At 43.7% G+C, this 143,136-nt stretch overlaps 4 protein-coding genes and 1 non-coding gene across 15 annotated transcripts; 3 read left to right on the forward strand and 2 right to left on the reverse strand.

Annotated features, from left to right (window-relative positions):
- The first annotated feature begins 21,429 nt into the window (after positions 1-21,429).
- On the forward strand, positions 21,430-31,024 carry MOSPD1 (motile sperm domain containing 1). Of its 2 annotated transcripts, XM_062503025.1 has the most exons (5): positions 21,430-21,955; positions 22,135-22,210; positions 24,914-25,140; positions 27,100-27,261; positions 29,644-31,024. In XM_062503025.1, exons 1-5 carry the CDS (start codon positions 21,802-21,804, stop codon positions 29,673-29,675), a joined length of 651 nt encoding a protein of 216 aa, XP_062359009.1. In that variant the 5' UTR covers positions 21,430-21,801; the 3' UTR covers positions 29,676-31,024. The 2 variants fall into 2 exon arrangements, with proteins under 2 accessions (XP_062359009.1, XP_062359010.1); XM_062503026.1 differs by lacking the exon at positions 27,100-27,261.
- A 7,849-nt stretch (positions 31,025-38,873) lies between these two features.
- LOC134049992 (P2R1A-PPP2R2A-interacting phosphatase regulator 1) lies at positions 38,874-52,722 on the reverse strand. The gene is made up of 10 exons (XM_062502781.1): positions 52,580-52,722; positions 49,230-49,308; positions 45,286-45,342; positions 43,183-43,226; positions 43,049-43,103; positions 42,529-42,621; positions 41,984-42,072; positions 41,287-41,351; positions 40,191-40,287; positions 38,874-39,041 (listed from the first exon to the last, which is right to left on the reverse strand). Exons 1-10 carry the CDS (start codon positions 52,720-52,722, stop codon positions 38,882-38,884), a joined length of 882 nt encoding a protein of 293 aa, XP_062358765.1. The 3' UTR covers positions 38,874-38,881.
- Positions 52,723-56,525: 3,803 nt separating this feature from the next.
- On the forward strand, positions 56,526-67,171 carry PABIR2 (PABIR family member 2). 6 transcript variants are annotated; one of them, XM_062502890.1, is made up of 10 exons: positions 56,526-56,671; positions 56,985-57,063; positions 58,340-58,396; positions 58,763-58,806; positions 58,887-58,941; positions 59,168-59,269; positions 60,550-60,638; positions 61,163-61,227; positions 63,505-63,601; positions 64,627-67,171. In XM_062502890.1, exons 1-10 carry the CDS (start codon positions 56,556-56,558, stop codon positions 64,775-64,777), a joined length of 855 nt encoding a protein of 284 aa, XP_062358874.1. In that variant the 5' UTR covers positions 56,526-56,555; the 3' UTR covers positions 64,778-67,171. The 6 variants fall into 6 exon arrangements, with proteins under 6 accessions (XP_062358874.1, XP_062358869.1, XP_062358870.1 ...); XM_062502885.1 differs by having other exon boundaries at positions 56,528-56,671; positions 56,985-57,068; positions 58,333-58,396; XM_062502886.1 differs by having other exon boundaries at positions 56,528-56,671; positions 56,985-57,068; positions 58,333-58,396; positions 61,166-61,227.
- On the forward strand, positions 64,404-64,547 carry LOC134050267 (small nucleolar RNA U109). Its single transcript, XR_009933678.1, has one exon. It is a non-coding gene; the product is annotated as a small nucleolar RNA U109 (small nucleolar RNA).
- A 53,192-nt stretch (positions 67,172-120,363) lies between the features above and the next one.
- Positions 120,364-137,912, reverse strand: HPRT1 (hypoxanthine phosphoribosyltransferase 1). Of its 5 annotated transcripts, none has more exons than XM_062502605.1 (9): positions 137,046-137,210; positions 135,444-135,550; positions 133,807-133,990; positions 129,730-129,795; positions 129,070-129,087; positions 126,730-126,812; positions 124,317-124,363; positions 122,369-122,445; positions 120,364-121,763 (listed from the first exon to the last, which is right to left on the reverse strand). In XM_062502605.1, exons 1-9 carry the CDS (start codon positions 137,199-137,201, stop codon positions 121,716-121,718), a joined length of 786 nt encoding a protein of 261 aa, XP_062358589.1. In that variant the 5' UTR covers positions 137,202-137,210; the 3' UTR covers positions 120,364-121,715. The 5 variants fall into 5 exon arrangements, 4 of the variants coding, with proteins under 4 accessions (XP_062358589.1, XP_062358590.1, XP_062358592.1 ...); XM_062502606.1 differs by having other exon boundaries at positions 120,366-121,763; positions 137,133-137,210; XM_062502608.1 differs by lacking the exon at positions 137,046-137,210 and adding an exon at positions 137,512-137,912 and having other exon boundaries at positions 120,367-121,763.
- Between the last annotated feature and the right edge of the window lie 5,224 nt (positions 137,913-143,136).

The following is a 143,136-nucleotide window of genomic DNA, read 5'->3' on the forward strand; positions in this document are numbered from 1 at the left end:
ACTTCAGAAAAGCAGCCACTTAGCAAAGGGGCAGAGTCCAGCCATCCCGATTTTCTCCCCTTTTCCTTCAGACGTGTTAACCCTTTGCTGTGCATAGTTCAGCAAGGTTTCCTCTTCCTGCAAGGTCTTTATGCAAGGACAGCTAATACTGCCTGCAGTCCAAAGGTGAAAGCCAGATCCACAGCCTGCATAACAGCAGAGACAGTTTAATTTCCATTTTGCTTTAAAGACCAATGAGAAGGGGATGAGGAAGTGATTGGTTGCCTAAGACGGGGGATCGTTTTGCAATACTGGTAGATAAGCAAAATTCTGACAAAATGTCTCCGAGAACACATAAAATGAACCCACAGAGTAGCACTTTGAACAGCAAAGCAAGACATTTCCAGATAGGAAAGGCTTTCCATATGAGAATAGGTTTCAAAGTTCAAGAGTCTCTCCAAAGAAGAAACAGCCTTCAGAATAAAAGTTTGAAAAATATTCTGACTGCTGAAAAAGAAACTGAAACCTTCTCCTGTTTAGCAAACTTGAGGACTGAGTTACTTCAAACCTCAGAAGATAAGAGAAAGAAATTAAAATTGTACACATACCTATGCAGGGTGATACAAAACCGAAAGTGTGTGCTTCAGCCTAGTGCATGTTTGTGATACAAGAGCAAATAAGATCAGATTAATGGCCCCAGCTCCAAGCCCCCATATGTCCTGCCAAGTTCTCCCCTAAGAAAGATTTATTATCCTGCTGATAAACACTGGGAGACAACAGAGCTTGTTCTGGGGGGTAAGAGAAAGGGAGAGGGATTTGTGGCCGAGACAGGAGCCTTGCCTCAGGCAGTCACAGCCACAGGAAGCAGGGGCTCACGGGCCAGGGATGCTCCGACTGTAGGTGCATTTGAATTGACAGCCAGCCAAGAACTGCGTGAAATTCCCTGTTACTTCCTTTTACTGGTCTTACACTAAGTGTTGCTAAGCTGTACCTGGGAATCAGGCCAAATCAGTTTGGGATCTTTGGATGAAAAGCATTTCAAAAAACAAACAAAAAAACAAAACAAAACCCCAAGTATTACCAGTGTGGAAAGCAACAATATGAATTAAATGAATGCACAAGTGGCAGGATTTGGATTTGATTATGTTCTACAATGTGAAATATAAAGACAGACTAAAAAAATTGCCACTTCTGAGGAAAACTACATCCTTCTTCTTCCTGGGTTCCTGTGAGGAAGAGTCATAAAAGCAGCATATCATTACCAGAACTGAAACCTGAAAATATGTATGTTTAAATGGAGTGGAGCCAACAGAGACTGGTTAGGAGAGCTGCTTTCCCTGACTGTGCTACACGGATTTGTGCTACCAAGTGAGAACTTCACACTGTTTCATCTATTAACTATCAGCATTTATTTTATGGGAAAGCATACTCATAGGTTGGAGACCTGCTCTGAACTGACAGGATTTATCATAAAGTAAAAGCCACATTTGGCTGTTTTATTTCTGGACACAGTTATGATTTTTCTACTATATACATGGCTTGCCTGCCCTTGCACAGTTCAAAGTATCTCCCACAGAGAAAGTTTAGCTAACCTGACTGCACTCCACATGCTGCTTGTGCCTGATCCAAAGCAGACCAGATTCTGCTGGAAGCCTCAGCCCTCTGATTTCAGCTCACCAAGTCACCCACCTCTCACCCCTCACCATAATTTCACTGCTTTGGGAACACCCACTGTCCCTCACTGGCATAGCACCTTGTGTCTTAAAAAGTTAGGGATAGTCTCCAAAATATCTCTGGGACACCACAAGATGTTAAGTCTGTGCTGAGGGCACCTAAAGTAACTTACTGGTCCCAAACAGGAATTATTATTTAAGGAAAAATATTAACATTTCCAACATATCCTTAACAGATCACCATACAGGCGAGAGGAATCAACCCTGCCCTGTAGTTCTCACCAGCTAATTTCAGCCATGATCTAATGAGTGGGTGGTAACAAGACAAGGAGGCAGGACAGGAGGGAAAGGCCCAAGCAGCACTGGGAACTTAGCAGGCAACTCAGCAGAAAGCAAGTGCATGGGGAAAAAAAAAAACAAAGCTATTTTCATTCTTCAATATTTTTTTTAGATTTTTAGATAAATAATGAAGAGGAAGTTAAAGCTCATCTCCTGCAGTATCTGGTAGGTATTGGGAAGAAACAAGTTTCCAGGAAGACCTTATAGGCAGGGACACAACCTCATCTTGTGAGAGCAGCTCTCTGTGTAGGGCATGGAAAGAGGAGATGGCAGGAGCAGACAGTGCAGGGCAGCAGCACTGCCAGCAGCACACAGCAGATGGGAAATCCAAAGAACTGAGACACAGCAGGAAGCAAGAAATAGGTGTAGAGAGTCTTGAAGAGTCAGCTCAAATGCGACAAGGTAGGAAAAAAGGGCTCAAGGTGGAAGAGCTTTGTGACTTTGCCAGACTGAAAGGACAGCAAGGTCCCCCCTGCAGGTGGCTGTGCTCAGAACTGGAGACATTTGCATTTGCTTCTCTCAGATGGAGTATTTGTGCCAGATAGGAACACAGAAACTTAAAATAAAAATGTGCTCTCTTTTACTCCTCTGTCCCTTCAGATTTAGACATAATAGAAGACACCGTGCTTGTTCTGTACTAAGTTGACTAAAATTGCCCCACTCTCTCTGGAGCTGCTGACCTTGCTCAGTAGAGACTGAATTACTGAACTTCCTGAACTCTCAGGTCCCAATTTTGTCACTATCTTGCACTCACTCGATTTTTGTGTATTAAGTGGAAAGGTTTGTTAGCAACAAAGGAGAAATTCAAACCCAGACACTGTTTATTTGCTGCATTTTCTCTTACCTACTTTTGGATATGAACACAATCTCAAACTGGAGAGGGTTACAAGAACATTTTCTCTTCCTTCCAGAAGCTTCTGGTAATTTCTAAGATCCAAAAGCTAATTATTTTGGCACAAAGGAGCACCAAATAAACTTTTAACCATGGAAGTCCTGTGTAGGGTTTCCTTGACACTTTTGTCTGAGAGGAGAGAAAAAGAGAGGAGCAATAAAAAGAAAAAAAAATATTTTTTTCTGAGATACAGAACAGTTTCACTGCAAGAAGAAATGAAATAGACAAAGGCTCTTCAGGTTGAGAAAAAAACGACTTCAGAGGGAAATGATGGCAGTCTAAAACGCCAAAAGGAGAAGGTAAATGCAGAGTAATTGTCCAATTTCTCTTGCAATACAAAAGCTGAGGGGGCATCCAACAAAGACATTTAGCAGCAGGTTTAAAACAAACACACCCAAAAGGAAGTACTCTTTCCTACAATCCATAATAGCATTGTGGCAGCCAGTGCCTCTGGAGGTTGTGGAGACTGAAATGGATTTTAAAAGGCATTAAACAAATTCATGTGGGACAGCGTGATAAACAGCAAATAAACACCGCCCCTTTGGTGAAACTTTTGTGTTTTCATACTCTTACCCAGAGCTAGGAGGAGGCACCAAGTCAAGATGTTTCGGTGTGTGGCCTTTTCCTCCCTCCCTGAGCTCTGCGGGCTGTTCCTGGAATCAGCGTGGCAGTTCCTGTTGTTCCGTGCTGAGCCCTGAGCCGGGTGTTGCACATCACTAAGGAGCAGCAATCGTTCTCTGCGCTCTCCTGCCCGACTCTGTCTTCCAGCAGACTCCCTCAGAGAGCTGGAGATGCTTCTGTCAGAGCTTTGCAATCCAACCCTCCCCCAATTTTCCCTACAGCAACCACACTTGTAACTGTGCAGAGAGAAGTATTGCATTAGCTCAGGTTAAACCAAGGAAAATTTCAATCCCATGTTTTGGCGTTTAATTGTAGAATTTATCTCATGTTTAAAGGGTAGGAAATGTAGCTACCCCCATTATTGGTCAAAATGCTCATCTGTCCCCAGTAATAATTCAGTACTTTTTACAAGAGGAAAAAAAAAATAATTGGTCTCCATAGTCAAGCAAAAGTAACAGTTTACCTCAGACAGCAAGGAAAACCAACAAAAAGAAAAGCCAGAAACTTCACCCTGAATTCATTCAATTCATTCAATTTAATTTTTAAAAAATAGTATCTGCAATAAAAGATTTTATATTCAACATTCATCTAAAGGACAAAAATTTCCAATTATTATTATGCTCACCCTTTTATTTAAAAAAGGTTGCAATAATGCCAATTCTCATCCAAACATTTTCAAACTTGAATTATTCCTTATTTAGCTAAACCCATTGTGTTTGCAAGGAAAATCCAACTGAACTGGGAGTTTGTGCCAGCTCTTTCCTATGTCACAACAAGTTCATTCGTCACTCCACCACTTCTGCAGCCTTGCACAACACACACTCTGCATCACCACCGAGCCAGGGACGGGCAGCTTGTTCCTTATCCCCAGCAGCCACACCCTCCTGCCACCCCTGTGCAAGCTCCCCTTTCCTGCTCCCTCATTTTACCATACAGCAGAAAAGCAGGATAGAGAAGAAAGCAGCAGACAAGGAGGAAGGGAAAAGGACATGATGGGTAAGCAGTGCTAGGTACAGGCCTTATATATATTTTTATAATAAATGAAATAAAAAATTCAAGGGGGAAGACCACAAAAACATACTAACAGTCTGGCGCACTGAAAATTTGTGATGAGCTACTGATGAACAGAGGTTTCCACAGCACTTATATTCTTACCTTAGAAACATGTTAAAATGAAAAATAGAGGTAAATAGTTATACTTGCACTAAGGCAGGGGGGCCCTCAGGAGTTCAGCACCCCTAGTTCTCCTGGGCAGGGAGTCGCTGAGACAGGACTGTGCCCCTTAGGGGTTTGTATCTCAGCACAAACAAAGCCTTGGGGTTTCCAGCTAAGTGCTCACAAAGCCTTTTCCCTTCTTCACCTGCTCAGGTCTTCTCAGTGCTCATATGTTAAGGAACACAGATAACAGAGAAAATAAAATGCTGGGAAATGGATGGATAGAGGCAAAATAAAGGAGCAAAACTTTGAAAAGTAGTTATGAATAAAACAAGCATAGATCAGAAGAAAGGCAAGCAGAGAGAGAAGCACAGTTCTACAAGGTTCCTGCTGTTCTTGAGGAGGAGCCACCATGATGCAAAATACATAACTTAATGTGCTGAAACCATAAATTACCCTTTGATACATATAACAGGAGCTTACCTATATACTATCTCAGGAAAACAATCATCTGATAAAGCTAAAATCACCATAAAAATAGAACTTTTTTTAAACTTAGAAATTAGCACTAAAGAGACTATTTAGCAATCAGACTGCTAAAAAAAAAAAGGCAAGCAGCACATTACATCTTAATGTATCAAGGCAGAACACTTCAGAATGGTGGCAACAAAGGAAAAATTAGCCTCAGCTTTCCAAAGAGACTTTCAGTGAAGCACAAACATTTCAGTTAATGGGCTTTGACTATGGGTATTTTAGCTCTAGGCAGTCCCACCTGGTGCACTTTGAGCTTAATTCTCTGAGGTATCAATCACTTGAAACTCCAGATGAACTCAGGAAGATCAGCAGCTGATGCTGCTCAGAGTCAGGCCCAGCTGTCCCAAAATGGTTAATCAAAGAGGTATTAAAAAAAAACGTGAATCCAGCAAGGTTATGGTAACTGGGAGTTCATGTACTAAGAGGGTAGTGGGACCCTAAATCTGATGATATTACCTGCCATCATGGCAGAGCTGAAAATTGCAAGACTTCTGTCCTGATAGTGATACCAAAATATATTTTTTTCCAAATGCAGTACAAGCTGCAACATGCAGTACTCCTGCCTGAGGAAGAGCAGTCCCTGGGCCTGCGGAGGAAGCAGGACAGCACCTGTAGCCATGTGGGTTGTGGCTCCTGCAGGGAATGCAGTGCATTCTTTGCTAATTAAATACAGTCCTAGGCTGCTAGCCAATTACCCCTGCAACCCTTCTAGAGGCATATTTGCAAACCTTTGGCCAGATATGGGATATGTGGAACACTTGAAAGGTAAGTAAGCTCAAATTTAAAGCCTTACTGCATACCAGATACAAGCATAATATTTTTCTTACTTGTTTACTCTTTTAAAGCAAAATCAGCAAAGGCTCTTTGGACTATTAACTTCACATTGCTTGCAGAGACTCCAAAAGCTCTCCCATGAATCCTTTGCTTCCAGTCTCTGGGACTGGCACATCCAGAGCACTGCCAGCTCCCTGGAGCTGGTGATGTGGCAAACAGGGAGGGCAATAAAATGAGGTGGGGCAGTGCTGCAGCAACACCATGGAAAACTGCTGTACTTGCTGTGAGTGTAACATGGAGACTCCTGAAGTCAGTGCAGCTCTTTGTCAAAGTGCAAAATGAGAATCTTATATTTTTCCAAAGCTTTCCTTGAAACACTATACAGAGCTGCCTGTGTGCGTGCTTTATCCTCAGCTGCTTCTTTCCCAGTGGCTAGGCAAAAGTGTGTGATTTGATTTCAGAGGCCAGGGCTACACTGCCTTCTGTCTCCAAATAGGGCTTTTCCTCAACACTGTTAAAATAAACCTAGTTCATCTAAGAAATGTGACTCTGCAGAGAGTGGACTTTAGGGGTTTGTTGACAGTTCTTTCTCACTAAGGTTTGTTTTCTGGTCAGAGCCTAATCATGAGTTTTCCAACAGAACAGAACATGCACATAATTCAGCAAGACAGCTGGCAGTGGCCACATCCTTCCAAAATCCAGTGATGAGGATTAAACAAGCTTGGTAAAAATCCTTGTTTGTGATTACTCTGCAACCAAGAAAGCAGCTGGGAATGATTCTGTCACTACCAGGTCTTCCCACACATCCTGCTTTCATCTTAATTTTTATTCATTGGAACATGCAAATTTCCTGTGACATGGGCTGGAAATTGCTTCTATTGCACTTCCAAAAACATCAGAGGATTTCAGCACCAGTCACTGTGTCACACAGGCCATTAAACAAATTTTAATGGACAATAGTGGAAAAAAATTCTAAACCAAGAACTAGTACAACAAATATACAGAAAAGCTCAGTTTTCCCCCCAGAAACAGTATTGTTTATTGCTGTCAATGTTAATGAAACTGTAAGCAATCTGTTTCAGTAGGCCCAGCAGATTTATGTGTGCTAATATTCCACATTGTTAGTGCAAAAATATTTTAAGAACAGTTAAAATCAGAAGTAGGCAGGCCTCAAATACAGCAGCTGAACAAAAAACTCTGTTGGCTTGAGTGGCATTGAGGCCAATCTGCTGCCTCTCCAAAAGAGTGCCTTCCTTTTTGAGTCTTGGGAGAGAGGGACAAACAGGTTAATTTTTGCAAACTCAGTGAAGCAGTATGAATTTCTAGCCTCAAAGGCTAGGAACCATTTGCTGCGCCACCAAGGGGACACAAACTTTATTCAGTTCTTTAAACCATCCCAGATGTCTGCCCCAGAATCCCACAGTGAAAGTAAAGAAATTCCCTTAAAAACTAAGTATCACCATGCTGGAAGAAGCTCTCCAGATGAGCCCAGATCTGGTCTAGGATCATAACAAGTGGAAACATTTCTACCAGCCATGGTCATGGGCATGTCATACATCTCTTGTAATAATTAAATTATTTGTTTGTTTGAAAATGGAGCCTTTTGTATCTTAACAAGTACTAAAGCAAGGAACATAACCAACCAGCAACACTGAGCAACAGAGATGCTCTCCTGTTACTAGTGTAGTTGCCAATATTTTAGTTTACTGACAGATATTAGTCCCAACTGTTAGCAGTCATATAAACCAACTCGCATCCAACATGTTTCGCGTGGCATCAGTGTTTTGTTCTCATTTATTGAAGAAGAAATCAGGGTCTAATTGGTAGAAGCCGAAAGCACTTTTGTCGTTGGAAGTCACTTTGACTGCTGCATGCCCCCTTTTCTTTACCACCCAGCAGAATTTTGACTATTGGTAATGGGTTTGGTTTGTTTTTGTTCTTTTTAGTTGTGCACTTTCTGCCTTTTTAATCTAAATCAGGTAACATTTGCAGTCTGGTCTTAAATTATTTAGGGCAGTACAGGGAATAAAAGCAGAACTTCTATTTCCTTACTTAAGTTATGAGTTTTACCACTCTCCAGAGCTGCCTCCCTCACTGAAAGAGTCTAGTATAAGTGCAGGCAGTTCTGGTGTTCAGGTTATATGAATCCAGCCTTCCTCTTTTGTTGTTGCTCGTTCATCCTTTTTATGTAACTGTTGCCTTAGCTGTGAAACCCTTAAAGGTCAACTTGACTCTAAACTGCATCATTGGGAAGAGTTATCAAAATTACGGACAAAGCATACAAGGTTGCCACACATTTTCTTGATTTTTGGGAGAAAGTATACTGGTAATGTTATTCTAAATGCAACTGCTTCAGTGAAAATATTTCTGCAATTGAATTTACTGCCTAAGATTGGGCCTGCAATAGGAGGAAGCTGTAAATAAATGGCACAGTCTCACTAATGACTGTGAAGAGCGCAGAAATAAGGTCAGACAGCAGTGCTGTTGTTTTCACTAAATTCCATGGATGCAATTTTTATCTCCCATTGCTATAATTCCAGTGATATTACTTTATTGACTCTTTTCCTAACTTAATCCAAACTATCCCAACTGCTCATTGATTCTCTTAGTAAAATATTTCTTGTGAGTGTAATAGGACTCGGGTAATTTATCAGTATTACTACATAAAATACAAAGAAACTAAAAATAAGAATACACCAACCACAATATGTATGTGCTCTATACTGAACTCTGCTCTTAGTGTTATATTGGGGAAAGACTACATGAGACCAGGAGTTTTATGAGGATCTGTGCTTCACTTATGTTGGAAACACCTTTCCCAGCTAAAGCCCCCTTTTACTGTAATGAAATGCTTCAAGCAATCAATAATTTTCTTGAATTTTCATTTTAGAGGAAAACTTCTGAGATCATCTGGTGTCCTGCTTCAATATTTTCTCTCCAGAATAATTTTCCTGTGACAAGCAGCACAGTGGCTATAAACAGGGGATACACCATACTGCAGTGCAGGGGGTTCTAAATTAAAGCCCGCATTTCCATCACACTTTTATCTTCTGAACCCTGCAATTTTACCCAAGTGAACAAATTAAACTTCACAAAACAGGTGGAAGAGATCTCTTCCCTCCATCATTCATGATGCTGTTCCCTTCTTTCTTCCACCTGTCCCTGGAGCGAGGTGGGTGCAGCCCTGCAGGGAGAACATGGCAGGAAGGCTGTTTTGGGGCTTGCTATCCGTGGGGGTTTGTAGCTCTGGCTGTCACTTGCTGACCCTACGCTCCTTCCCGAGTTGGTGCTGGTGTCTGGCTCAGCTGCTTGGGGACAGCTGAGGGGGAGGTGGGAAGCACATGGCACTGCAGTGGGAAGGAGAAGGGGCCATGTGGAAGGCAGCAGGAGAGCTGGTTGTGGTGGCACAGTGGGCAATGCCACAGAAACCTCCCTGTGGCTCCCAGCACCCGCTGAGCAGAGCCTGGCTCTGAGTGTGGCAGAATATTTTGAAAGGAAGGTTACAGACTACAAACAGACAAAGGTTAGGTTCCCACGTTGTGGCCAGGTATAATTTAGACCCCTTACATGAAGTCATCACCCCGGAGCTGAGCCATTCCTCAGGCTGCACTCAGACCACACAGGTCTGACATGAAAACCCAGGTTATGCAGCGGTTCTCCTACCAGAGCCAACAGAAATGTGGGAGTTTCCTTGCTACCCTTGTCCCCACTGACATTTTCATGACTTTCAAGATGGAGATTATATCTGAGAGCTGGTTATTACATGAGGGGGAAAAAAAGCAAAGTCATTTAAAATAAATGTTGTCATGTTTGCATTTCAGAGTAAATGTAAATTTGCACCAGAATTGATGTGGAATGAGACTTACAAATGTGTTGGTACGAAGCTGCACGAGGTAGTCACAGATGATTGATACAAAGACTGATACTATAATTTAGCTTTTTATGCAGTTTAAATGAGCAGTCAATTCTGTACCCTTTAATCACAAAGTGGCATTTCATCTCAGGAATAGCCAGCTGTAGTTCAACAAAAGAAAGGCTGCCCAACAGGAATAGGCAAAGTAGGCTGAGGCCTCCAAAAGAACCAAGATCAAAAACATTATTTGAAAAATGAAATATTAATATGGGCAAGATTTCCAACTAAATGTTTCCTTTGGTATTTGTTCAAGTGAATGTTATACCTCTAGTGGCAGCAGAAGTGAATTATTTAGCATAATGACGATGGAAAATTCAGACTACAGTTAAGGACTTTCTACATCTTGGCTATAGGTATGTATATACAAAAATGTGTGTCTTTTTTAAAAAATTAAACCTTAAATTCCCTTGTCAAAAATTCACACCACTCAGAGCCTGAAAGTGGAGCAAGAGAGGATGAGCAGGCTTTTCCAATTTAAATGCAGTGATTTGCCCAAGTAAAATGACAGAACTTCCACACAGAATTGGGATGTACCCATGGCTGGCGCTGAAGTGAGCGGTTCTGGCCATTACCTCCCCTCAAAGGAGAGCTTGTTATAAAAATGCTAATGTACAGCCTGTCCCTGCAGGCATGAGGGAAGGCAAAGTGCATGCTCCAGCTGCTCTGAGAGGGAGGCACACATCAGGCCTGGGTCAGTGCTGCAAATCAGGCTGTGGACACAGATCTCCTCCCAAATCCAGCTCTGGAGACAGCACAGTCCTCCCCCAGTCTGCCCATAGGCTGGTGAGCATTGCCCAGCAATAGGTTACCACCCCTCTGATCTGGATATACTTGTTTGAACACTCCCTAACCTATTTCAGAAAAAATCAGCTGGGCCAACAAATCTTTATTACTTAAAATGTTAGGTCACTGACATTTTTTCTTCCCTGTAAAGCAAGTTCCAGCCATTTCTACTCCCTTTCTTTGGGTCTGCGTTGGCTCTGCATTCCCCACCCCACAGGACTATTCACTATTTTGTCTATTTCTATAAGCCTAAGTTGTGTTGGGGTTTTTTTAAATTGTATTCCACCAACACTCCTCATTCATTTAACTCAATGTTATGGTCTGTGCCAGCACATCAGAGGAGATGGTGTGGGGTTGGAAAAAATCACCAGAAGCTTCCCTATATCATACTTGTCTTCAGAATAAATGTCTTGAGGAAACCATGGTCTGACACTCCCTAACAATCTTCTGGGTTTGGCCTTTGGTAAACTATACAACTCTGGTTATTTTACAATCATAGAAGCAATTATCTTAACCTCTTCTTAGTGTGACCTCTTCCAAATCCACCAAACTTGGCAGAATCTCCACAGTCAAAGGGGGATTTGGCCTGGGCATTCATGTAAGCAATTCAGGCGGTTCACGAGTGATACCCTCCCATACACAGTTTGGAATATTCCCAAGGCAGGTTGCTTCTAATGCATGTAGGGGAAAGGGCCACTGTAATACCAGATGAAGAAATAAACCCTAACCACTGTGTGTGCAAATCAGGTACAGGTAAGATCTGCATGTCCTCTTTGAGCCAGAGCAGGTAGATTATCTGTACTCTAAGCTTCTCAATCATTGGTGGCAGCAAAGCCCAAATTCAGAAGCATTTTGAATTTCCAGGTCAGAGATCGACTCCAGCCCAGTTGCCTCCTGATCTCTCTTCTGCAGCGTGTTTGGAACATGTCAAAAGCTGCACAAATTAACACAAGTCCAACTGCTTAGCAGCAACAGCAGCTCCTTGTCCTCAACTTCTAGCCTTTGAAAATCCCTCGTCTTGGTCCTGCTGACCATATTAAAAGAACGAGTTCAGCAAGGACAAGTGCTCTCCAGAGTAATTCCCAGCAGAACTCCACAAGGAAGCCTGGAGCCTGCCTTGGCACCATGCTCAAGAAACAGAGTGTGCAGTGTGGAGAGGCCTTCAGAGAGCAACCAGCATCAGAGAGGGAAGGACAAATGGTACCTGCAGTCAGCTTGGAGCAACAAACCCAAATATCAGGACAGGCTTTTGCTGAGGCTGCCCTGCCTCCCCTCCCTACAGCTGCACAAAGACTTAGCAAGTCACACACAGAGAACGCTTGAGCAGTGGAGGTGCAAAATTGAGTGTATTAACTGAAGCTTTTAATAAGATTTTGATAACAATGATTTTTATGTTAATCTCTAAAGAGTTTGCTTTTGTAACATATAACTCATAAGCATATAATCTAGTTTTAATTTAATCTCTGCAGGTGTTTCCCGATGGTAAATGTTAAATTTTTATTGCTTCCTTAGGCAGTAATAATAAGGGAAATGTCTGTAGGGCTCCCACCATCCATTTGTATGCAGATAGCGTCATGTTTTATAATAGCTGTAAATCTGACAGGATAGACTCTTACTGTTGAGATGATATTATAAGTATGTGACAACACTAAATAAACATCTTTGAAAGGAAAAAAAAATAGAGATCTTATTAGAGGTCTAATGAAACAACCATCACTGCTTATTTATAAGAGATGGATGCACACATCCTTGGAAAAAAGTAGAGCCCATGCTGGGTTTGCAGCTTTCCAATGAGCAGGACATGGAGATTCTCAGCAGGGTCCTGCAGACAATGCAGAAATAGATCCTACACTTCATAAAGATGATGACTGTCTATAAACCTCCAAATGTTTGTTCTCTCTGAGGTTTCAAAATTATTATAAATACCATGGTGTCTAAGACCCGATTATGGCTTCTTTCATACAGCTCAGGAGCACAGCATGTCGGGAGCTACCACATGAAGAACCATAAGACACCAAGTACAAGGAATTGAACCCTGATGCCCATTTGAAGTGTAATGCAAACACGTTTTGGACAAAATTCACTCAGTAAGAGACCTGAAAGGGACTTGATCCCTTAGATCTTATGCTTAGCCTTATTCACTGAGCATGCATGAAACCTGCCCTTGTTTACATTCAGTATTTTAAAGACAGTGACACTTCAGGATGTATTTTCCTCAAATAATTTTCTCTGTCCTGCAGCAAATATGGCTTTCTGGCATGCTGTGCTCACTGTGCCTATAGGCACATCCCAGGGACCCAGCAACACAGGCAAAGAGCTGAGCTAAAAGATTCCTAAATGGAACTGGCTTGGCTCCAGCCGGTGGGGAGCATGGGCAGAGAGAGCTTTGAGCTGTCTTTAACTCTTCTGTATAGGCATGCCCTGAAAAGGATTACACTTTAACAGAAATCTAGATATTTTCTCAATGGTATTGAGATATGTGGCTCCCAAGGTTCACATCATTAGTCATAAAAACACACAGTCTAACCTCTGAAACAAGAAATACACACGAGTCCCCAGTGACAGGGAGTGGGAATACAGCTCACTGCCACTGGAGGGGGGAAATTTGAAAACCTGCCACATAAGCAAGTAAAAAAAAAAAACAAAACACTTTTGCTGGTGAATTAAAGTTACAAGAACAGCTTGGACAATTTAGGTTAAATAATTGTTGCTTCTATTCTATACAATGCTTTTATTGTAAGTCAGAACATATATGCTGCTTTAAGGTGATAGTTTAAATGCAGTATTGTTTCTTCTGCTAGCCTTTAAAAGTGAAAAAAATACTATGGAGATTTTTAAATAAATTAGTATTAATTAGAAAGAAAACTCCAATGATTTTCTACAAAAGGACAACATGAGTGCAAATGGAAAGGCAGATACGTCACTCCCTTTCCTGAGTTACTTCAAAGCCAAAGAGGATCTGCCACATTGTGCCATGGAGCAGGGAACTGTCAAGAAAAACAAAACATCATATTAAGATTATTGATTAGTAAGAATTAAACACATCATGAGATATAGGTAAGATTGAGATATATAAAGTGTTCAGCTCCCTCCTATCTGCTCACTTGTGGTTTTCATATCAGATTTTGCAAACGCATAATTTAATCTGTGTGACTTCTTCAGACTGAGGATTCATTAAAGAAGACCCCTTATTAAGTGTTTGCAGTCAGCCTCTTCAGTTGCATGGGCCAGCACACACATGCCAATGTTCCAGGCCCACTGGGCTAGTGGTGGACACAGAACCCAAGCATGTTATAAATGCTATATTTTGTCCTTATGCCATTACAGAGAAAGTGGAATATGTTGCTAATCAAGTGTGCAAAATTACAGGAATTAGACATAAAGCTGTGTTTCTCACAACTTAAGAAAACCTTTTCTATGATAAATGAGTTGTGAATCTCCCATATGAAGTATTTAAAGAGTTGGATAATCACCACAACCAAACCACCACAGAGTCATCCAGGAGCATTTAATCTCTGCACACTCCGCTGTCATGTTTCATGCTACAAGGAGGCAATATTTTATGTAACAGAAGACTAGCCAATGCTTTTAGGTAACTCACAGCAGTTTCTAAGGTAGGTAAAAAAAAATATAAGCTGCAGGAACAGCATTTTTTCACACCTTGGTTCACTTTTAAGGTGGCCTGACAAACTTGTTGCAGATTCTTTGCTGCATCTTACATTTCTGTACTACTGTACTTCTGTTGTCTTCTTCACCTGCATTTTCTCCTCTCATCTTTTCCCTGCTCTACCAGCATCATAGCAAGGAATGCAGCCTCAACCTCACTCTAATTGCAGAAATAAGTAATTATTCAGCCAGAATAAAGCCACCCAAAAAGGAGAAATCAAAAGAAACCATGACATGACGAAAAAGGAGAGAACTTGGCATAAGATCTGAGATACTCCCGGTTACTGCCACACAAGGCAGCAGTCTCCACCTCTCCCGGCGCAGCTGAGCAGCCTTCCCGGAGCATCCAGCACGGAGCACCCCGCACTCACCCTCTCCATCCTTCTGCATCCCCGGAGGCAGCGAGGCACGGCAAGGGCAGCGGGACGGGGCCACGTCAGGCTTGTTCGTGCCCCAAACCAAACAGCTTTGGGATGTTTCAGTGCTGGTTCAACAGCCATGGCACACACGGATCTTCGGGAATGTCTGGGATGGGCAGAGCCTCTCCCAAGGGAACAATTGCCAGGGATGTGGTTTTGTGATCTCCGAGGCACCAGCGCCAGCAGCAAGGACAGAACACCACCGAGTCCTACTCGCACTCATACAGGTTTTCACATTTAATTGGAGTTAAAGCAGGGCTTTTAAAAATCACAGAACAACCTGGACACCAGCTGTAGTGATCGATGGGTAGGAGAGGAAGATCAGCTCCATTCCTGATTTTCAACAGGTGCATGCAAACCTTATCAAACGTGTGACAGAAAAAAGTTGGACCCTGGGAAACTTACAGAGGCAGACATAACACCTGCTTTTAGAGAGCCTGAACTTTCTTTGTAAATGAACTGGATGAACTGGAAAATGCCAATTTGTCTAATTAATGTGCTTTTAAGTCTAGCCATTTGAGATTATGTTTTCATTTGATCATTCTGGTTATTATTAATTTGAATATCTCTGAAGCATGTTTATGTCTGCTGCTTCTTCTGAGACAGGTTTCCAAAGCGAGGAACACACTCCATTGGATTAATATTCAGTAAAATCATAATAATTTTCTGAATGTATCCTGAAAGGCTGAAGTCTGAAAACCTTTTTAAAAACAAGAATTCCAGTTTATTTTTAAACGTGTTAAAATCGAAACTGATTTACACTCGTCAAGAAACAAAGTATTTTGCCAGTTTTCACTGCATACATTTTCAGAAATTCTGACAAGATTATAATTTCTCTACATAATAATTTAACAATATTATGTATCTTGTGGCTGTAAGACTGAACTTCTTAATGAACCATTAGATCTGCAGAAAAAGGTGAGTGCTAATACACATACCTTGCCTAAGTTGGAAAATATACTTTTTAGAATTTCTTTACTTAATGTCTTCCGTGATTTTAAATGTGTTACTTCCTGTTCTGGACGAACATTCATGATGTTATTGTGAAACACTCCTTGCTGCTGTGTTTATTTCACCACGGATATGTATTCATTTCACTGAGGGGTAAAGCTTCGTAATGGGTAGAAGATTTTGCAATCCTCTACTGGGTATCTCAATATAAACTTTAATTATCCACCTGACTTGAAACAAAAACATTTTGCTGCATTGAAGATCTTGAAGTTTGGGATTATACTGGGTGGTAATAACACATGGATTTGTTTGTATTATACAGAAAGGAAGCTGGGAAAAAAAATAAGGAAAGATGATACAGTGGATAACGCATAGCACGAGCTGAAGTCCACAGCCCAATTGAATGAAAGCACATTAGGTAAATAAGAGGAATAAAGAACAAAGGTAACAGCATGGAAGCGTTTACAGGGACAGGGTGTCCCAGTTTAAGCCGTGCTGCTGGATGAGCAGACGGTCACGCCTGGCTGTCCGACTCGCTAACGCTTCCACCCCGGCTCAGCCCGGGGTGATCCCCGCCGGCCCCTCCAACCGGGACCTGCCAGCGATGGGCGGCACCGAGGTGAGCCCGAGCTGCCCTGGGACCCGCAGGGCAGAACGCACGGCGGTCCCGAGCGCAGCGGGAGCCGGGAGAGGGGCAGGAACCCCGCCGGGACGGGGTCAGACTCGGGAACCGCGAGATGCGCTGAAGCATTATTAAAAAAACACCGCCCGCAGCTAAGAGGCGCCGGGCCGGCCGCACAAGCCGCGCTGTCCGGGGAACCGGCGGTGCCGAGGCTGCCGGGCGGGGGAAGCAGCGCCTCCCGCCGCGGTGCCGAGGCCGGCGGAGCCCGGCGAACCGGGGCGGCCCCGACATGGCGGCGGGGGCGGGCGGCGGGCGGGGCGGTGACGCGGCGGCGGCCGGTCGGTCCCAGCAGCCCCAGCGCTGCCCGCAGTGACGGGCGGACAAAGGGGCGCCGCGCCAGCCCGCACCAGCGGCCCCGGGCGGGTGAGTCGGGGCGAGGGGCGACAGCGGGCGCGGGGCGGGCGAGCGAGCGGAGCGATACCCGCGGCCCGGCCCGGCCCGGCCCGGCCCGGCCCGGCCCGGCCCGTCCCGGGCTGCGCGGCCCCGCGGGCCGGGCCTCACGCCCCTGCCCCCCGCAGGCCCTGCGGGAGCGCGGCGGGGCCGGGACGGGGAGCGGGGCGGCGGCCGCTCTCTTGAGGCCCCGGCCTGGCGCCGCTTCCCGGCGGGGCTGCGGGCGGTGCGGGGCCGGCTGCGGGGCCGGGGGTCGCTCCGAGGGACGGCGGTGCGGGGCCGGGCTCGGGCTCGGGCTCGGGCTCGGGCTCGGGCCGGGCGGTGTGGAGGTGCCGGACCGGCTGCGGGAGGCGCCGTTATCGCGCAGCTGCCTCAGCCCGTATCGCTGCCGCTCCTCCTCGGAGAACAAAGAGGATCAATTAAGAGTGTGCAATTACCGCCGTGCCCTGCCGGCAGCGGGCACGGCTCGGAACGCCTTTCCTCCCGTCGCGCTCCCAAGGAAGAGTGTTCCCCTCTGTTAATCTGAGGCGGTTTGGGGCCACGCAGCGCTAATGAGCACAAGACACATTTAAAAATCAGCCAGTTTAATGCATTGAACGCAAACTTAAAGCGAGGAAATAGAGACTAAAGCACATGTGCCCTTGAATGTCTTCTCTAGGATCCTTGCGAGCCTGTAGCAGAATGGATCAGAAGCAATGCACAGCTGTTAATTTTTCACTGCTTTTCATGCCGCTTAGTTGCATTTAAATATTTCTTTTTGTTAGTCACCTTTTCATAATTTAAAAAAATAATGTGGTCCTAATAAATCTTGCTGTCAGTATGGGCATGATTTGTAAGCGTGGTCATCCGTGCTAATAGTTAACACTTTGAGACTATTTCATTTTACAGCATCCTGGAGACAGTTACTGATGACATTTCTCATCATCCTGTGAAGGGGTAAACAGTAGCAGTTTTGCAAAGTATCAGAGCAGCTCTGCTGGTTCAAAGGGAACTGTCCGCCTACTGAAATACTTTGCAGAACGTGTGCCTTCATAGATCAGCAAATTGAGGTGAGGTTAACCAACTTGCTCAAGGTCATGGAGTGTCAGTGACAGAGTTAGCAATAATGGAATCCAGCCATCCTGGCTGCTGGCTCTGTGCTCTCATCGTTGGGTGACGCTCCCAAATAATTGCAGGTAGTTTAAACATTGGTTTGCGTAAATGCACGTTGAGGCCTTCAAAACATTTTGGAGAAACAAAATGTTTATGGAGTGCTTCAGATCCCATGCTGCATTTACATGTAGCTTAAAGTGATTGTTCAGCTTGGCATAGGAGGGAATTTTGAGAAGACTTTGGGGTTTATTTTGGAAATATGCACTCAAAAAGCATCAGTTTTACTGGGTATCTAGTGTATAGTGTATAGACTTGTATAGGTTTAAGGGCTAGATCATGAGGTGTAACAAAAGTAGATTACACTGTAATTAGTCAACTTTTAAAACAGCAGTGTGGAGACATGACTGTAAAGAAGTTTTCTTCTGAATGAAGTGTTTACCCGATGACATTCTGTAGAGTTATTTGCAGTTGTTATGAAGAAAAACAAACAACAAATGCACTGGGAAGCCGTGGTGATGAGTGTCTTGGAAGTTAAAATGGGAACAAAAAAGTTCCTCAGTTGATTTATTTATTCAGCAGATACTTGTTAAGTAAAAGCAAATCACAATAGATGTAACTTCTCTCCAGGGTCAGAAATAACATTTCACTTCATGTTTTTCTCTGTCAAGTAAAATTTATGAAGAAAGGGATTTCGGAGGAAACACTGTCAGATCTGTGCTATTGTGACACCAGCAGTATATATTTAGTAACTTCAGGGAGGAAAGATCCCTATTGTGCTGAAAAAATACCAGTGACGATTGTTTGTCAGGACTTCAAAGGGCGCTGGGAAGTGAGCTGGCATTGTTCGGGTGTTACCTCTGGCAGATCCCTGCTCCTGCGGGAATTTCATCGGTGCTGCTGGGAGAAGCCCATTTGTGCAGTGCAAATCACAGGCCTGAGACCACAGGTCCTGGGTTGGGACAGATTTGCTTGTGCTTACTTTTATGTGGTGACTGTTGACCACAAAATGTAGTGGTGGAGGTGCAGAAGGGTGGCAGCTGAATTTCTGTTCATGAGCTGTCTGGGGTATGTGACCTTATTCTCACCATTAGAGTTGCTGTGGGGCTAATCTGGGCAGCAAAGGCGTGGTGATACAAACTTCCTCTGTGCAAGTGTTGACAGTTTCTCATGGATGGGAAAGGTGTGCTGTCATGAAATGTATCAATACTAAACCATCACATCTCCCTGGCATACGTGTGGTTTATCAATCAGTCTTTGGGACAAGTGCTTTTATCCCTGTCACTTGGTGAGATATCCCAGCAAGGTGACTTCTAAGATAAAACTGTTGTCTTGAAAAGGATGCTGGTTGCTTGCTTAGGAATCTGGAAATTTTTACCCTGAATGACACTGCTGTGTCAGTAAATGTATCTACTATAGGCCTGCCAGATGTTACTTTTTCAAGTTTGGGTGGTAGCTCCTCATCCAGCCAAGGTAAATAGGAAAAGGAAGCAATAATGGGATATACTTTTTTAAGATTGGTGGCTTTCTGCTTGCAGGTTGTGGAGTCCTGGGAGGTTTGCATGCTGTTTTCCACAGATGTGTAACAAAAATGAGCCTGTTGATAGGTTTTGTGATCCTTTCCTCCACTGATCCTGAGAATTGTGGGGGTTTTGGATACTGAACTCTTGCCATGGACTGAGCTGAAGAAACTGGAGGTGGAGGATGAAACCAGGAATTGGAATGATACATGTGCAATGTTTAAATAAAAAACTAAAGCATCAAAATAATACTGATTATTATAAACAATACTTGAAAATTTTATTAAACATAGTCAAGCTGTCTGGCAGTGGCTTGCTGTTGGTTTTATGGTAGCTTAAAAAGTTTATTTGAAAAAAATCCCTTTTGCTAATGTCAAAATTTGCCTGTATTTCTGTTACACATGATGTTCTGAGTTTAGATAGATATGAGAACCAAAGATTCAAACATATTCTTACTGTATACTGCATTGAGCTAACTTTGGTAAAAGAAATTTAAATAAATAATTCTTAATCTTCTGCCTATGAGAAGTATCAAAAGGTATTTTGTATTCCTACATACTGGCAGTTTTTCCACATCAGCTTTTCATATAGACTTAATATGTTTGAATGGAACAATGAAACTAGCTTTGCAATAGTGCATGAAGCTGTTCAAGAAATAGTACTTACACTTGCTGTACAAAGTCATTCCAGAATTTGTTGATCCTTCTGAAACAAAAGGGATTCACTGTCAATCCAAGAAGCACTCAGAACCCAAATTGCCACTTAAAGAGCCATTTCTTTTTCTAGACTCTTCTTAATAAGGTAACAGAACATCAGCTTGGAACACTGTCATTGGGGATTTGTTTTCAGAATATTATTAGTAGCATTTCAGTGAAGTGGAAGCAAACCTGTGCTCTGAAAAGGAACTGGATCATAGGGAAAGACATTCCAGTGAGATCCATGAATTTGAATTTTACAGGGATAATTTGCTATTTTACTAACTAAATACATAAAATTAAAAGCTTAGTTTGTGAATAAGAATCAGAACCTGTAAATCTGATGGTATGACAGATACACTTTAGTAAACACATGAACTTGTGTCATGTTTCAAGTATGGAATACGTATCTGGTGCTTGGAAATGTGATCATCATGATGTTTATAAGGCAGAAACAAGTATTTGTTTTTGATTGTTCATAATGTTCGGGCTATTTGCTGCTAGATATATCAGAAGCTGAATGCTTTTATTCTGCATCTATCCAGTGTATTGAGCTGGAGAACAGGTAAAATGTACCTTATTTTAAAAAGCTTTATGGCAAGTGGAAATGACTTCTAATGAATCAGTAGGAACTTCTTATTGTTTTAATTTTTTTGCTATAAAGTTAGACCTCAAAGGACACCTTCAGTTTGATAATTAATCTATAGAAGCTGCAGGAAAAATATGACGTTCTTAGGGAGGAGGAAAAGACTTTGTTCTCTCTGTCATGTGTTAAGTCAATGGTATGTGTGCTGAGGAGTCTGGCCTTAATTTTATTTTATGAATTACATTTGGGATTGTTTCTTGGTTGGGTCATGGGTTCTGGTTTTAGTTCTGGAATGTCGTTCAAAATAAAACAGAACTCTGGGGGGGTGGCAGAGGGAGAATTGTGACTTTGGTTAGATATGGTGGTGGTAGAAAAACCTGTCATCTCTTAATAAAATAATAAACCCAAATCTGTTTGGTGTTACTCCTCCCAGTTATTTTTCCATTCGTTGCCTGTAACTACGCAGTTAGAACAGGGAGTTTGGTTTAAACAAAACGTGAAGGTGTTCCCCATTCCTTTGTTCTGAATCCATGGGATTTGACATACCTGGGTGCCTAGGTGAGGAGATTCCTACCTTGTTATACCTCATCCGGGGAGGCCATTCCCACGGAAAGGTTCCTGCCTAAACAGTGACTCCTGCTGTCTCAGTGTCATGTGGTTTCCTCATTTCTGCCCTCGTGTTTCTGACGTGTTGCTATCCTGGGGTAAGGATGGGATTTCTTTTTGCTGTTGTTTGATTTGTGTTGCAAAGACCCAGCATAAGCAAACCTAGTCATGGACTGGGTCCCCAAATGCTGCCATGATACACTGGAGAGGTGCTTATCCATTTATTTTGCAGCAGTTTGTTAAATAGATAGAAACCCAGTGCAAAAATTTTTTCTATTTTGGTATTTTTGAAGGAACATAAGTAGGGGTAGATTCATAATCAAGCATCATATTTCATATTTTTGCACCTTTGTTTACTACCTCAGTTTAGTAGAGACTTATGGAAGTAATCTTCTTGCCTTTTCTCTTTTTTTTCCCATTTTTTCCTTTAGAATTGCCAAAATGCTTTGGAATTCTTAAACGATTCAAAAACTGAAGTCTCTGAGGATACAAAATCATAAGAACACAAGAAGCAGCAAGGAGGATTCAGTGCCAATGCAGCAACAAAAAAGACAGCCAGAGTTAGTGGAAGGAAATCTTCCTGTTTTTGTTTTTCCTACAGAACTTATATTTTATGCAGATGACCAGTCAACACACAAGCAGGTGTTGACTCTATATAACCCCTATGAGTTTGCCTTAAAATTCAAAGGTGGGTTTCTTAGGTTAAGTTCTATTTAAGGGTTAGTTGATGATCTTGAACAGTCCAATTATAATTCATGTAACAAATCGTATCTGTGAAAAAACCAAGCTCTTGTCTCTTTGTGTATCTGTTGATGAAGCTGGTGATGTATTCATGATTTGTTACCACTCCTGTCCTTTTCCTTGCAGTTCTTTGTACAACTCCAAATAAATATGCAGTGGTGGATGCTACTGGTGCAGTGAAGCCTCAGTGCTGTGTTGATATGTAAGTAGAAGTTGGTTGTATTTTTTCCTAATATGCAACATTTTATTACCTTAATTTCTTTTATTATTTAAGAGGTTGTAAATGACAGAATGCGTGTTATAATATGTATATATATTGGATAAACATATGTTTTCCTAATCTCATGTATACTTGTGACTGATTTTTGTTCTTTCCCTCTAAAGCGGAGGTATTGAAATATTGGAGATATGTCCCTCTTTAATTTTGCCTTTGGGCATAAATAAATTCCCAGTAAATGCATCTTGTAATGGAGTTTGCAAACCAGGAGGGAGAGTAATATGAGCCTCCTCTGAGCACCTTTCTATTAGAAATAACAAGAAAAACAAAACCCCCAGGGTTGAGATTTGTTTGTGAGAAATACTTGTTTGGAGATTGGCAAAATGGAAATGTATGCAATTATACTGAGCACATCTTCCAGAGCCATGTTAATAAAGGTAGTTTTGCCTACCTTTCACCTTGAACACCCATCTCATTCTCAGACCTGTGTCTCCTGTCAAGTGTCAACCCAGTAACTCAGAACAGGAGGAGGCTGCTTAGGTGACCACAGTAATGTACAGGGTCTGTAGGCTGCTGAAAGCTGAAGCAGAGTAGGTGTATAAGCTAAAATAAACCAACTCTTTTCATCTTCTATTTGCCGCATTATTTCTTTGCTGATGTACAGATACAGCTGAAAAAACTCTTAAAGTACCTAAAAAAGCAGACAACTTTTTGAGTAGATGTTTTCCAAACTGTAGAACACCACCTGGAATCTCTGGCTAACAAATGGCTATATACAGAAATCTTTTGTCAGATAAATAATAAATGTTCATGGGGAATGGATCTTTATTCTTACAGACTGTTTTCCTTAGGTGCAATTTGAAAAATTCCAAGGACTCACTAAATAGAAGGGAAGTTTAGAAGCATGGAACTAGAAGGTTTCAGTAAGCAGGGGCAACAATGCTAAAAATGGAACTAAACAGGTCAGAATATACCAGTGTATCAGTGAGCTGTTCCATTCTTTAGCAGACATTTACACAAGATTGGTTACATTTATTTAAACAAATGGGTTTTATTAAATAAAGGAAGATAAGACATACACGTGTTCCAAGGGGATTTTTTTTTGTGCAGCAAAATCCCCATCCCATTCCAGTGGTTGCTGTCTAAGGACAGTGTTTACTGCTAGGATATGAGCAGTACTATGCAAGTATGGCCATTTGCCAGATAAATAGATATTCTACAGAGCTTCCAATTATGCAATGATCTCTAAAAAGAAACAGGAGAATGTATCTGTTTATAAGGGTCTGCAGAAAATATCTCCTTGCTTGGCAGCAGATACATGTTCTCCTAGCACAGTGTTATGTAAAGATTCTGTTTAGGTTGGTAGTTGGTACCATGGTACTAGAAGTAGGAGCACCAATTTAAAAAGAAGTGTTAGAGGAAGAAATCAGAGTTGATCTGCTGTGCTGATATGCTAAGAGCTGTATGAATTAGGGTTGTGGGGGAAAAAGCCTTTTGTTTTAGTGAAGGCAGTTGCCCAGCCAACACTCCAGTTGCTGAAAGCCTGTCATAGGAACTCTCCTTTGCCCCTGAAGTGACATCACTGTAAAACATTACTGCAGCCTCTTGCTGAGGGGATGACTTGGTCTCTGTTCCTGTGTTGAATAGTCTATTCAAACTAGATACCAGTTGCAAGCACTGGCTACGTGCTAATACTTGTAGATATCTTCATGTGATATAGTTACTTTAAGTGAAGACCAAAAAATAAAAATCCATTTCTTGAAGCATTTTAATGTATATATTATCACAAAGATCAGTTTGTTGAAGCAATTTTAAGACTACTCTTCTGTGTTACTAAGGGTACAGTCATTTTTTCCCCCTCATGAGATGGCAGCCTTCTTATTTGTGCGTATGTTCTTCACATTAACTGCTGTTATCTTGGGAACATAGAATAACCTTTCACAAAAAACATCTGGAAAAACAGTTGAAATCCTTATTTACCCTAAGAGCTGGTTCCACTTCAAACCCTCAATGTTGTAGCTTTTCAATGCTAGATATGTATTCTCATGATGAATCACAAATGCAGAGAGGAGGCAGTTGAGCACAGCACTGCTCAGAGGTCTGTTTTGCTGTTGATCAGTGCTATTTTAAAGCTGTGCTTTTTATAGGTTCCAAACATGCTTTCAGCGGTGGGTTTCTGATTTTGAAAATCCCTAGCTGACTCTTCTCTGTAGAGGGAATGAGTTTTTCTTCTGAGAAAGTAAAATTGTAAAGCTTTGAGGCTGTTTTCCTCAAGAAGCTGGACTGTTGCTTGCCAAACAGCTGTTCAACTCTTTCCCTTCCCTGTCCACTCCAGTCCCCTCATTTTAAAACCATCAGCCAGCATCAAACAACTCTGCTACATGAGGAGGAGGCATCTTTCAGATAATTGATGTTTTGAGGCAAAGATGGGCTTGAGATAGACTTAACTGTCCTGTTTGGCCAGAAGCATTTATATTTGGGAATTAAATCAAACATAAGGAAGGAAGACAGGAGGTTAAGATCAAGTCTCCAAGAACACTGAGTGATAGAGGAGGTAATGGAGGTTTGGATTATTCCAGTTTATCTGGAGGAGGGGGACAGAGTGCAAACTTTGTGATACAGGATGTAATTCCACAACAGACATACTTCTTGGTAGTTCATCTGTTTGAAAATGTTGTTTTTCTACAGTGTGATTCGTCACAGAGACGTTCGGGCTTCTTACTATGGTGTCATAGATAAATTCCGTCTGCAAGTGTCTGAGCAGAGCCAGAGGAAAGCATTAGGGAAAAAGGAGATTATTGCTACTCTGCTTCCATCTGCAAAGGAACAACAACAACAAAAGGAAGAGGAGGAAAAACGAATAAAAGAACACCTGGCTGAAAGTGTCTTTTTTGAGCAGACTTTGTGTCAACCAGGTAGCTGAAATCTTTTACCCCTCCTGTGTTCTGAATCAGTTTTGAATAGCTCAAGTGACTAGACTTAAAATATTTTTTGTATATAAACAGAAATAAATTTTTAAAGAATTAATTTTACTTACCTGTAAGACTGTCTTTATCACTTGAGGATGACAGTGTACAAGAACCCAAACTGTGGCTATTCTGCTTATGCTGTCTTGATCAATCCAAACCCTTTGCTGCCTGTGTTTGCATGCCATACCTTGGAGAGTGCATCCACTGGTCCTCTGGAGCGAGAGTTCTCCTACAGACAGTGGGAACTGATCTGTGAAAGGATGGTAGTTATTTTTTTTTTCCCCCACTTGGGCTCTTTCAAACCATATGACCCTTCTGAGTTTGTTCCAAACCATTAATCCCCCATTTCCTGGTGAGCAGAAAATATTGCCAGAACATCTTCTAAAGTGCTCCTTGTTCTGTGCCCTGTCCTTTGTCTATCCCACAGTTGGTGGCTGAAAACACTGCATGTTTCATACACACAGTGAGGAAATGAATCAACAGTCTTGAAAAACCTGGGCCACACAGTTAAATTGAAGGGGTAGGATATAAAGTGTCAAGTTGTACCTGAATTGATCTGAACTGATTCTTGATGGTCTGCATTCTTTCTTTTACTGATTTATACTGAAATGTTCTTGCCACTGTTACATTTTTCAGGACAACAAAAATAAATTCCAGAAAATAGATGAACCTCCTTGAGAATGTTCATGTTGTTAAAATGAATCTGTTTCACTATTTATACTTAGTTTGTTGGCTGCTGAAACACTTTTTAATTAAACCCTCATACCAGATATTAGTAGGATACACAGTTAAAGCAAACCTACAAAGGTCTCTGGGCTCACAGAACAAAATGTTACCATGATAGTTGCTCTGGGACTGAGGGCCTGAGCCATCCTGAGCAATCTGATACTCACTTTATTCCAAATGCTGTTTCTCTGCTTATAAACCTTGTTGACTGCATTATGTTGCTTACTTGCAGGAAAGCAGTGAACAAAGAAACTGCAGTTTTGCATGTAACTTGCAACCTGGAAATAAGAGATTTATGGAATTAAAATAGAGCACGTATTGCTAGTCACTGAGGATAGGAGAAGGTGATAAAAACGTTGGCTATTTTCCAATGGATCTTAAGGATTTGGTTAGAGGTATTCAGCTAACATGTTGACAGCTCTTTTCAAAGATGACACAGTGGGTCTTTGAGTAGTTTCTAGCTGCTGAAGTGCACGGCAGTAAAGACTATGAAGGATTCTTTATTGTCTGTGGCTTGCATTTCCTTATTCTGGTAATACTGGACGGTCAGAGTGGTTCACTCTCACAGTTTTTAAACTAAGATTCAAATTTTACTGGTTTTGTGGCATCTAAACTGATTCTGGCTCAGGTATAGCCTGAGCCTGTAAAGAATGAAGGGAATGTACATTCCTGTAAAGAATGAAGGGGAGCTCAAGAACCTGTCCCAAGAACCTGTGCTCCTGCAGCAGACAGCTTTTGTTCAGGAGGTGTGAGCAGTTACCTGCCTGTGCAGTCTTTTGGGTGCTCTTAGCTGATTGCTGATCACTGAAGGAACATATCAAGGATTGGAGTCAGGATGCACGGGGAAACCTCAAGCATTGCTGAGACATCCAGCTGTCCTGAGTGTGTATATTTAGCAACTGGGCCTGGCAGGCTCTGTTCCTCCAGAAGGGAGGGGTTTGGGAAGTCATGTGTAAACAAGTTCCAGCATCAAAACAGGGAGCAGCCTCCTCCACTGCAGAATGCAGAAGGTTTAGAAGGGTGGGTTTAAGAGTTGTCTTCCACCCCCTGCAAACTCCAGAGCAAAAAGGAAATTGTAAGGGTATTTCAGCTCCCATGTACTGCAGACATTTTTGCAGAATACTTAATGTTTATATTATTTAGATCTTCCTTATAATTGGTGCTGTCTTGGTTTTTCAGAAAACAGAACTGCCTCGTCGGGACCTAGTTTACTCACAGTCTTCCTTGGAGTGGTGTGTGTCGCAGCACTAATGCTACCTACATTGGGGGAAATGGAATCCCTGGTGCCTCTCTACCTCCACTTAAGTGTGAATCAGAAGTTAGTAGCTGCTTATGTTTTAGGTAAGTACTTTGGATTTTATAAACGTTTCCCTGCAACATTAATGAGTTTGGAAAACTTCATCTGTCTTTGGCAGCGGCCTCAGGAAACTGGATGGAGACAAAGCACCACGTTAGGTTTTGTTTTGCATCTCAGCTTAAATCTTAATTTGTAGCTATGGTGATAGCAGTGTAAATTAGTTACTGTAAGTGTTTTAGACCAGATTTGAGTTAATACCTGTTTCACACAGGCCCCTGTGTGCTAATTTCAGCTTTATTTGGTAATGGGCCAACAACAACTCATCTGCCAACACACCTGAACAGAATGTGCTGTTTCTTACTCTTGCATTGCAATAGTTCCTCTATTGCAGAATGTAGAATATGTTCTTGTGTTTCTCCCTCCAGCCCCCATGAGCTGTTTTTTAATACTTCATTCTCAGTACCTGTTTAATAAGCAGCTGATATGTGTAGCAGTAAGTTATAAACCCTGTCTGAGACCACTACTACCCACAGTTCTTCCTGATTTGTAACTTGCTCCTGTATTAGCTAGCATAGATGAGTTCAATATTTCATTTGTTATGACTATTTCTCTGTAACTTTCAGATTTGAAGAACAGTCACACTAAACTCAATTCTCCTGTCCCACTACCTGGCAGAAATGAGGATTTAAAGGAAAAGAGCTAGGCAGCTCCAAACTGATAGCTAGAGGTGAGGTAGTGATGGGGAAAGGTGCAAGTTTGTGATGGTTCATGCACACTCTGCTGACTCACAAAAGCCCATCTGCTGAAGTGGTTTGAAATCTCACTTGTGGCTCTTTGCCCAAGCTGATGCTGAGGGATTCTCAGATCAGGACCTTGCAGTAATCCTCACTTTGTTTTTATCTCTGCTTTTGAAAATTACTCCAGGTTTTGCTGGCACCAGCTACAGTTTTAAGCCTTTTGACTTTATACATTTGCAACAACTGAACCTGTTTCTAGATTTCCTATGAAGTTTTGAGAGGTTTTGACTTGTTTGCTGGCAGCGTTTTTGGTGTTTTCATGGACAGATTCTTTCGTGTGCTGCTCTTGCTCATGTAGGAAGTCAGTTGCTCTTGAGAAGTTGAAACCACTTTGTTCCACAAGGAAGTACAAGTCAATTGTGGAGCATTTAATTGGAAAGGGTTGTTACACCACACCAACAGGACTATATGATATTTGAGAAGTATTTGATTTACAGAAATGAGTTAAATCCTTTATTGTCTGGAAGTCCCTGTACAAGTGGTGCAGGCTGTTCTCTGGAAGCCTCTGCTGCTCCTCTGTGATGATGGAATTGATCCAAGCTAAGGATCCAGCAGCTGTGGGAGCACTGATTGTCTGAACCAGTGCAGACCTTAATAAATAGCTGAGCTGTAGTTCCTCTTTAAGGGATAAATTGCTGATCTAATGGAAGGCAGCTCTGTTCTGTGGTGCTTTTGCCTTCTCCATCTTCATAAAGTTGCCAAGTTCCATCAGTATGGAGTGGCAGGAGATGAAATAGTCTCAGAAATGTCTTTATCCGTGGTGAGATTTGTAGGCTTTAGCTGAGCTTTCTGCAGTGGAAGGCTGTTACAGTGACATCATCCGAGCCTGCAAGAAAGTGAGTTTGCCCAAGAACTGATAAATTGTTATTTTGATGTTACATAAGGCTGGAATTCAGGGGGCCCCTATGTTCTTGCATCTACCTTCCTTACCTTGTGCAATATAACTCATTACTAAGAACAGCAGATTTGTACTTTTTCCTGTATCAGCACATAATTAAAATGAACTTTTCAGTGTGTCATGAGTAGGTTTATTAGCCCCTGGTTCCTGTTTTCATCTGGTTTTAATTTTTTTGACCTCTATCAGAGCAGTCCTTTTTTTCCTCCCTCTCTAAAGGTCACAACAAAGAGTCTGTTGAAAGCTCCCTCTGCAGACTGACAAGGAAGCTTAATATCTTTGTCTAAAACTGGTCTTTGGTCAGTTATTATTCACAGAGCAGAAAAAAAAGCCTTGGAGCCTTCAACTGATCTGCCTTACTGATGATTCAGCACTGGAATGACACTGCCCATAACTGGCCCCCATGAGAAATGGGTTTTGGGTGCTAGTGTTACAGTTACCCAGATCAAAACTTCAATGCCATGATTTGTCAGCAGAGAGATCAGTAATTGTTTGGAGTATTTCTCTCTTCTTTGATATTCAGTTATTTGATGCATCACACATCAGCACAGATTTTTGACTATATCAAAATTTGGAGCAATACTTCTAATATTTAAGTATGTATATAAATTCATTCTGCATGTATTTATGCACTTTTACCATATTTTCTGGCCTGTGTCAGGGTAAACTCTTTATTTTAAATGTTTTATTTTGAGTGAAATTGAATTGTTTAGTTCTTAATTCTTGTCTTTCAGGTCTCATCACCATGGTTATTTTGAGAACATGAGCAATGAGTTCATAGGATGTCAAACACCTTACTGTATATTCACATCATGAATGTGGACTGCCTTTTACTCCCATTTGGCTCATTAAGATGCTAGCAAAACTGTTCAGTGATTTAAGATACCTTCAGAAGTGTAATATATTTTAACTGTGTATAATAAATGAAAGACTCAAAGCACTTTGCGGTGCTTCTGTAACAGACAGCTATGAAATGTTCAGTGATACCTGTGAAAATAATTTGAAAAACTTTTATATCTATGCCTACTGTAAAAAATCCTTATTAAAACAACATTTGTTATTTTTAGTCTATGTTCACATCAGTGCGTGATCACTATAAAAGCAAACTGTCTCCTGTAAAAACACTCATTTGGTTTGTGGTTGTACCTGCTGAGGCTGGCACATAACATTTCTGTGTATACATACCAGAGGGGTGAGAGTTGTGACTGATCATTGAAGAAAATGAAAAATTCCATCAGTGGGACTGTGAAATAAACCATGAATTTTAGGTGAAGAAGTAACTCTCAAATTTCTTACTTCATCATTACCAATGTATCATCGAGTGCTCATTTTCTTACCTGGGAAAATAATTTCTTGCAACAGCCATTTTGTACCACAATTATTAGACAATAAAAACAAGTTTCTGTAATCAGATCCCTTCATTTATTAGGGATGCATGGAAGTGGCATTAACAGAAGCTGAGCTTGTATTAATAAAAAAATCACCATTTTTTCTATTTTAGAGACCAAACTAAGTGAAATAGCAAAGACATTTCTCTACATCCCTCCTCCCACAGCTACCACAGTGACTTCTATCAGAAACTCCTGCTTAAATGCCAGTTTCATATTTAAGGTGAACATTAATCTTGTTTCATACAACAAGTATTTCCCTTCATTTGACATTTCATTGTCGAGATGTTAATTCTAAAAGGGCAGCTATTACTGCGTTGGATTCATACAGACAAATCTTTGTTTGTAAGAAGTCTATAGAGTATGCTCTGTTATGAATAATAAAGTTTGGAAATCAAACCTTTCCCCCTGCATGTTATGGGTTGCTTTTCTTCTTACACATGGAGATACAAAGAAACTGCAAAAATTTGTTTCTTAAAAAAAGAGGAACAGAAGTTGAAAAATGTTAACCACTACATTTTTTTCTTATATACCTGCTACTTCAATTTGATTCTCAGAAGAACTGGGATTGTGTCATCTATCGATCAGCATCAGATGATAAAGTCAAACATTAACACTAGAAAAAAACACTAAAGAAAAAAAACCACAAAAGGTTCCCAGCTGCTTTAGAAGGCTGTGTGCCAGGGCCTGCTGCAGGCACAGCACCTCCCTCCAACACAGAGCCTGTGGCTGGGTCAGTGTTTTCCTGGCACTGCAGGAATCTGTTCTTGTAGCTTCACCATTCCTCAGTACCTGCGCTGTGAACTCTGATTTTCACCAGGTGGTTTCACCTGTTGCTGCCTGGGGAAAGGTGAGGGAATAGAGCAGAAGTTGGGGAGATAAAAGTGCCATGTGGTACCTTATCTTAGCACCCAACAGCCAGGCTGAACATTTTGTTGTGCCCAAGCTGATTAAAAAGCCCCAACACAAACCTTTCTTCCCCCCTATATCCTGGTATTCCAGTCATGGACCAGGATCATGTTTTGCCAGGCAATTGCAGAAGTGACAATGTCACCTGTAGGAACTCATGAGTGACTGTAACCAGGTCTGACACCTGCAGTCCTGCAGGACAGCACATGCATGGAGAAGGGAGATCACAGGGCACAGATGCCAGCAGTTATTTTCAAGGAATCTAAAGAGAAGTGATTGGGTTAGAAAAACACCTTTACCAAAGACATCAGGAACAAAAAATTATCGTCAACCAAAAAGACTAAAAACATTGGACCACTTCTTTGTCAAGGCAACGGTAGAGCAATACACAGAAAAAAAAAACCTTAAAACACAGAGTAGCTCAGCAGATGCAGATAAAACTGGTACTTGGGTGAAAAAAGGATGACAAGTGTGATTTCTGACTTCTTTCTCCTTCAGGGAGGTTGCAGCACACTGCAGAATCACAAATTTATCCCATTTGGGAAAACAAGACCTGAGGACTGTTTCAGTTCAGCACTGAGGGAGAACATAGCAAGTTATGTTACAGCATAGTCATAGTGGGGCACCAGCAAATTTTTACCTGGTGGATACAGAAGACTTGGAAGATATTTCCTGATTTTATGTATATTTATGTGCATGCACATACCTCTAGTACTTACATACTAGACTTTCAGAAAACACTGAACACCTTTGGAAATAAGACCCAAGACACTGAATATACCTCTTAGAAACACCAGGAAAAGCAGTTAAGTGTTCACGTCATTTCCCATTCCTGACTCCTAACATAAACAGTCATTTCCTTGCAATGGGCAAGTATTTTCAGCAAACAGTTGGGAGGGCTTTGAGATCATCCAGCAGAAGCAATCCTGGTGTTTACCCAGCACTTGCTGTGGCACCGATGGCTCAGAGGAGCTGTGCTGGCAGCAGAAGTGACAGTGCTGCTGAGATCACTTTGGGGAGTGTCACTCCCAGTCACGGTACATGATCTTCTCTAGGTGTTTTCACTTGTCTGGATCAGAAAATCCTGAGGTGATCATGTTTCTCTAGAGGAGTGAATCACAGAGTGCTTGAAAACTTCAGTAGCCCCAGTGCACTGTTGCAGAGCTCCAGGGACAGCGGGGGCTGCCAGGGAATCAGTTTATTGCACCAGGGATGCAGCTGATAATGGAGCCCCAGGGAGCAGGGCCACCCCCTGGAAAAGAACCAGCCCCTGCAAAGGGAAAAGCTGAGCTGCTGCTGCTGACGTCTCAAGACATGCCCCTGGAAGACAATGGGGCGTTGCTGTCAGATGGGAACAGTCACTGCTCCTCTTGAAACCATTCCACAGGGATGTTTGCAGCAGCTCCAAGAGGAGCCCATGGACAGAACTGTGCCTTCAACAATAAAAAACAGAGAAATCCTGCAATCAGCTAATTAAGAGCTGTCAAAGCCAATCATATGTTACTTCATCTTATGTTCACATGTACAAGTATCTGATAACCAACAAGCCTAAACTGGAAAGAGGCTGCCAAATAGGTTTGACAGTAAATCTAAAATTGTAGTAAATAAACTAAATTTGTATTTTAGTCCTCATTTAATGCACATTTAACATACCTCACTTTCCTTATAAATGCCAAGTTCCATCACCCCTTTCCTTTGTAAGGAGTGTGAATCTCACACATACTTACACTCCAGGCAACATCAAATTTAAGGATCAGGTCTTAAAAAACCTCTTGTATACAGGAGGCCTCAAAAAAACCCCAAACCTTGAATAATCTTCTCTGCCAGATGGATTTTGAGCTGTTGGGTTGGATCAGCCCAGGTGCTTTGCCCTCTGACCTTGCATGAGCTGCTCTGGGCAGAGAAAAGAAGGGAACACCCTGACCTACACAGCATGCAGGGCTGAGCCATCCTGGTATGGACCCTCCTGCCAGCTGTGTGCAGATAGAGAGGCCAAGTGGCCATGGAAAACAAATTCTCTCCTGTGTCCCTGGGAAACAAACTCACCTGTTTGCTGCAGTGTAGGGAAGGCACCATCTCTTAGAGCTGGAGGAGAAACAGCCAAAGTTAATAGTGCTGGAGTCTCTTTCCTGCAGGCATAATGTGCTGCCTGAGGAGATTAAATTAAGAAAAACCACTGAAGGAGAGCGAAGTTCACTGCTGCCAGCAGCCCATCTCTCACTTGTTAGTGCCCCACAGGAGCTGGTGAGAATTGAGAAAGCAGCGCCACGAAGTCAGCAAGAGCCATTTACAGATAACGACCTCAGTGAAAGGAGCCTGGAGAACAAGTGCATCCTCCCAAAAGAGCTGGAGGATGGAACACAGGCAGGCGACACTCACGGCATCTCAGCTAAAGCCAGTAAAGGGATACACTCACTTTTGGGTGTATTTTTGTCTTCTTCAGAAGCTCTCCACTGAACACTAACGAGCTGTTTACTTTGGATAATGAGCTGTAGCTAATGCACATCAGCTCTAGGAAATCTGCAAAGCTGTGTGACCACGCTGACAATATAATGTGGAATTACATGCAGAAAAGCGACCACACTGGTCTTCAAAACAGCAGAGACTGCAAATAAATAATTTAAGCAAGAGCACAACCACGATTACAGCTATGGGTGTCTCCTCACTGTGAGGATAAAGGCTGGTAGGAAGGTCTGAGTAACAGGCACCCCGTAATGGAATTTAAATCCACGTTTCCAGTTTAAAAAAGAAAAAATTAGCCATAAAATTTTCAATGGCAAAATATTATTTACAGTAACTAAATGAGAGCATCCTTCTCTAGAAAACTGCACACTCAGTGGCTTGAAATATGAACATGAAGGCATTAGATGAACAATTGCTTTAACAAACAAAAAATCACCATCAAGAAATAAAACTGCAGTAGGGCTCTGGAAACCCGTGTTCCATCAACATCACCAAACCCATTAGCACCCTTCCCTCAGGAATCTGCCAGGAATCTCCACAATTCAAACCGACTGCTGAAGTGAATGCACTTAAAATGAAAGGATGTTGATGTATTTTTAGCAGGAAGCTTCTTGCAGTGATTTCAGTGCCAGCTGTATTTAAACTGGCTTGAAAGACAACACAGTACCTCATTTCTGTGCCACAAACCCTGATGTGTGCTATGCACATCATGGGTTTGATTTTTCTCCACACAAGGACAAAAAGTAACCAGGAGAACCACATTTCCAAAGATTAGTCCCTGCAGCAAAATTTGCTTCCTCTCGAGCAGCTCTTCCTACCTGGGTTGACATCCAGCAAAATTCTAAACATTTACATACAATTATTTGTTGTGGAAGGAAGTCTTAAAATAGCAAGCATTTTCTAAGGCTCTTACACAGCAAAGAGAAGAATAAGAAAACCAAAAGTAACGGAAGAATTTTTAATTTGATAAATGCCAGATTTGTCTGAGGAATCTTTGTGGCACTGGGGATGTCTCACCAGTTCCTTGAGAGACACAGGGGAGCCAGCATGAAGGCATGTGGAGTCTTGTTTGGTTTTGGTTTGAATGCACTCAACTCCTCCCCACTTCAGAAATTTCTGCTCCTGAGCCAGCTACTGGAAGTCAAACAAGGTTATTCTCCTTCAGTGGCTTATTTTTTTTTGCCTCCTCTCTTGTGCTTCTACCACAAAGCCCCAGTGGTGGAAGCAATCTCGGCGTGTGTGTGGGGTCTGGGTTTGGGATCTGTTTGGGGTGCAGGGTATCTGCTTCGAGTGCTCCATGCCAGAGGAAAAGAATCTCCTGAGCAGGGCCTGGGCTGGCTGATAACTGCTCTCAAGGTTATCAAACAAGGATGCTGCCACCAGATATGCAGAAAGGGGAAGGCTCCACTAGTACAGGTAAAACAATCACCCCCCAGGGAATGAACCAGAGGTGACAATTTTTACACGAAGTTATTGAAAAGGATTCTTGCCAAGCACTCCTCTCTGTGTCAGTAAGGTTCTAATTACTGTACTGTAGCTGTAAAAATTCAGTGTCCTTTACAAATATTTTAACTTGTTGCTTCCAAAAGAGGGGTCAACCTAAACTCCATCTGCCTGTTGGTGTTGAGAAAGGTTGCTTAAAACCAGATAGAAAGAGTTCACACAGTTTAATTATGACTCCAGAAGCTCTCTATTTTAAGTAAATGAGTTATGACTCCAGCATATGCAAGAATACAACAGCATAAAGTGAACATTTCTGAAATGACGTCTGCTAAGGGAGGCACAAGCTGTTCTCAAGCTCATGGAGTGCTGGAGGTCCCTCCAGTCACTTCACTGGCAAATCATTGCACAATAGCAGGGCTGGACTCACAAACAGCACTGATACTGGAACCACAGCACACATCTATAAATGGAAATACGTCAGTCTCACCAGGCTTTGGAGACTTGTTTTGTTTCTATGGGTTGGTGATCATTTATATCCAAGTTTTCTGAAAAAAGGTGAGAAGAAAGGATTAAGTTCTTACAGTGATCTCAGGAGGACCTTGGGCAGTGGCTCAGCTGAGCATTCAGGTCACCTGCCTTGCTGGCAACACACAGAAGATCCTGCAAGTCAACTGAGCTGAGGCAGAGGCTCAGGCTCATTTTTCCTGGCATTTGTACCCCTCTTCCAGAGGGAAGTATCTATCCCTCTGCTAAATGCAGCAACCACTGAAGGGTTCATTCCAAAAATACAGCCCCCTGAGCACTGGCATGGTTACTGATATTCCCTCAGCAGCTGTGTCACTCTGGAGAAAGGGGAAGGAAAAAAATACCCATCATTTGTCAAGGAAGACACAGTGGCCCAAGATCTGATCTAACTGCTAACAAATCCTGCAGGATAATTTTCAACCAGATCAAGCAAGTGCCAAACCCAAGTGAGATTTTTGGAAGGTGCCATTCGTGGCAGAATCCCAGAGAGAAGCAGAGGCAATATTAAAAGCATGAGTTACTAGACAAGTACAGGGTTGATTATGTGCATTGTGTAACATCCTAATTCCCTGCATCCAGATATATATACTGGAGTATAATTGGTTCCAAAATTTTTCATTTCAGTGGGAAAACCCCTGTATATGTCACCGGACTACAGGGAGAGAAACTGCAGCTTCTTGGTGACGTGGAAGAAAAAACACTGAGATGCTTTTCTGCAATTTCTGCTTTGCAAAAGCATGGAAAGGAACAGATACAGATACATAACTACTCCACTCTCCTCTAACAGGACTAATTGACCCAGAGAGGTTGTGGACTTCCCTTCCCTGGAACTGTTCAAGGCCAGCTTGGACAGGGCTTGGAGCAACCCGGTCTGGTGGAAGGTGTCCCTGCCCATGGCAGGGGGAGGGAAGAGATGGTTTTTAAACCTTCCAACACAACTCATTCCATAATCCTATAATTAACTGTCCTATTTAAGCAAACCACAAACACTGCCCACTTCTTCTCAGGAGTTAAGACCCTCAGTACTTCACACCAGCCAGCAGAAGCTTCTCCCCAAATATTTCACTACAACTTCCTCTAGGTATAAACTAGGGATACATGTAACATGTATGTGTTTATTCTTCTTTCTTCCTAGAGTTGTCACAGACCTGCAAGACAACATTCCACGAGGAAAACAAGGTAAGTCTGCTGCAGATTTTAATACCTACTTGCATGTTAACTAGACTGGGTGGAAATAAATTACAATATATATTCTGATTTTAAAAGAAAGCATTTAATCCCATAAGGAAATTAGAACATGGTTATCTAAAAAAAGTGCAGAAACAGCAAAACTTTTTTTTTTTTCATTTATTGGCACTTATTTGAAAAATAGCATAAATATTCAACAGAAAAGAGACAAGTTGATCCACACTCAGCTATTAAACCCCCTATACTGATGTGTCTTCTAACAAAGACTGGAAGAGACACTAGGAGGTTAATTCTTAAGAAATAAGCAAGATTTGAAAAAAAAAAAAAAAGAGTCTTGCTCTCACCACAGAAGAGTGAATGCACAGCAACTCTTTGGCACAAACCTGAAACTGCAAAGCCAAACTTTGCCTCAGCAGAGAGAGCAAACAGAGCCCAGCACTCCTGTGTACATCTGCTCAGGGACAAAGGGCAGCTGCACTCAGGGAGGGACTGCCACCAGCAGGGTGATTATTACAATAATTTAAGAGGAATGATACCAGAAGTAAACCATGTTGTATCTTAACTAGAACAGAGTCAGACTATTAAATACATTCTATTTTCTCTCTACAATAAGGACACACAGAAATGGGTCACTGGCCCTCAGGTCACCAGGTCTTTGCACTCCAAGTCATCCCTTTCTCATTTTGATGGCTGCTGTCAGTCAAAGCTTCATCCATGTGAATCTTCTCAGCAGAGTTCAGGACAGGTTTTCCTCCTACTTGAGGAAGTTTCCATACTTTTCTCACTTTATGACACATTACAAAGATTTAGCGTTTAAAAATAAAACATTTTGCTCCATTCTTAACCTCTCTGGAGAGAAGGTTTGAAACCACACAGCATAGATACACAGACCTGTACAAAGAGGGACTCAGCTGGGGAGTTCAGCTGCACAGCCCCAAGGAGGGTGTCACTGCACAATCCCAGACAGCTGTCCATAGGCAAATTCTTCCTCCTGGTTGGGGAATTTCAGAGTTGAGATCAGGATGCCTCAACACACTGACTTTTCAAGCATCTCAGATTACCAGATTCCAGACTTCCAATCAGCATATGACGTTTTCAACAGCAGAAATGACTTGATGTCATTGTTTGAGGAAGCAACATCAGGAAATTAAACACAGATTAAATATGTTTGATGGCCTCAGGCAGTAAAAAGGAATTCAAGATTCCTCACCGTATCTGTCATATATGAGGACAAATACTGACTTAAAATAATGCATTTCTGAAGTACTAAATACTAAAATATCAGGATTTAATGTATTGTTCCAAATATTGTAACTATTTTTCCCCTAGTAAAAGACCTTTAACAGAGCATCTACAACTTTTATACAAAATCTAAATGGGGAAGAAAAAGAAACAGATGCCAGATACAAAACCCCAGAAGAATGTTCCGCACCTGACTTAGATTTAGTCACAACAGCAGTTCATGATCATTAATAGAATCCAACATATAAATTTGGCAATTCACCAATTTGTTCTTTTCTGACATCCTTTGGAACACAGAATTGATTAAGAGCCAATCATAATAGAACACAATAATATTAATAATAATCAGTTTTCCCCCTGCAATATTCTCCCTTTCATATGAAGAAAAAAAGAACATAAATATCTAACACTCTGGAAATAGAAACAATAAGTAAGCTGCTTCATTGGTTTTGGGCTGAGGACAAATGTGCGTTATCTGCTCCTCCACAGGCAGGGAGGACATAGGCTGCTGGCAAGCCAAGTCTTCCACAAGCAGGACACAAGTACAGAGTTTGCAGCTCATGACAGAGAGATCACACCCACTGCAAACCAGCCTGCTGACTGATGTGTCTGCAGCCCAAATGCTTCTGTATTGTAGTAAACGTCATACAAATCACTAGAAAGGTGAATTCCTCCTCAAGGAACTATTCTGGAAGTTTCCTAGAAGTAATGACATTGCTGGAAGTTCCTATGAGGAACAGAATGGGTCACACACAACAGAAAGTCTGGGCGATTCTCGCCTGTTTCCCGGTGTCCCTCAGCAGATTCCTGCTCCTCAGTTCATCGGTAACTTGGCCATGAGATCCACTGGCAAAAACGGTGATCTGGAGTCAGAGAGTGACACTGGGGAGTCTGTGCTGGTGCCAGCTTCAGCTGGGGAGTCACAGGAGGAGCCTGCACTGCTCCTGTTGTCATCCAGGGCGTGTGAGGACACACTGAAAACAGAGTGACACCAGGGCATGAGAAACGAGGCACAGGCTCAGGGAAGTGCCCAAAACCAGCCCAAACCATCCCAAAACCATTCTAAACACACAGGTGCATCTCTGAAGGAGCAGCAGGCCCTGTGATCTGAAATACACCTGCAGCTACACATGCAGACAATTCCAGACTCACACAGGACACTCTGCCCATTTCCTCCTTTGCTCACCTGAAAATGGGGCACAGATCAGAAGTTCCAGACTGAACAATCCACTGTCAGCTTTACTCCATCCTCAAAGCCCTGGGCCAGCACAACCAGAGGCCTTTTTGCCAAGAGAGCCAATGATAAATTGTCCATCCTCCATTGTACTACATATTTCACAGGACACAAACTCATAACTACAGCTGATCTATCATCAGTGACAGCAGCAAAGTGATTTTTTTTAAATTACCATCTCCTACACCAAGAGGTAGCAATTGAACCCACACTACTATCCCCACTATAAACAGGGTGTGCAAAAAATATGTGTTTTTAAAGTACCTTTAAAACATCTATTTTGCTATTCTTACTCAAAGCATCTGCATGACTTCAGTACCTCAGCTGAGAGGCAAAAAGACAGAAATGCAGTGTACAACCCTTGACAGCTGTGTAGGCACACCCTCTGTATAATTAACCTTTTGACTACAACACTAGATCAAAATCCCTTGCTATTACCAATCACAACTATTTTTAACAAAGTACTTTTTATCTCCTTCCAGCTCCTCTGACCCTCCAGGTCTCCCCTCCAGGGAGGGTCAGACAGACTCATGTTCCTCTGTGACTAAGAACAAGGGAAAAGAGGAAAAACCCAATTCAAAACCAATTCACTCAAAAAGCATCAGCATTCACGTTTGATTCCAATTTGAATCAGACTCCAAAAGCTATCATCCATGAGGTGTCTTTTCCTAAAAATGCTCAAAACCCCATTATCAGTCAGGCCTAGAAACTGCAGAATTGTAGGGAACATTGCTGCCTGCTTACTGTGATAATTTCAGTGCTGCAACATTATGAGATATCTCTATTAAAAAAGACAAAAACAAGCACATAAACTTCAAGCATTATCATTGCTAGGAAAAAAAATTGTAATGCTTCTGCTGAAAGGGACAATAAACAGCACAGCATTTACCATGCCCCAAGGTCCACCTGATGTGCAGCCTCAGGGGTTAGCATGTTGCTGGATCCTTGGAATAATCTTTTTGGGTGATCTTCCATCTCTGTCACACCTTTGGGGAGAGACACCAGTGATAAGAATTATGACTCGTTTAAACTAAAATCTACTTTCAGTGTACTTCTACAGAGCAAACAGAATAGAGGTTCAAACTCACAATATTTCATACGTAGAACATAGAATTTAGATGCTGAAATTTTAAAGACTGTCTGTTTCCTGGAACCATTTTGTTCAAGCTTCAGTACAGTTTAGTGAATAATTAACTAAGGCTTAGATATCAGATATGTATTGTTCAGTAGTGAAGAATAATCCTTTTGTTTCAGTTTATCCACCTATCAGTTCACTGACTAGCTCCACCAGAGCAGAGAAGCTGAAAATAAGAAAAAGGAACAAGCTCCAGGATTATCACAAAACTTTTCTATTGACTTTGATTTCCAATCACTCTAGAAGAGGAGAGGATAGATATATGCTTAAATAGGATATGACAGAACTCAGATGAAAGTGTTTTAAAAGCTGCCTCCGAGCCAGAGGTGTTCTGTAACAAAGGTGAAGCTTGAAGAAATAAAAATAGGTGCAGTAAAATTTCCAGAAGTTAAACTTGAAGATAAGAGCAGAAAGACAGAGAAACATTTCCTAATAAAGTTGCAAGGTGACAACCAGGCCTGTGCATCAGCTTTGGGTTTTGAAGAGCTATTTTAAATGTACAGTACCTGTGTGCTTCAGTTAAGCAAAGTTATCTGTTTAAGTTAAATATGCCAATAGTTGTATTTATTGTTTTGTTAAGCAGGTTACATCAGATTTTTTATGTCATCTATATGATCACAGCAATGGGGAGGAATTAGAACAAAACAATTATTAGCTTTATGGAATTAAAGGCTTTATGGAATAGTAAAATCTAATTTAATGATTTGTCTGTTTCATTATATGTAATATGTTCTGTTCCTAGTTAGTTTTTGAAGTATAGCCAACTGGACAGAATTATGAAGAAAGCTATATCAATTATTATATAACTAACAAGGTGGCCTATTGTATTTGCCAAACCTAAATACTGCACCTTTTCTTTTGATTGATCCAAGAACACTTGGTCGAATGCAGTTAATTGGGCTCTGGCTTCTTCTGCTAAAAGAAGACAAATGCTGCACTGAGATCACCATTAAAAGAGAAAGGTTGAAAAAAGAATCAAAAGATATTCAGAAAACAAACTACTGTGTGGAAACTGATAAGAAAATAGGCATTAAAACAACTTATCCAAAATAAGTTCCTTTTATTTTTTTCCTCTGAAGATAGGCCAGGAAGAACAGAACTGAGCAGGAAATGTTTAATTACATTATTTCACAACTGGGGCAGCCTAAAAGCTCTCATCCTGGCACTGACTACATCTGAATTGACAAGCTGAACTGTGAGGGCCTAGTAAAATTTAATTGTATGCCCACATCACTCAAAGGAGTAACAAACCTAAATCTGTTTGTGTTTTCTTTCCCTCAGAATTCAATTACTAAAGATGTGAATGAGAGCAGTACAGAGACTACTTGTGAAGACAGATGCCACAATGCAGCCCATTTCCCAATGTTATGACATGAGGATTTTGACAAATGTTTTACAACACTGTAAAATATAAAGTCTACATGAGTATATGAAGTTGTGTTTGTCCTCAGAAATCAGTTATGGATACAACAAATTCTGATATTTCAAATGCCTACTATGAACAAGCTACTTCACTTTTCCATCATTGATATGATCTGGTGACTTACCTTGAAAATCTCCTTGTTGGACTTGGGCTGGGACTTGGAGGCAACCCACTGCTGCTCACCAGACTTTGCAAAGATGGTGAGAAACATTGCTGAGAGGAAAAGAGTTTGTGTTATTATAAATACTGTATCACTCCCATGTGGTAACAACTGATGCTCAACTGCAGAGAAATAAACAACCGAGTATCAAATTCAGCAACCAGTCACTGGGTATACTGAGACATCACTTTTTGATACTGAGAAAAAAGAAATAAAATTGGACATATTCAATTTTCATACAGATTTATTTCACTGTACTCTGGTTAAACAGACTTATTTGTTTTTTATTAACCACAGCATAACAGCTGAACACTCGACAGAAATTCACATCCACAAGATGAGCAGCTGGTATTTTCAGGCTTGGGGTTTTAGGGGGTTTTATTTACTCTCTAGTTTCTTGTTTGCAGCTGAGGTAGAAAGGAGCAGTTGGCCTAATCTTTTGCTACTAATTTGGTTGAATTTATTTAGCTCTATTTAAGATAAAACCATTATTACTACATTTTGCTCACCTTCCCTATTCCTCGTGTAGGCGAAGGAGCTGGAGAAACTGGAACAAAGTCTACTTGCTTTGGTGATAGTGATTTTTCAAAATCATTGTCACTCTGTAAACAGTACACATAATTAATCTTACAAGCAAGTACCTTAACAAGAAAAGGACAGATTGGTGTGAAATCCCAAAGTTATCCTCCATCATATCAACATTTTTTAGGCAGCCATTTATGAGATGATGCTTAACAGAAAAGAAAAAAGCCATAAATATTACATGGAGAGTATCAGAACATGGAAGAAAAATTGAATAGGCAGACACCCATGCAATTTCCTTTTGACACAGCAGCCCAAGGAACCCACATGTACCTTGAACAATTGATAGTTCTATGCCTCGTTAGTGTGAAAAATTGCTGATCAAAAGCAGTGCTGTACTAGCAACTTAACTGTAGGTCAAACTATCAAAGGAAATGTTGACATGAGAGAGTCTCTAGTGTCCTGATACTGATGACAGAAACACAAATTAAAGCATGAATGCATTACCAGGCTCAAGCTCTCCTCCCATGAGTGGCTCATCTGCATTGCTACTTGCACTTCTCTATAAAGAAGAAAAGAAATGTATTGTGCTGGGCCCACAGACAGCTGCAGTGACTGTTCTGCTTTGCCTTAGTGCTCACCTTTCATGAACGGTTTCCCTGTTCAGCAAATTCATTCCTTCTTCCTAAAAGATTAGCACATGAAGAAGTAAGGTCAAAAAATCCCCCCCTTTTTTCCAGCAAATCAGAAAAGCTGTGGTTTCACTTCACTTTGGCATGTGGAAAATTTAATTCAGCTCGGTTAAGCAACAATAATCTCAAGTTCTCATCCATGGAAAGGAGTGAGGAGGAGAGGATGAGAAAGAGATGTAGCAGGAGAGAACCATTATGTAAGAAGTGCTTATGTGAGCTGGTTGTTTCCCAAGCAGCTTTATTTTCATTACTAACCAAGAGGTAGCTTCAAAACTGAATAATGATAGCATGAACCAGAAATTCTGCACATGCCAGAGCATCTTTATGCAGTCTTGAGTAATATAATTTTACAAAGGGGACACTAGCACAGATAAACCTCAAAAACATGGCTGGGTTCTTACCTTACTCTATGGATTAGTGACTAACTAGACACTTGTCAGCATCTCATTTGCAATACACTGCATTGCACACAATGAATTCAGGATTCAGTGAGGGTTTTTTCTAAAAAAAACTCCATAAAATATTATTAAAATGGATCAAATATATAAAATTAAACTAAACATTAACACCAAGTACAAACATGACTCAATCTCCTCTTAGGCAGACACCATTCCTCAAAATTAACTGAATGCTACCCAGTTTGTTCAGAATTAATAGGTTTCCTAATTCAAGAGTAAAAGTTCAACTAAACATCTTCACAATCCTCATCATAAGTAGGAAGAGTCTAACTTCTTCACCTGTGTGATAATTTGCTCAGATTTGAAAGATACCAGAAGTGAATCTCACAGGTTCTCAGTGAGTATAAAGGACATGGAATTAATTCCAGGTAGTGAATGTAATGCTCGAATTAGAAAATTACACTGTTTGCTTTAATAAATGGATGACACAAACATGAATGCAGAAGCATTTTCCAGAAGACTGAATTATCAAATTTTACTTCAGGTAATAGAGCAGACCCACAACAGTTAATTCCTTTGCTCTCAGCATATTTCTCATTATATCTCCCTACTCACTGCAGGAGGGTTGGACCAGATGACCTTTAAAGGTCCCTTTCAACCCAAACTAATTTATGATTCTGTGATATTTACATATTAATCCTAAGCTTTTTTTATATTGATAAAAAGAGCTACACAACTGACCTGAGTGCTTCAGAGTCTATTTAAGCCAGTGAATTATTTACATAATGAAAGCAAGCAGTTATTTTCTTCAGGATTACTGTGCAACTACCTTAAATAACCAAGGCAGCAAGCAGAAGTGCCTTCCACCACTGAGGCACCATACTCTAAAAATGCTGTCTGAAGCATTCAGTTGTTTTCTTAACTTTTGACCCTGTAAAAATCAAGCCTATCCACTAAAAACTAGCCAGCTTAAAAAAAAAATAAAATTAAAAAAAGCACCTTCAAGCAAATTTTATAACCATTCTACTGTTGAAAAGTGGAGATATAAAATGAAGGAGACACAAGAGTTTGAGCTTGTTGATTTTAAACCTGGAGACTTCAGCCTGCGGTGTGCTGGCTGGGAGCAGAGCTATTTGAGCCTGCTCAGATATTCCCCACACCACCCCCCTTCCCAAGTGTTTGCTCTGCTGCCCTTCCCCCTCCATTCCTGCTGTGACAGCACAAGTACAGGGATCTGGATAAGAAAATTATACAGATGAAAAATAGCCCAGCCAGAAGAGTACAGACTATTTTTCAGCCAGAGTGCTTCCTTATCCTGCTCATTTTCTGGCTGCACAAAAATCTTGTGCCAACACGAGTTAAGGAACACTTTGTTATTGGCCCCGAATATTTATGCTGGCACTGCTGCCAAAAACTTGGTGAAAGTTTACCCTAAGGGTTTACATTAAAGGTTTCCTTTCTAAAATGTCCATTTTAAGAATCCTCTCTCTGCTCAAATCTTCTCCTCACTGTAAGATGCATTTTGCTTCATGAAACGTGGAATTGGGCAGACAGTTTGAAAATAAAATCTACAGCCAGCTGAAGGACATTAAACATCAACTGCAAAAAACCCCAGCCATCTATAAAAAACTCATTTAGAAGAATCTGTGCTTACTTGTTTGATTTGATGAAGACGGCTGCTAGGAATACGGATAGGAGATGATGGCACAAACTGCAAAACAAAGTGACATACAATTGAAAGTACAGCAGAAGGGAGGGAAAGGTGCCACACAAATGTTAGTAGTGTTGCCTCAAACTAAAAATAGCCTAATTAAGAAAAACTTATCACTTATAACATTCCCAGTGTATATATAACCTACATTACTTACTTGCAAGAACATGTTGATATGTATTTCCACATTATACTGCTTTGTAAGCTCACAGATGCTAATTGGTATCAGCCTGGCTTCCATTCCATTTCCAGGCAACTAGAACTGACAGCTTTCCCCACAGAATGGAGATGCTTTTCACTAGCACACTGTCACCCCTTGTATATATGTTGGCATAAATATTTTCCTTTATGTGATTCAGAATATTTATTTTCATTTAAGTGATCCAGAAAGCTCCCCAATAGATCCTTTAAAAACACAATGCATTGTACTAAAAGGTTCCTGGATTGTTGTCTGCCTATAAATGAGTACTTTGACAGGTGAAAAAAATCAGCTATTAGAAGGCTAACAAAGAGTTAAACCTTCCTTTATGGTTTCTTAAGAGCTTCACCAATTTGGGTGAAATCAGAGAAGACGTCACTAAAAATGGTCTTCCTTTAATGCTGACAGTTTTGCATCAAGATCTCACTGGAATGCTATGACCTAAAACTGCACACCCAAAACCAAATAATTTAAAGTGATAATTTTCTCAAAATATTTTTTTTCATATATTGCCCATCCCTCACATTGTCAACCCTCAGTTGATTTATGTCATAGCCATTCAGGGAACAAAAATTCTAAACCAAAGCCTTGAATAGAGGTTCAACTTCTCTATAAGATGAAAATCCTTCCAAAAAATAAAGTGTCTTTTCAAAATGGATGTGTTCAGCAAGTAAGGCTTGCATTATTATAGGTGTTTTTATACTTCATTCATTATAAGGCTTCATCTGCTTCACAAAACATTACTAGAGCTCTTCATCATGCTGAAGCTGGAGAACTAACAAACATTCAGTTAACTGTTACTGCACCATCTTCTAACAAGTGTCACAGAGAATACAACGATTTTGCTGCCTGACAGGGTAAGTTAAAACAGACTACTAATGCTTCATACATCCAGAACCCTCCTTCTAAAAAAACAAACATGAAGACATCACACCCTGCTTCTCACAAAAGAATTCAGCCTATCAGACTCACACAGAGGATGACTAAGGTTTGTGCCAGGATTTAGTCATCGTAATACATAATACTAAAGGCAAACAGCTATAATATCTTGATTAGCTACTTTTAAAGTCCAGTTTAGGTCAGCTTTACTATTATACTTGGTTCCCAAAAATCCTGTGCACCTAATAAAAATTCCTCCAAGCTGCACCAGCCAATGCAGACCTTGAGTTGACCTTGATTCTCACACAGAGAAAAGGATTTGGACAATAGTGCATTCCTGCCTATTCACTCTGTCATTCCACAGTAGAAATGCATTTGTTCCACTCATTATATTCTAATTTTATGACTGTGATCCACATACTTTAAGGTTTGACATTAATAGAGTATGTACAAAAACAGTGGCTTGCAGTATAAAACAAAAAAATATAAAAAGACAATTAAGTGTTCCTCTGCAGGGTCTGATGCACTAACACAGCTCTGAGGATCCTACATCTTGTTTCCAGCAAGTCATCATCATTGCTTTGTCTGTGTGTAAATCTCACTTTTGCTCTGTTTGCATCTTTTGATTTAATTCTTGTGAAAAGAAACCTCTATCACTTTCAAAGGATACTTGCTAAACTGAACCCATTTATTAAAACTACACTGCTCGAATCCCCAGTGTTTTAAGATAGCAAAAAGATTAATAAAAACATTATGAACATTAGACTATGACAGGGAAGAGAAACATGTTCCCCCCTACTCCAGCGTGTCAGATTACTGTGTTCCAGTGCAGGTAAAGTCTCAGCAGTGCCAGGCTGGCAGGAGCCACTGCCCAGGTGAGCAGGGGCTGCCCCAGTGCCTCTGCCCTGCCCTGCAGTGCCCTCTGCCTCCTGCCAGCACAGTCACCTGTGGGGCCACACTGAACCCAGCAGGGAAACTATCCAGCTTAAAAAAAAAAAAAAATTAGAAAAAAGTTAACATCAACTTCTGCTGAAATAGCACCTAAACATCTAACCACAGACCCAACTGCTCTGCCTAAGCCACAAAACAAAAACCCCAGCCATGCAAAACAAAGCAAAAAAACACCAAAACATTTACTCACTGGTATCTCCTGGAAGAAAATAAACTGCAGATAATGAGCCTGGTTAACCCTTCCTTGGCAATTACATGCAGTATCAGAAAACTGCAGATAAAGCCCTAGCCCAAATGGCACCACTCCCTTGGCAGTTATCATTATAAACCAGCTCAAGTCTGAGACTTGGAGAAGCTACTCCCAAAAACAGATTGTGGAATTCAGCTGAGCAACTGAGACAGCACTGAAGATGGAGTTGCTGGTGTATGACCTCCAGTTAACAGAGATTTTAGCAACTCCCATTGTTCCCCCGACAGGGAACACCACACAGATTAGACAAATATTAATCAACTTTTTTTCCACCAAGTTTAACAAAATGTAAAATTTAAGCTGTACTTGTAATAAAGAAGTTTCAGTTGCTTACTGAATCTTTTAACCCTCTTATAGCTTACACTGCAGTAAAACTCGGATTAGTTTTCTTAAATACAAAGAAGTGAGTTTTGAAACACGCTTTAGCACCTTCTTATGTAAAATATACTTTACAAAAGTAGATGTGATCTAGCTCCTTAGAATATCTCTAACATCATAAAACTAAATGTAATTCTTTGCTATAGGAAGAACACCAGGGAAGGTTAGTTAGGGTCCTTGATGCTGAAAGTTTAATTCTATCACAAAATAATCTATCTGTGGATGATCCTGGTTTAAGACCACAGAAGGATGAGAATCTCTAAGATCCTTTCCAGTTCCATCCTCCCTTCCATATTCAACAGAACCATAACCTAGATAACTCAAAGGAGCATTTCAAAGCAGATAAAGCACTGATCTAGCAGTCAGTGGGGAGCTTGATAATTTAGTGTAAGTAAAATTTCATGTGTTTTGTCAGCAACTGATCAGCTGGGAGTGAAGAAGGACACTTTTTAATAACATTAGTGTGAGTGGAATGGTTAAAAACATCATCCCATGAAGATGGAAACACTGGTCAAGTCCGGGAGACTGCAACATTTATGAGGGGCAGGCCGAAGAGCAGTCCTTCAGTGAATTAGCTCCAGCTTCCCAGAAAGTTCTGGGCAAGGCACCCTGAATTAGCATCTTTTTAGCCAAACAATTGGGATCTTCAGGAGTAAACACAATAAACTGAGCTTTTGCCTCTGCTTTTTTATCCTCTTGCCTGACCACAAGCACAAACAGATTTACACTAAGCTGCCACCCCAAAAATATGAAGAGACTTGATTAAGAAATCTTGACCATAACACTTTCAGTTTTTTTCATCCCAGCAGAAGGGCTTTTCCACTAATCTTTCTTAAATATAACTATTCTGGTTCTGTTACAGATGCAACCTTTGCTGAAGTATTTCTCTGTACTATTTTTCTTAAGCATCACAAATAATTTAAGACACTGATTGCTGTTAACACTACAGTTATATTATTAGTTTTCTTAGCAAGCCACCTTTCTTACTCTACCTTGGAACACCTATTTTACAAGCAAAGTTATGATCACAACGAAATACAAGCATTCTCCAAGCCAAATGATCTGTAAGTAAAATTTCATTACAGCTACAGCATACTAATGTCACGGTCTAGAGCCCTGTTTCTGAAAGCAATGTGGTATTAGTTTCACAGACTGCAACCTAATTTTGTTTATTCCTGTTTGCACACTTCTGCTTGGCACGTGTTGGGGTTGGTGTAGGAGTGCTCTTACCAGGCTGTGCCGATTCATAACCGTGGTGCTGTTCCTGCGGGTGCGCAGCACGCTGGCCTGGAACACCTGGGAGTTATCGCTGCAAAAAGAAACACTTGTCAGATGCAAAAGCCATTTCCTTCCTAGCAAAAAAGCACCTCTTCATATCAGCTCAGTTTCAAATGCTGTGACAGCTCTCCTGTCGAGACAGAGCACTCCAGAGACAGGTAGGTAAGGACTCTTTCAGCTCGTTGGCAGAGAGTGCAAATCAACTCGTTCATCCTTCAATTCCCAGCTACTTCAATTAATGATTTCAATTAAACATTTTGTGTCTTCAAAATAATTGCAGAATTGTTTAGACTGTGGGGATTTATGATGTTTGGAATAGCTGCTGCTTGTATATTGCTTCCAGTGTCATTCAACACAACAAATGTATAAATGGCTTGTAAGAAGTAACTGAAACTAGCTTTGATCTCACAGATAAAACAGAACTTAAAAATACAGCATCTTGATAAATCTTATCACTACAAACATTTCATATCTTCTGAACGTTTTTCCAGGAAAAGTTAAATTAAACGTACAGCAAATCCAGTTTTTAAGGCCCTACAGCAGTGTATCCATTGAATTGGTATAGGATTATTTATCTGACACAAAATGAACTTCTTTCTAAAGGCCATTTTAGTTCTATTGATTCCTAAAGCAAGTTTTACTGGTCATGTCATCACCAGTGTTATCAACAGCCAATGATCAGCATTCAATAAATGCAACTGAAGAAATAAACCAAATGTTATGGTTGCTAGAAAAGAAATGTTAAGCCACAACCCTACAACCTCCATGCCCGCACAGGTGAAAAAATACAAATGTAAGATTGTAATTATATTTGAATTACAAGAGTTCACATTGTATCCTTTTTTTGTCCAGAGGCTAATTTGGGATGAACAAAAGCCCCCACAAATACAATTTCTCTAAAACTAACCTGACCAACAGCACTACCTTGCTGTAAGGACTGATAATCCTACTGCACTTTCATGAAACACCATTGTCAGAATCCTCTAGTTTAAAACACACCAGTTAGACACATAAGTTTTAGACAGCTTTTATGTAGCTGTAAATAAAAAACAAAGCTTATACTGTGAAATAAAAGCCAACAGCCATTGGCATAACCACTATACTTTCTGCCAAGAAAAATGCATAGACTCTCCTTCTTCAAAATGTGAAGTACATAGGGCCAGACATTTACAATTTTCCAAGAAGTTTCACTCAGCTCACACCCAGGAGAGATCAAACAGCTGCTATTTGACAGAGGTGGAAGAGGAGAAATTGAAGGGATCCATGACATGATGTTTAGAGATGAGTTTTGGCTGAGGCCAACAGCCACAATTCTTTTCAGTGTAGATGTACTGGTTGGCATGCAAACACAAGACAAACAGCACATCCTGAAATCCAGGGTCTGAGTCAAGAAAACAGGTTGGAACAACCCTGTCCCACTCTACCATAGCCTGAGTCCAATAGTCAGTTCTAACTAGCAGAGAGGGAAAGAAAAAAGACCTACAAATAATCCTATCTTTAATCTCCCTTGCAAGTAAGTCAGACCTCAGACTTAATTTTCACAGAAAACTACAGTTCCTATTAAAAATCACTTTTATTTGGCACAAAAACAAAAGTTCTGTGAAATATAACTTTTGTGATAAAAAATACTTATATATATTAAGTATATGACTGTTCTCTGGGTCTATGGCAACTCATTTTCCAAGTTCCTTACTAGAAAATAAGTCAAAACAGGAGGCAGAGGAGAAAAAGCAAGCTGTGTAAGAGCAAGAGCTTTTGTTTCAGTTTACCCAACAAAGCCATTCTGGGAAAAACTGAAGTTTCTTGCCAAGAGCTGCAATCTTGCAAAAACAGTATTCTGGTGGAAAATTCCAAACTAACAGGCAAACCACCTCAGATTAGTTCAATGGCATTTCAGTTTTATTTGTATGAACACCTAACCCATAGTGCATGCACAGTGTCATGGCAAGAGCTCAGGCTTACCCTTCTATCTGCCCAAACCCTGAACTAAATAATTTGTTTGGGTGGCTTTTTTGTTTTGTTTTTCTTTTTAAGAGTCCAAAGTCTTACAATTTCCAATTTACAAAGGGCTGAGATTATAAAAAATGTCTTGTCTCAGTTACACAGTTTGCCTGCTCAGAAACCTCCCAGGGGAGAGCTGCCATACACATAACCCTTCCATACTGCATCAAAATGTAAAATGGGAATTGTTGCACTGTGATTATGTAAAAGAATCAAAATTACATTCACTTAACATTAAATCATGATGGAATAGACAAGTAGTAGTATCTTGTCTGAACTGTCAGACACAGTTAATCATTTTGGTAAAAGAGGTATGTGAGATTTGTTCATCACTTGATACCAAGTTCCTTACAGAAACAGAAAGGGAAAAAAATCAACCCACCAGGAAGTACTTATCTTGTAATATACTATAGTTTATGAAACTTACTGTCAATATGCTCTCCCAAAATGCAGACACACCACTAACAGCAGCACATGGACCACCTTACAGTTGGATGAAAGCCAAACCATGTAGCAGATGGGGCATCTTCCAACTACTCAACAGCCCAGAGGAGAAAAGAAACAGCCCTTTGGGTTATAAACCTACCCAAACAAAACTGTACAAGAAACCCCACCTAGCTGAAAGTTTTCACCTGCCCCTTGCCTGCCACTGCCACTTTCTGTCCGGTCGGCTGAAGAGGGCCAGACCTGGCAAACACCCAATCCTCCTGCAAACAGACCTGCCACAGCCTGGTGACAACATCCAAGCACAACTGTCTACACAATACATTGTATTTCTCCCATTAATGCATACTACAGAAATTAGTACCACCCAGGAAAATTCCTGGACACTTGACACACTGTTGTGCACTAAATGTAAAACTTACGTCAAGGTCCCGTGAAATGACCTTCCTGAACAAATCTGCCTGATTGTTCCGAAAACATTAACTGTCGTAATCATACCCAGAGCAGTGATTTATTTTGTTCAGACTTGATCCATTACAGAAATCATTGCAATTGCTGTTCGATGCGTAAGAACATCCACAACTCTGACGTTGCGGACGGTGTTTCTCTGCAACACACAGCAGACCTTGGTGAAAACAAAGCGTTTCAGTAAAACCGATGTCCGTCTTCCCGGGCTTCCTCGCACTCCTCCACACAGGGAAGGAACAGGACATGTTCCCGAAATCCCTCCCACCCTGGGACAGCGCTCAGGACCCCACTTTTCCCCGTGGCACCGCGGAGCATCCCCAGAGCCCCCCGCACGGCCGGGCCGGGCCGGGCCGGGCCGGGCCGGGCCGGGAGCCCCCCGGGCCCCTCACCTGAGCCCGTGGATGAGCGGGGCGCTGTTCGACCGCCTCAGGCCGCCGCCGTCGCCCGGGGCCGCGGCGCTCCCCGGCGGCAGCTCCAGGTCCAGCTCCATCTTCTCCTGAGCCATCGCGGCGGCGGCTCCGGCTCCTCCCATCCGCGGCCTTAGGCCGCCGCTGCCCCGGCCCTGCCGAACCCGCAGGCGGAGGGGCTGCCGCAGCAGCGAAGCCGCATCCCGGGGCCCCGGGGCCGGCCCGTGCCCACTGTTCCCGCTGATTCCCGCAGTCCCCGCGGGCCCCGGGCCGCTCTCCCCGCCCGGCCCCAGCACAGGCGGGCCCGGCCGCAGGGCGCAGGCGCAGCGCTCCGGCCGCGGCCGCTCGGGCACAGCTCCGGCACATCTGAGGTGTCCGGAGTGTGCTCGTTCTCCACAGCTCCGGCACATCTGAGGTGTCCGGAGTGTGCTCGTTCTCCACAGCTCCGGCACATCTGAGGTGTCCGGAGTGTGCTCGTTCTCCACAGCTCCGGCACATCTGAGGTATTTGGAGTGTGCTCGTTCTCCACAGCTCCGGCACATCTGAGGTATTTGGAGTGTGCTCGTTCTCCAGAGCTCTCACTGAGGGCACAGCGTTGATGTCTACCTAGCAAAAATATGGTCTCTGGGTTCACACCGAGCTGTTGTTGCTCACAGAAATACCGATGGATGGTTCTGTGCAGGCCCAGATAGCTTCAGGAACAAAGAATAAAACCAAACGTTTTCAAAATACTCCAATAGCTACATGTAGCCCTAGTTTATACCTAGAGGAGGTTGTGGTAAAATAGGTTGGAAGATCAATGCCACAGTGGCTAGTGGACATTACTGAGGCTCTAGTCATGGGGAAGAAGTGGGGAATCTGGTTTGCCTTAACAAGGCATTAACTGTAGAATCATGGATTAGTTTGGATTGGGAGGCACGTTAAAAACCATTTTGATCCACCCTCCTGCCATGGGCAAGGACACCTTCCACTATGGCAGGTTGCTCCAAACTGTGTCCAACCCAGCCTTGGACACTTCCAGGGATCCTGGGACAGCCACAGCTTCCCTGCGCAACCTGTGCCAGGACCTCACCATTTCAAAGGGGAGAACTTCCTCCTAATATCCAACCTAAACACACTCACTTTTGATTTGAAGCCATTTCCCCTTGTCCTGACAGCCCAGGCCCTTGCAAATAATCTCTCTCCATCTTTCTTGCAGATTTCCTTCAGGTACCAGAAGGCCACAGTTAGGTTACCCTGAAGCTTCTCCATGTCGAACAATCCCAGTTATCTCAGCTTTTCCTCATAAGAGAGGTACTCCATCTCTTCATTTGTTTATAGTGAGAGTTTCAGGCAGTCTTTAGGAACAGAAATAACCAGAGCAAGAGAGTAGATTACAAAGAGCTAAAACATTTTTTTTCATGGGCTCCATGCTTACTGATTTACCTAGGGCTGATGGCATTTTGTGACTGGCTGTGTTTATTTCACCTACAGGGGTATTTCCCTGACACTATTAAATACCCTCCCACATCATCACCCACTTCATGCCCACCAGTCCCTGTGTATCACTATACTCACATATCTCATTCTCAGTCTCTGTGGCCCCTCTGTGAATATCCATCTTTCACCTGTGTCCTCCCAAGGCTGTGTTTAACATGTTCTCTCCCTGCTTAACCCCTCTTGCCATGATGCTGTTTATCTAACTCAACAACTTGTGGTTTCCTCATTTCCATCATTCTGTTCCACAGCACAACTCTCCCAGAGGCACCTCCCCTTTGCCTCGTTACGCTCCTCAGCCCTTTGAGGGGCACCCAGACAGTCCCCACTTTTCTTTGTACATATATTCCCATTAAAGTTCTCTTGGCTACAGTAAATCTTGGTCAGACAGTAGGATGATGTGCCTGGCACTGGAAAATTTGAGAGCATGCAGCAGATGTTTTTGAGCTCTCAGCCACATTTTGGATATTGTTGACTTTTTCCTTAACAGTATCCTGGTACATGGCATTTGAAGCTGTTTGCTGCCCTTAGTGGCAAGGACATAATATAATAACTCCACAATAAAAATAAATAGCAAAATCCACATAGTTTAGTGCTGTAGTCAGATCCTGCAGGTGGCTTTTGTATCATGTGAACCAGCATATTTGTGAGCAGATTTCCATTCAGAGCTAGAAGTTTTGCTAGGAACTTTCACCTGAATTGCCTTTTAGGCAATTCTAGCCATGGAAAATGAAGGTTTGGAAGATATTCCAAGCTGTGAAATGCTTGTGCTGAAGTACCAGACAAAGAGAACGGTGTAGATTCTGTAAAAGTGTCATATTGCTTTTAGAGAATGGCAGCAGTAAAAGGTGATTAATAGTATATTCCTTTTGCAGCTGCAGATCCTAATTTTCCAGTGAATCAGACTCATTATAATTATTAGAAATTAAGCAAAATTATTTAGATATTTATGTTCTCAGTCCTTGCAAGAGATGGTGATTCTGTATCACCCCACAGAAGGCTGGGATAGGCCATAATGTAAGGGGCACCAGACTGTGAAAGGTATTTTTCCTCTACAATAATATAAGACTTTTTCTCTGGGTTTTTCAATGTAAGTACATATTGAAAAATCCTGTAAATATTTCAAATGTAATTTTGTGGGTGTTTTAACTCAACTCCATGCATCTTTGTGCATGTCAGCGCAAAGTTCTTCATTAATAGTATCATTTCAGTGAAAGAAATGTAAGAATCAACAACAGTTGATGAGACACAGAGTCCCCGAACATAGAAAATTGGAATATGCTCAAGTCAGTCTCGATTAAAAAAAATGCAAGGAGGTACCATAATAAATATTAAGAGACAGAAACAAGAGTTCTAATCTGTTATCTAGAAGCATCTACCTTCAATTGTTTTAAAGTAAGGGAATAATTCATCCAGCCATGTTCCCAGTTAAGGTAGTTGAAAAGTTGAAGAATCCTAACTTTTGTATCTTAAGAGACTCAACACCTGGCACTCTGGCAAAAGAACTGTTTTATCCCAGGAGAAAATGAAGACCTTTTAAAGTTTGGTGCTGGGAAAGAACATGAAGCCCCCTGCTTGTAAGAGACAAATACGTATGATGCAACTGTTATTGCATTAAAATACTGTAACGCAAGCACAAACTTTGATGCTTTGATCGCTTGGAGTGGATTTGCCCAGGTCAGTCCCAAAACTGAGTACAGTCAAGAACTAGGATCAGTTCTCAAGGAATTTTACGCCAGATTCCTGAAAGCTGAGCGGGCTCTCATTGCAATCAATACCCTGGCACGTGCTTTAACACCTAGGGAAGGCTGGGGAGAACACTGGGAAAGCCGGCGGGACTTAGGTCGGAGAGGCCCCAATACTGAAGAAGGTTGTAACACATTTTCCCCACCAAGACGAGAAAAAGGCGCCGCGTTTGCGGCCGGGGTGGGACTCGAACCCGGATCCTCCCCCAGGCCACGCCCCCGCGGCGCGCGCGTCCTAGCGACCGTTGCGGCGTTTCAAACGCACACCCGCTCCTCCCACAGCCAATCAGCGCGCGCGTCGCCCCCGGGGGCTGTCGGGAGCTCTCCCGCCGCCAAAGCAGTGCCGGGGTGCGGAGCCACCGCGCACGCGCCCTACGAGGAGGGCGGTGCTGCCTGCGCCCCGGTACCCGCGCATGCGCAGTGCGCGGCGGCGGGCGCGGAGCGCGGTCGGCGCCGAGGGAAGGACCGGGAGCAGCGGGAGCGCTCCCACCGCCACCGCGGGCAGCAGCACCGGCAGCAGCCGCTGGAGGAATTGGCCGTCCCCGGGCCGCCCCCGGGATGCGGCGCTGCTGCGGCCGCCCCCCCCGCCGGGCCCGGCGCGCCCCCGGGCTGAGCCCGCGGCGCCGCCCGCGGGGCCTGTAGGGCCGGGGCAGCGGCGGCCCGAGGAGCCGCGGCGGGCGCCGGCGGTGAATGGGCGCCGCGGCGGGGCGGGAGGAGCCGGAGCCGCCGCCGCCGCGATGGCTCAGGAGAAGATGGAGCTGGACCTGGAGCTGCCGCCGGGGAGCGCCGCGGCCCCGGGCGACGGCGGCGGCCTGAGGCGGTCGAACAGCGCCCCGCTCATCCACGGGCTCAGGTGAGGGGCCCGGGGGGCTCGGCTCATCGAGCCCTGGGGTCGCCGCTGCCCGCCTCGGCCCGGCCCGGCGCTCCCTCAGCGGCCTGTGGGTCGTGTCCCTTGTCCCGCGGGGCCGGGGCCGCCAGTGGCCCCTCGTTCCCCCTCGGCTCACGGAAGGTGCTCGCTGCGCTCCCAGCGACAGCGCTGCTCCTGTTCAAATAAAATTATGTTTTCATCGTTCTGGAGGGTGCAGCGCGTGTCATAACGCCGTGGAGCTCTAAGTAAAGCGCACCCAAAAAAGCTGTTCATAAAACTTTGTTTTCTCTCCCTGCAGTGACAACTCCCAGGTGTTTCAGCCTTATGTGTTGCGGACTCGCAGGAACAGCACAACAGTTATGAGCCGTCATGGAATGGTGAGGAATCTTAAGCATGTCATGTTTGCACACAAGAAGGAATAATTGGAGTAGAGAAATGAAGTTATACTTGATTTGTACTTGCACTAAGTATTATGTCAAGCTTCCAAGTTGCAGAATAAGCATTTTTTCACCTCTAACTACAACCTATAATGAAATAATACTGGTGTGTTGACCTATGTGTCCCCAAGAAGACAAGAGTAGTTGATGTTATATGTGACTCCCCATATTAAGTCCAGTTTTAAAGCTAATTTAAGCCTGCCTGTGTGTTAGAAGAGTAAAATGCTGACAGAATTAAGTCTTTAAAGGGTGCTTTGTTGTGAAAATGGACAAGGGGGTCCCAGTTCTTTCTTGACCTGTTTGACAAAGTGCTCTTTTTTCACAAAGGCAGAACACTAGACCTCAGAAAATAACTGAAAGAAGAGGAATGTATTTGTTGCTTTCTGATATGCATCTGGTAGTGCGCACTACTGCAGTTGTTTAACTTTTCAAAGATGTTGCATTTCTTTTTCTCTACCTTCTTTTCAGGTGAGGGATTTATGTGCTCCTTCCACTTAAGTTTTTCTGTCTTGTCTGAGGGTGGTGAAGATTAAATACTGCTTTTCTCAAAACCTCCAAGACCTGACATGAGTTTCTCCTATGTCCTCTGTTCAGGAAAGGTTACAGGGATTTTTAATTCAAAGTCTTCTGTTGTGAGATTTCTTAAGAATCCAGAGTTTTGGAGCTCATTAGTAGGTGTGACACTGGACACATGGCCATCCTGAGTGGGAACTGTTGGCCATTTATATGTGGTCTTAGAGTTCCAGAGGAATTAGATGCATAAAATTGCAGAAGTTAAGCTTTAGGGTGTGTTATTCAAGACTGAGTTGAAGCACTGAGATTTTTCCTTTACAATAGCCAGCAGGTTAAGTAAGGTGTCCTACAGGAGTTTGTCATATCCTGGGCAGTGGGGAATTGTGTAATCACCACAGTTTCATTTGTAATATCTCCCTTGTCTAAATGGCACCTGTAGCTATTTGTATGCTTGAGATGCTGAGCAGTATCTGCCTGCAAGTCACATCCGTACAACTTGCTGAGTGATACAAGGAATTTGTAAGTGGTAAAACAAGTCTTTTCTCTGGAAGGTCAGTGTTTGCCTTTTTGCAACATTGTTTGAGTCATTCACATGTAGTTGGGCAGCTCATTCTGAACTCCCTAAGAATGTAGTTGATGGGAAATAGTGTGTATGCCAGCAGTTGTGTGATTTAATCATTGTGGCTGTCGCTTTTTTTTCCAGTTCTTGTCATCATCTCCTATTCGTATTCCTAGCAGCCGACTTCATCAGATCAGAAGGGTAAGTGGAGTTTTTAATGTGTGTATTCAATAACAGAATGAAAAGTACTATATGATATTGAAGTACTTGCACAGGTTTCTTTCCTATTGAGTTTTTCAAGTACTAAAGAGAATGGAATATTTCTTAAGACTTAATTTCAACAACGAAGTGGCCTTGCAAGGCTTATTGTTCTGTTTAAGCTACCTTTTAGAAGTATTTAATTTAAAAGAAGCAGTGGGCTGGACTGGTGGCTGTCCTGTCTTTCTGTAGTGGTTCTGCTGTTCATAGTTCAATTCTGATGGCAAATAATGGAATAATGAGTGTTATTTCAGGTAACTGTGATGAATCAAATATTATGGGAAAACTTACAACATTTATCTCTTGCAGGAGGAAGGAGTGGATTTAATGAACAGAGAAGCAGCACATGAAAGGTGAGTGTTACTGAAAGAAGGTGATAAAATAGCCAGAGTTATCCTCTTTGTAGCTACTGATGGGGTTTTTTGTATTCTAGGGAAGTGCAGACAGCAATGCAGATAAGCCAGTCATGGGAGGAAAGCTTGAGCCTGGTAATCTTTTTATAGATGTTTCCTATTTAATACTACTTTTACACTCAAATGTCAAATTTAAGGGAAAGAGAGGAATTAACTGTGAAAATAATTTAAGAAGAATTTAAGCTCATCTGCTTTAGCTACTTTGTGCCTTTGACCCAATGACTTTCCATTAGAAGGTTGTGCCTTGGGTTTCAAGGTAATGTCCTGTGCCTGTGTTAAGTCTGAAACCTTGTATTCACAGAGCGACAATGACTTGGACAAGTCTGAGAAATCTTTTTCCCCAAAGAGAATAGACTTCATTCCAGTTTCTCCTGCACCTTCTCCTACAAGAGGAATAGGAAAGGTAGGATAAGTGAAATACCAAGCTGAGACAGTATTTTAGAATTCTAGACCAAGATGAACTGTCAAGATGTGTAACTTCACAAATTGTTCCATAGTTTAAAAAACCCCTGAGCAACACAACCGAAGAAGTTCCAAAAAAAGCCAAATCCATATTTTGTTGGTTTTTTAGAATCAAGTGGTTGCCATCTGGGAGCCTGCAAAGTTTAAGCAGTGAAACACTTAATGTTTTCAGTTACTGCTGTTTGTGCAGTGTTCAGGTGGGTTGGGGCTCTGCTTCTAGGGAAGCTGGAAGAGGTTATGAAAATAGTCATGGACAGGATCTCCAGGTATGGAAGTGGGGGGATTTGGGGGAAGAAGCACCAAAATTGGACTGCAAATCTGTGTGGTGAGAGATGAAAATGTGTCCATTAGTTATGGAAAGGAAGGCACAAATGCACTCTGAAGGAGGACATGGATGGGTTGAACTTGTACTGAAAACTGGTGGCAGATGCCAGAGAAAGAGGTGGCTGTTAGATAAACTACTTTTCCAGTGAGGATTGGAGAACTGAAATGTAGTACAGAGAAACTGGCATCTGGGTTTAAAGATGGGCTGCTTGTTTGCACCCTCCTGTGTGATTCTGCTTTTGTACAAAAAAGGAGCAATCTGTGTGCTCCTGCCAGACTGGTGCATGTAACAGCCACGTGTGAGGGCTGGGTAAATGTGTTCCTGGGAAAATACTGATGCTGGCAGCTGGTCCTGTACCTTTGGAATTCTGACTCTAAAGCACTAGCAGATAACTTGACAGAAGGATTTTTGTGTTTAGCTAGAAGCATTCATGAGCTAAGCTCAAATTAGCTGCAGAATCACAGAGCTAAATAGCCTGTTTTATTTACTCTGGAATATTGTCAGTTTTCAGGTCAGATGTATTTTGAGTAAACTCATTTGTTTAATAAGCCTCTTGAAAGAACTAAGTCCTGAGTACTGTACTGCTCTTTCTAAATGTAACAAAGAACAGAAACAATTCTCTTATTTAGAGAATAGTGTCTGTTTCGATTTTACTTCTCTTGTGGGTTTCAATTTTACCTTAACCTAAGCAGAATTGCATGGCCAGTATATTTTATTAAGTTAAGTTCTAATATTTGTAAGATTATATTTGATAATTTGTGTCATCTGTTGTTAGCTCTTCTTTAAGAATAAAAAGGGAATAGAAGAGGGGATGTTTGTTTTGGAGGGTGGAGTGTAACATCTGAATATTTTAAAGGAAATTCTGAACTGTTTTCATTTGAATTTTCTTCCTGCAGCAATGTTTTTCACCATCATTGCAAATGTTTGTGAGCAGTAATGGATTACCTCCAAGCCCTATTCCCAGTCCAACAAGGCGATTCTGCAAGTAAGTAACAAGTGTCTGTTGTGCTAACATTGTAATTTAAGCCAGAGATTAATTAAGTTGATGTTAAGGCATTAAAAGAGACTTCAGCTTTTGCAGCTGCCGAAGCATTGCCACATAAAAATGAAAGTTTGACCTTTACCAATGGCAGCTTTATGTGTGTGCTCTGATAGAGCATGTGTCAGCTTTAAACTAGACTTGGTAACTTGAGGGGAAGTTCTCGGGTATTTCAAATTAACTTTGTCAGCAGATTACTTTTATGTAAATATACTACAAAATTTAGAAAAGGATTGAAATGAGGATGTGATTCACCAAGGGAAGGAGAAAACCTTAGAAAATCTACTACAGCTTTGTGTGGCAGATGATCTGGTGTAATAGGCAGCCCTTATTTATTATCTATGTATTTAGATTACACAAGAATTCCAGTTGTGCAGGAATAGTTTTGAAGAATGCTTCGTATGATGAGGTTGTGTTGATTTGATGCAAACTGGAACCTTTATAGGCTTGACTCAGTATTTTCTCTTCAGCAGGAGGAGTCAAAGTCCAATCAACTGCATCAGGCCCAGTGTTCTTGGCCCCATTAAAAGGAAAGGTATGTGCATTTATGGTACCAGATGTTTTAATATGGATGTACTTTTCTAGCTGGATACATTTTTTGTTATTCTGTAAATATAATGCACTTGTATCCACAGTGAACTGGAATTTTCCAGGCATAACTCAAAATTACAATGTAAAGTAGCTAGTCTAAAACACAGGAATGAAAAACTTAAAAAACAGCTACTGCTTGACAGAGGCAAACTTGATTATACATCAAATTAAATGTCAGAGCTTACAAATGCTCATAACATTCCTACAAGTACCACTGAGCAGTGCACACCCTTCAGATCATCTTAGGAATGTTGCTTATCATGCAGTATCTTCTAAACTTAGTACTGAATGTTTGTTTTCACTCTGAAAGTTCAGAAGGTGAGTGTTTAGAGAAATAGATCAGTGCCCTTTCCTCCTGAAGGGGGAAGATGCATTCTTTCCTGGACCTGTTCCATGTTAAGAGATTTTCAAGTAACATCTCAAAATAAATCTCCATAGTAGAACTGTAAGAATGGGATATTCTTAAAGTGTGCCTTTAGCTGTGATTATCCTTTCTGCTTTTTTTTTTTTCAACTTAGCCATTCTTAACAGTACCAAAAATGCCCTTTTATTGTACAAGACTTACATTTAGGCTTTGAGAAAAGTTACTGTTTGTTGTTTGGCTTTTGCTTTTTTTTTTTTTTTTTGTGCTGCTAGTCCTGTCAGATAAAGAACATTGTCTTAACTGACACTGATTTGACAAAGGAGTGAAACAAGTTTTCTCATAGATGTCAGTTTTATCTTGGCTTTTATTTTCTGTGAATTTTAGAGGCACTAAAATTGAACAAAAGTTTATTAAGCTAAAGGATCAATAAGGGATAAATATCCACACTTACACTCTGCACAAATTGTAAAAGCAGTGCAGGTAGAGAGACAGACTTTCCTCACCAAATCAATTTGCTCCCATCTTTTACAAAGTGGAGATACAAGTTTTCCTCTTCTTAGGAGAAATATGGAGAATTTTTCAAAATGCTGTTTAATTTTGAAACATCCATTTAAATGACCTTACTTTCTTTTCCTAAATACTTGGTCCTGGCTTTTTTTCTGAATTTTAGCAGTAGATTTATGGTAGAAGGAAAGTCATGAGCTGAAGAACTTTTCACTGCCGTAGGGAATTAATATTGGTGGACTCTGCAATGTGTTGTAGCAGTGCAGATTTGTCTCTGTGAAATTTAAGGGGCAAAAGTGTTACCTAAGTTGGTGTTCTGTTCATTTTTCCACAAAACCAAGTATTTTATAAATGTTTTTGCCCATTCTGCTTGCTAGAAGCAATTATTCCTTGCCTTAAGACAGGAATGTATCCCTGTGGGCTGAAGGAAGTGAAATTTTTGGAAGTTACCAGTCTTCTATGAAATATAGGAGTGTGATTCTGTTGCAGAATGTATAGACTGGTTTGCTAGAATGCTTAACTTCTGTCAGGTTTTAAAACTGATTCTGCAACTACTGCAAAGTGTAGGTAAAAGCCAGAAAAATCACTACCATTTCATGCTTTTTTTTCCCCTGAAGAATGAAAATATACTGTGGGTGAGAGGGTTTTTTTTCCTTTTTTTTTTTGGGTTTTTGTTTTCAAGTTCATAATATTTTCAAATGTCTGCTGTAGAGCTGCTATTAATGAGCCAGCTCATTTTCATGGCAGCTTATACTAAACAGATTACATGAATTCTCCCATCATATTTAGTCTGTTAATGTCTGTAGATGGTTACAGGTACAAAGAAATTCTGATCCATGATGAGTAAGTGGAAATGCTTCCACGTGACAGATTTATTCCATTCAGCTTTCCTGTAAAAGTGTACCCATGCATCAGATTTCATTGTACAGGGGAGGGTGAAATTAAACCCAGCTGTCATTCTTACTTTCATAATCGCTAACAATTTTAAATTTCTTATATTGATTTATGTCAATAATCTCAGCTGTTTGCTTAAAACTAAGTCATGGTAATTAGTTTGCTCTAGATTACTTTGTCTGATTGCAGTACAAGTAAAATGTTGATGTCTTTGAGGTCATTTTAGCCCCTCAGATACTGCTGAAGTTTTACCTAAGGATGGACTGGATGGTCTAACAACAGCTATTATCAAATTAGTATTTTAGCCACGTGCTTGGTTGGCTGAATTAGAGAACTTGTGTTACAAATGCAACCTTGGAATGTTGTTGATCAACCCTCTCTTTTACAGCAGACAAACACTAAACAGATACTCCAGAGACTCAAGTGAGTCGTTTTGATTATTTGTGCTATGTTCCTCAGGTGAAATGGAAACTGAAAGTCAGCCAAAGAGACTTTTCCAAGGAACAACCAACATGCTTTCTCCAGATGTTACACATCTGACAGATCTCAGTTCATGGTAAAATATTACATGTGCCCTGAAATGCCAAAACAGGGAATGTGCATTTATCACAAGCTTTCTAGGTTTTATTTTCCAGGAAAAAAATACTTCATGTGTATCTTGTGGATGTGTATTAATGGGAGTGTCCTGTGGTAGTATCCTGTGACAATGGTCCTTCTCCTTTGATCAATTCTTCCTGAACAGGCTCTAGCCTAGATTTTGTGTATCAAAGCTTTTACACTGAATATAATTGTTACAAACCCTGTTAATTCTTAAGCAGAGTTACTTTGCTTCATCATTACAGTATGTTATATTCAGTGTCTGTGTCACTTCACTGAATACTTAGAAAATGTGTGTGGTACTTAATTGTTATTGTCCTTAAGCTCATGATTTTTAGAGTTATCTTTTGTTATTGCAATCATAAAATACCAAGGTTTTTTTTTGTGTTGAGTCAGATACTAAGTATTCAAAAATATCAACAGTTACTACTGTAATTTCAGTTTACCTACAGACTTGAAACTGCCTAGATTTGTTTTTTCCATGTTGCTTCCCCCTAAATTGCAAAAGCATCAATTTATGTGCCCTCTGGTATCTTGTATCCAGACTTCAAAATCTGAACACAGGAATTCTGTGAGAAAAATAGGTCTCAATCTTGTTTTGAGTAGTTCCCTGTTAAAGAGCATACCAACTAATTAATGACATATTTTCTTCATTGCTGATTAACTTATTATTTTTCCTTTATTATAAGCTTTTAAGGTTTTATTCTTACTTGTTGTCACCTCCTTTCTATGTCTGGTTAAAATCAGCTTCATAGTTTATTCTGCATGTTAAAAAACCCCGGTTATTCTGCTCCCCGTTCCCGTGAGGAGCATGAATATCTCTAACATGCTACAGAAAACAAGGAGTTTTCAGGGCTGCCAGTCTTGCAGTAAAGACTGAGTGGTAGTATAGGTCTCCTACAATTCCTGTCCGAGGGGGAAGCACATCAGCTTTGTTCAGAGCCTCGTGTCCCTGCACTAAAGGACCTTTTTCCCTTTCCCCAGCCTGTCCTCGGATATTCTCGATGGGAGTAGCAGCAGTGTTGGCTCTTCCTCTGATTCCCTGACTAAAGGCAGCATCACCACGGAGTCTCCAGTGACATGCTCCAACTCCTGCTCCTCGTTCATTCTGATGGATGACTTCTCACCCAAGTGACTTTACCAAGTCCTGAGTCAGTGTCTGGCTGTGCTGTCCCCTTCCTGTACACTCGTACAGAGAAATGAACTCTGATCCTTGAACCATTCATATGAGGTTTATTAAAAGGAAAAATTGTTGTTACTGTAATCCTTGGCTACTTTCCAGTGATTTTTTTTTTTAATTTATCCATTTAATGGACATTGTAGACCATATTAATGTCTGGTTTTGCGAATTTATTTTTAAACAAGATGTCTGCTGATATTATACTAACTTTTGCTTTCAGGAACTTGCATACACTTTTTGATTCCAGGAATAGGTATCTACCTACTAGTGTTGCAATTTTTAGGAATGTACTTCTATCATTATCATGGTCACTATGTCTAGGGAAATAACTTGGTTTGGAAGGATTTGAAAATACTAATTTATTCTCTGGCACTTCTACTATTGAGTAAAATTATTCTTGCTTTAATTTTTTTTTAAGTCACTAGCCTCAAATTCCATTAAGGAAGGGAGAAAAAAATATTTTATTTTCTTAGTGCTGCTAGTCATTTTTATGAATTAATTTACAGAAGACCACGTTGCGTGTGGAAATCTCACTCTATTACATTAAACTGAAAACCCCACAGCAAAATAACTAATGACTGTCACTTTTGCCATCAGTGAAGAAATAATATTGCTCTACAAACACGATTAAATTAGCTGCATAGTTCTCTTCCCAGAGCATTTGTCCTACAAACTGTATGAAATAAGGTCATTATTCAGCAAGATTTGGCCAGGAAAAATTAATCCACACCTCGGTCGAAGACATACAGTGCAGATAACAAAGTTCATTAAACTACTGTGTAGGAGAACCATGTATGGCACCGTCGATGTCTCCTGTGGCATTGAGGTCAAAAGTATTTTTGTGCCTTAGGGGACATTGTTACAAAATTATGGAATGTAAACCAGAGGGGTGGGTGGGGAAAATCCTTTGTGTACAGCTTGTTTATAGAGTGTTTACCCAAGTCTGTCGGCGGTGCTGCTTCCCTTAATGTTCCTTTCTGAGGTGTGGAGGCGCTGGGGCAACCCCGGGTCTGAGGGGCAGCCAAGGTGAGACCCTTTGCAGCTGCTCTGGGCAGAGCTTGTCCCTTTCTTGGTCATGAGCAGAGCAAACAGCTCAGCAAGCATTCTATTCCTAAGGAAAGGCTTTGGATTGGATACGAGCTCTGCAAATTGCTTGGTGAAGGTGTTCTCTTTGAGCTATGAGTAGTCTTGATACAGTACCTTGGTCAGTCTGAGGTAGGAACAGATATTTTACTTTTTGAAGACTATAACGGGGCAAAATAAATCCGTTTGTAATCTACTGTGTTATGCTATTTATTATTTATAACTCTGTAAAAAGTCTGTGGTGATGAATTATAGTATTTTTTTATGATTGAATAAGTTTTTTATGTTCAGTACTTGCTGGCTGGTTTGTATTTAATACGCGACATTGTCTGCCAGAATCATAAGCTTCCATTTTTGAATGTTTGTAACATAAATGCTTTTGTTACCTAAAAGTACAACTTGTGATCTTTCTGAAAGAAAATAGCACTGAATTTAAAGTAAAATTATGTGCTTTAGATGTGAGCACAATCTCTGGCAATACTGTCTGGCTACAAGGGGAGGGGAAAAACTGTAGTTTTTTCTGTTCTGAAGAAGCTGTTGGGTATCCAGAAGACGTGTACATACCAGATTATTTTTAAAAGTGTTTCCATTAAATTGTAAGAAGTGGGCCGACAGCGGCACTATTATTTGTATGATCATTTCCACCTGTGGAGCATTAGTTCCCCACTTCAAATAAATGTGCATATTGTAAAATATTGTCCATTGGTGCCATTTTTAAATGAGCTCTACAGTATTGAATGTTAATTTTGTTTGTATATGCACAGTGCTATTTCTTGAATTTTTGATGTCTTAAGTCACTTAATTATTTTTTTTTATTCATGCCTGTATCTTCTCTGCCTTCTTGGTGCTTAAAGAGGACTGCTTTTCCATTTGAAAAATGTTGATAAACAGTCTGTGATAAAATTCACCCCTGTTACCTGTGCCCCGGTTCTCTTCTACCGTGCTTTTACCAGTACTGTGATTTGGAAATCTGAACAAGGGGTGACAGGAGGGGGCAACCTATTGCATGCTTTCTTAAACCTGAGAAGAGCATAGCTATTGCTTAATTATGGCTGATTTACCTGTACAATTGATGTATTCCAGATTTGTTTGTTAGTGGAGAGTCCTATCTGAGTGCTGGCCTCTGTAAACATTTGAATGTAAGCTGCATAAAGCGAGTGCACAAATAGTCACTCTTGTTACAGCAGTTTTTTGTAATGTTCTGGCTATTCCCCACTCTTGGAAGGTCTTGTGAAAGACATTGCTCTTTTATAAAATATATACGTAATGCACACATTCGCCATGTCTCTTGTTTCAGAACTCTTTCAGGCTCCTAAGACAACTTGTTCATTTTGAAACAAAGTTTTCCAATATGCTGATTATTGATACTTGCCCTTAACTGCGTTTGAGTTGCCTCTGCTTAGAGGGTTCATTGATACTGTAGCATACTCTGACTAAAAGTTGTATTTCTGGATTGGTTGCCTGCCTTGTCTAAGGGAATTAGATGCCAGTTGGAAAAGAAGGCCAGCTGGTGCTGGTAGTCAGCTTTAGTGTGTAACTATTGACATTTAACAACTGCTTTTTATGCCTCCATCAGAGTTATTTCTGCTGAATTGCCATGATGAGAGTCTGAGAATTGCTGTCTTTCCCTCGCTTCCTTCTCTTTATAAGGGATCATTAGTGCATATCTGTTGCTGAGAATCATGGTGATGAGTTACCTTTAATGCTAAAATAGTTGAGAACTAAGATAAAATAAAATACCTGTGTAATTCAAGCAGCATTTTAGAAGGCCTGTTTTGAATATGTTAATTAGCACAGCATTGCAGCAATGGTCTTTGTACAGCTCATTGACCAGCACTGCCTTTAGATCATATCCAGAGCACGCTGAATCCTCATTTCATGGGCTTAAAGTGCTGGAAGGATTTTACCAATGGTTTAGAAAAATGTGTGTGTCAGCTGTGGAACTCTATGTTTTGATAATATCAAGTGTTCTGCATCAGGAAATGGATCACAGTGTGCATGTTTCATTCTCCTTCATTGAATTTCAAATTGGAGGATCATGGGCCCAAAGGCCTGTGTTTAAGGGGCTGTTTTTCTGACTGTATGTGATTAAATACTTTCTTCTACAATGAAAGTAATTAAACTGTCAGTGGGTGAGGGTGTAAATCTGAGTCCTGCAGACTTTATTAGAAAACTCATTCTTGAAGGGCTCAAGGAATTCTATACTGCATGAAAACACAAAAGTGGGAATTTAAAAAAATATATTTTGTAAATCATTATAAAAATAGAGAACTCATTTTAACAGCTTAAAATGCTAAAAACATTTTAAATGCAAGGCCTCATCTTGGTATGTTTCCCCAGGCAGGTCCATGTTGGGGGCTGTTTGCAGAGGTGAACTTGAGCAGGCTCAGGCAGATTCAGAACTGAGGTTCTGGTGCACAAACAGAATAGACTGGCCCAGGGAAATTATTTTTTGCAAATATTCACATTCTTATCTGTAGACCCTGCTGATACATTGTGTGACAAGAAAGATGAGAACTTGTTTTTCCTGGAAGGAATTTAATCAGCATATAATTTTCCTGGTTACTTCATAATAAAAAAGCTTTGCATTAACTTGAGTTCAAGAATTTCATGAAGTCATAGGCCTGTTGCATTTGCTTTTTTGGAATAAAGGCCAAGGAATATTTCTGGAGCTACACAAACTGCCCCTTGTATTCCAAGGCTATTACATGAATGGCAGCTGTCCATAGTAGATGGAAAGGAACGTTGCCTATCCTTGAGTATTTTAGTCCCTCTTGAGGCTTGTTAAATAATCCTTAGCACAGTCAGTGTAAGGTGGGTTACTGGAGGTACCAAAAGACCCAGGGAGGACAACTGAGACTTTTCATGGGGGTCTGCCAGGTTCAGACTTAGAGGAAAGGGCTCCTTTTGGGCAAGTCTAGGGCTGTATTGCTTAATCCACTCCAAAAAGAGAGAGCTGTGCTTGCCCATCAGAAATGGAGTAGTATTGTCTCAGTTCCAGCTGGTTTGGGGGAGGGCAGGGATTTGGTGTTTGGGTTTCCCTAAGGGCTGGTTATCTAATTCCCAAAGGTCCCAACGAGGACCTTTGTCATCAGGCTAAAATCAGAAGTAGGTCTGTTCTAGGGCAAGTCTGTTTTCTGAGGGAATAATTACGCTGCAGGGCTGGTTTAAGGGTGACAGCTGGGGTTTGCTTCCTGCTGCAGGGACAGGGCTGCTGTTCCTGTAAATGCAAAGGCACAGAAGCCACTGTAAAGTGTCCCTGCACCTCAAGGCTATCCCTTTATCCTTTTAGAGTGGACTGGGTACTTGGCGGAAGTCTCTTGTTTCAATCCAAACCACTTTTGCATTCAAGCTGCTTTTTATTACTTACTCTTAGATCTTAAAGCCTTTTGGTTTGAGTCTTGCCTCTGATTAGCATGCCAGGGCTAGCATTTTCTTTTTAAACCTGGAGCAATTTGGTTTGTTGTTCTTGCATTATAAAGTTTGGAGGTGGGTTCTTGCTATTAACAAAGAATGCATGTTAACTTGGATGATCACAAAAGGTTGTGGGGTTTTAAAAGAAATGAGACCTGAAAACACAGAATAAAGGAATGTCTATTTTTAGTGAACCAATTTGGCTGGTTTGATACCAGGTTCTTTCTTTAAACACAGGCAAGAGTCTTTTGAGCATATTTTTAGTAGCAGCAACAAAACCCTATGTGCTTCCACCTTCAAAGTCTTCTTACTGTAAAGTACGAATTCATTACTGAAAGACCACAAGTTTTGTTCATCTCTAACCAGACAGGTAAGGTCTCTCTCAGTCTCTGCCTAAGTTTGCACTAACAGTCCCTGTGATTCAACAGGCCAGTTAGTGACACCAGGCTGTCAAGCAGTTCCTGTCTGTCCAAAAAGCATCATATTTCACTGTACAAGAGTTCTAACACTGTTCTTCCTTAGCTTATTTCTGAGTGCCATAAAATTTTACTACCTTTTATGCAAACACAATTATTATTTGCTCTTAATTACTATAGATTGCTTATCTTACTGAATAGCTGTGGTAAAATTCCTGGTGGACTCTTACCTGTCTTTCATCTTGGGGTATAACGGAGTTTGGTATTTTCGATTATTTTTCAGATAATGCAATGTTTTCTGGAAGAATTTTGCATTGTGTTTTGATTCTGCAAGGTGTTTGGGTATAGTTTATGCACAAGTAAGTCCTATTTGACAACATGAGTTAAATGAATCTTGGAGACAATGACATGGGATAATTTTTTCAAAAGATGAGTAGCTTAACCCCTGCATTAACTGCATTCTGCCACCACTTTTGAACTACCACCAAAGTCGAGTAAGTTGGCAGAAGCTCCCAGTTATTATTTGTGTTTGGATAGTTTATAACACGGATTATTAAAACTCTATTGTGCTAGAACAGAAATATTTTCCTTCCCCAAATAATATGCAATTCAAATTTGTCGTGAGAACTGTAATCATTTATCAATGCAATGTGTGCTCAACAATTTTTTCAGTATGCAAAAGTTAGGGTTTGTGATAGGCAGGTAGGAATCAGCTGGTATTAAAAACTGTGGGCCCAAGTAAAATAAAGAATGTAATGGAAGTTAACTAGTCCAGAATCTAAATACAAATGCTGGATTTTACCTCTGACAAAGCTCTGCAAACACCTACAATTTTGGAAAAATTTAGCTACTGCCATGAATTTAAAACTCTCTCTCAACACTAGTTAATGTCAACATTTCCCTATTTATGACCAGAACCTCCAAGAATTTGGAAGAAAAATAAATGTTAAAAGGGGGAGCTAGAATAAAAATGCCGCCGTGCCTATGATGTATGAGTATTGGTTTGAAAAATGTTACAAAGTACAGTGAGTTTGGACAAATGTGCTTTGAATAAGAGTTGAGGATGTGCTATGTAGAGTACGTGTAACATCTTGTTCACGTGCAAGAACAGACTGTGAAAGAAACAGCTTTGTGTGGGAGAAGTAACATCAAAGACCCTGAAACAACCAGTGCTGTAATAGGAAACATTTGCCTTTGAGGACTCTTTTTGCTTCTGGTCACTTCTAATGTTTTCCTCTTTTTTCCCCCTCTCCTGTACTAAAACACAGCGGCTGAGCAGTGAAAGGAGCCTGGGTAGGGTGAGCTGGATGGGCAGCAAGGAGGGTATGGAGGGCCATGTGAATTTGTATGGGATTGCACAGCTTCCCTCCTGCCCCTCCACCTGGAGTTTGCACCAGCCTTAAAGGCTGTGCTTGTTTTTGTTGGGCAACCAAAGCAGGGCTGGAAGCTCAGCTTTGTGTTTTTAGCTGAAAAGTTAGAGCACGGAATTGTCACCGTCTGTCAGACACATCCTAGATGTGGGCAAAACTCCTTCTGGGGGCAGAGCAGGATTGAGAGGGGGATTAAGGGTGTGGGATTGGGACAAAGATCCCCAGAAGCTCCGGACACCGTGGGAGAGCTGGTGGGACAAGGGACTGTAGCCAAAGCACCATAACCGAGCAGGGGCAGGAATGTCACCAGCAGGAGGGACGTGGGCTGGCAGCAGGCTGGTGCACACACTCCCTGTGGAGAACACGAGGGTTTTCCTGCGGTGTCGGGGTTATCCCTGCTGCCCACAGGAGGCTCACGGTGAGGGAGAAAGGCTGCGGTACAGCTGAATGCAGGCAGCAGCCTGCCCCAGGAACAGCCTGCGCCTCTCTGGGGAGCTTCTTGGGGAAATAGCAGAACTTTTTCAGCCTTGATTTACATGAGCAACAAAGAACACGGAGCATGAAGGACTCAGAGCGAGTGCCAGCGAGCGGAGCATCCCTGGCTGTGCCGGGAGCTTTGGACCAGCCGGGGAAGCTTTGTGGGGATGCGGATGGCCACGGGATGGCGTCTCGTGGCTTGCAAAGCACAGAACAGTGTTTGGTGAGCAGTGGTGATCCTGCCTGAAGTGCTCTGAGCTGCACTGACCCTACAGCTTCTGCTGCTAGAAGCTTCTAATGTTTTCTTCCTTTTCACTTACAAGGTAACCTCTTCCTTTCAGGGTCAACATTAACTTCCCAGAGTGAGGGTTTGGACTTCATGCTAGTAACCTTAAAGCTGATTCAAAAAAAGTTCTCTGTGGCTGTAAGGATAACACAGTCCCATGCTAGAGGGTACTTGGATCAAATTTACTGACAACCTTAGATGAATGAACAGGCCCTGCTCATAGCAAGAGAGTTTTCCTAGGAGTACATTGCACATTGGCTGTTTTCCCAGCTCCGTGGAGCCTTTCAGGAGCCTGCTGAAAGTGGCACATTTTGGTTGGGTTTAGGGCATTGCAGTGTACAAGCTGGGGTTTTTCCCAAATGCTGATGCTGCAGTATTCCCATCAGACTGCACACAGGAAGCATCTTCCTGTTATTTCTCTGAGTGGGCACACACAGACCCAGATCTTGGAGAATGTCCAGCAGCTTCAGCTCTATAACCTGCAGCACTCAGGGAATGTGTGCCTGCAAGGAGAGCATCCAGCCATGGAGCCCTGCCCCGGTGCTCTGTCCAGGTGAGTGCCCAGGTAAGGCTGGCCAGAGTAGGTCTCAGTGTCTGCTGCTGCTTTTGAGAGAGATTTGGTTGTTTACTGAAAATCAAGGCGTAAAACAGGGCAGCACCAGCTCTGGGCTGCGTGTGAGGGCTGCCTGCAGGGTCACAGGGCTGGGATGGTCCAGCTGCTGCCCTCCAGCTCTGTGACCTTACACAGCCTGGGAAGGAGCTGAGGGAGGGTGGGGGAGCCTCATGATCTTCCCAAAGGGCTTTGGGATCCGTCCACAGCCAGTGCTGTGCTGAGGCTGAGCACTACCAGCACTGCTGCTGCTGCTGGGAATTCTGGTTTGGCCCCTGGCTCAGTGACTGGCCTTGTTGTGCCTGTGCTGCACGTAGTTTTGACTGGAGCTGGGAGCGGTTTCTCTGCTCTTTCATAGTTTGCCTTCTCCTTCGCACGTCTCCAGCAGGAAGTGCAGATTCAGCAGGCATTGTATGCCTCAGCAGCCTGCCAGCTGCCTTGCTCAAGCTAATTCACAATTCAAGTCACTCCTGATAAGTTTGCAAACAATGTGCAGTGATTTCTGAGCTAGATAGCAGCTGAGCCGAACTCCTCCACTTCCAGCCTGTCATTTGGACAAAGCTCTGCACTTACCTTGTGAAGCTCGTGGGTCAAACGTGGCCTCAATATTTTGTGCTTCTGTGATGTTTCATAAAGTTCTTATTTGTTTAGGAGTGTCATTATTATTGAAACCCTTGAGTGTGTGGAGACACAGAGAGGGCATATGGTTAGTGTTGGTTGAAAATTAGTTGGAAATTGAACCCAGGACTTCTGACTTGCAGTTTAGTTCTTTGATCACTGGATACTTTTGTTACCCCCTTTGTAACACACTGGAATAGCCTGGGAATTTCACTGGGAATAACTCCAGTGAAAACAAGAGTAACATTTTTTTCTTCAGCTAACTTCATGTGGCAGCCACTGGAAGTGTGTGCTCTGAGGAACTGGCCCAGAGGAAGCAACTCTGCACTCGTGGCTCATCAGCCCTGGCAGGAAACAGCAGGTCAAAGTTAGAAGGAACTTACTTAAAAGCTAATGAGTGAGTGGTGCAGCAAGCACTGCAAGAAAGCAGGGCTCGGCAGTCAGCAGGGGAGCTTGGGGTTCTCTCTCTCTCTGTCCTTGTTCTACTTCCCCTCTCTTTGTTCACTTCTGTTTAACCAGAGAGATGCCAAGGTGATGATCTGTCAGATCAAGTCAGATGAGAACTTGTAGGTGAGACTGTGTCCCCTCCTGATCTGAGCACAGGTCCCTCTGGAAAATGGGGCTGGTGCAGAAAACACACTCTTTAATCTTCCTCAGTATGTTTTTATGAAATTGAATTAAATCCTCATGACTCCATATCTCAGCTTGGCAGACACTGCTTTTTTTCACACATGTGTAAGGTCAGTAGTCAGAAATGTAGCAGCCTAAAACTGCAGGGTTTGAACCATTCCATGCAAAAATTGGTACGATACAGTGGCGGAAACAGGAATATATATTGCTCCTGCCTGATAATAGCAGGGTTTTTTCCCTGGGTAGGCTTTGGAAGCCCTCCTTGGTGCACTTTCCAAACGGCACGAGGTCACATCACAAGCAGACTTACACTTTGGAGTATATTTGTCTTCGTGCCATGAGTTGGGTTTGCCTTATTTTACTCCTCCTTTAGTATTGGAATTGAAAATTCAAGTTGGAGAAATGTGAAAGCAATTGGGCCTAATCCATTCCTGTTGTTACTCCTTTTGTTTTCACTGGAGTTACTCCAAGGCTGAATTCAGCACATGATGAACAACTTGTTCTCCAAAGCTGGAACTTAGGGGAGAAGGTTTTAGGGATGATCACGCAACTCTGGGGCTCCTTCTCAAACAGCTGAAGCTCCCACAAGAGGGATGATATTTGGTGAGTTCAGATTATTGAATTTAGTACAGTGTTCTAGTAATAAGCCCTCTAGTCATAATAAGACATTATTATCCCTTAGAAGAATTACTTGAATAAAACCCAACTGCTTGCTTAGATTAGATAGAAAAATCCTGTTGATCTCATTTACCAGTCAGCTGCACAGATACCAACACAGAGCAAACCCAAATGGTTCTGAGCCTGGTAAACCTCATCCTTCTGTCCTCTCACCTTCTCTGGGACCAGCCCCTCCAGGGTTGCTGCCTGTGAAATGTTCACTGCTCTTCATGCACTGACCATCTCATCTGCAGCCCAGGGAAGTCTCCAAAGAGGTTACAAGCCCTCATTCTGTCTTGGTTAGGTGGAAAAAGGAGGGTGCTACAAGCTATGGAGAAGCTGAGTGTTACTAGCTGAGGACTAGGTGCTGTTTATTTGAGTTGGGAGGGTGCTGTTTGTTTGGTGGTTGTTGTTTGTTTGTTTGTTTGTTTGTTTTAAATCCAGGATCAAGGATATTGCTGTTAAGAACTAAGTTGAAACTCTTTATGAATTTGCAAGATGAACCAGTCCTCACTGTTGGTTAATTCCTCCTGTGTTCCTGTGAGCTGTTGGAGGGGTCATGGCAGAGGCAAGATCCCCATGGTAAAATTAAGTTTTTCCTTCTTGGAGAAATAACCATTACTGCCTCTCTGGCTCACTCAGTTTCATTTACTTTCTAAACAACTTAGATCACAAGGGCTCCAGGAGGGGTGCAGTGTTTCCAAAGAAAAGGCCTGGATGACTTTCTCCAGTTTAAGAGAGTCTTGTGAAAGTTGTGCTTCCTGCCCTTGCCCAGAGAAGAGGATTTATAACAGATGCTTCTGCAGCCTGCACTGTGTGATTTGGAAGGTGGAGGATGCACCAATCTTGCCGTGCTTGGGAGGCCAGGGCAGCTTTCTGCTGAACAACACAAGTCCTGGCTCACAAACAGAAAATCCAGAGCCCAGCTGACACAGAGATTCCCTTCTTGCACGAGCTCTGATGTGTTGGGGCACATCTCAGCAGCTTTGCTCAGGCAGTTTCCAGTGCCACAGCCATGGTATGTCCTCGGTCTTGTTGAGGTTGAGCACTTCTCTGCTACCCTTTGGTTTTCACCTTCCTCCTCCTCTACTTTACTTCTGATCTGGGGCAGGGATGCCAGCTGCTCTCCCTGCTGCTGCTCCTTCCAGACTGTCTCTGTTTTCAGTGATCCCAGCTGCAGTTTGTACCCACACAGTCCTGACTACCAGGGATGGTAGTACCAGAATGTGCTAAGAATAGAAACAGCACTACAGGAAGGGGCATTTATAGTGCTTATTGCATTTAATTAGGACTAGAGGAAGTGCTTCCTTAATGCCTCAGCTAATGCTGAGTGAGGCACTCAGAGCCTCAGTGCCGAGGGTGAAATTCTTTCTTCAGCAGTTAGGAAGTGGCAAGGAAGGACCCCTCACTTTTAAAACCAAAATAAAACAACTTCTAGTCTTACTTGTCTTGACCTGTTTCTCTCCACAGCAGAAAATGCATCACTAATAAGCTTGTTGGGATAATGGTCAATGAGATTGTGTTTAGCTTAGATATGAGGAGATTTTAGGGAGAAGGCAGAAATTTTGATGTATTCTACACAGTTACTGACCCCAAGGTCAGTGGAACAAACACCAGGTAGCCAAGAAAAACAGAAGGAATGGTTAATATCTTACAAACAGCAACATGGAGGGATTATCACACCAAACTTTGGTTAAAGTTCACATGGCAAAGAGGATCTTTGTCTGCTAGGAACTGCAGCTCCTACTGTTTGTCCACCATGCTGCTGCAAAATGTAATCACTTCCCCAGGTTTATTTGGTCATGAGGAGGGCTGTAATTTGGACCAAGACTTTAACACTAAACCAAGGGTGTTTTGACCCAGCTGAAGCACAGGGCAGGAGAGGGTGGATTTTCCCTTCCATGGCTGTAGTTCTGCAGGACACCCAAACACAATATAAATGTCTGGATTCATACAACAGGGATTTGACACAGTTCAAAGGTGGGATATGCTCAGCCTCCTTGTGTGCAAACCTCACCTTCCCTGAGAGTCTAGCATCAGGTAAGACTCTGGGTTTTTGCCTCCAGCCCTGCTGAGCTCTTACTTTGTCTCCTATTTGGACCTTTGCTTCACTTCCCTTCAAGCACTTGGCTCTAGGAATTGGTGCATCTCATCTTTCACTTTGAAACTCTCTGTTCCTATTAGCCACTGAGTCACCTGGGAATTGCAGATCCTAAGAGTTTGGAAGCTACAAGATATATATAAAAAAATAAAGCCTTAAAAAACTGTATTGTTTTAATTCCCATAGGGGGTGGATTGTAACTCATGTCCTTGAATACTCTGCTTAGGTGCTTAGTCAATTTCTCTTGTAAACTAAAATTTTATTTATTTTGTCATATGAAATATTTGCCCAAGAACTTCCTTTTATCCCCAGGTTAGTAGTAACACTTGTGGAGAAAGACTGACTGCTTCTTAAAAATCTGTCAAGTCTGGGTAAAGGACACAGACAAGCAGCCTGGTGTAGGGAGTTGGTAGCAGTGTTTTGGGTGAATTATTACATGACCTCACACTGTACTCATTTGATTCAGGCATGAACTTTCCTGAAGCAGAGAATTTTGGGTTCTGGATTCAGCCGTGAGAGCTGAAATCACTTTCCAGATGGGCATCCACACTTCTTGAGGAAAACCCCAGTTCAATCTTGGCCATCAAGGCACTGGATATTTTCCTTGATGCTGTTCCAGAGCTCCATAAATACTCCATGTCCCAGAGAGGTTGGGACTTGTCTGGGGGCTGTTGGTCAGACCAGTCTGCAGAGGACCTGAGAGCATCAAGGGGCACATCAGGGCCAGGCCCTGGCGAGTGATGCGGATTTTATCCTTTTTTGTTCCCTTTAATTTTTCTGTAGTGCATAGCCGTACTTCAGGACTTCCAAGGGCTGCTTCTCTAATCTCCCCAGCAGGATTCCTGCCGCTGGAAATCATGAGGGCTTGGACCAGCTATCAACTTTATCAGGAAAGCTTCTTTCCGGCCAAGGCAGTAAGAGCTTTGCTAAGCGGGAATCTTGGGTTGAAGCTGCTCTTCTCATATTTCACAGATGGCCTCAATGAATGATTTACTGGGAGAGTAAAAGATTAGCCAGATTCCTCCAACTGCGTCTCAAGTCACATAAAGCACTTGTTTTTGCTGGAGCGTAGGCAATTCCTATTTCTTTAGCCTGGTTAGACTGTTTTACAGTGCCTAATTACCCTGCACTCCCTTCCCTGGGAATCAGGTGTCTCCTGGGGTGGGATCCACGCTCCCCGCACGAGCCTCGCCCGTGCCCTGGAACAGCAGTGCCAGAGCAGGCTGCTCCACATGGGCAGGGACCCAACACCTGGACATGTGGTGTCTCCAGCTGCATTTTACTGGAGAAGTTCATGTCCTTCTGGGAGAGAGATAGTAAAGGGAATACTTAAAGAATGCAATGAGGTGTTCCCATAAAATTATCAAAAGCTTTGCTGAATCTTCCTGTGGAGAAAACCATCGCTGCAGAGTTCAAATGAATGGTGGTTTGGGAAGGGCAAAACCTCTAGCTTTAATATTTTAACTAGTCTCCAAGGCTTGGATGAGCTCTTCTGGGGGAAAGGAGATTACCCCATGTTTGCCTGTTACAGAGTTTCTCACGTTTTTCTCCTGTGCACTTGGCAAACAGAGCTCTGTGTCTGTCTCTCTATGGCAATTTCTATAGAATCTGGCTGTTTTAAATGACTGCAGTACTGATTTAAACATCCAAATTGGAAAAGCAAGGTTTAAAGCAGACCAACTTTTTCCTTTAGAGTGTGACTTGTTAAAAATCTTTGTTAAATTATTTACAAGGGGTGTCACAAGATCAACAGATCCTTGCAAGTAATCAATTTGTATTATTTCTATTGGGCTTTTCCCCCCTGCCCGCTAAATCAAAACACAATTGTGAGTTCACTAGAGGGTTTGCAGGGAGGGATGGCCCATTGCTATCGATATATGAAGTGTACATGCCATAAAGCCTAAAGCAGTATTGGCATGTGCTGATCTCCTGTGAACAGTCTTTGATTTACAGCCGTCAGAGATGAGAGCTCTGGGGCTCGCTGAGGGAATCAACCCCTAGCAAAAATGCTTAAAATACTTGGAGATTAGCCAAGAGGCTAAGAAAAGAGGGGTTTGTGTCTTTTCTCTCTGCTGTGATCTCCTCTCCTATAACACTTAAAGCTGTGCAAGACACAGGGATGAGAAGAAACAGCCTGGACAGCTTCGTCCCCAAGATATCAAAAGTCATTGAAGATCCACATTCTGCCCCAGAAGTACAAACATAATGAAATTTGCTACTTTTCTGATTTTTGCATCACTATTTGGACAGAGAAACTGGGGCTGAACCTACACCCTGGCAGTTCCTCTTGGCTGAACCTGTGGCATAAAAGAGTCCCCTTGATAAAAGCTCCCCCACCACAGTTCTTCAGGGCTAAAATTTTCTGCAAGTTATAACAGGGTAAGGGAAGTGATAAAAAAAGTACATGAACACAAAATTCTGTCTTCTTCTCAGTGAAGGTAGAAATAAAACATTTGTGCACATTTCCAGGACAGAACATTATCTGCCACCAGTTGTGTCTCATATAAATGAGTTGTGCATTGGCATTTGATACACAATTTTTCAAGCCTATCAGCCAACAGAGCAGAGCTTTATTTTGAGGTGACTGTGTCCTCCCCACGATCCAACTGGCCTGTAGGAGCAGAATATTAACACCAAACATCACTTTAAACGCAAATGGCATCCTTTGATGTTTAAATATAAAAAAGGACAGCCTGTGTTTATGAGGGCAGCACCAAATCTCAGGGGATTATTCACCATGGCAATTTTTTGAGGATATTAAGTCACTCACACAGATTTTATCCATAGGCTGCCAGACCAGGAGGATCCCTGGGGTTGCCTGAATGTGATCTCCCACCAGTGACCATCGAAGGTCTTGGAGCCCTGCAAGTCCTCATCAAAGACTGAGACTCCACTTCTCATTGCCAAGCAGATGGGACTGTTGATCATGGTTTGAAAAGGCACTGTCAAAAGATGGAGAAATTAACAGGAAGAATTCAACATCATGAAAAAAAGGCTATAAAACAGTGATTTTCCTTGATTTTTTAAATATCTCTCCCCTTATTTTCAGATATAAGATCATTGTGCCAGACCAAATGGACACCTGGGACCCTGATATCATACTCAGAAAAGGTGCTGGGCTGTGATTCCAGGATTCCAGCCTTTCGCTCTGCATCCCACCGCATGTGCATGTCTGGAAGCCTGTGTCAGCAGTGGTGGGACACTCTGCAACATTCTGCTGGAAAACTTTCTTCTTGCAATTCTGTCTTGCTTTTTATTCTATTCCTCCTGCTACTGCCAATGCAGCAGTGGATCTGCTCCTACAGAAGGGGTGTTTCTCTGTGTGCCTGCCCTTGTCCATAAAGAGATTTAAGATACCACTTTGCGAAGGCAAACAGGAATTGGATAAAGCAATAAGAAAAAAAATGAAATAAAAATGTATTTGTGAGATTGCTTAAAATGCATGTTTCTTACTATTTTGTGAGGATTCTGCCTGAAACCAGCATGAGGGCGACTGCTTGGGAGCAGAGACAGGAAGGGATAAGAAAGGAAGCAGCTGTGATCCTTTTTTGGAGCATTTGCTCTTATTCATCCCCTTAGATGCATCCCAATGTAACTAACCTTTCAGATCACTTTACAAAGTGATTGCTAAGTGGGACTGAGGAGAATGTATTCTGTAATGTAATAATTTCTGTCTTTTTTCTTCATTGTTTCCTGCTTGGTCATAGAGAGGTAATGTGGCTGGTTGTTAATTTGAAAGCATTTGTAGTGGTGAAGGCATAATTGACATGAAAGTTCACAGGACTCTGACAACTGCCAATGTATTGAGGTTTGCAGTTGAAAAAATGAAAGCTGCCTGTAAAGGATTCCCATTTGTCATGGAAACTCCACAATACCCCAGCTGCTTGCCTGGGATCTGTACCTCGTATGTAAGGAACCAGAACAGACATGTGCTCTATTGTACAAAGAGTACAACCCCACAGGGACAGGTAAATCATTCTTTATAAGGGAAAAACAAAATCTACAGTTAGTTTTCTGTAAAAGATGATTTTCAGGCTTTGCTTGCTATCCACCAGAATCAAAAATATGGCTTAAAGTACAAAAATGACAGTCTTTTATATTCTAATGCCCTAGTATCTCCTCTGGAGATGGATTTGGTGGAGCTGCAAGTGTGGCTGGAGAGCTGGTGGGATCTGGTTTGGCAAGGAGCTCTCCTGTTGTTGAGCACAAAAGTGGAACAGGTGGCAAAAGTTTCCTGGGAGATGCTAGGTCTGCAGTCTTTTCTCCCCTCAAGTCATTCTGTGCTTTAGCTTGCTGCCCATACCAAATAATTTGGTGAGGTTCCGTTTGAAAATTAATATGCAAATTAAAAAACAAACCAGAAAAAAACCCAGTCCAGGGCTGAAGCTTTACCAAGGAGCTGGAAATTAGGAAAGGCTAAGCCATGATGCAAAGGTAACACAAATTTCATGTGAGGGGTGAACTTCTGGAAAAATCTCCCTCTGGTTGCATTGGGGTATATTTATTTTTCATGGGGTATCTTTGCAAGGGTTACAAACACATCCTTGGACTTCAGTGTGACCGGGTTGCTCGGGGGGCTGCCACAAAACATCGCTCAAAAAAACAGGGGTATTTCTGTGAAGTTCAGGGAGGAGAAATAATCCCCCTCAAACTCCCCATGAGCCTCCTTTTTGGTATATTTTTAGCAATGGCTCTTTTTAGTTCAGTCTGTGTCAGGAAATTCTGTACTGAGCTTCCCACTGTGCCACGCTGCGCCAGCAGCGTCACAAGGGCAAAGCACCTCTGCGTGGAAGAGTTTCTCTAATATTCATTTCCTTAACTCTGGCAGACTCAAAGATTTCCTCCCATTCTTTCTCCTTTCCACTTTTTTGGTGATTGCTTCAAATAACCAAACCAAGGAAGATAGCAAACCTTGTAGAACAGGGGTGACAAAATTATGAAAACAGAACGGCAAGATTAACCCAATTGCAGGCTTAGTGTGCGCAGACATAGGAAAGTGAAAGAATACTGAAAGAAACTTTCAAAACTTTGTTTCTTTGCGAGAGCTCAATCTCCAGACACTAATTTAGCTGTGCTAGTAATGCATTTAAATGTGTTCCTCTGTTAAGCAATATATTCCCTGTGGAGCAGCTCTGGAGCAGCTGTTAGCTACAGGCGTTCCGCAGGCTGAGGTCTCTGGGTCAGGAACACTCATCTTCCACCAGCACAGCCCCCTGCACTGCTCCACACATCCCTGGTCTCTCTTCAGGCAAGGTGAGCTCCAGGTTTCAAAGATTTTCTCAGCAGCTGACAGAGGCTGAGAGCAGCTCGAGTGTTTGCTGCTCTGCCAGAGGGAGCCGTGTCTGGAGCCTCAGCACTGTCCCTTGTCACACCTTTGCTGAAAACAGCACTGACTTCACTGTGAGGAGCAGTGTCTGGCTGCTGCATGCTCACTGCAGGTCACATAACCTGCTGCTTCCATGCATTCAAACACAGACACTTCATTTTCTTTAACTTGGTCTTCCTTTTGCAGTGCCTTCAGGCTCACAGAGTGCCCGTGGCTGGCTGAGACACTGGGGCTGAAAGAGAACAACCTTGACTTTGTTGCTGCTAAAGAGGGAGATTATATTTAATGTAAAAGTTATTGTCTTGGGCAGCCTTCGTCTCACCAGTGTACAATTCCAGAATGCTTTAAATTAAGTCTGGAGGCTAAAAGTGTGTTAGTCATTGCCCATACATCTTGGGGGAAGCAGGGCTCTCTAAAGTTATTGTTAGCATTAGGCATCTGGTTTATGTTTATAATGATTTATTCAGCAATGGGAGACAGGTAAGGAACTATCGTGAAAGACAAACTAAAAAAGATTGAGTTTTTCAAAGCTCTGCAGCCATTGTTAAATCAAAGTTGTCTGACTTCAAAAGGAATATATAACTTGATTAGATTCTTTAAACAATGTACAACGCTCACAAAGTTGGCAGCTATTTTTAGAGGCAGAGTTGGTAGCACAGCCTGCTCTGGAGGTTCATGTCCCTTCTAAGATCCTGTTCTTATGTCATAACTCTGGCTTTTGGGTTTTTTTAGGAAAAATATTTCAGCCAAGTACTTCAACGGCCTGCAAGAGCCAGGGAAGAATACATTAGTTTTTTCAGTGTTAGAATAATTCAGGAAATCCTCTCTTTGGAAAGATCTAATGCTTCCATAGTTTGAAAGGGGGACTTGAAATCCAGTGTGGGAAGACAGGCTTTGTGCTAAAGAGGGTGTGTTGCCATTGCCATAAGGGTCTGGCCACAGGTTTTTCAGTTTTATGAGACTCTGAAGAAGTCGACTTTGTGTCTGTGCAGTAGGGCTTTGCAAGGGCTTAGCTAAGATTAGAGAAGAGTCTCTGCTCGTGTCTCCTCGTGCCTGGCCCTCACTGGCCTGTGCCACTGGTGGAATTGGTCTTACCCAGCACCAGCTCCTGTGCAGCAGGACTTGGGGAGGGACAAGGGGAAGCCCATCCCCTGCAGTGCTGACATGCTGGAGCAGGGATAGGGACAGTACCTGGAAGATGGAGCCAGTGGGACAGGGCAGGTTGGGAAGGATGGGCTGAGAGTTTATTGTTCCTTGCCTGTTTGATCCCCTCTCCCAGCCTGGTGGATATTCCCTTCCTCTCCTGCCAGAAAAGACACTCACAAGCCATGCTCCTCATTCCCTCCAGGCATGGATCAGGCAGGGAACACTCCACTGGCTGCAGCTGCCCCAGGTTGTGGAGCTCCCACCTCAAGGGCAGCAGGGCAGCACAGGCCCTCTTGGGATATAGGTGAAAGCTGTGTCTGGAGATCCCCAACGCCTTGCTGAACACATGGTTGTTCACCTCACCCACTTTTTGGATAGAAGATGCTGTTCTGCCTTGCAGCTGATGCGCTCAGCAGGTTCAGTCTCCACAGTGGCAATCCCCAGCTGCCTGACAGGGGCTTCTCAATTTTCTGTGACACAGAATGGATGAATCCTTGTCATCTCTCTGTTCTCTGCCTTGTTCCAGACTAACCTGCCTTCCTGCTGAGGAGCCACAGTGAAGGGACACACGGGGCTGGCAGCCAGAGGTGCCAGAGCAGGCTGGAGATTTTCAGTGCCTACTCTTTGCCTACAGGATGAAAATCAGGTCTATGCAAGTATAACTGCATGCAGGCATTGGATTTACTTACCTTGCTTTTTCCATTCTCCAAAACGCCCCTTGACCCAAGGGATTACCCCACCTTGGGTTTGCCGCCCTGCCGAGGAAAAATACAATATGATGTTATGGATTTGGGGGGAAAACACTGCTCTTGGAGAACTTACCAGGGCTCTGCTATAAACTCAACATGCCTGTGCCACCAGGTTCAGCCAGTCCTGGGCAGAATCACCTGTCAGACCTGCAGCCATCCCACAATGGAAATAAACAACCCATGTTTTGCATGGTTGCCCTTCACCTGAGGTGAACTCTACACACACCATCCATCTCATTGCTCTTGGTCCTGGCCAGGGACCTCACAGATGTCCCTGCTCCGGGGGAGAGCACAGCACACCCTGAGTGCCTCTGAGTGACATCCCACTGCGGAACACACATGGTGTGAGGACCAAACCAACACTCAGCGTGGGGAGTTCGTGGAGCTGCTGGAAGAAAGTCAACATCCCTCTCCTGCTCAGGTTAGAAAAATGTCCTAGCACTGGATCCACCCAGCTCAGCTAGAGCAGGGCTGCTTGGCCAGACGACAGGCCTGGCTCTCTCTCCAAAGTGGATGAGTGCCAAAGGGGATTTTTAATTTCCAGATGCTTTTAAAATAAAAATAAAGCCTCTGCTGTAAACTGGCTTTGAATGGAGGCCTCCCCTTCAGCCAAATAGCTGACTGATATGGGTGAGCTGACTGGGCAATAAAACCTTTCACTGCAATCTAGTGCATGGCGAGCCCTGGCCAGCCCTGTACCGAGGTCTGCAGCTGGACAGGGCTCCCTACAGAGCTGGGGGTCCCTTGGAGCCTGCCCTCCCCATGGAGCCAACCCTTCCCATGGAGCCAGTCCTCCCCACCACCAGTCAGGCAGACACACTCCCAGAGCCCTCTGGCTCCAGATAAAAATCTTTATTCACTCTTGATTTCTGTTTCGTTCTTTTGAGGGGAGGGGGAAATACTTCATGAGAAGAAAGTTGGCAATAGCAGAATGGAAATGAAAATATTTTAGGAGAGTGTTGTCCTGAGAACTCAAAAGGCATGTGGATGTGGCACTTGGGGATGTGTTTTAGCAGGGAACACAATGGTGCTGGGTTAATGGCTGGACTGGGTGGTCTAAGAGGGTTTTCCATCCTAAACCACTCTGTGATTCTACCCTGGGGGGCTGGAGTGGTGGCACAGTGACATTGCAGGACCCTGCTCACCTTGCTGGGGATCAGGACACAGATGTTTCTAAGACAGCCCTGGGTGAATCCCTCCACAAACAACCTAAACCTGGTAGTTGCCAATCAGCATAATGAGAATGGTGAATTAATTTCCAGTGTCCCTAGGCAGCCACCAAGCTGTGCTCCAGGGGCCTGGGGGCTGGGGCAATTCCTCCACAGTCCCCACAACCCAATTTTACCTGTCCACTAGAGATTTGGGCATCCCCAGCCTGCATGGAGATGGCTGTTTCACGTGATCTTATATCTCCAGGGCAGCTGGGGGGTGCTTTGTGAACCCAGCCTGAGACATGCACTGTGGCTGTTGAAATGTAAGGGAGCTGGCTCCCACATCTGTGTCAATGCCAGCCAGGAAGGGCCATGGCAAGGACAGGGACACTTGAGGCTCTGCAGCTCATCACCTGCCCACTCACCTCCTGCTGCCCATCATCCAGGGTTTCAGAGCCATCTTTTCACTCGTGGGTGAGGCAGGGGTTGAGGGCAGCACACGTGGGGTGCTCTCCCCTCCTGTGTGAAGGTGATCCGGGTGTGCAGAGGCTCTGCCTGGCACCACCTCCTCTGCCAGGCACTCTGTGACCCACACGGGGCGGGGGGGACGTGTCTAATCCTTGTTCCTGTTTCAAATGTCACTCGATTCCCCATGGCACCTCACAAAAGACTGAATGGACAACTAGCATAAAGGCAAAATAATCCTGATGCTGGGAGTGCCTTTGAACAGCCCTGGCCTGCCTCCAGAGGCATTGGCTGGCATGGGGGGATGCCACATGGTTCTTGTGTGTCTGAAGTTTTGAAGGTGGGAGACAGGATCCTGACTACAGTATTTGCATCTGGATTAGATGCAAATGCCAGAACCTACATCTGTGTTGCTCCATGTTAGTAATTTCTTCTTGACATGATATTCCTGATCATTGAGTAAGAGTCATTAAAAATTTTGCTTTTTTACCCTGCTCTTGTTTGGTTTATTAATTACATCTCCTGTGACACTGCACTCTGGCCTCAACATATTCATTTGTGATTCTCCTGTGATATGCATTCTGTAGCAGCAGATAGTAGCACATAATCATTTAACATATGAATGCCGTCAGAGAGTTTAATCAAACCCAAAATTGCCGCCTTTGTGCCTCGAGCTAACTCGTTGTGACTGCACAAAGTGAGCCCAGCTCCCCAACACAAAGAGCAATTGCAGCCTGGCTCTTTGTCTACTCTCTTTGTATAATTTCCTGAACCCTGCCCTGTTCCACCTGCTCACTAATGTTAAGCTTATTTATGGATAATTTATATGCAGCCCGCTCCACAAATGCACAAAATACACGGATTTTTCCCGGGGAGCTGTGGGAACGAGCCTCTCACCACACATGTTCCCCTCCAGTCTGTAAGTCCCGAAGTCCAAACGCTTTATCAGCGTTTTCTGAGGAGCCTTCCCTGAAACACCAATGTGATCTGGTTCCCGCACCGGGAGTTCAAACGCTCTTTTGGGGTATGGAGGATAAATCGCAAATTTTTTTTTCTATTTTTTTTTTTTTTTACCCAAAGCACTGGCAGGATGGCTGGGCGGGCTGCTCCCCGCTCCGCAGCCGGCGCAGAGCGTTTCTGACCCCGGGGCTCCCGGAGGAAGTGCGGGGTTCCTGGAAAGCATTGTTCCCTCGTTTGTTTGTTCCCAGCCGGGAAGGAGCAGAATAAAGGGCAGCGGACGGGAGCAGCTCCCGCAGAGGGGACCCTGCAAACAGGACAGTGCCCTGGCTGAGCCTTGCCGGCCCCGAGCAGCCCTGCCCGCACACAGCCGGCACCACCGGTCCCAAAGGCTCCTCTGCAAGGAGAACAGGCAGAGCTTTGCCGCTGGAGCCTCTCAGGTACCATCCCGTGCAGCGTTCAGAGGAGGGCTGCGTCTCTCCCAGACTGTTTCTCCAGATCCATCACCCCTTGAAATGTGAATGCATCCTCAGGGACAGGCAGGCTGATGCTGGTGGTGTTTCAGGAAAGCTCTGCCCCTGCTCTTCCCTTGAAGTTAGTCTTTACGGCAGCCATCACTCTCCTGGTCGCTCCGGATATATCCCTGTGACTATCCCTGGGATTTCAACACAGTCCTGCACCAGCTTTGCCAATGCTGCACCTCCTGGGATACTCACTCCAGGCAGACAGAGCCAAAAGGAAAAAAAAAAACAAAAAAACGAAAAACCAAACCAGCCTGTCTGCTGTGCAAAAGGTCCAGGAGGAGGAAAAATAAACACAGGAAAAGCCACAACACTCAAGAACTGGACATATCACTGGATACTTAAACGATGACTAGGTCCCTAAGAGCTGTGTTTGTAGAAATGCTGCAGAAATGGCATATTGTTTACATGAAATAAAATAATAACAAGGCAACGATGTCACAGATAGCGTCTGTGTCTGGCACTTGAAACAGCTGATGTGGTGACCTCCAGCCTGACAGAGCTGCCAGGCTCTCAAAGAGCACACTGATATCCCCTCAGAGATGAGGAAGCTGAGGCATGAGTGTATGTCCCAGCTTTTCCCACCAAACTGCCCCTGGATGCTGGCCTGGCACCCCATTGTGCCCCCTCCTACCCCAACCTGATCCCCATCCCAGCCCACCCCCAGCCCACTCAACCTCATGTCATGTCATGTTCTCTCATCTCCTCCCACCCTGTCCCAACCCTTCCCACGGCTCTCCTTGTCCTGGTAGGACTGCACAACTCACCATGCTGGGGATCCTCAGGGATGTCCTGCTCCCACTCAGGTACTGCACCAGTGCCAAGGGAAGGACCCATAGCAGCTTTTGTGTGCTGGGGAGTTCTGAAGGGAAAGCTTGGATTTCACCCTCTGCCACCCAGCTCCTGTTAAGTATGGATCAAAAACTTCTGTTTTCCAATGCAAAAAGTTTCTTTGTGTTTTTTTTTGTTTGTTTTTTCCTTGGTGTGTGTGTGTAGGGCATGAATGGGAGTATGAGAAAACTGTGATTGACTCTTATTCCCAGGAGTTTTTGGCCTGACATGGACAAATGATTCCTTAAATATTGCAAAGACTATTAAAACTAGTGCTGATAAAAGACAAGAAGCTGGGAAAACAGACTAGACTCGACTATTTTTAGAAGCAGTGGCATCTGGACAGCATGAGAAATGCTTTGTACAAATTTAGTACCGCTGATGTTTGAACAAGAAGTTTGCTGGCGAAGCTGAAATTCCCCAACACAGGCACTGTGACCAGCACAAACCAGCAGCTCCAATGCCCTCCAGGGACACCCATGGCCAGGTGTGACTCAGGACCACCTACAACAGGGACTCAGCCAGCACCTGGGGGGGCTATGAACAAGGATTTACTGTGATGATGTGTCCCTGGGCAGATGTGTCACACCATGGAACCACCACAGCAGCATCTGTGCCAGCTGGTATGGGGGAGTTGGAGTGGGAGACTGGGCAAAGTTTGTGGTCAAACAAGCCAACAAACACTGTCAGCATTTAAAATAGCCAAACTATGTAAAAACTAAGGGCTGGTGGACAATTTTGCCTGCCTGTATTTCTGCAGCAGTTGGACTTGAGACAGGGAGAAGACCTGCAAGTACAGTGTGGTGCTCCCCAGTAAGGGGACAAATTCATCTTACATCCAGAGAGCCATTTAAATTGCTGATAGAAAAAAGACATTGCCTGGCATGCATTTTCTCTCCACCCATGCCAGGAATTAATCTCTCTCATGTTGTTACTGATACATCCCTCTTGGTTTTATCTAACAATTATTTGGGTTGGGAGTCAGGGTCCAACTGACTCCAGGTGTGACTGAGGGGACACTGGCCTGGGCCAGTGAGGTTTGAATAGTGAGTGGCACAGCTCCCCACTGCAGACTTGTCCTGCACAGGATGAGGATGTGGAGTGATCCAGCCAGGCATGGCCAAGGGATAGGCAGCTCCAGGAACTGCAACTCCCCAGTTTGCAGGACAATGGGATGGCCACTGTTATCCCCTGCAGCATGTGGGACTGGACACTGTGAGTGCTGCACAAGGCCCGGGATCCTTTATTGCCCACCCTAAACCCAGACACCAGTCTGGAGTGGGGCTTTTGTGCAATCTGGCAGCAAAGTCCTTCAATACACCTGTGCAGTCAGTGCTGATGCCAGCGGTCTGGGGAATGGCAGATTTGCTGCCATGATCTGGTCACAGATGCTGGGCCCTGGACTGATTTTTCTTCATCCCCACCAGCTCCACCACCTCCCTCCCTGCATCCCTCACTACCTAGCCTGACCTAGCTCCTTCCTCATCCCTGTAGGACACTGCTCTTACCCTGAAGACTGGATCCCCTGCTCTCCCCTCCTCTTTGAACACAGCATGCCTTGCATCACTACACCCAGTATGGCTGTGTACGCAGAGACTGGCTCCAGTCCTGGCAGGGAGAATCAGGTCTGCCCCCAGACCCCAGCAAGGGCACAGGGTGCCACCGAGCTGGGGTTGAGAGGGGGTCCAGCCCTTCAGTAGCAGCAAGGGCAGCAGAGACACTCCTGATGGCTGTGTCATGATAGAAGTAATGAAAAAGTGCCCAAGTTAAACCCTGGCCATCTGTCTCTGTTTTGCTAACCTGCTTCTCTGGTTGGAGCTGGCAGCTGGGCTGGCTATGGACCTTTTCCAAAGGTTATTGGAGGGAGTGTGAACCATCTTGCCATGGCCTTGGGCTCCCAGACCAATTTCTTCCAGGGAAAAATCTCTGGGTGAGTTCTAGACACAGCACTTGGGCACAGATGGGGAAGTGGTGTGTGGCTGGGAGCCCCTCAGAGCCAGCACACCCAGGTTTGCAGCCCACCAGCAGCAGAAGAGGCAGGCACAGGGAAAGGGTACCAGGAACTGGGGAGGGAATCTGGGCACAAAACCTCCTTTGTGTGGCCCAGACACACAGAAGCCACAGCACCCCTGAGATACCTGACAAGTCCCTGTCCCCTGGCCCAGTGACAGAACAAAGCTGTCATTCCCCTTCCCCGCACTGCGTTTGCTGTGGTTGCTCATTGTTTGTACTTGGACATCCTCTGGGTACTGGTGAAAGCACTGAGAGCCCAGACTCACAGAGTTTCATGTATTTCAACACCAGTGATTATTCATCCAGTAATCTCACATTGGAGTGTGGTTTTTATTATTTGCTACTCTTCAGTGTCCTGTTTAAAATGCTTCCAGTCCAGGCACAGGAAGAGCTGCCCTGTGCCCAATCAGACACACATGCACACACAGCAGAGCTCACTGGCACAAAGCACTTCCCAAACATCTTGGTGAGCACACAGCATGTGGAAACAACCCAGCTCATCTCAGCAACCCTTATCTTTCCCCAAAGGAGACTCTGTTTGCTATGGTGATGACCTCTGTCTCCATAACCAATCATTAAAATGGAGTATTTATTCCCTATCTTCTTCTGTTTCTCCTGGAGGATACAATCATGTCCCAGAGTCAGCAGCTCAATAATTCCTGCCCCTGCACATTGTGATCCCACAGGTCACAATGAGGAGAGACATTGTCCCAAGGAGATATTTCCAGCTGATGGGGAAAGATCCTGAGGAGGGCAAGGGATACTGGGCTGGCTAGGAGGCAAAAACAAAGCTGGTTTGGAGTTGGGGGTGCTCTTCTGAGCAGGAGGTCAAAGTATTTCCCAGAACTTCCCTGCCTGCAGGTGGAGGAAGAGCCTGGAAAGAGTTGATGCAGATTGATGGGGTGCTGGTTTTAGATCTTGTTTTTTCCTATCTACCCTCTGCAATGCCTAAGCTGCATAAAGGCAGCTGTGACATGAGCTGACAGAATAGAGAGATGCATCTGAGAGCAGCCAAACCTCCATGTCACTTGCAGCCCTCCGGCATCCTTGTGCACATCCTGCTCTGCACACTCAGCTGGTTCTGCAGGTACAGTGCAAAGGACTCACAGCCCAGGAGTTTAACAGAGCTGAGCAGATGAAGAAGGGCAGTGGATACCTGTCCTGTGCTGTGAGTTATCAGCCCAGACCTCAGCAGAGGAGGCCCTGAAGAGCTCTTTGCAGGTAAGGCTGCTGGGTCTGCCACCTGCCCTGATTTTTGGGCTGCCCAGCATGCAGGGAAGAGCTGTGCCACCCTCCTGCCTCAGGCCACTCACAATAGTCAGTGCCTGAGAGAACATTTGGGCTCTGAGCAGAAGGAACAGCAACTCAGTTGAAGTGCTGCACTAAAAATAGCCCCATGTCTGAGTGTAAGCACTGTGGTTGGCTGGGGTTTCACATCCCTGAGAAAGCCTGAGCCCAGCAGGGACCCTGCACTCCCTTTATTGTCCACCTTCCCCCTCTCCCTCTAGAGACACCCTGGGGACTAACTAGCAAATAAATGGCTTTCCACAGGACAACAATAGCTTCTTAGCAATCAATCTCCATGAGATATGGTTTGGTAGCTTTGCAAGAATCAAGCCAGCTGCCAGTATGGCCCAGAATAAATGAGAGGCTGAAACAGGGTTGTGGAGATGGAGAGGTGAAACCCCAGGGCCAAAGAATACAGCCCCAGACCACCTCAGGAGCACTGCAGAGATGGGACTGACTGGGAGGGATGATGGGGAAGGGTGACCCTGGGGAGCTGAAGTGCTGCCCTGCTTTGTGGATGCTGCAGAGGGAAGAAAATAAAGACAAGTTTAGGAAAGAGCTGATGAGAGAAGTGCATGTCAGGGCATTTAATTTTACCAGAGTCAGGCTACCAAGGGTGTGGGTGTTTGTTCATTTGACTTGGCTGGTTTGGGTTTTCATGAAGTGCCTCCTAGAGCCACAAAAGCCGAACTCCAGATTAACCGAAATTTGCTGCCAAAGTCATGTTACAGCAATCAGGATCGCAACTGAAGTTTGAGTCCAGACCTCCTCATCCATGTGGCTTCTCCACACAGAAATCCCCAGCTTTTCACTGTCCAAAGGGAAAGACAGATCAAGGTGGATGCTAGCAACCACAACAGCCTCTGCCTCTGTACCCACTAGCCCATACCTGAGGTCCCCCCTGCCTCACCAGTGCCTGGTGTTGGACCAGCCCCATCTGTCTGTCCCTCCTGACACCCCAACCAGCATTCCTGCAAAGCCCTCATTATGAGGGCTTATGCAATGAAACATGAGGGAGGTGGATTAAGATTTCAGTGGCAATTCAGGTGTTGTTCACCTTTCCAACACCTGTCTTGGACATCTCACCCAGTGCAAAGCGGGGGTTTCTGCACGCTACCAAATGCTGGGCACTTACCTAACACTGTGCTTGCAGTTTCAGTATCTGTTGGGTTAGGGACTACTGGGATCCTAGGGATGGTGCCTCACTGTCACAAAATATTATTGCTGATGGAAAAAGAAGTTTGTTGCTCACTCAAGAAAAATAAATCCTTGACCCTTTACGAGACCTGTGCAGTAGTGGCGCCGTTGACTCCTTGTGAAAGTGTGTGGGTGGGAAAATAATCTGTGCTGACTTTTCTGCTGGCTCTGTGAGCTGTGTCAGACATCCACCCTCTCAATAGATGCCTGATAATGCTCAGCTACTCCTCTGCTCACAGCCTGCAAGCCCCTACAGAAACACTGACTATGAACCTGGAATTAGAGTCTCCCACTCATTATTTGAGAAGGACGTGCCTTTCACAGCCAAGTGGCCTCTATTTGCTTGGGGGGAAACATGTGCTTATCTCTTATTTATGTGATTTATTTCTTGAGATTAATGCATCAAATTGGCTTGCTCCCAAGCTCTCAGTAAAGTCTTGGTTTTTGTGGGATTGTCCTGAACCACACAAAGTTTCACTGCCTGTTTTCTGAAACTGAGAGGAGGATTTTTATCTCAATCATAAAGCAGAAATTGGGGGTTTTTCAAATGTAAGGCAGTCAGCATTGTTTTGATCTGCAGGCAAATGATAGCCTTCTCTGAGTTCAAGGAGGGCTATTAAATCAGCCCTGTGGAGATAGAGCAAACAAAACCAGAGAGAGCGAAGGAGAGAGGGGGAATGTTCCTATTCACATAGGCACGAAAGCAGGGGAGGCAAGTTAATGATCAGCTCATCTGGGGTGTTTACTTTTGCATGCCACTGGGGTAAACAGAGCCATGTCATCCCTCCAGCCTGCTCTTGTTTATAAATATATAATAACATTTACAGCCGAGCTGGCTGGACTGCTGTGTCCTGGCTGGAGAAGCCCGAGGGGTCTCAGCACCCCCTCCTGCATGGGACAAACCCTACTTTTAGGGCTCTGCTGCAAATCCACCTTCCAGCTCTTATTTGTATCTCCTTTTGCTGGGAAGAAACAAGCTCACCTGCCAGTCCCTTGGAGATGCCCTTCTGGAGATCCTCCAGCAATGTCATTCTCACCCAGTTCCTGTGGATCCTTGAAGCTGCCCCTTTGCATTGCTGGGTTCAGAGCAGCAGCAGGTCCCAGAACTCCTGTTGGTGCTTTACAAACATACATACTTACATATATATTTACTGAGCACATACAGAGACCAACAGCCTCATCATCCTGTTAGCCAACCCACCACAATGGCAGAGTGAGGATTGAAGTCATTGGTGTTATTGACTGCATTTCATAGTTATCTTTCAAAGAAATCACATCTCACCTAAAACACAAAGTTCTTACAAATGCTATAAAGCTCCTGTGGGTGCTACTATTCAGTGAGCCCCAGCAGAAGTAGAACAGCAAATACTGGGTGATGAATTCACTGCAGCTGATGACTTAGTGCATATTTTTTGTCCTGGATTCATTGATTACAACAGAAAAAAATAATGATCTCCCATTTTTTAAAGTTCCTGCCCTAGCTCTCAGTGCTGACCTGTCAGCCCTAAAGGTACAGTGTGCCGAGAGACTGGAATGTGCCTCCACAAGGACATGTCACACAGGGTTTGTCTGCAGGCAGATTTGCACCAGCTAAAAGACACTGATGCAACTTCCTGTACAGACAGGACTGATGGTTTAAAGCAAAATTCTCTGTGGCATCCTTAAAACCCACTTCCAAACAACTAAAATTGGAGATATTCTGGCTTAAGACTAAGACATTGTGCTAGTCACATGGGTTTTTCCCACCTTAAGTGTCACATTTGTAGTTGAATCAGTGCAATTCCATGTGTGTCCTTATATCCATATCACATGTAAAAGTACGGACTGATTTACATTATATTTCTATGAATAATGACTGATAATTACTATTATTTTGTAAAGTAAATCTGTTAGCCTATTTCTGCCAGAAATTGTATAGAAGGCAAGACATTCTTCTTCTGCAAATTGTCAGTGTAGTTATCAGGGACTACTCATCCTCATTTTTATTACTAAAACCATAATCCCATAATGATGGAAAAGTAAACTGGATAAACTGTGGAATAAATTGGTTTTCATGAGAATGCATGTTTACAGAAAATTTTTGTTCACAGCATGCACAGGCCTGACAAATGCATCTCCCCATTTGCATCTGTCTCCCCAAGGGGACTTGCAGAGCCCTTAATCAAATTTAAAATAGCCAAATGAGTATCAGTATGTTGTATGTTTCTGAGGGAGAAGCAGTTCTGAGTTGCTTGATGTCCCTGACCTATAACAAACAAGTAATGCCCGAGCTGGCATGGATGTTTGTATAGATGTTGGCACGGGTGCTGTCTCTTGTCATTGCACTGCTGGCATTTCAGGCTAATATCAAGATCAACACAGGATAAAAACTGGAAAAAATGTAATCACCAATTATTATGCAATGAATGCGAAAATGCCAAACTTTGCACAGAACCTTATTCACAACAAATTATTCAACCAGCTGTAATCAAGGTCATTTTAATCTGAAAGCATTTTCTATTGAAATCCATGACAATATTCAGGCCCACCATTCAGTGTTCATTGCCCAACAGCAAGAAAGCCACAATTGCTCTTGTGTGTCTGGATGCCCCAGGGTGGTGGGGCTGGGCCCCGTGAGGATGCACCCACCAGAGCCTTGTCACTCACCAAGGAAGACAGCACAGCCTCTTTTTTGGGAATGTCAGACCCAAGCGTGACTCACACATTCCCGCTGGGGTTTGCTTGGTCCCTTTCCTCTATGGTGGCTTCAGGAGGATGTGCTCTTTGCTCTGCAGCTTGAGCCCTTGGGTCCTGAGGTCACTGTGGCTTCATGGACTCATGTGTGGTGGCACCTGTGCCCACAGCACAGGGACCAGCCCCTGGGGTTTGGAGCTGGGCATCAGTGCCGGGACAAGCCAGAACTGTCTCTGCTCTGCCAGAGCTTGGCTGGTCTCTAGGAAATTTGGCTGGGGCTCAAGTTTTTGTGACAAAGGTTTATCCATGCTGCTGCCTAAGCTGGAGAGAGTGGCTGAGGGACAGAGGGACAGCCTGCAGCAAGTACAGGGAAGCTGCTGACAAAAGGTCATGAGTATAGAGGGGGATGCTCTGAAATGCTTTGCTCGTCACGTGGAGGACTGTGCAAGATGGTATTTTAGTTAAAGCTCAGGCCAAGGCCCCCAGAGACTTGAGCTCAGAGCCTCCAAGCAGAGCTCTGCATCCTTGTGCTCACATTTCCCATCCACACAATGGGACAATGACCCTCCCTCAGAGCCTGGATGCCAGCAGGACAGTCCCACAGCAGCTGCGACACGGACACACTGCTCTGCTGTGAAAGACAGACAAAGATGTAAAAAAATTCTGGCTATGCTTCCCTAAAAAACTGCCGAAGCTTTGCTAGACAAGACCTAAGGTTTCTCCTTGCAGCAGCACCAGAAGTAACTGTGCAAACTGCCCGGTGCAATTTAATTCCTTTTCTGGAGTTACTAACAACTCTATTATTCCCATCTGACCACTGCAGACATCCTGCCACACAATTGTGTTAAACTCTGTGGCGAGAAAGATAACCCAGCCTAAAATTAAATCATCCAGCACGTTTTTAATATCACAGGCAAGGAGTGAATTCCTCCCTGGTGGAATTCACCTCTTCTTTGAAAAACCAGCCCTTGGCACCTCACCACCAGCAGCGATGTTCTGTGAATTGTCATTTTAGTTTGTGATCTCCTGGCCTGGGTAGAGCCTATTCAGTACAGAGACCTGCCCTGCTGCCCCTGCCCATCACAAGATGCTGAAGGAGGCCCCAGATGGGTCATTGCATTGCTCATACAGCTGGACATTTATTCAATGAGGACAAGCAGGCTGTGGACACTAAATGTGTGAGCAGATACCCCATGTGAATAACCTGGTTATAACCAGAGTCTCATGGCATTTTTACCTCTGGATGAAAAGACAGCAAGAAAAGCAGCACCGAGCTGCAGCAGGGATATCACAGCCTCCTTTGGCTGCAACAGGATGGCTGCTCTGTTTTCTTTCAAATATAGTTTTCTGCCAAAAATAACCCTCCAGGGTTTGTCACGGTGTCTTTTTCACAGTGAACTCCAAAAGCAAGTCAGGTTTGGAGGTGCTGAGAGTTCCTTTGCAGGGCCTGGCAGGCAGCCTGGCACTTTGGGGCACTGCTGGCACCCGCTATCCTGCCCTTTGGCCCCAGCCAGGGGTTTGCTCACCCCAGCAGCGTGAGGAGAAGGACTCAGTTTCAGGGGATGGAGAAATATGAATTGAAATGTGACCTGATGAGCCCCCAGAGTGACTGCAGAACTCCAGCCATGCAGAGAGATGCGGACTGTCCTCGCAGGCTGTGTTCTGAATGAAGGACCTGTTATCTTGGCATCTCTCACCAGATAAAGCGGCTCGGGGGCTGCTGACGGAGAGCCAGGGCAACGAAGACTGCCTGGACATCCGGACCCTTCCTCACAGGTCCCTGCAGGGATCCCTGAGGCTCTGCGATGGGGCAGCAGGGTCTCATCCACAAGGTAGAGCAGCCGTGGGACTGAATTGCAGCAGCTCACATTAGAGCACACCAGGGCACACCAGAGCACACCAAAGCACACCAGGGCACACCAGGGCAGCCGAAGCCCTGGTCCCCCCGGCTTCCCGGTGGGATTTTTGCACTCTTGCGCTCCCTCTGCTGGTCCTCCGCCCGCCGCCGCTCCCGCACCATTCCCGCACCGCTCCCGCACGGATTCCGCTGTGCGCCGCACTCCGAGCTCTTCTGTTTCCCCCTGTGCTCCCCAGCACCAGCAGCACCCTCAGCGTGTCTCCGAGCCAGCCGGCAGCGAAGGAGAGGTCCCAGTGCCGGCCGGACATACGGTGCTGCTGGGACTGCTCCAAGCAGGGCATGCCAGCATCCAGACGGGATCCGCATGTCCCAAATAAAAACTTTAAAACATGCTCTCGGGACTGATACTGTAAGACATGGCTACAGAGAAGACGGCAAAGACTGGGCTGGGGCTGAGATCACAGTATTAAATTAAAGTTACACAGAGAGGACTCCATTTATCAGCCCAGCTTTGTACGAACACACTGGGTAGCTTTTTGCACCAGCACCTCCACAGCTTGCAGTGTTGGTGTCACCACTGTCAGAGGTGACGTGCCCCACTGTGACATTGCACAGGTACAGCTGGCCACCAACCTGCCACCAGCAGAGATGGAGGAACCAGCACGGAGCAGAGGCTGCACCTCGGCACAGTGGCCACCAGACCTCAGCCTGCTGAAGGGGACAAGAACACACCAAATCGGGCCAGGACATTGTGCTGCAAGGTCTGGTTTGCAGGCTGTGCTTCAGGACTGCATGGGGCTCTCCTGTGCTTTCTGTCTCAGCATTACTTGCCAGCTTTATTAGAAAGCTGGTTGTTGTTTTAAGGCTGCTTTCTAGCAGTTATTGCCAACGAGGGACAGAGGTGGGGGAGCTACTCTCTCTGCACAGCTCAAATGGCAGCTGCCAAGACACCTTCTCCAAGGCCCCATAATAACTCGGTTATGGCTCAGGCTGCATCATCTCAGCCAGACATCTCAGACAGTGACGAGGCACGGGAGGCTGCTGCACAGCCAGCCCTCCCAGGTCAAAGTGCTGTGTCTGCATCCCCATCCCTGTCCATGCAGTGATGTCCAGCTGCCCCACTCACTGCCATGGTATGGTCATATTCCTGATGTTCTTGGGACTCAGATAGGAGTTACTGCTTAGCAAAGAAGGAAATACCTGCCCCAAGCAAGCTAAAACTCACTGTGCCCCGGGAGCAGCCCAGTATGAAAGGGAGCTCCAAAGCAAGGGGGAAGGAAGAGTATATAAATTGAACAACAACTAAAAGAATGCTAGTGACATACTGTGTATCACTGACTGAGGAGGCTGTGCTGGGCACGTGCTTCACTCTGACCTCTGCCACCAGCACCCCAAAATCCAGGCAAGTTGATGCATTGTCCAAGTTCAGCCTTCTCTGTGGGCAACAGGCAGCCCAGCAGCTCCCAACAGTGCACATTGCTGTTCAGGGGGTGCAGACTTGGTATTTTAGAGTTGCTTTCCAGAGCAAACAATAAATCTTTAAAATAAGTGTAGGGTTCTCTGAAAGTCACTGAATTCAATGGCTGAGCCCTGCAACAAAGGCTCTTCCTGAGCATGGTGGCTCGCTGCCCACCGCCCTCCCGGGGGGACAGCAGAGAGGAGGTGAGTGCTGGCTCCGGTTTGTAAACTGTGACTGCTGGAGAAAACAAAACCTGTACAGAAGTTTCAGTGGGTCTCAGTGTCTTTCAGTGACGCAGCTGGTTCCCAGGGGTGACCAGCACCCTGAGCTGCTGCTTTTCCCCAGCCCCAAGGCACCTGTCTGCCCACGGGGCACCCTGTTGAAGCCCTTTTAGGGGGAGCTGCTGGTGCTTCTGCCAACACCAGCTGCAAGTGCTGGCTGATGCCCTGCAGACACTTCTCCTGGTACAGAGCTCACAGTTGGTTTCTACACATCACAGGGATACTCTAACCACCACTTCACACCCCAAGCCCCTCTAGGGTGTCCTGCTCTGCCTTGGCACCACTGGCAGGGAACAGACAACCGTCAGTGCAAGCACCCACCGTGACCCCGAGCAGTGCTGCTGAAAGGAACCTTTTATGCAGCTGCTTCTGCACTTTGCAGGTTGCTTCTTGCCCGAGAGGTGAAACTCCACGCCCGACTGACTGCTGAAGAGCCATAGAGGACCAGAGAGGCACAACCGGTGTTCTACAGCACAGGACACTCTCCAGATGAAGCATCATCATTGACCCTTTCATTTTGTACAGACCTTTAAGCAAAGTATTTTCCGTAGAAAAATCCCTTATATTTCAAAACTGATCCTTCTGCTTCCTGGGAGCATTTTTCTGGATGCAAACAAACAGTTAAACACATGTAGCTGTCTCCTATGTTAATTCTCCTTGGTATCATGGACAGCTGATATCCTTTCAGTGCATGAAACCACAAAGGCAAAGAAAGTGAAAGTATAGAAGAATCAATGCTCTGATGGTGAAACCTTCCCAACCAGAGGCTACTAAAATGAAAGAGTAAAAGTTTTCCTATGGTTGAGAATAGCCCTGTTATCTCTCAGGGAGGCAGTAAACATTCCTCTCCGAGGAATAGGTAAGTAGGTAACACTAAGTAAGGCAATCTGGTACAAATGCGCTCGAGGAGAAACTCCACAATATATTGCCATATGCTGAGAGACACACATAAGCTCCATTATTCTTGTTAATTCTGCAGCAAAATTGTTTTTCCAAATCTTCCCCAAACCAGATGTGGAAATATTTAGCTACCTTTGCACTCCTCCAGGCTCAAGACTGAACTAAGTGTTTTGAAGCAGATGGGAGGCAGAGGGAGATGGAAACCGTGACTGGTTTCAGTGAAACTCACAGATTTCCCAATTCATAGTATCGTTTACTGACATCATGAAACTAATTTGGGCTTTTTCTTCTGTGTCTTTACAGTTAGGTATTTTCACCAAGAGGATGAAATTTCTCTTTCTTGCAAACAAAATTGGATTCCTTTCCTACAAGGTGTACAGTAATGTAGATTTTTTTTTTCCCCAGATGCAAAATTGAGAAATAATATTTTTTTATTAGAATACTTTGTTAGGTGTAGTCAGTGTAAAATACTAAACTAAAAGGCAGCAGCTTCAATAGCCTGTCTCACCACTGACTCCCAAATCACAGATCAGTCTGCAAAACTAAAGGGAGGTCACCTTGCTTTCCTCCTCAGCTTCCCCCTGTGGGTTACACAGCCCTTCTCTGCTGGGTTTCCGTGTCTCCTGCCCCCTTGGTGTGCTCCCATGAAACTGGGACACTCAGGACCATGCATTACATATGTCTGCCAGGGTGATGGGCTTCCTGGGAAGGGCTGAGCTGATCCTGGAAGCTGATGACTGCCATGCAGCTGTGGGTCTCTCACCGCTCTCCTGGGCTGCAGTCAGGGCACAGCAACAGGAGCTGCCCCACAAGACACCCTCTATCCCCCCTCCATTCACTAATTATTTTCTGCAGTTTTCAGCACCCACTGAAATAAATAATGTTGAGCAAACATTACTGCACACACTTTTCAAGCTGTGCAGACCTCAGGGTGGATGGGGATTCTGCTGTGCACAGTGTTTGGATGTACATGTGCATTTCTGCAGGGAGCTCTGCTCCGTCCCTTCACAGCTGGTTGAGTTACCCCACCAGCACCATTCCCAGCAGGGCAGGCTTTGGGGCTGGCATGGGGCCTGATCCTGCACCCCATCCCAAGGGCAGCCTGGAGCACTGCCCACTCACTGCCTGCACATCCTCCCCTGTTCCCCACGAGAGTTTTATTGCACCCACCAGACTTGACATTTCATGAAGGAAAAAAAATAATGAAAGACAAGCAGAGAGAAGCACTAATTCAGGAAAAATACTAATTAGACATATTCTGGGTGGTCTCATTTTGGTGTTCTGCCTTTTGGGCTAGACTGGTTTTGCTGCCACTTCCCTTTCTCACACTTTTTCTCCTCTTCCACCTTTCCCAGAACCTACAGCCATGCCTGCAGGGGATTTCTGTGGTGTTGGGCCCTGGTGTCTGGGGGTCACAAGGCACTGCTGGCTGCCCCTTGACTGGGTGAGGGCAGGACTTTGCTTCACCTTCCCAGGCTGTTGCATCCTTCCCCAGCTCACAGTGCTCAGGACACCCCCACTGTCACACCAGCCAGGATGAGTCACAGGTACAGACACAGCAAGTCATGGGAAGCCCCAGGCATGACTGCACCTTTCAAGTGACAATGTCCAGTGACGATGTGAAACATACAGACACATACACACATACATGCATAAAAACACTACTGCTTTCTCTACAAATGATGCTACTGTTTGCATTTTCAGTGGCAAGGATAAAGCTTTTAACAGGTTTCACTGGAATTGGGCCAGATGTGGCAGCTAAATGCCCAATATTCTGTTCCAAAAGACACAATTGTATGTGAATTTGCAAAGCAGTGTGTGGTGCAGTCACTCTCCATGCAGGCATTGGCCTCCTGCTCATGCAATATCTCTTTGCACTCAGGACAATATGAGAAATACAACTTGAAGCCTGTTTTGATGTTGCTTCTGCACTTTGAGTTGCTGAATTAATTCACGGTGCAAACCTGCAGTTTTACACAGTAAGTCAGATCCTGCATGACTTTGAATTCCAGATTCATCCCCCAAGTTCCCATGTTAGTTGGAGGCATCATGAGATAAAAAGCATTTAAAAGAAAGGAAGATGTGAACAAAGTGCCTCCCTGTGAGCTCTGCCAGCATTGATGGCAGGCTATGAGCAACAATTCTTCATCCTGCTCCTCAGAGTGAAAAGCACTCTGTTGTACAGCAGGTGCAAGTCAAGGTAATTGAGTAATTAAAAAAACCTGAGCAATTTAGGGTAAAAAGCTTGTGTAAAGGTATATTGTGCCCTGGCCATATAGAAACTTAATTAATGTATATCCCCGGGAGCAATGCTTGTCTTCCTGTTAAAACTCTGCTAAAAGGACGACTGGAGCATAGCCAACCTGCACACCCAGTGCCATGATTTCCTTCCCCCCCTGGAACACAGCACAAGCAGCTGGGATCAGCACAAAACTGTTATCCCAGCTAAAAAACACCTTATTAGAAAGCAACCCTTATCTTCAGAAAAATGTCAGTTTCCAGGAGTGTCATCAACAAAACCCAGGATTTTCAAAAGCATCCAAAATCTCTGTGGGATCTGGGTCCCTCAAAAGCCCCCTGAGATAAACCTTCCCTAGGTGGAGGTACAAGAGACACCAGAGTAAGTGGTCTTGTGCTGGAGAGCCACAGTGCTCCGTGACACTTCCCAAAGTCTTTCCATTCCATCCCAAGATGGGAAACCAGGGAAACACCAGTAGTCAGAGAGCTTGGGACTGGTGTGCTGGGATCTCTCCAGCATTTGGACTCTTGCTCCTGTCCTGCCCAGCCCATCTCTCTGAAATGCACGGCTTCACAGCTTGGGTTTTCTTTGGACTATTCTAGGAGCTAGTCTTTAGGAATTAATACATCTTTCAGGTAAAAAGCCAGGAGCCAGACCTTTCCTAGGAGGAGAGCCAAGGGCATCTAAAGACAGCCACTAACCTACCATTTCAGACTTCTTGCATGTCTAAGGGGCTCCTCCTGGGGCTATTGCCTTAAATTCTACAAAATGGCTCTTGGACAGTATAATTTAAGACTATGTGTGGTATGGCAGAGGTCCATGGGATGGTCACGGAGCACAATGCATAAAATGTTCAGATAGAAATATCAGTTTTCCTACAGTATCAGCATAACAATAACTTTTGCAACCATCTGATGTTGGGACTGGTTTGTATTGCAAATGTCCTTGTCTAATCTACAGCTCTGTATTAAATAACACATTATCCTATCATGACATTTGGCTTTGCCAAGAGAGCACAATATTTATATGTACATGCTCACAGCATTGCATTTCTGACAGAATACTGTATCAATGACAAATTGCAGGTTTGGTAACACAAGTTAGAAAAACTTCCAGGCATGCTGGCTTTGGGGAAATCAGAGGAGCATGTTTAGATACAGAACAATTGCAGGAACAGACAAAATTATTGTATGCTGATAAATATTGATCTCCAAAATTATAAACACTTTTGCATGCAGAAGCTGGAGAGTTGCTGTAACAGATAATTTGTCAATGGTATTTCAAATCAAAATGCAAAAATTGCTTTCAAGATGTGAGCAGCTCTTCACTCATGAGTTGGGACATCTGCTGATGGCATTTGCTCAAGGACAGAGTCAGCAGACATCTCCACAGCCAACAGGCTGGCGGTCATCTCACAAAGACAACACTTCTGCCAGAGACAAAAAAAGTGGTTAGTGCTTCATCCCTTTCTGGAGTGACCTTGATGTGCAACTTCCCTCCCAACCCTCTGATCTCTGATTTTTGTACCCTGCCTCTGTCCCCTCTCAGACTTCATGGGAAAACCTGTGCAGTGATTTTGGGATGTGATCCTGCAGCAGCATCTTCTCCCCTGCCCTCCTTTCCATGCTTGCTGTAGTTGATGCATCCATGGGGAGAGCTCACAAAAGGGCCAGAAATATACAGGGAAATGGGTCTGAGCTGACCTCAGGCTCTGAACAGCCAGGTCACAGTAGTAGTGCCAAGGGCTTGCCTGGGACAGGCTTGAGTATCTCAGTCTTCCCCACCCTGAACTTACTTAGAATGTTTTACAGGCAGTTTTCTATCTAGATGTCAGCCGTGCTATCAACCCGCCCCCTCCCCTGCACATAATCAAAATATTTTGATAACCGAAAAATGTCAGGCAATACAGCAAATTTTGCAGTAAATAAATACAGCAAATAACTGCAAAGGCAAGGAGGAGAGCACTGGGGAGCTCTGGTGCCTCTGCTGAAAGTTTCCATCTCCGAAAATCAGAAAGATCCATTAAAATTAATATTTCAATAAAAAACAGGCATTCTCTACGAAAGTACCCCCGCTCTAGTGAAAGAAAAGAGGATGATGGGAATGTTATGCTGATGTTTCATGCCTTGAGAGCAGAGCACAGGCCCCGGCACAGCCACGAGTGGGCCCGGCAAGGCCCTGGCACAGCTGGGCATGGGCCCGGCAAGGCCCTGGCACAGCCGGGCATGGGCCTGGCAAGGCACAGCCGCTCCTCGCTCTAGACAAGGAGCGATTCTATGAACGGCCCAGCAAACGGGCCCTCAGCGAGATCCTCGACACACACCAGATACATGTGACAAATCGCAATGACAAGGCTGTGCTTGCAGGCTGGATGGCGGGCAGTAAAGTCCTTGTCCAGACAGTGCTACACGCCGGGAGCTCTTTGAATCAAGGGGGGGGCAGAAGATGCTGCCAGAAACCCATCGGCATGGCCACCACACCCATTTTGCACACTGCAAAGTGGCTGAGGTGGCTGCAAGCATTGAGGGTGCCTGGGACATCAAGGCTGGGACTGTCACACCACACACAGAGCTGGGGGAATTGTGAAATGCCAGGGCTGGTGCACAAGGGCAGATGAAGAAGACATGGAACGAAATCAAGCACTAACCCACTGCTCAGTCTGGTCACAAGGGACTGAAAGGCTAGGGGACAGGTTGGTGCAGAAGTCGGAGCTCAAGATGGGCAGTTTACTGTGCTGGAGGGGTAATGCAGCAAATAAAAGACTCTGGTACCCATTCTGCACACCAGGAACCCCGTTCTGTTCGTTAGGAAGCACAAGGTGCCGTGGCCATGCATATGCACACCTAGTCCCTTCCACTGTCTCAGGCATCCCAGGCTGCCTACCTGCACTCCCTGTGCCCTACACAGCCTCCACAGACACAGAGACCCCCCTTTCCCATGCTAAGCCCAGTGTTAGGATGAAGTTAGGGGCTGGCCAGACACTCCTCCAGGAGCAGCACAATTTATTAGCCCAGTAGCAGTGGAAAGTTTCCAGGCTGGGCAGGATGCTCCGGCAGCGAGTCAGGCGGGGACTGGGCACTGCACAGGACTCTTGCTGCAACAGGAAAGCAAGGGCAGCATGGACAGAACAGCTCTCAGACCCCAGGGGCTGCTTTTGAAGAGTTGTTTCTCTTCAGCTGTTTATACCCTCCAGTATCACTTGTCCCACCAACAGCCGTCCTCAAAGGGCATGTAACCTCCAAGCTTTTTTCTTTATTCTCCTTGCACTCGCAGCAGCAGATGCAAGCCCAGCATTGGGGCTGCTGCTGGGCAAACAGAATTGGTCTCCTCAAAGAGTGTCCTGCCTTTACCACCAGCCTGCAGAATGGAAGGAGTGGCCACAGCTCACCCCTGTGACAGGGACCAGAAGCATCTCAGTAGGCCACATATCAGATGTGTGGTGTGGGATGTTTACTTTTTAACCAGTTCCATGGTTGCCACCTCTGCAAGGGCACAAAATTCTGAGTGTTTGACAAGCCCCAGCCTGGCTGGGTGTCTGTATCCTGAGGCAAGGGAAAGCCAGGGGGCCTGAGAGTATCTCCACATTCCCTGGAATGTGACAGCGATGCCCTGAGAGCCAGGGGACAGCGACAAACAGGACCCGGGCAGGGCCCTCACAGCTGTGCCCGTGGGAGGGCAAGCAGCAAACAGTTCCACTGGGGTATTTTGGGCTTTTTGCTTTCAGCCCCAGTGATCCGTGGGGTGCATCTCTGCTTGGCGGCAGCAACCATACAGCATCCATCTGCAAAAATACCCCAGCAAACAGAATCCCTCGCCCTCCCCCCAGTCTCTGTGAGCAGCATTCATTCCTTGCTCTCGCTGCAGATCCGGCATGCCGAGTCCTTTCTCCCCAAGAGTATTCTCCCTTTACAAAGCAAGATCATAAAGCAGTGACATAATCCAAGCTTGGCAAACACTTTTGCTGATGTTAAGCCAGTGCCTTTCGTGGTTCTCACTGCAGCTTTTGAGGCCATGATATACATGGCGCAACCAGCTGATTAAATGTGCAGGAGCCTCCCAAGATACCATTCCATCCGAAACACTGACATTTATATTTGACTTCCAATAAGTGTGGGGCGCTTTTTTTTAATTTTTAATTAGTTCTCACAAGGGTGGGAGTCAGACACAGCTACACAATGAAGCTCTCCATAGAATAGGTATGATTCAACCAGATGACTCCTGGCCAGACTTCCTAACCCATCTACCTTGCAGCGGAGCCTTGAAGCCAAATTAATTAGAGGCCACCCACAAGTAGATGTGATTCTATGTAGGTAAATGTAGGTGAATCCCTTTGCCCATTCATTCCCTACCACATCTGCTGAAATCTCAGCATTCATGCTCAGAGTGAGTGGGAGGACTCTGGTGCTAAATAAATGCCTTGATTCGTTTCGTTTTGGCACCAAGACTTAGCCAGCCAGTGAGTCTGAGTAGTAAACAATAGTAATGTGGAAAAAAAGTAAAAAAAAAAAAAAAAGCAGCATATAAGATGCCTCAATGAAGAGGTGTGATTGTTGGCAAAAAGTGTCCCATTTGAGTTTATGGGATGTACAGAGTCTTTTTATTAGGGATACATTTTGCTATTAGTGTAATAAAAAAGGACCAATTGTTTCTGCCATCTGAGAAAACTCTTGGTGGAACAGGCAGAAATCCAGGAATAATTAAGAAAATAATAGTGCACACCCAACAAGAAAAACATTATTTGTTTAAAGATGAAGTCCCTCTAGAATACTTGGTAGTGATTATGTTTCTTTCAAAAGAGGGGGAAAAACCCTTCAAATGAAAAGCAGCAGCCATCAGCTCATCTCTTAAGATCTCGAGTGGAAAAAGTGTGGGGCTGTAATCCCCCTCAGTGGTGAGGCTTTTCCGTTTTCATTGCTCTTATCAGCCTTCGCAAGTTGCAAAATAAAAGTGTTTTGCCCCTACATGTTTCCATCAGAGGATCAGAAGCACTTCACAAAGCAGAATTAATTGAGCTTCGCTGCTCACCTGTGAGAACAGAGCAATTATTTAGCAACACGTTTTGGGGGGTTTTTGCTGTTTGGGGTGGTGGTAGAAATAAAAACTGCAGGAAGAATTCAAACCCACCAGGCCAACAAGAGACTTGGCAGCTTTAACCACTTCCAATGATGAATGTGACAAACCTGCAAGTTTCTGACCACCAGATCTGGGTTCTCCTTTTGGAAGGGAACATTTTGCCTCAGCATCACTTTTCCCAGGCCTCAGCTTGCCAGGTTCCCCACCGGCATGAACCACCATTCTCCCAAGTTCTGACTCTTCACATTTAAAAGTCTCTGGACAACCGTGTCTCCGAACAGCCCATTCTCCCTGCCAGCGTGTCATGGTGCTATCAACACCCCCGGGATGTGCACTGTGGGCTCGGAAATCCTGCTCCCATTGCTCCTGTGTGACTCCGGACAGGTCATAAGGCTGTGCCGGCTGGACGTGGGAAAGTCTGCCGGTCGGAGAAACGCAGACTGAGATTTAGTGTTTGTGGAGAACTTAGTATCACAGTAATGGGGAAAAAAAAGACTACGCTTTTAAGTCTCACTCTGATGTCGTGTGAGTGCATGGACAGAGCCACACACTGAGTAACAAGACATCGACTTTTACCCAAGCAGGGCTGGAAAAGCATCATCCCTTTTTTCCGTCTGGGTTATACGAGGTCATAAACCCCCGACGAAGAGGCAGCGGAACCAAGCGGTTCACACGAAGGGCGAAGCCGAGCGTCCCCACGGCTGCCGCGCAGCTCTCGCGTTTTACATACATCTGTTTACTTCTCCCCTCATCGAGGTTTCTACTCTGCACGCGGCTTTCGGCGGCTGCGGGGGCGCGCCGGCCCCGGCTCACGGCGCCGGACCGAGGGCAGGTGAATCCTCCCCGCGTTGCCGCCGGCGGCCGCTGCCCGGCGAGCCCGCATCCTGCATCCCGCATCCCGGGCCGGGCCGCGGCCGGAACCGCGCATCGGCCGCCGGGCGGTCCCGCAGCCCCGCGCTCCCCGCCCCGCCCCGGCGGGCGGTGCTGCGGCCGCCCCCGCTCCCAGCAGCCTTTGCAGCCGCCTACAATGAAATTTGCGAAGTTTTTTCGGTTTCGGCGCCATTTTCGAGTGGACTCGGAGGTGAGGAGGGAGGGCGGGCAGGGCGGTGGGGCCGGGGCGCGGCGGGGGCCGGCCGGCACCCCCGGTGTCCCGTCCCCGCTGCGGGCGGCACGGCCCGGCCCGGCCCGGCCCCACGGGGAGGGACACGCGCGGGACGGGGCGCGATGGCGCGGGGGGCTCGGCGGGACCCCCTTCGCCGCTGCCCCGTGGGCGGGGTCCCGCCGCTCCCCGCGGGGCACGGCCGGACACGGGCCCGGCCGAAACTTTGCCGGGGGTGGGGGCAAATAATATAAAAAAAATCCTCCCTAAACAACCCCCTCCAAAAACTGTTAAAAAAACTTTTTTGGGGCGGGGGGGGGTGGGGAGCGCGGCGGCACCGGCAGCCCCCCCGGAGGAGCCGTCCCGCGGCGCACAAAGGCGGCCCCGGGTGCTCGGGGGCCGTGACGCAGCGGGCGGTGGCAGCGGGGGGGACCGGGGGCCGGGCGGGGCCCCCCGGGGCCGTTGGTGCGGGAGCGGAGCGCGGGGCCGGTTCCCACGTGGGTGCGGGGCGCCCCGCCGAACCCCCGGGTGCGTTTTCCTTACGGCTTTTCTTTTTTCTTTTTCTTTTTTTTTTTTTCTTCTTCCTCCTCCCCACTATTAGTAATTTTTAATTTTTTTTTTTTCTTTTGAGCCGCGCCCGCCCCCCGCAGGTGGGGCTCGGGGTTGATTTTTTTTTTTTTCCTTCCCTTTCTTTTCTCCCCGTTTCCCTCTTTTTTTTAAAGCGAACGCGGGGAACCCGCGGGCTGCCGGCTCGGCGCGGAGTCTGCGCGCCCCCCGCACGTAGAAAACAGTTTTATACATTTAAAAAATAAGTGTTAGTGTAACCAAAGTGTAATTCGCCGAAATAATTTAAAATATTAAAGAAAGTCCAATTGGCAGCCAGCTTTTGCTTTTTTTTTTTTTTTTTTTTTTTTTTCCTTTTCCCCTTGCTGGTTGCTCGCTTTGTACAGGAAATTTGAATATCCTGGCAAGGCCAAGCTTCCCAGGGCAGCCTCGCAGCGCTTTGGGAGCGGCACTGATGGAGCAACATGCACAGCGCAGGGACTTTTCCCTCTGTAATTGAGCCTACATACAATATTTTTCCCATATGTGCATCAGGTATATAAAGACAATTTTTTTACATTTGGACAGTGAATTTTCCGAGATTAAATCATTAATTGCTCCCCCCAAAAACCAGAAATTCTGCTTGTGTGTTGTATGTGTGTTAAGTGTAGGTGAGGGACCATCTGCCAAGTTTCATCATCTTCTGTTCTGAAGAAATCCAAAGAACTCACCGGCAACTGCGAAAGTCTGTATTTGGTTAATCGACTTTGGTGGGAAATACAGTAAAGCTGAGCTCCTAATGTAGTAAACGTTTATTAAATATAAGGGGGAAACTTTAAGCAATGCTTCAGGCGCACTGACCCAAATCTAAGAAGGAAAAAACAAAAGTCAGTGTGCTTGTTATATTTTGAATTATTGTTCATCTGACCAGAAAAGAAATAGATTTTTTGTTTATTTTTTTCCTGTTCTTAACAAATAAACTTTATAGGAATCAGGCTTCCAGATCTCACCCTTGTTTAGAAGTGAATGAGATGGCAATGCTAAATCTTGGAAGTAACAGAAAGCATCATACTTTTCTTCTCCTCAGCAGTGTTGAGAAAAAAACTGTGGATCCTGGAATTTTACTGTGGATTTTACTGGTTTTCTGGAGTGCTGTAAGTTGAAGTCTTGTCCCGCAGGCCTTTCCGAGCACCAGTAGCTCCCGGTCCCACTAACACCCCCGCCTCGGTAAACACAGCTGATCCTGCTGGTAACAATGTTGGGCTCGAGTTTCACTCCGAGTGAAGTTAACGAATTCATTTTTTGCATTATTTGAATCTGCCCTTTGTAGCTGCAGTTTGGTTTCGGGTGCTCTGCCCCACCTAAGAGCGCGTTGATGCCGTGTGGTTTAGCGTGGGGAAAGTGTGCCGTGCTGGAAGGAAAACGTGCTGGGGTTCATATGAACTGTGTGCTGCCTCCCTGACCCTTTTATGGGCAAATTAGTGAGGAAAAAAAATATTTTTGATGAGGCGAGTGAGGAGCAACCCGTTTCTCACAGGGCTTTGACAAGAATGGGGAGGAAATACATTTTCTGCATTTATTTTATGCCCCCAGAAGCTAGTCCTGGCTTGGCAGAGCAGTGATTTTTGAGTGATGGGGAGATGCGCTGTGGGTGCCGTGCAAATGAAATGAAAGTTCCCACTGCTCGGGCTCCTTCACAGCCACTTCTCCTGCACTCTGCGAGGCAATTCCTGCCGGGAACGGCAGACTGGAGCCATGTGGTGGCTGTCGATCAAGCACCGGCTCTGATCCCAGCTGTTGGCCACATCTGTAAATATTCGGACGTGACTTTGGTTTAAACCTCGTTGTTCAAAAGGAGGAAGCAACAAAAGTGTTGGGATTTTTCAGAGCCAGGCAGATATGAAGTGTTCTGGTGGTGTTACTCACACCCTTATTTTTGTTTTGTCATCGTAATTTTGCCTCACTAATGAGTGCCTGAGACCTTCAGCTGTAATGAGATGATTTACTTTAGTCTTTTTGTAAAATAAGAAATGCCTTTTTTTCCCCCCAGTTGTTTCAAATGAGAGCAATAACTTCAGGATTTGTTTGTGCATGTCTCCTAGAAAACTGTTGGATAGCAAAGCTGGGGTTTTTGTTCCTCTTTTTTTTTTTTTCTTTCTATATATAGGAAATGCTTAATATTTACTTGTCTTTGAGTTCACCTAGCTCTGAAGTGTGTGGGTCGGTAAAGGCTCTGTCTGCAGATCTGTCCTGTCATGGGCTCCTGTATTTATTTCCATTCCCATGGCAGTCCTTCTTACATTTTTTCCCCTTCTCTTTTTTTTTTTTTTTTTTTTTTTCCCCTGGTTAGTGTGTCAATGAGGAGGGATGAGGTTGTATTTTAAGGGAATCCAGTATTCAGAGGGAATTTGTTTTGGTTTCGTGTGTGTTTGGGATTGGAGGCAGGGGGATCCCTGTTTTTTACTTAATTACTCAATATACTTTGGCAAGCCAAAGTTGCATTGTTTTGTGAATTGCATTAATGGTTTTCTGCATGTTCAAATTCCCCAGTTATTTGGGGGATTTAATTAAACCTCTGTAGGTGGCTGGCTTACGTAGATGACAGGTAGAAGTTTTTATTTCTAGAAAGAGCTGGTGCACACACTGGGCGTGGAGCTCTTGGCAGCAGAAGGGCTGTTGCAGTGCTCTTGCAGTGAGGTGGAGCTTTTGGGGCAGTTCTCGTGTTTGGGGTTGCCAGTAAGCAGGAGCCCCTGTTCATGGCTCTAGTAGGGTGCTGCTTGGAAATTGAAGGTTCTCCTGGGATGCTGCCTCTACCTGACAGTGAGAGAGGGCACTTGTGGTGCCACCACAAAAGCATCAACCCCCAAACAGCCTCTCTGCATCTTCCCTCCTCTGCTAGAGCTGGTTTATAATCTAAACCAGCATAATGAAGGTGTTTCATTTGCTTCTGATTTGCCAGAAACAGTAGATTTGTTCTTGCTGCTGTTTCAGGAAGGAAGGTGCTGGTTGTGCTCAAAGGCCTTCCCACCTGTCCAGAGCTGCCCCTCTTTTTCTGGCTCATCCCTCCTTGCTGTGCAGCACCTGGATTATGATTTGGGGTTACCAATGTGCCTTGGGGTGCCACTGCCCGGTCACACTGAGCCAATGGTGCCAGTAGCCCCAGCTGCAGGCATGGAAAGAGGAGGGATGTAGTTGCTTTACTGCATAGTCTGCCCTAGCTGGAGCTGAAAATTTGATTTATTTGGTTTTTTTTCTTCTCTAATTTTAAAAATACTTGCACCTGTCTGTGTGTGCCTTGGAAGGGGACCTGCCCAACATCCCTGGTCCCTCCTCCTGGAGTTGTCCCTCTCTGCCAGTGCTTCTCAAACCCTTTCTGTTGTTGCTCTGCAGCTCCCACTGAAGCAGCAGTCTGATTGTGTCCAGAGAGTCTGTGCAGGAGCTGATGTGCCTGTGTTCAGAGGTGAGTTGGGAAGGTAAGCTCATGTCCCACCTGCTCCAAAATACTTGCAGCATCTGCATGTCTCTGGGTAAATGCAGGTCCCTCTGACACATATATCCCTTCTTGAGTACTGCAGGTAATACCTTGGAGACACTCAGGTGGACTCAAATTACCTTCTTCAGCTGCCAATTTCTGATTTAAAGTTGAGTTTCCAAAGCACAAACTGAGTTTGAAAGAAACTGAAGTGGGAGATGGGATAATTCAAACATGAAACTTTCTGTTGCATGAAATATTGATGCTGTCATGTCATAAACGTGCATATTTTCTCAGATACATATTTCACTGCCTATCCCAGATTTCCAGTTGCCCTATATTTGGTGTGACTGTTGATTTTCTCTCTGTGCTAGAGGCTGGTGGTGGTGCATTGAACCCTTGCTTTGAAAAGTCCTCCTTACTGAAGAGAGTTCTTGCCCTTTTTGTTAAACTAGGCAAAAGTCTGGTTTATATAAATATAAAAACATTAATTAAAATGTGAACCTCAAACACCATCAAAATGGTTTCTAAAGCTGAACCTGTTTGCTGTTGCTTTTTTCTTTTGGATTCATTTGAAGAGATGAAAGAAATAAGATTGCACAGGTACAGTCAAGTAAAACATTGTTACAGAAGTAATTAATGGTAATATGATGTGGGGGGCATGATTTAGCTCGTACAGGCTTAGCACTGGGTACGTGTTTGCTTTGCAGCAAGTAGCAGCTGCTCATTGGGGAGTTGGCCCTGGTGCTGTCAGTGTTGAGGACACTGAAGTGGTGAAAATATACGGCTTTTTTGTTGGCAAATATTTGATTTCAAATTTGAAATCACTTGGCATGGGTCACAAGAGCTTTTGAAATTCCTATTTTTAAGTTTGCTAAAGAGGCAGGGACCTGGTGACACGTTGGGCATAAGGAGATGGCACAAGAATTTGAACCCAAGGCGTCATTTCTGACATTGTTCAGGTTTTTTTATGATGCTGCTTTTTAAGAAAATGAATTGAAGGAAGTTGTCACATAACTGGGGTGGGGGGGGGGGGGAGGGTAGGTTGAAAGGAAATAAAAAAAATATCAGTCTGTTTGCACGGCTCCTGTGCAGCCCAGGCAGGCTGATGTGTAAGTGCCACTGGCCTTCTGCAGGGCTGCAGCCCCTCCCTGCCCTGCTCTGGTGCTTTCTGCTCTGGTACAGCCAGGGAATCTGATGAAGTTCCAGGCAGCTTTAATTTCTGATCATATAAGGTTTGTCCATTCACGTGGTAAATAAGCATAATTTAATCTTTTTTAAAATAGGCTTTTTTTTAAACTCAAAAGTCAAAAAGAGCTGAATAAAAGTATTTTTTAAAAATTTAAAAGGTTTCAGCTGTTGGAATGTGGATTTATTTATCTAAAATATTAACATTGTGACTTCTGAAAAATCCTTGATGTTCAGCATCACCTAAAACAAAAGTACAAGGTAGTATTTCCCCACAGACCAGTTGGAAGGATTAGGAAGTTCTTGCAACAGATTTGCTGGATGTGAAATGTGTTATTTGCTGGGACCCAATACTAAGCGTGGTTTGGGGCTGGGGGGAGCAGTTAATTTCTGACCTTGTTTCTGAAACTGTTTGCAATATATAACTGTTTGTTCTCTTATAGTTACAGACTGTCTGATAGCATCTGTGAAGAAAAAAATCCCCTGTCCTGTGGTGGTAATGCATGCATGTTAAGTGTCTTCATTTTAGAGTGTTCTTCCGTTCTTTATATCATAATTTTTAAAAAATTACATATATATATTCAAAATACCATTTGGAATGTCAACATTCAGTGGGCTTTGAGGAGATGTAGCAGCACATCATGGTTTGTAGGGACAAGGAGATACAGACCATTCTGGGCTGCCTCATTACCTCAAGGATAAGACAAGAAAGTGAGCTTCTGGTTATCATAGATGTGGAAGCTAACACATTCCCATGTATCTCATTAGTTCAGGTATGTGTAGACACGTTCTCTTGGTGCTTGTACTGTGCACATCCTTTGCAGCTACAGATCCATCCCCTGTGAGCCCGTGTGTCTGACCCTGCAGGCAGGAAGGACTTGTAGCTCCTTTTTGTTCTCCAACGTGGGCATGACCACATCCTATTCTTTATCTGCCCCTCAGCTATTGCTCCTCGGACCCTTCCCTGTGTTTGGGGCAGGGAGGGGGGTCTGGAGGCCGTGCAGAGCTGTCAGCAGTGCTCTAGCAGCACGTAAATACTGGAGTTTGGGATTGCCTGTTGCTCTCCAGTATTGCATTGCTGCTTTAGTGAGGCTGGAAATCGGTCCCTGCCGCAGGAGCCGGGCTCTGGCTCTTGGGGTCCCTCCGTGGCACCCCCACGGTGCTTCCCGCACTGCCGGGGGCTCCTGGCTCCCACCCCAATAAACCACTGTGGAGGCAGCAGCCAACGAGGCCTTGGTGTCGTGAATGGGGAAGGGGTGGGGGCTGCACCCCAACACTGCTGCTGGGTGCCCCAGCCCAGGAGTGCAGGGGGAGGGAGCACTGCCTGCTGGCCCTGGTGGTGATGAGCCCTTCCCTGGGCTCCGGGGGGAGAGAGGACGGGGGGCTGCACAGGGGCAGTGCTGGCCCCTGGGTGTACCCTAGCTCAGAACCTGGGGAGGGGGTGCAAGGGCTGGTGGGGACCAGAGCTTCAACTGGCTGAGAGGGAGAGCCTGGGGTGCTCCTGGGGAGCATTGTCTTTCCCCAGATTTCTGCAGCTGCCCCAGCCTCTGTTAGGATACCCCAGCTCAGGTACAGCTGGCAGAGGGGGGCTACCACTGGCCAGCAGCATCTGGCACCACTTGAGCTATGGTGGAAAGAGTTTGGACCACCTGAGACATTTCCTGCAGCCTCACCACTACAGCAGCGAGCTCCTCCAGAGCCCCGTGGTGGAAGGGTTTTCCTTAACACTGCACCACTTAAAGCTTCCAAACCCGGCTGGAATAGGCCCAAGGGCCACTACGGAGTCAGGGTTCCTCTGGGGCAGGGCTGGGGTGGTGCCTGCCTGGTCAGGATTCATCTGCTAAAGTCTGTCCTGCCAGTGATGGTGCATTGTTAGCAGCCTCCTGGTGGTTGTGAGTTCGAGAATATTTGTTTTTTCAGCTATTTTTCAGAAATTACTAAATGACAGCCAGGAGTTGTAGGGCAGGAGAAAATCGTCTTGCTGATCTGCTTGCAGCCTCAATCCCCACTCCTGCTCCGTGCAGGGAGCGTCAGCACAAAGCACCCACCCCTGGAACACAAATGTCTCTGGCACGGGGAGGTGCAAGGGGGGTGTGGGTGGGGAGGAGCAGCTTTTAAAGGTTTCTGCCCTCAAAGGGGCCAGCTCACAATGTTTGGGTGTACAGCTGATGCATTTTAAACTGGACATTGATATTCTTCCACTTGTATCTGTAAAATAGTTCGTTCCCCCTCTCAGCAAGTCAAACCATTAATTGCTATGTACCATACTGCTTTCCCTTGGGAAAATAACTTAATGAGTGACTTGGTTAATGGAGGAATTGGTTAATAAAGTTGGTAATTGTCTATACATTTATATTAATTTTGCTTTTTTTTTTATGTTTCTACTGCTATTTATAGGTGGAGTGTAGGGTGTAAAATTTCTTTTACCTTTTTTTGGCCATTTCTGTTGTGGTCAGCTTGATTTTACTCGGCCAGAAAAATATATTTTTACTGTGTTCACAAACTGAAGACTCCTGCTAAAGCTGCTTTCAGCTGTTGGCCTCCTGAAGGATCAAAATGGGAGAATAAAAAGCACCACAGAGTTTGTGGAGCAGTGGGCACAAATAAAATATAGAGGCTAAATGAAGGCAATGGGATCCCAGGGGACAGAGAAACGCACCCCTGGAGGTGGCTGTGCAGGGTGGCAGCAGCACAGGCTGTGGCAGTGCTGGGTGTGCCACAGGCGAGGCACGGGGATGTTGGCAGCAGGGGCTGAGGCTGCTGGATGGGGCTCTGCAGCTGCCTGGCTCCCAGCACCTTTTGTGTCCCCACGCTGCTTCAGGTACTTCAGGATATTGCCAGTTGTTAATGGAGAAAGTCCAGGGGGAGACGTCCATCTGTGCTTTTCTCTCTGAGAAGTAGGGAAGCTAGTGTCATTTATTTTCTTGAGATGTAGAAGTTTGCCTTTGGCACAAGTGGAGGTTGACTTCCCTGCTGCATTTGAGCACAAACCACTTGGGGAAAAAAAGCATTGAATGCCTTTGCAGAGCATCCCTGGGCTGACAGTTTTCCACAGACCCACACTGCAACTCTTCGAGGTATCTGCAGAGGGCCAGCAGCACAGGCAAAGGAGACTGGATAAACTCTGTGTAGGATAAAACGAGATGTGGGGGGTTTTTGTTTAAATGTGAAATTTGCTGCATCAGGAATGCATGCGATCACTGTAGAAGAAAGGTCTTTGAGTTCCCTCAGTAGTTTTTGCTGTGGTTTAATAAACAAGCTGGAAGGCAGAAGTTCCCTATAGTAGGTGAATACGTGCAGCACATCATCACACCACTGCATGGCTGCTGGGCTTAGAAGATTGTCATTAAGTCTTTAGTTCAAATGTTTCTACACCAACCTTCATGTTTTTTTAAATTTCCCCCAGACCAAAACTGTCCCACGTACTAATACTGAGGTTATGTTCTGCTCACAGTACCAGGTACCTCCATTAGAGGTGGTGTGGGAGTCAAAGGAGGTGTTGCAGATTCCTGTAAACACTGGAAAAGCAACCCAAAAAGCCACCTTCTCTACCTTCAGCGTTTTTCTGTTCACCTCCTTTGACGCTGAAGGAATTTTTGGCAAAGGTTGGCAGCTCATTGTGGTATCCAGCACTGTCTTGCTTTTCTTGCACGTCTTGCCACCCACCTCATCTGCTTTTCCTCAGCTCACGTCCGGCGTGTTGGGAGCCAGGACTGGCTTTGGCAGGTGTCTGTGCAGTGCCTTGCACAACAGCAACTACCAGTGCCTGATGTTAATGACTTCAGGTCTTGCTCTTTGCACTACAGACTCCTTTCATGTGTCTCGCTCTCTCTTTGTGGGGTAAGAGACCCTGGCTGGGTACCCAGCTCTGTAGCTGCCCCCAGCAAAAAGCTGCATAAAGAAAAAAAGTCTTAGGTTAAATTAGGTGTGGCAGGTATCAGCTACATGGCAAAACCGAAGCCGGCTCGCCTCTCCTGTGAGGGTTTGCAAAGTGACAGTGATGACCAATGCAAATGATAGCTTCGACACCCTGGTGACACAGTGGTTCCTGGAAACAAACTCGCCGAATGGAAGAAAAACACAAATTCAAGTATTTTATTTTCTGAAGCAAAGTGTAAGACCTTGTTATCTGCAATTTCTCGTGTAAACCCATCCTTGTGGCTGCTGAATTACAGGATACTGAAGGTTACTCAAGCTGTGATTCAAGCAGAGCATATATTAATTTATAAACTGTCCAGGGTGAGTTGTCATACCATATAGTCTGTGAGAGAAAATAACTTCCCCCTCATACTGAAAAGGAATTGTTTGAGTGTGCTTGACTGCCAGGTAAGGTCTGATGGCCAGGAGGGGACTGGAGGTGTGGGAAGACGCAGCTGGGCAAGAAGGGAGTTGTGATTATGCTGTACTAGAAAGCACAGGGTGGTTTTCTAATTTCAAGTTAAAACACCACAGACAATATTTCTACCCCGTATTTTGTATTCTCTGATTGCTGCCGGGTATTTTGCGTTTTGTGAATGGAGGAGAAAAATTTGTCATGAAAAGAAACGGGAGAGGAAAAACCTGATAAAGGCACGTCAGTGAACATTGAGAAGCTCACACACACAAACACCATTACCCTGCTCCTCCACGCCTTAGGGCTGGCTTAGTCACATCCCAGTTCCTCGGATGGGAAACAGGCAAGTGAAGCATCAGCATCGCTGCTCTGGCGCTTCCCGGAAAGGGAGCGCGTTCCGTCGATACCCGGGCGGTCTGCTCTGTTCGGGGAGAAGGATTTTATCCCGCTCCAGCCTGCGGGACAGCCAAGCCAACTCCTTGTGCTTCTGGCAGCCCCGTGCTGGCCGAGCTCCCAGCGGCTCAGACGGAATTCTCTGCGGCTCCGGGGGCAAACCCAGCCCCACATCTCCATCCACACCCCTTCCCCCAGGCAGAATCCCTGGGGAAACACGGCGCTTTCCGCGGCAGGGCTGGAACAGGCGAACTCGAACTAAACAGGGTTATTTCACTGCCACGGGTAGCAGAATATTGTGGGAGAGCTACGTTTTGCCTAAGTCTCTTCGAGAAACAATCCCCTGGCATTCCCGGTGCTGCTGAGATTTCAGGACTGTAAATCGGGCACGGACGAGCTACAAAGAAACCACCTAAGAGCTGGGGCTGGAGCTGGAAATAGCTGATTCCTTATGTACACAGACAGACAGTATCTCCTGGGGTGTTTTCCTGACTGTGAAGGGCTGGGGTGGGGAATCACAACTTGTGAGAGGGCACAGACTGTCTGGGAATCTCCACACATCCCTAATGCCCAAAGCTGTGTCTTGCAGGTACCATGGCTTGCTACAGTTCACCTGGAGATATGCAGGAGACACACGAGGGTTGGTTCCCTTTCTGGTTACAGTGGAGACAAAATGAAGATGCCACTAATAATGATTGTTAGATGAACACCAGCCTCTTCCTGGAACAGGTTAATCTACCTGCACCTTGATTTATTCACCATCACTGGCCTGTCTCTCCTACCTGGTTCCACAAGGATTTCCACCTTCCAAGATGAAGTTTCAGACCATCACTTGGCGTTCTACTGGAGCAGAAGGGCACACACAGAAGGGCATTTGCAGTCACTCAAACGTGTCCCCAACACACACCCTGCCTTTCACCACCAGCGCGATCTCTCTCTCAGCTTCTCTAGGGATGAAAACACCCGCAGCCAGTTCTTAGACTGTGCTGAACCTTTGTGCTTTTCTAGCCCTACCCTCTTCATCTTTACAGAGCTGGGAAGTGTTTTCCCCATCAGAATATTCATCAAACTACATCTGCTTGGTTAATTAAATACTATAACAATTAAAAAAAATAGAAAGAAAAACCAGACCACAGTGATGTCTCAGCTTATAAAGGCGCTTGCCAAGAGTGGAGATCTGATCTTGCAAGGTGCAACCTGCACAGGAATTAAAGGCAGTTGGGCAGGGCAGTCCTTTAATGACTCACTGGCAACCAGCTCCCTGTAAGCACTGTCAGCTCCTCACTGCTGGATTAGTGCGTGCTTGACAGGATTGTCACAGCATAATAGACAATGAAACACCACCATTTAATCAGTCATGATATACAATTACAAGGCAGCTCAAAGATTCTTATTTGCCTCAGTTTTCAAACCAGGATTGCCAAAAAAAAAAAAAATAGCCCCAAGTGAAGTGCCAGCTCAGTTCACAGAGAGACTTTTCATCGCATTTCTGTCTCAGCTACCAAAATGTACAGAAATGCCAGATGTCACAGGGAGAGACAGTGCAGCAAAGCCTATAAATATTCGAAATTATTTTTCCAGCATAATTTTGTGATTCATAAAATGTGGAACTATAATGAATTTCAAATGCCACATAAATGTTCAAATACAAGATATTCCTCTGTGCTTTTATAATGCATTAACAATTTATGTCTGGGTAGCATAAAGCTGCTGTTTAATTTGAAAGATGTGACTAAACTCCCAGTCTTTTAACCAAAATTACCAAATAAAAAGTAACAACTGCAGTTTCAACGTTTTTCAAGTGAGGATTTATCTTCCTGTTGTGCACACACAGATGCTGTGAAAGGCTGCAGTAGACAGAAGTATTCTAGCAAGGGTGAGGGAGTGGGTAACCTTTTATCTAAATGATTTTCAGGCCAACAAAAGCTTTTGAATAAGAAATCTCTCAGTGGTGATGAACTTGATCTGACAAGCACCTATGTGAAGTGAAAAAACCTCCATGTCTTCCACAGTACCTGAATTGTGGGAACATTCAGTAAGATTTCAGGTACAGACCTTTTCCATCAGACACAGGTGGTGTGGTAGAAGGCAGACCTGCACTGCTGCAGCATCTCTCCTCAACAGCATCTTCCCAAAGCCCTCCTGTGACCACGCAGTCCGTGCAATTCCAATCCCTGCCCCTAACAGACCAGGAATTCCCTGCTCCAGCTACAGTTTAAAAGATAAACCCCTTGTTATGACTAACTCAACTCCTCCTCTCTTTCCCAAGTCACATCATGTGAGTAATTGTCTTCACCACGACTGGAAGAACCTTTCAGGAGACAGAGTACTTCCTCTTCTTGGAGATGCACTGCATGTTTTTGAACAGGCAGATACACAAAGGTGATTTAGGACAAATCCAGAAATACAATCAGACTTGGCAGTGTATTGGAAGAAAAGCTCTTTGAAAGAATTCCTACAGTGTAACTATAATCAGTGTTCTAATATTTGTTGAAGAGAATTCCGATTTACAAATAGATCTCCCAGAAATGTGGTCATTTGATGTGAATTACATTGTGTGAATCCATATTTTAGGTCTGCTATTAACATCATTTATATTAGGTCAGCTGTAACTGAGCAGGCCATGGATAGGCCAGTAGTGTGCAGTTCTTGGAAGAGTACAGATTCAAATTTCAAAACCACAGAAAAATCTTTCAAAACAGAATCTTTCCAAAACTCCATTGTGTATTAGGCACTGAGCAGCATTAAATCCAAGGATGTGGTGGGAGAATCCACATGCAGAAGCAGAAGAACCAAAAAGCACAGCACAAACACAGGTGTGAGCTGGGCTTCCATGTTCAGAACTGGACTCCACACGAACAGAAGTGCTAATGAAACAAACCAAAATTATTACTTACAAAATGGTTGTGCTTTTTGTGGCTTTTTTCCCACATGGATATGTTTAATGGACATAGAACCTCCACTCTACATTTTTGCCAAGACAGAACAAAGGACTGTTGCTTCAACTGTTCTCTCTGGAATCTGGTTTGGTTAGAGAATATGCAGTTGTTCCAATATCTTCCCAGATCACTTTTATCATCTCTCTCTCTTAGACAGGATTACATTAACCAAAAGCTCTACAAAGGTAACAAATGTAGAGTCTGCCTTCAGTGTCACAAGCATTTATGAAAAATATAATTGAGAAGAAAACTTCAAGAGCACTTCAAAATACAGAATGAGTGGGATAGACGTGTGGTGCTATTTTAAAGAGACAGCCTTTATTTAAAGTACTTTGCTTTGTAGATCTTATAAAGTAAACATTACTACTTTTTTTTCCCCCCACAAATATATTAAAATTGTTTAAATTTAAAAGGCAATTCCACAGACTGATGGATTTTTTTAAAGAAAAAAATCTAACAGAAATAGGCAGCTCAACTAAAACTAGATTTTAAACATTCTGTTTTGTCATTCCATCTTTAAAAAAAAAAAAAAAGAAAAAGAAAAAGAAAAAACACACTTTTCATCCAGACTTCCTTTACAGCAATAAGGCAACTCCAGGAGATTTGGATGAGCCCCTTGGAGATTACAGATACTGTAACTGGCTGCTCCTCATGCTTTACAACACCCAAAGGTGCAACTATCCATTAATCACAATCACATCTGTGCATTAAAATATAAAACTTAAATTACAGATTTTAAAAATATTACTAATAGACTTCCCTATCATAAAGTGTTTTACATTTACAGTACTTGAACTATTTCAGTTCTGGGTTGATGAGTTTTAAGCAATTTACCACTGCAAGAGTTAGACTCTGGAGCTCACAAACAGCACAACCCAACCAGGGGCAGCAATAGTCGGTAGAGTCATAGTGCAAATCAAAATAAGGAGTGCAGAACTGCACTAATGGTTTACATTTCTAAAATATAAATGAACAAGACAAGCTCTTATATTGTACATGCAATAAATTACAGTAAGCATATGGCAATGGGGCTGGGGCATTCTACAAGTGTAGCTGGTGTACCAGAGCTGAAGCCTGTGAAAGATTGGACTCAGTAAACAAAACATTTCAAAGCTCTGTTGTCACTTGAACTCTGCTTTCATGCTTTGTACTTCTGCTTTCCCGTCTCGCTGATCACACAGATATGCTGAAACAAAATAAAATAAAAAGCTCCTGTTAGGAAAGTAACCTAAGAGACCAAGGTTTGACATCAATAACAAGCTTCTGAAAACAACACAAGTGTGCTGTACACACTTCAGGAGGAAGAATCTTCTGACACTGTTTATGTAGAAAAACTTAGGCCTTTTTTTGGTCCAAAAAATCTCCACATTACCTTCTTTTCTCCTCTCCTAATTGTCCCACCCAGTGTCTGCTGAATCTGGTGAGACCCAGATGAAGAGTTAATGAGTGTGAGCCCTTCTTAACTTCTTCCCAGGTCTCTCTTCTTTAATTCTGACCTAACTAAGCAAATGTACTTATTTGTTGCAGACATCTGGTGAGACAAGAAACTTCACACAAACTTCACATTACTTCCAAGCTAACAGTTGAGCAGCCTCCACTCTGCATGCAGCAAAAATATTTTTTTTTTGTTTCATTAAAGCTCCACACACTGCCCTGCTGCTCTCAGGCTTGTTCTCATCACTGGAACATGAGGCATGATTTACAGAGCAGGGAGAATGATGTAAGGAGATTTCCCTTCCTTCCTCCTAGCCAGTTTTAAATGGAGAAAAACATACTGGAAAAATTACTTACATTCAAATCTCTAAAGTATTCATTGTAATCTAGGGCGTATCCCACAACAAATTTGTCTGGCACTTCAAATCCAACAACTGAAAAAGACCATAAGTCACCAGTGTGTTAGAAAAAGAATTTCCTAGAGTTCACTAGACCTTTTTACAGAGACAATATGGAATTTTATAGATACAGATTGTAACTAATTTTATTGCTTCCACTCAAGTACCCTCAGATTAATATTACAGCTATTTTACAATTTTAACTTACTCTATTGATGTATCAACTAAAGGAAATTAAATAGATGCATTTATTGTTTCCCACACAGCTGCCTGGTGCTAGTCTGCAAGAAATTAATGGAAGCTCCTAAATTTATTGACAGGATATTATAATGAGAATGTAAAATTCCTTGAAAATGTCCTCTGACTTTGCAAATATGTACAAAAGTGCCAGTCCTTCCTGGCACTTCCTAGATGCCTGACATGGCAGCGCAGCAGCAGGGGACTCATGAGCACAAGTTCCCCTCTCAGCAGGATTCCAGAGGCAGCACCTCTGGGAGCTGGACCTGCACTCCAGAGAGGGCTGCAGGAAGGGTCATTTGCAGGTTTCAGAAACAGGTGTGGGTTGGCTGCTTCTTGTTTGCTTTTGGCTTTGGTTTGTTGGTGGGTTTGGTTTTTTTTTGTGTGTGTGTTTGGTTGTGATTTTTATCTCACAAAAAATCTGCCTAAAAAAAGAGGCACCCATCATTCCAGATTGTCTGAACAGCTGCAGCAGGACACTTTGTCAGGCAGCAAGTCCACCCTGTCTACACATAAAATAACCAAAAAATTTAATTATCCAAAATATAAAATTTCCAAAGGGCTTTTCCCCCTTGTGCTGAAATGAAAGACTTCTGAGCAGGAAAGCTGTGTCTTTTTTCTCTCCCTGGTTACAATGGAGAAAACAGGGAGGTAAACTGCACACTTGAAATATAAGGCTTTGGGCACTTTTGGAAAAACTGAGGTGATGTTTAGCACTTACTGGGCCTCACAGTACAGGGATAAAATGGAGACCCAGCCATTGCTGCCTTGTAGTCTCCTTCAGAGCTCACATGTCCTGTTCTGGACAGGTTGGGGACAGATGGCAAAACAAGTCATCTGCTGCAAGATGCTCCAAAGGCACCATTAGCCCAGCTAAGCCTATAATGAGATCCCAGGAATGAGGAGCATCCTTGAATGAGGGGAGCACCTCAATGAAGCCTTGAGGTATCAAAAAGCTTCACTTACAGAGCACTGTTTAACCTTGGAAAGGGGAAGGAACAGGATGTGATTCTGCTGCTCAGTTCACTTCACTTCCATACTGAAAGTAACAGGAATTTAGCCTCTGGAACATGGTAAAACACACAGCCCTGCCCAAGGCAGGAGGAGCTGTCACTCTCTTAGAACTGTCTGCTGTGGATGCTGCTCCTTCACTTACAGTCTTAGGACAGACAGGACAGGACAAGAAGGGAGTAATTCAGATACCCAGATAGAACCAGTGCCAATTTAGGCATTTTATCACTGTAAACTTTTATCAGACCTGCTACCCCATGTGGTCCTCCTACATTCTTGGGGACAGCCAAATGGCAGAAGGTGGCTAGGCTAAGGCACACAAATAATTTCCAAAAGTGTCAAAAGGTGAGTCCAGCAGATTCCACTGACTGAAGCATTTGACTACATGCAAGCTGAGAGAATTTGCACATGACAAAGGTGTAACCTAGACCAAAATATCAAAGTTTGATTTTCAATATAACAAAATGTTGCAGATGTTACAAATCCTGATAATTTAAATATTTGGAATGTATTTTGAGGCAGTTTATCTAAATAAGAGCAGACTTTATCAAGAATAATTAGTGAAAACCTATTTGGAACACCCTTGGACTTTGAGCAAAGGGTACACAATACACAGACATACTTTTAATAACAAAAAGTGGTTGTCAAAAGTCACTTACAGTCCGGCCGATATCCCACACTTCGGGGAGTTCTTTTCACCAACAAACTGTCAAATCAAATTAATGCACAACTGAAACATGGAAAAGCACCATGTACAAATATATGAGACTGTTTTGATGACAGAGAAGCTGAGTTAGGACTAAGTGTGCATAACTGACAGCATAATTACACATATTTTAAACCATTACTTGCAGGTACAAAAGATCATAATGACAAAATCAAAACCTCCTGGAATCATGAGTGGTTCACAGCCTAAAGGCTAACTAACAGATCAGCAAGGAAAAGGCTGGGAGACACTGATCTGGATGGATTTTCTTGATGAAAATTCACTTATAGGGATTATATGTATGTTAGGAACTTCAGGTGCAATTTACCTTGTAAGTAAGCAATCTGGGATGTGGCCCAAGAAAAAAGCCCAACAAAAGCCTAAGTTTTATGAAGCAAAAGTTCAGCTGCTTGAATGTAACCTCAATTCCACTTGCACAACTTGTCCATAACTGGTTTTTACTGAAAGTACTAATTACCCCCATAAAGAAAATGTAATTGGTTCTGATGATCAGGGGATACTAGAGTTAATGTTCAGAGGGGTAAAAAGCATGGAGATACAGAGCTGGGGGTACTGTGGTAGAGAGAAATGCCCTGCTAGCTTAGTTTGATTTGCTTATTATTCAGTTGAGCACTTCTATGTCTTATAAGACAATCCCACAGGCTGACATTTGTTTGTCTAGGAAACAGAGACTTAGGGAGGAAAAGAGAAGGTGGTAATGGCTGAATGCAAACAGGATCAGCATAACTCTGTGCACTAAGCACAGACCCCCTTCCCTCCTGGATCACCCCTGAAGATGAAGCTTCATTTGCAACAGTCACAGATTGGATTTTAGTTTCTGAAACTTCTAATTGGGAGACTAAATTTTTGAGAATTGGTGTAGGGTTTGATCAAAGAAATCCCAAAATAGTACTAGCATTAGTTCACATTTCCCTACAACTACTTAATTGTCTGAAGGAAAATAAATAGAAAAAAAAAATGCAAACCAAACAAAAACCTTAAAAACCCCAACCCAATCAACAACCGCAACAAAAAACAACCAAAAAAAATTATCAGAGAAAGAAAGAAATAGAAGGGAGAGAAGTGAAGGAACTAAGAACATAAGACCATCTAGAATGATCATGTTTCCCTGGTCAAGTCTTTCCCTGGGCAGACCCAAATTGCTGCAACAGGTTTAAAATACAGGAAATTGGTCTTTCCACAGATATATTATGTTATGTTACGTTGTACTGTATTGTAGATTTACACTGCAGTGTTACAACACTTTTCAGTGACACATATTTAAAAACTGGCCAGGGAGAAATCCACAAGGGCCTCACCTTCAGCAGGTCACCCCCAGATTGTCAGCAAGAGCTGTTCTGGTAAGTCTAACAACTGCTCTGACATTGTTATGGCAACACAAGTGATTAGATATTACACCCAGCTCTGCTTTATCTCTAATCCCCAGTAATCATTATGCTTTTATTAAAAAATAGACAACTACAGCATAGCAGTGCAACAGATGCAATTTAAAAAGAAGCAGGAGGAATGTTGATATTGGTTAATGATACAATATCATCCTCAACATTTCCTGTTGGTTGCAAGTTACTTAGTTTTGAAATGTTTTGAAGAAAATTGATTAAAGGTGTAACTAAGTAGAAAAGCCTGGAAGAGCATATGGCTGGGTGACTCTCACAGAATGACCTCTAAAGCTCAGCTGCACTATGCACAATATACACTCACTCATGTTAGTGTGCAAACTAATTAAATTCCACAATTAAAGAAGGAAAAATAGGAAAAAAAGTCTCCATTGCAATATAGTGAAGCTGCAGACAGTGCCAGCAGAAACAAACATCTTTGCAGAGACACTACATACAGGTAAGTGACAACTACTCCTATTTCTTATTCCCCCTTCTAGTTAAAGTCTACATTTATGAACTAAATTTGTGTTGCAAATACGTCTATTAACTTGAGATGGTATTTATTTTAAGACCGAAAGATTTAAATTCTTCTAGATACTTCTAAAATTTTACTTCAGTGCAAAAGCCCACAAACCTTGCCATAATACGATAGGCAAAAGGTATTCCAGGCATGAACAAGTTATGTCCTTCTGAAGCACAGGAATTCTTCCAGCAATAAGACTGGAAAGAACAGTGTTTCCAAAATCATTAACATATACATGTGCTTATAACATGCAAAAGTGCTTTATGAGTTTAAACAACTAGTGACTTCAACAGATCACATCACATATGACTCCTTCAGAAATGTTCCCTCCTGTTTCTCTTCCATGGAAATGTGTTTTATGTTTGTTTTTACTTGTTGGTTTGGGGGTTTTTTTTAAACCTTCTTAAGGTGAAAACCAGGATAAATAATCATCAAACATTTACCTGGCTACTTTCACCATCTTTGGATTGTACTGTTTAAGTAGAGACAGCAGCGTTTTCATTGTTTTACCAGTGTCAATTATATCCTGAAAATAAAAACACGTAAGACAGGATATTAAACATGTCAGAGTAGCACTTTCAAGTTTCTACCACTGAAATTGCTCAGCCACAGCAGCATGAAAACATGGCAAACTACAACCTGTAAAAATGCTCACAACCAAATCCAGGTGGCATAAAACACAGCGCTGGGCTTATCCAACCACACTGGGTAAAGTGATCACACACATTAACAAGAGTGCTTAATTGTTGTGGATAACCAGGACTTTGGAAGCAGTTGCTGAACAAGCAGTTACTGCAATGACCTTCTTGGCTCCTTCTGGATATTTTATGGCTTGTGCTCCTTGCAGCAATGAGATAAATGTTTAATTCAGGTATGATAAGAGTAGTGTTAGTCTCGCTGTTGAGCTCAGCTACAGACTATTCAATGGGAAGAAAAGCAAGAAGGGAAAACAGGCAGAACAACCCATTACTACAATTAAAGGAAAAAGAGTACCATTTACTTTACAGAGCCAAGAAATACCTGAAGAAATGGCACAGGAAGTCTGAGTGCAGCTCTGAAGTCCAAAACACACTAAAATATATTTTGACCTGGCATTTTAATCCCATTCACTGCACATATAAACAGAAAATAAAAGAGAATATACGTCTTGAAACTGAAGCATCAGAAATGGCCTCCTCATTTCGACTCAATCACATCATCTTTAGAGGGACAGTCCTTGCCCTGGCCTAAAATCAAATCTATTTGAAATGAAGGAGGCAAACAGCAAAGAAGCAGAATAATCTGCTTTCAGGTGATTTTCCCATGAAATAAAAATCAAACAACAAACTCAACAGAACACCTGTCACCATTGCCATTAACACTCAATGCTTTTAATCATTAAACTCCAGAGAAGGTGAAGATGTATACAGATAAAAAAAAAAAATCAAAGTTGGCAAATAAACAGCTACTTCCATGCTCTAAGAGAAAAGCAGAACCTATTACTGACTTTCTGTTATGTGATAAGGTGTTTACTGGAGATGAATCTCCATTCTGTACAGAACTTTTTTGGACATTAAAGGGATGCAGTAAAGAAAAGCCTACTGCTCAAGACATTAAACTTACAATAGATGTGCATTTTATCATTTGACAGTTAAAATGGTGATCAGTAAGTGTTCATATCTGAGTGTAAGATGAGTCACTGGACAGATGATTCACTGAACAAATAAGAAAATAACCTAATCTGGAGATTACATTCATCTGAAATGGAGCAGATACATAATTAGACACATCTGCCTATCGGAAGCAAAATATACTTCAAAGGACATCACTGTTCACACAATGACTGCTGTATACATACTATTTTGGTAGGAGTTTTGGAACTGCATGTGCTTCCTGTGGAATAATATAACCTTCTCAAATTAGGAAAATAATACATAGAAACACATTTTATGAGAGGAAACATCCTTTCCTTTGGCTGATGAAACAGTTGCCATAGTTGTTTCTTTGCTTACAAACACGCCATTTCCATTATTTGGAGCCTTAACACATTATTAGATTGCACATCTGCTTTTCCTGTCTACTGCTGCTGCTTCCCTACCCTGAAATTGTCAATTGTACTCAAAGAAAGTGATATTGGCTGCACATTAGCAATGGTGTTCATCAAGACAGAGGTATGAAAGCAAGAATTAAGCAACAGCACCTACCAGGCAATCAAACTGAGCTGTACTGAATCTGGTATCACTCAGAAATCCATGACAAGACAGAGGAATGGGAATTTAGTAATTACAAAATGCCAGTTAAGACTGGCATTCACTATGCCACTACTCTCTAAAGAAACTACACACAGGGACACTGGGCTTAGATCTATTTTTCAGATGTTTTAGGATACTCATACCAGTAATCTCTTTCTACCTCTGCTGTTTAGTTTCCTAGCTTGCTATGATGAACTCAGAACAATAACATGCTTAGTACCACTTTTTTTTCAGGTTACTTTTTCAAACTTAAAAAAAAAAAAAAAGAGAGAGAGAGAGAAATAGACATTTCAGAATTGACAAAATCTCAGAAAACTGAAAGAAAATGCAGACCGTTTTAGATGGCCATTTTCCTGGTTAAATATAGCAATTGAATGTAATTTAAGAATTCAAAACACAGCCTAGTTCAAATTTGGAGACCACTTGCAAAATTCAGGCCTGAATTCAGAATCTGAAAACAGAAACTGTAGGTTTTCTGGCTTAGGAACAGCTTCTATTAGAACTCTTTTGCTTGTCACACATTAGAACTTCCAAGTGAAATACAGTACTTACTTCTACGATCAAAACATTCTGGTAAGAAGAAAAAGAAAAACAAATCCATTAGTAACTAGACAACATAAAATTTCTTATTAATCTTTATAACTTATTTTCAGTGCAGTTAAATATTTGTATCACCATTTATGCATGTGTACATGTGTAACAGCAACTGCTTTGTAGTTTAACATTTCTGATGCTCTAATAACAATTAGCTGAGACCCTTCTCAACAGCTCATGTTAAGTACAGTCCGAATTATTCAGACTTTGAAAATTCTAGACATATGCAACAGAGATCAAAACAGAGTCTGTACAATTCCTATTCTTCTAGAGAAGCATGTCCTACTGCAGAGACATGTACAATTCTGTTATACCTACACCCTTTACATTGGCATACATGTCTTAAAAATCACCTGTGTGTGAGAAGAAGCAGAAAGTGATGTGTTCTGACAGAGCAGGAGCAGTGGTGCTTTAACCCCTGACACCTGGCTCAATGATCTCCACAGAATCACTGGAGAAAAGCAGATTCCCAATTTACATTCTTCTATTTCCTCCTCTTGTCACTGCCTGTCACGGATATGTGTGTTCCTGATGTGGGCTGACTTTTCACATCTCAACAGTATGAATTCCCAAAATTCCTTCACTGGAACACCAACACAGACACACAGAGGGCTGTACCTTTCCAGTCAAGGTTGAGAGGTCATCTCCCCCAATGACTTTGATATCTCCAGTTGACTGATCATTCTAAGAAAGAGGAGGGTGAACATTAGCATGAGAAGAATTAAACTGAGTTTCTTCTTGCAGCAAATATGAAAACTGTGAAGTACACAACTAGTAAATATTAAAGCTTTCAGAAGCACAGCACCAGCATCATCTCTCTATGAACAAAGAAATTACAACTTCAAAGACAGTATTTCAGATTAAAGCTGTTTGACAAGAGATTTACATCAACATAGGCATCAACTCTCATCTGTGACCATTATATACACATATGTATCTAAAAAGCAAGGACTTACTATGCAGACTCTACAGATATAAAAACAGGACAAAAAGCACTTCTGGTTTCCAAACTACAGGATGCTACATATCTGGTAATTTACATTTTAAACTTTATTGCTTTGGAAAGTCTTACTCTGAATAAGAATAGGCAATCATAACAAGAATAGCCAGCAAACAAGGCACTGATTGCTATTTAGAACAATAAGCTACAAAAATAGCCAGAAAAGCTTATGCTTAGTTTAGAGCCAATATTGGTAACAAATAAAATTAGTTATTATACAGCTGAACAGCAACACAGGTACACCATCACTGCATTGCAGTTTGCTTCAGTAAATCTAAACTGTGATAAAAACATAAATGAACTGCTATACAGAAAAGTTAAAAACAGCTGCTAGGAGTGCCTCACAAATCTTTGCAGTTTATTAAACTCACTCAACTGACTTTAAACCTCACAGTTCATATTAGATGTCATATGCAGGTGCTAAGTTCCTGAGCAATGAAAGGGTGGAAAAACAGTTAAAGATTTCTGACATTGGTTGTAACCAGATTTCCACTGGCAAGAACTTAGTTTAATCATTAAGCAATGTTTTAATTATCTTCAGGAGCCTTATTTCTGAGTTCAGTACTGGTAAGACTTTAATGCTTCATGGTTTAACACATAAGAGTTTTACTGTTTTTACTGCCTCCCTGTTGCCACTGCTAGAAAACAATAATGTTTTACAAGACTGTAACTCCTGACTCAAGTGACTCCAAGATCACCTTTTAAAGTGGCATTTTAAGTTCCTTACAGTATCTGTTGTAAGGTTTGGTTAGCAGAGACCTTTCAGAATACTGCTGTGACCAGCTTAACCAAAGTTTAGCACATACTCCACCAAAAATCCCCATATTCACCAATGACAGTGCAACACATCTGTCTTTTGGCTGCCCTTCATGATCACACAAGCAACATTTGCTCATTTCCATGCTTAAATGCAGGAGACTGGTGAAAAGCCATTCTTCTTGTAACACAAACAGAATAAACTGTCAAGAATACTGAGAGCTGGATCTAATCACAAACACTATCTTTCAATTTCTTAAGAGCTTGCCAGATCATTAAAATTCATCTGTAAGGATTCAGAAAATTGGAGTTACAAGTAAAGTTTAATCATAGCTGATCATGTCAGTATTCTTGGAGAATTATTTTGGGTGCAGTACAGTATGAACTTTGCACTGCAACACAAAAAAACCCCCATATGCTTGTAAATATTAAATGATCAGTTTGAAACAAGAACATAACTTCAATTATATCAATTACAGAACCATTACATAAGTTCATCTGCTTCATTTATGTGACCAGGATATTTTTAACATCTTTTATCTAGTCTGTAAAGGCAGGCAGCATGATCCAGTAATCACATCCAGAGACAGTGACAAGAGAGTTGAAAGCTTCACTTTCAACTGTCCATTACAGTTTGTGATGATTTTCACACCACTGAACACAGATCCCCTCCTGCAGCAAAGCACAGATCAAAACTACAGAGCAGATTTAGCACTCTCACACTATTACTGGCAGAAGACCCAGTCAAGCTGTTACATACATGTCCACGATAGGATAATCTTTTCCAGTCTATCAAATTATGCAATCTAAAGGACCTAAATTTGGATATTAATGACCACCTAAGAGATAACCACCTACAAAGAAGAAATGCTCATTAACAGAGTAGTGGAGGCATCACATAGCAGCTCCTCACTCATCCAAAGCAAGAAAACATTCCTTTATAGAACTGGCTGGCAAAATCAAAAACCCTCAAGCCAACACCTCAAGGAAAACATTTGGCTTCAACAGTTTTCTGTCTACATTTCTCTGCTTTTCTCCTTATCCACTTGCTTCTGTAATAAAAACAGGGTTACAGGATTGTAATCTCCATAAAACTTACTTTGCTGCTCCCTCCCCTACTACTATCAAGGCACTGTAGTTCTGAGGGGGAATAAACAAAAACAGCTGTAGTAAAGAAATTAACCAAAACACACCTGGGACATCAGTAAAAAGTCAGCCTTGCTTTTTAGCAGAGACTTTTTTCAGGTGTTTCAAACTACTTCTCCAGTATTCTTTTCTGAGTTAGAAAGTAGAGAGTGATGTAGTCTTTGTACTGATTTTTTAAACAAGGTAAGCAAGTTATTGGAAGTGTTCCTAAGTGGAGAAAGCAGAAGATACACAATTTCCTCTCCAAGAAAAGACAAGTGGAAGTCATAATTCTCTATTATTTAACCTACTATTCTGTAATAGAGATATTCAGTTTTCTGCAGCTTTTACAGGTGGAATATATGAGCATGTGGGGGCCTTGGGGTGAAGTGGACTGGAGGCAGGAGCCTCCCCTTTTGGAAGGCACAGAAGAAAAGAGGCTCAGACTGCTCTCCCTCACTGATTTTAACACAGTGAACAAGCACAAAGCCTTGTGAGATACAACCAAAGGCTGGCACGAGCCCTTCTGCCCAGCCTTGCACTCTCATTACAGCACATAACTAAATTAGTGCCTCATGCTCTGCAGACCTGAGTGTGGTCTCCAGGTAACCCCTGGAGCTGTGTGTGCCTCAGGCAGCCAGGGCTGCTCATCTTGCAAAAGGACTGGGCCAAAAGCCCTGTGCAGCTCTTGGCTTTGTCATGACACATCAATGGAGAGCTTGATAAGAATAATAGATTTATCAAGTTCTGCAACAGTCCAGATTAAGTCTGTAAATATTCCATCTCAGGTTTCACAGTTCAATGAAACAAAGGATGAGAGTGATTTTTTCAGTTGAGTTATATGTGTTTTTCTGCTGGAATAGGGACTGGTCTACAGCTGTGATAAGTAACCCTGACCTCAATGCAAAGCTGCTGAATCAGAACAAACAGCATAACATTCTGAAACAATGTATTCAAACACTTTAAACTGAACCAAAACAGTCATTATTTCCATCTTATACATGGTCTTAGGGAAAAAAATAATAAATTTCTGAAATCCCAAAAGCATGGGACTTGGCTGTCAGTAATCTGGAAATTATACAGTGCTGACAAACACCTGCTTCTTCCTCTGACCTGCACAACATAATGCTATGCTTCCTTCTGTAAAACCTAAAAGTTACTTGTGTTACAGAATGTTGTTTCCCAACAAAGTTGAATACTTTTGTTCAGAATCAAAAGAAATTCTTTCCCTAAAAATCTAAACCCAAGGCAACCTATGCATTGTCTTGAAAAGGCAATGCCGTATTCACAGACTATTAATCACAAATCTAGGTTTATGTATCCAGTGTTTCCTCATGGTCAAATACAACTAATTTTCTTCATTGTTTGGTTCATTAAAAAAAAAAAAAAAGGAACCATTTTTGCTGCTTTCAAGTCATCCTGTCCAAGAATGATGTCTGGGCCATATAAAAACTCCCACAATTAAATTTTTGTAATAACAGTTGCAGGAGAATTATCTGTACCAGTCTAGAGCCACAGCTTTAGAGATGGGGTAGAGAGCAGAGAGGAAATTGTTGAACAAGTACAAGTAAAGGACATGTAAAGGGTCTCTCTCCTCAGCATAACGATTTTACTGGGGTGAGGAGATATCAAGGTCTGAAAGAAAACATATTATGCAATAAGGTAGAGAAAGAGTAAATTGGCTTGTGGCTCTTAATTCCCTTAATTATTTGTTTAATACTAGCATATTAGGGCAGTAACAATATTAAACCACCTTTGTTAATAATTTGTAGTCAACTTAGCTAAAAATTGCACAGTACTGCATAGATACTTACACAATAACTCTTCAACCTAATGAAGTCGACTGTCATGGGGATTGATCTGTCACTGTTTCTGTTCAGGGCTTTGATGTAGTCTAATAAATCAGCAAAAAATTTATAGCCACCCTTAAGTACACAGAGTGCCACAATGTGGTGTCCTCCCATGCCCTTCATAATTTCTCGTGCCAGTCTCTCCGTCCTAAACAAAACCAAGGAAGAGTGAGTTGTCACAACATTTCATTTGCTCATGACAGCAGCAGCAAACACACAGCAAACTTGGAAACACATTTTGCTTGGAAATATTTGCCCACCACTTTGGTCACTTTTTTATGTTACCAGTCAACAAAGTTTTGCTCTTCAAGGTTAATCCAACAGTAGCGCTGCCAAATGCGCTTGTTTCCCTACATCACAGGCAGCCAAAGCAAACCTTAACACCCTGAAACTGTTCCCCTGTCAGATATGAGACATGAAGGTGTGTTTTCTCCTTCCAAAGGCAGGTTCAGCTTCCATGCAGAGTAATGTAAGCTAACACAACCCCAAAAGCAGTAGCCCTCACCAGCTGACGAGCAGGAAAACTGTCAAATTGTAAATTGAATAGTTTATGTTTATTTGCCAAATCAGAATGCCAGAAATTTGTCCTGAAAGCAGAATATAATACCAGCAAGGCAGAGCAAGAGAACACTGCAGCGTTTTTCTGCAATAATAGTTTCTAAATTTATTTTGCCATTTATTTTAGAAAGCATGGTCTGCATTTATTGTGTGCCAGCTGATAGCAGGTTTCTCATAGAAAGCTAACCCTTATAAACTTTACATCGATTCCCTAATGACATATACTTGGTCCAATTTTTTTCCTTCTCTATGGACTTCCAGTGTAAAGTATTAATATTTAAAAAGAAACTTTTTTAACAGGGATGTTCATTGTGTCTAGTTAAACAGAACCACACAAAATCTAAATGCATTCCTAGTCACAAGATCCCCTGGAAGACCCATCCAACATCACTCATAATAGGCTTAAATTCACTGAATTTGTTGCTCATTCTCATAAAGGAAATTAGCAACTTTCAAATGCAAAGTAAAACAAAAATGTCTTGTAGGCTTATGAACACATTTCTGATCACACAAGATACAACTTGCACAGCACATCACAGATTTCAGCAACCACAGAAGTGACAGATTGATATTTGCAGAGGATAATGTCTTTCTCAGAAGGCAGGAGAAAGTTGGACGTTATTTATCTACCACATCCACATTAGAGAGTCTAAAATTATGTGATTCATAGTTTACTTTTATTAATACCTTATGGAAATTCAAGAGACTATATTTTCAGACTGAACTGACACAACAAAATGTCTAGTAGTTAGATTTTAAGATGGTAAAATGTCAAAGAAACACTGGAAAGAAAGTCCTAAGTTGCTACATACTACAAATCTCAAAAATTTCACTTGAGAATTATGACCAATTCTTAAAGAATTGCATGACTGCAAATGTACAAAAGAAGAAGACAAAAAAAAAGAGATTAAATGTAAATTTAATGTAATTAAATTCGAGTCTCTAATTAAACATAATATTTTAGACAGTCTCCAAGCAGCAAAATTATCACTGAAAGATGTTTAGTCCAGTTTCATGTAATCAGTGTCTGAAGTCAAACAAACCTGTCCATGATGAGCCCATGAGGAATATAGACTTTTTCCAAATCATCTGCATAATGTTTAGGTATGCAGAACAAATCCAGGTCGTAACCTTGCTCATCATCGCCAATCTGAAAAGGAAATAAGGTGAGATTTCTACAAAGCCTTATAGAAAGTCTGTACTGAGAAACTTCAAGTCCTTTGCTTTCTTCAGTAAAAACTATCAAACCCATGAGTAAAACCTATCAAATCCACAACGCTCATCAGAACCACCTTAGTTTCCCCCTCTCTATAAACACCAGTCACACTGAACACAGAGTAAAGTGTAATCTAAGAGTTCACAAGGGTTACTTGAAATATTGTGAATTGTTATGCAATGCAATGTGTGAAAGAAAAGTCCTACAACGTTCTCCTCCAGTGGAGAGCAGAAAAGTGAAGTTACTACACCTCAGTGAAGCTCTATATTCCATTACAAAAATAATCAAGCTTTTTAACCCCTTTGATTTTCCCAGTGTAATGCAAAACCTGCATCTGCAATTAAGCAAGCAGAGATTCTGACATGGACACCTTCCAAATCTCCACAACACTCAATCACAATAAAACTCATGAGCCAGTTTACAGCACAAGACAAGGGAGCTGCATGAGCATGACAAGTTATGCTGCTGTGAAGCAACTCCTCTCTGACCAACGTTTCAAAAATGGGGAGGTTCAAGATCATTCAGAATCTGAAATTAAAGTTTTCAGCAACCTGTTCCACATGGGCAAATTCCCTGTATGAAACAGCCTGCAACACTGGTAAGTGCATATTAATTAGGACAAGGGATTAGCATACGTACATAATGACAGCAAGCATTGCTGAGGTTTGGGGCACACTGTCACATCAGAGTCTTCCTTGAACCCTAACCCTGCTGCAGCTTGAAAATTATACGATTTTTTAACTACCTCCCTCTCTGGTTATGTAGCTGAACACTACCATGTGAAAAAGAATTTCAGAGGAAAACCAGAAGCTTAGTGCTGACAGTTCACCAGGGCAGGCATTTTAAGTATCCATTTTGGCTACAGTACCCTTCCAGGACTCAAATCTTATTTCAGTGCCTGTGGAAATACTTACCTGGCCAGTGGTCAGCCAAATGTTTACATAGGGTTTCTGCTGATTAATCTTTACTGAGAATATATTTTATCTGAGGAATTTCATTATCATTTCAGCCTCCCATCCAAAACTGACCCTGTGTGAGCTACACACACAACTCGAGCTCACGGTCCCTGCAGTCCACAGGGAATTATTTTAAGAAACAAGCCAGGTCCTTCCCAAAAGTCATGGTTTTTTAATTCGGTCAGACCCATTGTTATATCCAACGTGTCTACAAAACCTTCCGTTCTGCATCTGGCAGGGAATGGGCCCTTCCTACAGGTTTTATCAGGTTTTTTATGGACTGCAGGGATTTACTGTCGCAACCTCGCGGCCGCCACAGCTCTCGGCCATCAGGCACCGCACGCACTTCATCAGCGTCGGCACTTGCTTTAAAACGATAAATAAAAATGAGCATTAAGCGCCTTAGCAGATGCGGCAATAACGCAAAAATATAAAGGATGCTGCTCCTGCAGAAGCAGACCCAGCTCACACACGTGGGGTTCTCCCGACCAGAGCCTCCCGCACGCCGCGAACAGCAACAGGAATAGGAAGTTGTGCCGTGCTGCGGGAAGTTCTTCCACCTTCGCTCCGGAGGCGCCAACGCCGGCTTTGCCCGCTGCCCTCGGGCTCCGGATCCCCCCGGATCCCATCCCGAGGGAGCCGCGGCCGCTCCGGGCAGGGACGCGCCCGGCCGGGGGCACGGAGGGCACGGAGGGCAGGGAGGGCAGGGACGGGCCCGGCGCCGGGAGGCCGGGGCTGCACTCAAGGTGACTCCGCGGGGCGGCGGCTCCATGCTCCCAGGACGCGATACGACACGACACACGATAAGACACACGATACGACACGCCACGCCACCCCCCGCGCTCCCTCACAGATCACCGCATTCCGGAGGGCAGGCGGGGGACAGCGGCCCCAGCGCTCAGCATCCCCCGTCCCGCGAGCGGCTGCCCCCGCACTCACCACGATGCAGGGGCTGGGGGTCGCCATGGAGCGCGGCCCCGCCGGCGGCGGCTGCGGGCAGCTCGGAGCGGCGGGAGAGGCGCTGGGAGCGACAGGAGCGGCGCTGGGAGCGACAGGAGCGGCGCTGGGAGCAGGAGGCGCCGCGCCCGCAGCGGCCCCGGCGCCGCCTCCGCGCCCTCCGCGCTCCCCGCCCTCAACATGGCCGCGGCGGAGCCGCCCTCAGTCCAGGACGCTGGGAACAGTCCGAGGGACGGGGAGAGGGGACACATCCGCGGAGCTGTTCCCTCGGCGGGGATGTCCCCATCCCAGCAGGATGCAGGTGGCCCCGCGCTGTCCCACGTCCCCGCTCCTGGTCTCCAGAGTTGACCCTCCCCTCCCACAGCGCGACGTGCGTTCCTCGTCCCCTCAAGAAGACACGGGAAGGTGACATTGCCGTGTCCAGTTCTGGGCCCCTCAGCTCAGGGAGGACACTGAGGTGCTGGACCAGGTCCAGAGAAGAACAGCAGAAATGCGTGAGGCACAGTTCTGATGAGGAGCTCTCGAGGGAGCTGGGGGTGTTTGGCCCGGAGAAAGGAAGGACGCTCAGGGGGGACCGTGTCGCTCTGTACAGCTCCCGGACAGGAGGCTGTAGCCAGGCGGGTGTCGGGCTCTTCTCCCGGGGAACCAGCGACGGGACAAGGGGACACAGACTTAAGAACAGGTTTTGGTTGGACATTAGGAGGAATTTTTTCACAGAATGGGTGATTAGACATTGGAAGGGGCTGCCCAGGGACGTGGTGGAGTCACCATCCCTGGAGTTGTTTAAAGAAAGGCTGAACGTGGCACTCGGTTGGCAGGCTGGTGTTGGGCCATAGGTTGAACTCGATGATCTCAGAGGTTTTTCCCAACCTAATTGATTCTGTGCTTCTGTGACTCCTGTGTCCAGGGGGAACAGGGTGGGTAACTGCTGTCATTCCAGAACCAGGCACAGGGATACACATCCATCAGGTGTTCACATAAATGGATGGGCTCCACAGACAGAGGTAAAATAATAAGAAAGCATGGATGGTTCCAGTGGTCTCAAATGAGAGATAGGGGAAAAAAAAGTGTCAACTTTTCCTGTAGGTGTGGACAATAAGGTCAATTAAGGGCAATACAACAGTGCAAATGGAAATCCATTATTTCTTATATTATATAGCAGCTGAAGACTTTCCCCCTCTTTCTCTAAGGGATGGAAACCAAGTTTTATGCTGCATAAAATCTTGATGTCAAGAAAAGGATAATGATTCTTAAAAATAACTTTACTCATACAGAACTGTAGCAATTGCCCTCTGATATGCATCTAGCATTATTACTGTTGGCTCAGAACACAATGAAATCAAATTAAGTGTTCTTTTGTATGAAACAACCAATTTAAGCAAATTTTAACTAAGCAAAGGGGCATGATCCCTCGAACCCTTGTGAGTGCTGTATTGTTTCAGTCTGGGCGGGTTAACTGGAGTGGGTGGAAGGAGCCTTTATCGAGTTGCCTGGAGCAGCAGAATGAAACGCCCTGCAGCTAAGGGATATCAGGAACCTGTCATAGCTGCACTGTTCCCAGAAGGCCAGGAAGAACAGCTGCACTGTCAAGTTCAGGGAGAGCCTGACATTAGTGGGCAGCATCTATGGACAGACTCTGCAACCTCCGAAGAATTGCAGGATCTGATTGTATTAGTTACTGAAGACATTTCTCATTAATGACTAAAATCAAAGTCTGCCATTAAAAGTAGCATCCAACAGCACCTTTCTGATGACATGCAGGAGTTGTTGGCTTGACTTCCATGCCATTTCTCCCCAGCAAACAAAACCATTCATCCTGTTTTGCCCTTCTGGATGAGCAATTTCTTTGTTCTGCCTGCCAAACAGCATATTCCTGGATCCAAAGCATTTCTGGTCCTGCTGGGACCCCATTATGGAGGGAAAAACAGATTTACAAAAGCAAAAGTATTTGCTGATATTACAGGAAGTTGGTTAGCTGAGAACAGCACCAGATTTAGTAGATGACCAGTTCTGCTCTTGCCAGTTAGAAGGCCACGGAAGCTTGCAGAGGCTCAGTGGGGAGGGTGAGGGAGGGGGTTCAGAGGTACCTGGGAGCTGCACGTCTTCTGTCTAGATGATGCATAAGGTGGGAAAGCCAGAGTTCTGATTTCTCTGGTATGCACAGCTTTTTACCAGGCAAAACAATATAGTTAAGCGTGCAGAGTGTTTTGTCCCTGAGTAAACTCTTAATTTCGTAATTATTTTGTCCTTTTGCCAGCCAGGCATATCTCTGTGCTCAGGCCCAGTGAACCATGGCCTGTGTGAACACCAGTTGTAAATAATTTTGTTAACAGTCTTTTAAAAACCTTCCTTGATAACCACATGTCCCAAGTGGGCAGTGGCCCCCCTACCTCCCCTGGAGGTAGCAACTGAGTATTCATCTTTTGGAAGCACCTGAAATGTTGTGTGCTGGGTCAGATCTTTATGTCAGTGCCCATTCACCAATCCCCCATTCTTCCTACCACTTTTCCCTCCCAGCTTTGCCATTGCTGCTGGGTGACTCACAGGGAATCAGCAGAATTTATCTGCTGGTTTTGTTTCAGGAAACAATTCTCCTAAAAAAGCAGAGTACAACCAGTTTTCAGCAGATTAACCAGAGCAGCAGGACTCCCTTGTGACCAGAAATTTGTCTGCAGACAGAATGGGGAGAAATGGAGAATTATGGGGATATTAACCCAGTCCTGAGAGGAGCACCATCATTTTTAATCAGGAGGAAAACCAAAAAGAAATATCTGATTAAATTACATAGAGAGCATTCACTAGAATGTGAATTTAGCACACAAGCATCCCATCTTCTTCATGGCTGCAAAGAAATCCTTCCACTCTGACTAAAAGTTTAAATAGTATATAATTATTTTTCTAGCCAAATGTTTCAAGTGGGAGAGGAAGCCAGATGTACCAAAACATCACTTAAAAAGAGACACACCCTTCCTAAGAAATAGGGAATAGATGTAGTTCATTGCGAAATACCTTTTAAAATCGTGTTCTTGTTCTCTGTCTTGTTGATTCCTGTGGAAATTTGTCATGACAGGATTCTCAGTGGTGACGATCTCTATGGATTTTGGAAAGTGATGCCTGTCTAATTATTGGTTTCAAGACTGGGATATCCTGGATGGTGAGAGTTAATCAAGTTTTCTCTCCCTGCCCAGATAAGCAAAACCTCTGAACGATGTACTTCTCTGGAGCTGTAGATAACATCCGTTTTTCACTAAAAAGGTTTTCACACGCCAGGATGGAGGTTGGGGGGAACTACAGACATTTAATCTTTATTCAGTAGTACAAGGACTGGTCAGTGACACAAAAATTACACAATTGCTACAAAACACTCAGCAGTGGCTGATCAAAAACGTGAACCATCCTGAGAAACGCAGCCTGGATTGCTGCACTCCAAGGCGCTGTTTGGGCTGGTATTTATGGCATTTATCAGCTTTGGTTTGCAAACATCCGTTCAGAATGATCCCAGCAGCCGTGGCTCAGCAGGAGCAGACAGGCGACAGGTCTGTCACAGCAGAGCCCGGGGGCCGGCGCTCGGCACTGCGCTCAGCCCGGCCCCGCAGCCCTGCCCGACGGGACGGGACAGGACGGGACGGGCACGGCTGGGGCCCGCAGAAACTCAAACGAGGGTTATCGAGAACGGCACAAAACAGGCAAAGGCAGATCCTGTCATGTTGGATCCCAGAAACATGGGGTTTTTCGAGCTTTCTGTGCTTTCTCCCACTGAACCCCTGGAGAACGCTGCTTTCGACCTTAGGCCTTGTGGAGAAGGCTTCCAAATTTGAGTGATGGACTTAAAATCATGAGTGTATAGTGAAATAGAAGTGTGTGCTTTCACGTGGTAAAGGGTTTTAAATTTGAAGTTTTTATAGTATAGTAATGGGTATGGGACAAGATGGAGGATTTTGGGAGGTGTTATAAATTACTCACCAAAATCGGGTAGGTCAATCAATAAGGCAATTTATTAGTTCGTTGATAAGGAACAGGCAAGCAGCACTGGGGACGCGGGGAGCCTGCGCTCCACCAACACGTCCACCTCACCTTTGGTCAGTGCCCCTTTTACAGGCAGTCTCTGGTGCCCACCGTGCTGGGGTACAAGTCTGAACAAGCCCGAACATGCTGGCTAGCACTCAAGCAGCAGTGGCTACGAGCCCTCACCAGGTTTGGACAGGGCTCGAACATGTTCTCAGGTTACATTTCTAGCAAGCAGGTAACAGCAGTGACAAGCCTGCTCATGCCCAAACAAGATCACATTTTCCTTATACATAAAAGTGGATACAATTAATGATTATAGTAATAATAATAGAAGTTTATGAATTACAACAAAGTGATTTAAACTAATATTAAACAAATGAAATTATTAGACTTTCCGCTGTCTTATGTCCATGCTTTGGAATCAATATTCTTGTTTATATTGATCCCATTGTGTATTTCCACAATGACATGAATCACTATGTAACATCTCACAGAGGTGTCTTGGTGCTCATCCTCCTTCTTCATGGTTTCAGGTAGTGGTTTCTGGTTGGTCAGTGAGTGTCACACTAAGGGTCATGGGAAGTTAGTTATTGGGTTAAAAGGATAAATAACATAGGTGTTAATTCTCTACTGGTATGTTGAGCTTTAAGAGACTTTGTAGCAGCTGGATCTTTCTCCATTTTCCTCGCTTCTAGCAGGTAGCTGGAAATGCTGCTGAACGCTTTGTACTTTTTGATAAGATTTAATAAACAACCAAGCCCAAAAATGAGAAAATCTATTTCCTTCGTGTATTTGTTAATCCTGGCTCTGAGTGAAGGCAGAAGAGACTGAGACAAACCACTAATGAAGTGGTGCAAAAGTCCCACCACTGTTACAGTCACTGAGGCAGGGCATGGGTTCAGCACTGCCAGACCTGAAGCACAGCCCTGTGCTGTGGGGCCTTGTATCCATAGAAGCACCCAAGACTTTGGTAGTCCAAGCTCCAGGGCTGTGACTGAGCACATGTGTGGTGAACCTTCCCCCAACAGCTCTGGGGGCTGGGCTTGCTCCTCTCCCTGCTCTCCAGAGACTTTGTTCCCTGGCACAGGAGAGCTGTGAGAAGTGGCTTGGATGGAGAGGAAGGCACACCTGAAATCCAGAGACCTGCCCAAAGGACACTGTATTTGTTCGAACCTGTCCTGACACAAGGGTTAAAGCCTGAGCAGTGAAACTACCAGGAAGGTATTTCTCTTTTTTCTTGTTGGAGATGGCTGTTTTCCGACCTCAGCTTGACTCTCTGGATGGTGCGTCCCGATGAGGTTGCTGCATAGGAAAATAAAAAACTTCTTAAATACAACTACAGCTCAGCACCAGCTGCAGAGCCACTTTCAGAGCTGCAGCTCCAACCCGTTGCTGTATGAGCACCATCCCTGATGCCACACGAGGGGGACACCAGTGTTTATCAGCCACTGCCACGTGGTGCTGCAAACCCGTGACAGGACACGGTAAAGCCCAGGCTGACCTCCTTCCACTCCTCCCACACCTCCACTGACTGCAGCACAGCCCCTGCCACCCCCAAGGAGTCACCTGAAGTCCCCAGCGATTCCTCTGAACACCAGA

The sequence above is a fragment of the Cinclus cinclus genome, chromosome 15 (genome assembly GCF_963662255.1).
Source record: "Cinclus cinclus chromosome 15, bCinCin1.1, whole genome shotgun sequence".
Taxonomy (NCBI): domain Eukaryota; kingdom Metazoa; phylum Chordata; class Aves; order Passeriformes; family Cinclidae; genus Cinclus; species Cinclus cinclus.

Bases quoted from the DNA above. Each gene is read 5' to 3' on its own strand.
- PABIR2 (XM_062502885.1), top strand. From the start codon at position 56,556: ATGGCTCAGGAGAAGATGGAGCTGGACCTGGAGCTGCCGCCGGGGAGC. The intron at 57,069-58,332 runs GAATCTTAAGCA...CTGTCGCTTTTT, and splicing joins AGCCGTCATGGAATGGTGAG to TTTCCAGTTCTTGTCATCAT. The intron at 58,942-59,167 runs GTAATCTTTTTA...TTGTATTCACAG, and splicing joins GGGAGGAAAGCTTGAGCCTG to AGCGACAATGACTTGGACAA.
- LOC134049992 (XM_062502781.1), bottom strand. From the start codon at position 52,722: ATGGGAGGAGCCGGAGCCGCCGCCGCGATGGCTCAGGAGAAGATGGAG. The intron at 49,309-52,579 runs GTGAGGGGCCCG...TTCTTTTTGCAG, and splicing joins CCGCTCATCCACGGGCTCAG to CGATAACTCCCAGGTGTTCC. The intron at 43,227-45,285 runs GTAAGCACAGAT...CTAATCTTTTAG, and splicing joins GTCTTCATCAAATCAAACAA to GAAGAAGGAATGAATTTGCT.
- MOSPD1 (XM_062503025.1), top strand. From the start codon at position 21,802: ATGCAGCAACAAAAAAGACAGCCAGAGTTAGTGGAAGGAAATCTTCCT. The intron at 22,211-24,913 runs GTAAGTAGAAGT...GTTTTTCTACAG, and splicing joins CCTCAGTGCTGTGTTGATAT to TGTGATTCGTCACAGAGACG. The intron at 25,141-27,099 runs GTAGCTGAAATC...TTGGTTTTTCAG, and splicing joins GCAGACTTTGTGTCAACCAG to AAAACAGAACTGCCTCGTCG.
- HPRT1 (XM_062502605.1), bottom strand. From the start codon at position 137,201: ATGGGATCCGGGGGGATCCGGAGCCCGAGGGCAGCGGGCAAAGCCGGC. The intron at 135,551-137,045 runs GTGTGTGAGCTG...TTTCCTTTTCAG, and splicing joins TCTGGTCGGGAGAACCCCAC to ATTGGCGATGATGAGCAAGG. The intron at 121,764-122,368 runs GTAAGTAATTTT...ATTTTGTTTCAG, and splicing joins AATACTTTAGAGATTTGAAT to CATATCTGTGTGATCAGCGA.